We start from the raw sequence: 121896 nt of genomic DNA, 5'->3' as shown, positions 1-121896 counted from the left end.
AATGTATAATTGTGTGAAATGTATTATAAAAAAATATGTGTATTCATATTAAACCCTTTTAAACGTAAATTTAAAATATCCTGGCTGACCCCTGTGAGTTTCCATGGTGACGCGTCATTGCTTGTCACGTGACAAATCTGCTTTTATTTCATTTTTTTATTCAAAATATTCACAAATTTATAAAGTTATAAATTAATTAATTAATAAAGTTAGCTATGGCATGAAATATCTGATATTCCGATTGTCAAATATATGCAAGTGGAAGTGTTATGTTGTTTAAACACCTTTTAATGATGCCGTTGCCCATCACTGCGGATACTGGAGCTCATTAAACACACCATTATTTAAAACGATCGCGTTAGTTTGTGCCACTGTTCAGAGAATCGGATCTGTTGGATTTACAGCACGTGAATTCATCCACTTCTCCCGAAATACATGAAAGTAAGTGGCCGGTGAACTGGGAGAAGAATATAGTTAGCTTAAAGTTAAAGTTACTTACACAATGCTTACACAATCTGATGAATAAACTGAGTTTGCCGTTGCCCATCACTGCGGATACTGGAGCTCATTAAACACACCATTATTGAAAATTGGCAAGCAATTTCGACAAGCAAATACCAAGAAATAGGTTGCAGCAGTTTGTCTTTGAAAAATCCGCGATGGGACTGAGCTCGAACAGCTTCAACATCAGCGACTTTTTATTGTATGAAATCGCTGTCAATCAAAAGCAGACACAGCCTTTCGACAGACCCTCCAATCATCACGCGGAAGCCCGGAGTCCAGGCCAGCCCACTCCCCGTTCACCCCCAGAGAAGCTGAGCTTCCATGGGCGGGACATAATCGCAGCATTTATCCAATGACCGTCTAGTTTCGAAGCGCAGAAAAAAACTGTTTGAAGCAGCCCCATAGAAGTCAATGGAAGCTGGGCTTCAACAGGGAAATGCGCTGTCTGTGACGCTACGGGAATGTATGAGAAGGAAATCGAGTCAGCAGACCTGCTGTATGTAGCTGATTCTGAACGAACTCGTCTTTGAGACGAACGTTTTCTAACGCATTTTAGTCAATAAAATGTTAATACAATAGTACATATTTGACCGTTAATTTTTTTGACATTATAGGGGAAGCCGAGCATCCCTTGCAGTCTTAAACAAATCGCCACTGCTCAATAATCTGTGAATCAACATCACTACAACTGAAGCAACAAACTTTGTGAAACACAAAATTTATGTCACTGCCAATTTCACTGTGTGAAAATGATTGATCGCATATGGGCCTATTTCAGTATACAATCCAATTCAAGTATAGCCTATTTCTGTCAAATATTATAACCCACTATTTCTGTAGGTAAACATTTTTTATTTTTTTTTATTGAAAAAAAAAAAAAAACATTGAAAAGTTGAATATACAATAAAGATAATATACAATAAATGTAAATAAATGTAGGCCGATGGCTTTAAAAAAAATACACAGACCTATCATATTTGGTTATTTATTTTTGCAGGTTGGTTTTGGTTTTCTTTATGTATGTTATAATTAACACTACAATAGATTTGTTTTCATGTTTATTGTATTTCAATAACATATGTGCATTAAATATTAGAAAATAATAATGAGGTAAAACGAATGCCTATGTGATACCGGTATATTGGAAATGGATAATATAACAACAATTTTAATTTTATTTGGAAAATATAATATATACAAAGTAAAATATGTTAATTGTACCAAATGGTAGACTATTTTCCACTGAATTAAAGGTTTTTTACGATGATTCTCTGACTTCAATACAGAACAATCGTAAAGCTGTTAAGACATCTCAATTATTGAAAATGATAATTGATGTATTAGTTGTATGATTGATTTTCTGATGCAAGATGCAGAGTTGTGAATTTGTATAGACTCAAGTGTTTTGCATATCTCTGTATTCCCCTATTATTATTGCAATAAAAAAAATAAAAAAAAATAAAAAAACGAATGCCTACGTCTGTTGTTACGGTAATTTTGCGTATCTATGACAGTTATTAAGGTAAAAAATGTTGAGACATGGCTGCCTGCTTTCTGATCTTGGCAAGGGTGCAGGGATTTGTATTATTTTGAAGTACCCCCGGACGCCGCCATTGGCTAACGGAACCCCACCTGCAGTTAGCATCCCATTGACTCCCATTCATTTTGGCGTCACTTTGACAGCGAATAACTTCACATCTGAGGCGTTTAAAGACTCCATTTGTCCATTATTTAATTCTAAAGAAACACGAAAATGTATAAAAGGCTCCATTACCTTGTATCTTACGTTATGGCGCTGTAGAAGCAGTTTTTGTAAAAGTAAGCTAACGATTGCGTCACAGCCACGCGACTCTCTGTCGCACAGTAGAGAATTACCGTATGGACAGGAGGAGAAGCTCGCGGGCAATCGGGAGGACGTCGAGGCAAAATGACAAAGTAATTAATCAGAACACCTACAAAAAGTTTCTCCTGCTCCAAGATCATGGACAGCTCCTACTCACGCTCTCCGTCTCTGCGAGTTTCGGAAGGTAATGATTCAGATTGATCTTGGCACAGCTACTAGAAGACAGACGGTTTGCTCACGTCACATCTACGTCGTCGAGCTCAGTTTGAGTCTGCGCAGTACGCTGGACCCCCAGGAAGTAAGATTTTCTAATTGGCTTCACTTTGTCTCTGTTGAATCCAATGGGGTCGCTGTGTCCATTTCTTTTACTGTCTATGGATCTTGGTCACCGAGAGGATGTTGTTCACTGTAACGACAAAGAATAACTTGTTTAAACAGGAGAAATTACATCTGGAGCAGTGGTGAGAATGCTCATCATGACATCAGCCCACCATTAAAATAAAAGAAGAAGAAAGATAAAAGAAGGGGCAGTGGTGAGTAGTTCTTGCAGTGCAATTGTCAGAAGTTTATTGTCATGTTAGAGTTCCAGAAGTGAGCATTAAGTCTAAGTCATATATCAACGAACATGCAGTTAAATCAAGGCACGCATTCACGATAATTTAAGTCAAGTCATCTTTATTTAGCCCTTTATACATAGATATAGTTTCAAAGCAGCTTTACGGTAATAAACAGGAAAGCTTTTTCCTGCAAGCTCAGAGTAGAATGTGGTGGCGAATGGACATACCATTGTAGGTTACTTTACATAGTATTATTATACCTTGCAGCGCGTATTTCCAGAAAACATCCCCACTTGCGTGAAGTTGGCCCCTCACCCAACGCAAAACGTCGGCAAAAAAAGTCTCAATCGTCTGTTAGCGTCTCTTTAGCGTCAATATGAGACGCAGATAGAAATGGGCCAGAAGGCGCCTCCTAGCGGTCTAACCCTAACCCTACACTAGACATAAACCTACCCATAACCGAACAAAGCTCTGTGCGTGTCATATTGACGCTAAAGGGTGCCATGTGCGTTCGATGTCGACGAAATTTCAAAAGCGTCAGTATATGACGCCCAAGGATGAGAATGCGTTGTCTGTGCCGTAAAAAATCGTTTGTGCTGCTTCGGTTTTTTTAGATATTAAAATAATATTTATAGGTCATTCTGAGGTCACCTTTGGGTGGGAGGGGGAGCCCAGTAGCAGAGAATGTCTAATAAGGCGTAGACGGGCTCTGCCAGTAGTATGTTCCTGCACAACCGGAGGCTGCAGTTTCAGGACCCCAGTTCTAGGACCCCAGTTCCAGGACCCTAGTTTTTTGTGACAGCGCCACCTACCGAACTGGATGATATGGCGGCTGCAGTTTCAGGACCGCAGTTCTAAGACCCAGGTGGTTTAGTTACTTTGTACATACTAGTATCAAGATATTTGATCTCAGCAGTATTTTTTTTTTTTTAATAAATGTGATTTTTGATTCAAAATGCATCAGAGGTTAATGACAAAGTGTGTACACAACGTGAGACACAGTTTTAAATGTAAACAAATTAATAACAAAATATAATTGAAAAATGTATATCAATCTTTAAATAACTGAAAAAGTTGAGTAGGTCTTAGTTTCTTGAATTATACTGTATATTCATTAACCTCCTCAAGTTTAACTAATTAGCTCATTATCAGGTAAAATAAAGATGGAATCGGCATATGCAGTTGTGGCAGAGCGGGGACTATAGGGTGAGGCGGAGCACTAATTATACACGTGCTCAGCAACTCAGGTTGATTTCTCTTTCCAACTACGCCACATTGGGAATTTCACCCAAGGAATTTAAAGCGCCCTCTAAAGGCACACACAGGTTCTAATTACCAGTTGAGTCAGAGACAAACATGATTGTACAAAAATATTTTATTGACAGTTAGAGGCATTGACAGACAGCCACACTCATCTCATTTGGGAAGTTCAATTATTACTGGCAAAGGAACGGGGGCTTACCAACAGGGGCAGTCGCAGATAGAAGATCACCATTAAATAATGAAAATCACTCAAATCACAGTGCACACACATTAGCACACACACCGACTAATGTCAGTGAAGAGCACGACACACAGTGAAGGATGCCACCACCCAAAGAAGGTCACTTGTCTGCCCCCGGGTGCCCAGATCCTGCCAACAAGAGAGAAATGGACATTTAGATAAGGTAGAGATATGCAAAAGTAAAACAATAATTTGACAATACAAAAATCTAAATTAACTGTAGTTCCAGGCAGGAACCAACTACTCGGTCCCACCCGAGTCTACACAAATCAAAAATCACATTTGACAAAAAAACCAAAGCATAAACAAACTCCAATTAAAGAACCACTATAAACAAATAAATAAATTTGGCAGTATAGCTCAACCGTAATAATCGTTAGATGAAATCAATATATATCCAATAATCACAATAAATAAATAAATTGAAACAAAAATACAAATTCAGAAATACCAAACCATTTGAAACCAATTAAAGAAATAAACCAGAAAAGAAAAACAAAAGAACTTAAAGCATATTACTAAGACACACTTCCACAACAGAGCTTAGGAAGCACAGAAAGTTCACTTAAAAACAACATGAAAAGCTCATTGGAAGCATATCAGTCCCGTAGTAAACACGGACTAATCCAGTGGAAACAGAACAGCAACTTTATGAGAGGGCACAGAGCATCGGAGCGAACAGCAACTATGATGAGGCACAGAGCATAGCACTTGATCAGACTTCCGCCATTGCCCTTATCACGTGCCTAAAAACAAACAGAAAACGTTACACTGCCATTCATTCTCCCCTGACTTCAGGCTCGAGCAAGTATACTCACGATAGAACATGTTGCTCCGGGGTTAATATCCCGAAATCTAGCGATGCATGGAGCCAGATATCCCCGATAAACTTGTCGGTGGAGAGTGCGGATAGACTTTAGACTATGTAAAGCATACAAATTAGTACCTGCTCAGTTGAAGCAACCCATAGAAACCCCATTACACAAACGTCGCCGTACATACATGCTTTCCTTACCGTCTCAATGTCCACATTCATTTCTCCAACCCGCAACATGCCGGTAAACAGCACAGTCAGTGGCTCAGGAGCTTCAGCGGTCTCTATGATTGACAATACGTGTCAACACTCCGCTCCAACCCCAGCAGCAAGGCGCGTCATGACGTCACGGCCCCGGAGAATGACACATACCTGCGACTGGCAGCCCGTGCTCTTATACACCCATGGTCCTAGTCCATTGGCCAAACCTCAAATTACAAAATTAGGAGGGGTAGTACCCCATCCTGCCACACAGTCACTACATTACAGCCAGATATTTTAAAGGTTGTAGAGAGGCAAGACAAGACTCAAGAATGATTCAAGAATGTATATTTATATATATATATGTCATTTTTGGAATAACAACAGTACCAAAAAGACAGAATGGCTGTAGGCTTCAACTCTGTGTGAGAGAGAGAGAGAGAGAGAGAGAGAGAGAGAGTGAGAGAGAGAGAGAGAGAGAGAGAGAGAGAGAGAGAGAGAGAGAGAGAGAGAGAGAGAGAGAGAGAGAGAGAGAGAGAGAGAGAGAGAGAGAGAGAGAGAGAGAGAGAGAGAGAGAGAGAGAGAGAGAGAGAGAGAGAGAGAGAGAGAGAGAGAGAGAGAGAGAGAGAGAAGAAACATTTGTTTAACATGTTCAACTGAAATACATATCTCTGATTTAACACTTATGCACGGTTGGAGTTGTAGAGAGAAAGCCAAACAGAAAATTCATGTTACTGAAGCTCCAAATTTGTAAGTATATAAGAGCAATACCCACCAATTGAATGGTCTCCCTTCTTTCCTCAATTGTTTGTCAATTTTTCAGTTAAATTCTTCCACTTCTCTGAAATTATCAGAGAACAATCACTGTTGTGTTAACATAAATATCAGTAACAAAAGGGTGCACTGGGCATTGTGCAAAAATAATTCATAATTTAATCTGACCTGTAATGATAATCCGGACCAGAAAGGAAGACCTGCTCAGCCTCCTGCAAGGAGACATTCCAGAGGACAGCCAGGGCATATATGATGGCCTATGAAAAACGTTAATATAAATATACTATTATACCACTACTGAACAGCAAGCCATTATACATGGGTCCATACACGAGTAGCGCTAGCATGCAGTAAATACAGTACATTTTGTAAGTGCAGGAGCAGGACACACAAACACATTACATGGTTCGGCATACCTCTGGAAAAAGAACACCACAGATGAACTGCACTTCATACTTAAGTATACATTTTATACTTAACTAATATGGTAAAACAATGAGTATTAAGCAAGTTTCACACTAATACAGTAAGCTACAGGTAAATCTTACACACATCTACATGCTTTTGTCATCTTTTTAAGTTTAATTAATGTGCTGGCTAGATTTACTTATTGATTAGAGTCATTAAAACTCAACAAGGATTCATTAAATCATGGCCACGAATTAAGAACGTCATAGTAATTAATAAAATTAGCACACAAATTCTAAATTCGTGGTAATTAATTATTAATTCATAGTTAGCAGCTCTCACTTTGGCTATATAAACTTTGCTTCGTTTAAACGTTATAAAATAAAACTTAATTGAATATCGGTACTCACAGTCTGATTGGTGTCCATGTCGTCCATCTTAAATTAGTGTTTTTGGTGATCCAGTTCGGTAGGTGTCACAAAGTCTGATTGGTGTTCATGTCGTCCATCTTAAATTAGTGTTTTTGGTGATCCAGTTCGGTAGGTGTCACAAAGTCACAAAAAACTGGGGTCCTGAAACTGCAGCCTCCGGTTGTGCAGGAATACCCTTCTCAGGGGAGCTGCCGCTCGACCTGTCACCTAACCTGTCACCGCTAGGGCCAGCTGCCAGAGGATCCGTCACTGTTAAATGCCCCTGCCACGGGACCTGTCACGGATATGCGCCTGCCTTGTGACCTTACACAATGTGTAAGGTGTTTTTTTTTTTTTTTTTTTTTTACAAAATGCAGAGCATATCCCCTGTAGCCAGCGGGAGCCAGAAAGTTATGCAGGTCAATAGGCAATAGGTCAATATTTAAGAAAATCTAATTCAAAGAAATTTAAATGTTAATAATCATACTCGCCCCTAAGTGCATACAAAGTGCCTACATAGGTTACTCTACTAGGGGCTGTTCAAAAACCAACACCGGTACGGCAAATCCAACACAAATGTATTTATATACTGAATTTATGTGAAATTAATCGAAAATAATAAAATAAAAGAGGACACAACAATATTTTGCACTTGCCAGTTGTTATTTTGCCATTTTTTTTTCCACACAAATGTCTTATGCGACAGATGAGAGCATTACATTCATTAATTGGTTGACACAATTTAGGCCTATATCAGAATGTCAATCACACGTAGTAATTATGATTCTGTAATTATGTATTTAAGTAATTATGATAACTCGCCGTTCAATGTCATTCAGTTCAATGTATTGTCTAATATTTTAAAAACTGAAGCAGCACAAACAAAAAATTTTACAGCACAAACGAAGCACAAACGGTTGAGACTACTTTGGGTGAATTTGGATCATGTGGGGGGGCTGGTTACATCATTGCCTAAAATTCAATGTCTAATATTTAAAAAACATGGAAGCAGCACCAACAAAACGTTAACCGGCACAAACCAGCACAAACAATTGGGACTATTTTGCTGATGTTTTGCGTTGGGTGGGGGGCCAACTTCACGCTGGTTACGTCCCCTATGAAAATGAACCTTAGTTTTATTATAACCATGCTTTTTTGGCGGATTGATTACCATTTGTATAACCACAGTTTTACCACAAATACCATGGTTTTTAAATCGTGGTTAATTTGTGGTTATGCATGGTTTAACTATATTAACCATGGTATTTTGGTTGTATTTGTAGTAAAATGTTTGTTAAAACATCTTTAATTTAAAAATATTAAAACATGTTTAATTTGTACAAATTGCTATGGTGCAATTTCCATAAACATTTTTTTGCAGGATAATGCAGCTGGGTTTTCAGATGCAACATTTATGATAGAGATTAGATTTGCTGTTTAAAAAAAAACAATCATTTAGTATTTCAGCTGGAGAGTGTTCTATGCTGCTTGTAGACAGATGTAAAAGCATGTTGATTACTAAAGCAGCTTTTTATACCTCCCTTTTTGATCACAGATCGAAAATCCTTACCATCCAAGGCAGTGTACCACCTTGACAATCATCGCACATGTTGGTAAGAAGATTGCACTTTCCAAAGACTCTCTCCACCTGCTCCATTCAGGCCTCTGATATTCACACTCAACATTATGATGTCATCGTGGTGGGTGGCGGTCATGCTGGAACCGAAGCAGTGGCAGCCGCCAGCAGAGTTGGAGCAAAGACACTTCTCATCACACAGAAAATCCAAACTATCGGTGAGTTGAAAGGTTTACTATAGCACCTTATTTAGATATTATTCAGAACAACCTCTAAACACAGTTCTCCATTTGTCTTGTAGGGGCGCTCTCGTGTAACCCATCGCTGGGGGGTGTCGGGAAAGGTCATCTGGTGAAGGAGATTGATGCTCTGGATGGTGTCATGGGACGGGCTGGAGACTGGGCCGGGGTTCATTTTTCTATTCTTAACCGCAGTAAGGGGCCTGCAGTGTGGGGCCCCAGAACCCAGCTGGACCGCCAACGCTATAAAGACTTTATACAGGTTCCATTCTGTCAGCATTACTAAAGAAAATACTAATTAGTTGAGTTGAGCAGAGACTATGATTTGGACTTTTGTTTTTGACTAGTAAACAAAAGTCCAAATCATAGTCTCTGCTGCACCAATTTAACTGATATAAATAGTGTAGAACATTGCATAGAAACTGTGTCTATTCCTCGTTTAGTGAGATCAAATCATAAATCTACTGCAGGATCTAGAAAAAATCTAATTGTTATTAAACCAGAAAATGTTGCTATTGGTAATCAAAAACAATTTTTAAAGCTAGGTCTTCTAAACATTAGATCACTCACACCTAAGGCAGTTATTGTAAATGAAATAGTCACAGATAATAGCTTCGATGTACTTTGCCTTACTGAAACCTGGCTTAAACCAAATGATTATTTTGGTTTAAATGAGTCTACTCCAGCAGGATACTCCTATAAGCACGAGCCCCGTCTGAATGGTCGTGGCGGCGGTGTTGCAACAATCTATAGAGATTTTCTCAATGTTACTCAGAAAACGGGTTATAAGTTTATTTCATTTGAAGTACTTGTACTAAATGTTACGCTCTTAGATGTTCGAAAAACATCCCTATTATCTCTAGCCTTGGCTACCGTATATAGACCGCCTGGGCCTTACGCTCATTTCCTAAAAGAGTTTGCAGATTTTCTCTCAGACCTATTAGTTAACTTCGATAAAGCATTAATTGTTGGAGACTTTAATATCCATGTAGATAATCAAAATGATGCGTTAGGGGCTGCGTTTACAGATTTATTAAACTCCTTTGGGGTCAAGCAAAACATTACCGGACCGACTCATCGATTTAATCATACACTCGATTTAATTATATCACATGGAACCGATCCAACCGATATAGATATCATTCCACAAAGTGACGATGTCACTGACCATTACATGGTAACTTGCATATTACGTACTCCTGTAATATATCATGCTGCGCCGCGTTATCGAGTAGGCAGAACAATCCTTCCATCCACCATAGATAATTTTTCAAACAGCTTATCGGATCTGTCTCAGCTGCTCAGTGAACCCAAACAAACAGATGAACTTGAGGAATTAACTAGCACTATGAGCACCATTTTCTCTGGATCATTGGATATTGTTGCGCCCATTAGATTAAAAAAGGTCAGAGAGAAAAGTAAAGCACCATGGTACAACAATACTACGCGTGTTCTAAAGAGAGAAACCCGTAATTTAGAGCGTAAATGGAAACAAACCAACTTAGAGGTCTTTAGAATCGCATGGAAAGACAGTATGTCACGTTATAAAAAGGCCCTAAAAGCGGCCAGGGCTGAGCATCTACGCAAACTAATAGAAAACAACCATAACAATCCTAAGTTCTTATTTAACACCGTGGCGAGACTAACAAATAAACAGATGTCTCCTGAACAAAGTATTCCATTACAGTTTAGTAGTAATGATTTCATGAAGTTCTTCACTGAGAAAATAGAAAACATCAGAACCACAATTGTAAACGTTCAATCCTCAATCGCGCCTTATAATTCAGCCTCAATTATCACGCCGCAAGAACAATTACAGTGCTTCACAACTATAGAACAAAAAGAGTTAAATAAACTTTTTACTTCATCTAAAACAACAACATGTTTATTAGATCCCATACCAACTAAACTATTGAAAGAAGTGTTACCTGTAGTGGAAGAGCCTCTCCTCAATATTATTAACTCGTCTTTATCTTTAGGTTATGTTCCAAAAACATTTAAACTGGCAGTTATAAAACCTCTCATTAAGAAACCACAATTAGATCCGAATAATCTAGTAAATTATAGACCCATTTCAAATCTACCTTTTATGTCTAAAATACTAGAAAAAGTTGTGTCCGCTCAACTGGGCTCTTTCTTACAAGAAAATGACACCTATGAAAAGTTTCAGTCTGGATTCAGGCCGCATCATAGCACTGAAACTGCGCTCGTTAAAATCACAAATGATTTACTTTTAGCTTCTGACCAAGGCTGTATCTCAATATTAGTTTTACTTGATCTTAGTGCTGCGTTCGATACTATAGATCATACAATACTCTTAGATCGACTACAAAATTATACTGGTGTTCAAGGACAAGCATTAAGCTGGTTTAGATCGTATTTATCTGACCGCTACCATTTTGTTTATTTAAATGGAGAAAAATCTATCATAACTCCAGTAAACTATGGAGTGCCGCAGGGATCTGTGTTAGGCCCTCTATTATTCTCAATATATATGCTACCACTTGGAAATATTATAAGGAAACATGGAATTAGTTTCCATTGTTATGCTGATGACACTCAAATCTATATTTCATCACGGCCAGATGAAAACGCTAAATTATCCAAATTGACAGAGTGTGTTAAAGATATAAAAGATTGGATGACGCATAATTTTCTTTTATTAAATCCAGACAAGACAGAGGTACTACTTATCGGTTCAAAAAACCACCCACAAAACCTCTCACAATACAACTTTAACATAGTAGGATGTCCTGTTACTTCATCCTCTACAGTAAAAGACCTGGGTGTTATATTAGACTGCAACCTGTCTTTTGAAAATCATATTTCATATGTTACAAGAACAGCCTTTTTCCACCTTAGAAACATTGCTAAGCTACATAATATGCTATCAGTTTCTGACGCAGAAAAGTTAGTTCATGCATTCATGACCTCGAGACTAGATTACTGTAATGCGTTATTAGCCGGTTGTCCTGCATCCTCAATAAACAAGCTACAGTTAGTCCAAAATGCCGCCGCTAGAGTTCTAACTAGATCAAGAAAATATGATCATATAACACCGATTTTATCATCCCTACATTGGTTACCTATAAAGTCCCGTATTAATTACAAGGTATTGCTACTGACTTATAAAGCCCTAAACGGCTTAGCTCCAGTCTATTTAACGGATCTTCTATCGCCCTATAATCCATCGCGCTCTTTAAGGTCACTAAATTCAAGGCTTTTGGTCATACCTAGGATATCTAGGTCCACCAAAGGAGGGAAAGCATTTTCACATTTAGCACCAAAACTCTGGAATAGTCTTCCGGATACTGTTCGTTGCTCAGACTCGCTCTCCCAGTTTAAAACTAGATTAAAGACGCATCTCTTCAGCCAGGCATTCATATAATACTTTTAATTCTACAGTTAAATCCGACCTCTAGTTCATAAACGCCAGAGGAGAACTGGCCCCCGACTGAGCCCGGGTTCTCCCAAGGTTTTTTTTTCTCCATTAGGTCACCTGATGGAGTTTTTCGGTTCCTTGCCACTGTTGCCTTTGGCTTGCTCAGTTGGGGATATTTGGGGATATTTAATTTAATTAATCAATCAACGATACTATTGATCAGCATTACCGAACGTAGACGTTCCACTAGAAACAAACATTGATGTATTGTTCTAATTTATTACTGTGAAGCTGCTTTGATACAACCTGTGTTGTGAAAAGCGCTATATAAATAAACTTGACTTGACTTGACTTGACTTTTGTCCATCTATTGAAACTCCATGCAACCAAACTTTCAAACTTCAAAACCTTTATAAAGACATTGTAAAAGTAATCGAGCAGTTTAATCCATGTCTTCTAAAGAGAAATGATTGCTTTATATGATAAACAGATTTAATTGAAGTCTTTATTCTCATAAATAAAACTATAAATTTCATAGATGTAATATGCATGTGCATGCCGTCACCGTTTTCACAGATACACGTTTTTGAAGTTTACACGGAGATGTTAACGGTATTGATTTAAAAAACTTTCACTTTGATCCCTATTTCAAAGTTTGCGTTCTCAGGCCACCAAAACGCCATTATCGTGTAAATGAATGGCCAGAATGCATTCAAAATTTTCTGTTTTCAGTTGAAAATGGTGTTGTGTAAGCGGTTAATAACTAATGATTTCTACAACGGAAGTAAATCAATCAAAAACTTACTTAAACTGGACAATGACTTTCTTCTAGAGCTGCTGTACAGCCAAAACAATCTCTGTTCCATCCATTTCCTATTATCACTGTAAAGTTGTTTTGAAACAATCTGTATTGTAAAAAGTGATATATAAATGAAGGTGACTTGACTTGACTGAAGAAAGCAAACATCGAGTCAACTGATATTTATTTGTACACGTTTTAAGAATTATTTTCTTAGACAAGTGAATTTACTGAAGGCTACCAGGAAAGCTAGGTCACTAAGTTTATTAAATTAATTCTCAATATAGGCACATTCATTAATATTATTATGCCTAATCTGTTGAAAACCATGGAGCCCTGCACATGACATATGGGGGAAAAAAAGTACATAGTGGCCATGAATTAACAATTAGTTCCCTTGACTTACTAATACGCCAGTACGTTTTACTAAACCGTTCCCTCGTTTCAATTCAATTGTGCATGCATACAATATAATAATGAATTCCCTCGTTTCACTAACTAAAAAACAATAAAATATTAAATGTTTAGTTTTGCTACTTGCATCTTATCTCGCAATCAGCAGCCTTTGTGAACAGTAAAGCCTGCTTTCTTTGATTGGTTGCCTTAAACCTTTCGACATTGGCAAGCACTAGTAGACTGCTGAGGCAGCTCATGAGAAACTTGGTTATCTTGGTTAAAAATACTAAAGACCGGAAGACCTCAATGGTGGGTACAGCCATGATAGTGGCTTATAGGAACAGCAACCAAAGAAAATCTAGGTATAGATTTCTATGGATTTTATAGTAACACCATCTTGACCTTCTGTTTTTCAGGCAGAGCTTTTATCTACACCGAGAGTGACCATCCTAGAGGGCTCTGTGCAGGACCTTCTATTCACTACGGCTGATCCAGAGAAACCAGGAAGACATAAAGTTTACGGAATACGCTTGGGTGAGAAACATCATATACTCAATGCACTCCACTCTTCCTAATAACAGAGAAACGGATTCATGTTTTGACCAAATGTTGTCTGTGGCAGCTCATGGAGGTGGTGAAATCCATTCCCGCTCTGTGGTTCTGACCACTGGCACCTTCCTGTCTGGTGCTCTCTTCATCGGCCAAAACACTTCTCCAGGGGGGCGAATGGCTGATCCACCTTCCTGTGCAGGTCTCTCTCATACCTTGAAAGAAGTTTTGGGGTTGAAGGTTGGCCGGCTGAGGACTGGTACTCCTCCCCGTATCATCAAGGATACGATCGACTTCTCCCTCACCCTTATTCGTTTGCCTGACCCAAGTCCCACTCCATTCAGCTTCATGAATACACACACACACTGCAAGGTATGAACAGGGTCCCCGTGGATCCTTAAAAAGTCTTAAATTAGATTTTTTTTTTTTTAAGGCCATAAAAAGTCTTATTTTTACTTATGAAAGGTCTTAAATTTTAGATGACACGTTGACTTAGACTTATCTAAATGCTTTCAAAATTAAACCTATCTAATTAGCGTAGGCCTACGTATTATTTTTTTTATTCTATCTTTGTGGATTTGCTTGTTCACGTGACAATTCGCATCACTTACGGCAGCATATTAGTCTACGTCTGTCTCCTGCACGCGAGAGGAGAGAAGAAAACGAGTAAATGTCTGTTCAATTGTAAGTTCATTCTTTATGTGCTTAGGAGTGTGCAATATTGTCTATGAACTATGATGATATTGTAATCATTGTTTTAACTATGTACTACGAGGCACTGCGAGTGCGAGCTGACATCGCGTTTGTCTCTCATGCTTGCTTTCACTGGGTGATGTGTTAGTGCAGTTATAGATGTCCCCAAATAAGTTTTTGTCTTATATTTATATCTTATTATGTTGTTATATTAGAATATCACATGAGCAAGAGTGCTGTTTTCCTGTGCACAATTGCATCTGTGCTATTTATTTTATACAACTACTACTGTGAACTGACCACTGCATAGAATATAAAAAATATGAATATCTTCGTGAGTCTGCTGTCAACAACAGGCCTAAACCAGCCAGGGTTCCAGTACAAAAACACATTCAGTAAAATATCATCTAATTATTATCAACAAAACTTTGAAAATATCGAGACATATTTTTGTCAATTTTGCGCACCCCTAATGTACGGTATTAATTTTGATTTCTTCAGGTCTTAAAAAGGTCTTAAAAAGCCTTAAATTTGACTTTAAAAATTGTGCAGTTACCCTGATGAATTACCAGTCATATTCTATCCTTAAAGGAGTAGTTCACTTTAAAATGAAAATTACCCCATGATTTACTCACCCTCAAGCCATCCAAGGTGTATATGACTTTCTTCTTTCAGACGAATACATTCATAGTTGTATTAATTCTCAGTTATCTCAGTGGACCCTTCAGAAGTACGTGACCTGCCTGCTTCTGTCTGTGCTCACTTGGGTTACTTTGCTTACTCACTCAGGGCTTAAAATTAACTCACCAAGTGCCAAATGCTATAAAAAAAACGCATTGACCAGTATATTAAGTGGTGTCAATCACCATTTGGGTGGTAACATCTTTATGAACTCTAACAACGCAACGTTGTGAGAACATGAACGTAAACTGTGCTGCACTGTCGTGCCAAATTAAATATTCAAGTGCAGGAAGACACGAAAAGGAACTCAATTCGTTACTCGCACGCTGTGTGGTAAGTTTATTGTGCGCACTCATTCGAAGCGTGCACCCAGAAAGCAGAGTCTCTGACAGTGCGTAAATACTGATATTAGCTCTGTTTCAAGTCTTTTTGCACTTGGACAGACATATTCACACAAAATTATGTAAAAAATAAATAATTAAAAAATTGCCGTCTCAATTTGCTTTTTTATGTTAAGTCTGTAGTTTTTCGTCTTTGTCGCCATCTCTGTTTGAAATCTGCAATTGCAGTTATTCGCAGAATTATCAACTTTACGTGGGTTGTGCCTCAGCACGGCACAGCGCGGATGAATCCAATGCTTTGAGGAGAATGTGCGGCTGTCAGTTGCCGCGCCGGTGTGGATACTGTCATTTGGAATCACAGATTCTACTTTTTGGAAGTAGGCCTATGACCAACATAAGAATTTTCACCGGAAAATGTCATCTGAACAAGTAACATCCACTTTTGTTCTGACCAACTAGGGGGAAAAAAGCATTGCAGTAAATTGTGCTGATTAAATCTAAACGATCGCTTATCATATCACATCAAACCGTGCAAATTATACTTTGTTCTCAAATTGTTAATGTTAACAACATCAGCATTGCGTGACTACATTTAATGCCCTTCCGATATTTATCCTTGTTTTCGCATGGGCCCGGTTGCAGTCTCTTTTTTTCTGTAGCCACTCCGAAGTCCGAACGATTTCTTTTGCATTTTACAACGGGTGAATCTCCAGTTGTTACTGGTGATTGTCGTTTGAACCTTTCTGGATCCGCCATCAAATTGATTAATTTAATTATATCAAGTGCTATGAGAAAAGGCTTTAAATCTCCACCTCCAACATCCTCAAATGCAATATAGCCTACTAGCCGATACACGTTCAGATTAGACGTAATGACGCAAAGACATGCTCGAATTTCCCGCGGAAATCCACCAGTATCACTAGAATTAAAAACATTATTACAAGCTTACTGTTTTGAATCGAGCTAAGGCAAGCAGAAAGTTTTGAACACTGGCTGGTTATTTACTTGCTCAAATTTATTTTGAATAATTTCTAACCCAAAAAAGTTATGGAATGCAGATTAATCTGTTTAATTTATACAGTGTTATTTTACATTTGATTACTTTATTCAATGTCTCTACCTGAAAACTATTGTTACTTGTCTTTTTAATAATGTTTTTAATTAATATTAGTTAGGGAAGTAGTTTTAGCTGTGATATTGAAATTGGAATAGAGAATTGTGAATTTTTCACTGGTCACTAAAATGTTGGTATCATAACTGGCTGTTTTTGTAAAATATTCATGGCCGGTATATTTTGTCAAGTCACCGGCCATTGGCAGGTGTGGCAAAAAGTTAGTTTTAGGCCCTTGAGCTGCAGGGAAATTGCGTTTAGTAAACACTGATTGGCTAATGGCACCACAAGAACAAAGCTCTTCTACTTTTTGTGACCATCCTGAACTGTCAAAGGGAGACTAGAAAAACAATTAAACATTTATGTAGTTAGAAAATTTTTATTTTGTCATGGCTACTTCTGAATGCCTGGCAGTTTTCAACCTTGCAACCCCTTGGTTCCTCACACAAAGCTGTCATATGATGTGCCTTGAAAAATATGGTACTGATCTCTGTCATCATAGTTTGGATTAGTAAACCGCCATGTTGCTAATTTTCTGTGTAGCCTGAAGAGCAGCTTCCATGTTATCTGACCTACACCACTCCTGGGGTAGAAAGAGTGGTGAAAGAGAGCAGCCACCATAACTCACACATACAGCAAGACACTAAAGGACCCAGGTAATGTTTGAACACTCACACAAACACTTTCCACTGGCTTAAGGTGGGGGTTCACGTCTTTTTCTGAATTACCATAATAATGAATTTCTGACTAGTAAAGCTGTTCACGTCCTCATGAATTCAAGGAAACTTCAAATCGTATGAAAGCTTATACCTCTACCACTCTCCTATTATTGTAACATATAAAAAGCAAAATGGCAGTGGCCTCAGCATTCAAAGGTAGCTAGGTACAGTATCACACACATATTAGTTTACATTCCATTTTAGCTCAGCCAGTGTTGCCTGGTGCACTTTCTTAGCTCTGTTTAGTCATTAGAAGAGCATTTATGGTGAATTAATATACTGATTAAGTATTTGTATTACACTAATTTTAACAAGATGAGAATGGGGCATTATTAAGAGTAAATGCTTGGATCAAATGATGAATCTGACACCATTTCTCACAGGTACTGCCCCTCCATTGAGTCGAAGGTGCTTCGGTTTCCAGGGCGCCAGCACCAGGTATGGCTGGAACCGGAGGGTCTGACCTCTGACCTCATGTACCCTCAGGGTTTGTCTATGACAATGCCCCCTGAGAAGCAGCTCTGCCTCATCAGAGAGATTCCTGGGTTGCAATGTGCAAAGATTTGCACTCCAGGTACATTTATAATCAAGCCATATCAAATTTATTTGTACAATACTTTTCACAATACGTGCATTGTTTCAGAACATTTTTTTTTTTCCAGAAAATATTTTTTTGTAAAGGGGGCGTCTTCCCCACAACTCGAAAAAACGCCCATTTTACGTTGCAGTAATGAAACCCCTGTTCCAGTCCACTTTTAGACACGCACTTGCGACTTCCCTAAGCACTTCCCCTCGGGGGAATCCTTGCCGCCATTTTGAAGTGCGTTCCACTTTGTGAAGTGGACGAGGGAAGTTTATATGGACAGACCCTCGTTCCCTCGATTTGGACCAAGGGAGCGAGTCTACTTCATATTTACACTTCAGGCACCTATATGTCCCACAATGCAGTATGATTGTGACGTCCCCACAGATCTCATCTAATCACCACCACAACAAACAACTCTATTATATATTAATTCTATTTTTTTTTTTTTTTTAAACAACTCAAACACACCTATAAACATTTGGATGCTGCATTAAACAAATTCTTAAAGGGAAAAAATAAATAAATAAATAAATCAACTCCATAGCTGATTCCAAGTGATCAAGGGCTTAGGACGTTCCAATTCAGCCCATTGCAGTTCCCGCCAGTAGTGGGCACTCGTGCAACGTAAGCAATTACGTACATCCGAGTGAACGAGAAGGAGGGAAGTTAGCGAGTGGAGGGCATGACAATTTTGGACTGGAACGCAGCACTGGAATTTAGTGAATGCCCACTGAAACACTGCAGTCATTTCCTGGTTAACCTCTAACCCAAGAGTCACATGATCTATACCAACCACTAAGAAAACAGCTCGTAGTCATCTTCGTCTTTGTTGTTACACCAAACTGCCACAAGATGGTGCTAAGAAATGACAAATGAGTGCATGCCATGACAGTATATAGTTTGACATGAGTGCATTTTCTGTATGCAGATATAATATATCCAACATTATATATAGAGCTGTGCGATAATATGGTTTACATTTTGAGACGATATAAACAATCAAACAGCCAGGATTTGCTATGTAGTATATAGAGCTGGTAAGTCCCGCCCCTTCCGCTAACCCCACTGGACCTCTAGGTTGAAAAATCGTCAATGCAAGTGAATGGGAGAAAATAATCATTTTCTGGTCCCGTTTGAATTGTGCCATGAATGTGAACATATGTTGTCTGTGAATTTTTTATATAACTTTTCGTGTAAACATGGCTGGACTGGCCATTGGGCATACCGGGCATTTTCCTGGTGGGCCGACGTGCTTTTTGGGCCGATACATCTCATACTCATACATACTTTTTATTATTATTAATTATTTTTTTTTAACGGCCCATAAAATTTGTACATCGGCGGCCCATTCCTTTTGTTTTGTTTTGCTTAATTGGCGGCGCTGGGTTTGTGCCGGTGTAATGCATTGGTCAAAAAAAGTCATGTTAGTTTTTTTTTTTTCTGACAGCCCAGCCCATGAAACACGTAGATCAGCGGCCCTTTGGCCCCTTTTCTTGATTGACACAGGGCTGGCCCAATCACAACTTTAAACAAGTGTGCGAGCGTGCAGCAGTGTCAGTGTGTAACTGTCAAAATAGTCAGCGAGATGGAGAAGAAACGCAAGGAATGTGCAGAGAAATAGCGTGAAAAAATAGAACCAGGCCCTTAAAGCAGACACTGTAAACTGTGTCAAAATATATGTTTTCTGACCTTCATCAGCTCCAGCGGCAGATGAGGATAGGAGGATCAGGAGAGAGATGAGAAAGTGTAGAGTCCGCGGTAAGCAGAACTACTTTCAAAACACTTAGGCTATGTCATGAGTGTAGGAACCCATAACCCAGTTACAGATTATTTCCACATCTGCATAGTTGACGATTACCGCAATTCACTAGAAATTTAATGAGAGGCGTTTGTAAACCATGTTTTCTGCCAAAATAAAAGTTTGATGCAGTTTGCGTCAAAATAAAAGATCATGTGCTTATCTCTTTCAAGTATAGAAATTGGTACAACACTAATTATGAAAGTTTCCTTTATTTTTTAGTGCATTTGTTTTACAAAATATGGTTATTACTGTCATTGGATTAATGTTATAACTATTATTATGTAGTGTAATGTAAATAGACACTGTAACTAAAAGAGGTTTGAATTTTTCTTTGTTTAATTTGCACACTGAATATGGGTTGGAGCTTTTAATTTTGAATTCTCAAAGTGCACCAGATTGATGAATTTAACATTAAAATGCACAAAATTTTCTCACGGGGGGCATGCCCCCGAACACCCCTAGAAGGACCAAGGTCACACCACCATAGTTTTAACACAAATCCTGTAAGAAACACTTGTATTGCTATGCCAATGCAGCTTATAGCTTGCTTCAGGATTCATCACTGTGTAGTATAGTTCAACTGTAATAAATGTCAAATTTGTACTTATTTCATCTGTTAACTCTCACTCGTTCCTATACACACTCATTACATGGCATTAGTGATTTTAATGAATAGGAGTTGGTATGTATATAATTAAGGGCGTGCAAAGATGGGTGGTGTTTATGATCATATAGTGGGCCGGTCTGGGCCAAAATGCCCGGGCCGATTTTTTGTCCCAGTCCAGCCCTGCGTGTAAAGAATGCTACAATTTAGCGGGTAGAAGTTTGATACGGTTAGACTTTGTGTGAGAGCACCACAGAGTATAGAAGCCCAAGAGGCGAAACTCTGTTGTGTTATGGTTAACAGTCTGTAGATGGCGCTGCGGAGGCGCGTCCGCCATTATGGACTGAAAGCTGCTGAAATCGTTAGCGCCAGTCAATGGCAAAATCCATTTTAGTAGGTGTTTATAGTTCATGTGTGCACTTGCTAGATTGCACATCTTTTTTGTACCTTTCCGCCTGTAATAGGACATTCATAGATTGTTTTTTTTTCTTGCCATTAAAACGTTCACTGTGTGCACTTTCACTGAAGATGTTGAAAAAACAAGTTGTTAATATTTTTGTGATATTCTATGTAAAAGAAAAATCTTTAGAAATGTTCATTTATAATGTTATTTATTTATTTATTTTTCCAAATCATATATGGTGATGTTCACTAATTTCAAAATCAACATTTGAATAAATATCTTATTACTGTGTGTCTGCCTATATATTATTTCATGAATTTCTGTTATTCATATAACAAGGAAAATGCATAATAGAACATAAATATTGATAGATTAAAGGTTTGCAGTAATTTTATAATTGTATCTTTGCAAACCATAAGTGGTCGGCTAATGAAGCCGATTCGGTGAGGGACATATACTGTCAAACTCGTAACATGAAAAATTATATAAAAAATTCACAGACAACATATGTTCACATTCATGGCACAATTCAAACGGGACCAGAAAATATTTTTTTTCTCCCATTCACTTGCATTGATGATTTTTCAACCTAGAGGTCCACTTGGGGTTTTACGGATGGGCGGGACTTACCAGCTCTGTATATATATATATATATATATATATATATATATATATATATATATATATATATATATATATATATATATATATATATATATATATATATATTAGTATTGCTTTTCGTGAGCATACTGTATGTGGGTGGTTGACATGACATGGCCTTTTTTTGGTCCAATGTGTCAATGTTAAGTAAATTGTAGAAAAATATATCAAAAACTGTGGTGATATTGTTCAGAAAGTGCTGTTTTATATGGACATACAGAGCATTCATGGATTTACTCTTCCATTTTTCAAAATTTTCAGCCAAACCAGAATAAACTCATATGGCGTGACTGTCCCAAGCACATTTCACAAATTTTGATTTTGAATAAAAACAAGAAAATTAATTCATTTTCTGTTTATTAAATCATATATTGATATCCCAGATGTCTACTTGTGAGTCTGCTTGACTAAAAGTTCAGGCATAATATTTTGAATCAGCCCTTAATTAAAACGTTTTGTCCCGGAAATGGATATCATTAGGTGTGACGCCATATTCCCTTTTTTAAAAGGGCAATTGTTTGGAGATCTTTGGGGTGTGGGGGTCCTCCTTCTTTCAGGAGGAAGAACAACACCTCAGAAGGACACTGAAAGTTACAATTAGAGTTTTCTCTCTTCATGGTTTAAAAAAAATCAAGTATATCCGGCACTCCTGCTTCAGTTCCCTTTTGCGCTGTCTTTTGGCGTGACTCATTTTACACAAAAATGCCCAAATGAAATTACTTTACAGTCAAAATTACCTTCAAAACTATATTGTCATATTGTAGTTAGCATGGTTTTAGCATGTTAGCTTAAAAGCACATTGCTTAATGTCATGCTAAGTACATGAAACCTCATATGGTGTGACACAAAATCATAAGGTGTGACAGGGTTTTCTTGTCACACCACATGATTTTGTCACACTATATGATATGAATTGCATTTAAATACGTAAATAATGTTCTTAGATACATTTTTTATAACTAATAGTTAAGTTTATTGAATATTTTGACCTTTTAACACATTTTGATTCTATATTATGTACACATTTAATATCTATACACCAACTCAATTTGGTGAATCCCTACTATCCCATTTTCAAGCTGGATCCATGTTTAACTACAGCATTTTGTCACTCAAATGTTTCCCTTTATTTATTTATTTGTTTTTTCAGTTTGAGGTAGATTTCAGTGGATGGCGAGATAATGCGAATAAAGAAAGAACAACGAAATGATACATCAGCTTGCTGTTCGGTCATTGTTTTACTCATCCTCATTTTGAAATGAATTTATGCATTAAATAAAAAAAATGTTCAATGATTTACTATAAAAATTATTATAATTCATGTAGTTAATATTCAGCAGATTAAAATAAAAAGTGCAACATCAAATGAATACAGTAAGTGGATTAATGCATGTGTTATAAACATATGATTCTTTGCTACTTTGAGCAGAACTCACTGTTTTAAACAATTTTGTGATTTTTGCTGTAACTGAAACAATGATTCACTTGTCAAACTAAGTTGGGTTGTTTGTTAAATGCAGCTAATACAGATTTTTGCATACAGATTGTTGTGTGGTGTGACATCATATGGCGTGACACCATGTCATTTGGTGTGACATTCAGAATTTTGAAAGATATTAAGGCTTTTTGGTTATTAATCATAAAATCATCAATGTGACAGATGGGGAATAGTGCCAGCAAAGGTTACAAGCATTTTGGTACTTTTATAGCAAGGTATTCCCAAATTAATTTGAAGTAAATTGAAAGATTACAAGTAAACGTCTGTCTATGAGTGATGATAAAGTAAAATAATACAAAATGTAACATATTTGCACATAAGAATTGCTATACTTTTATATAGTAATGATAAAGAATCAGGATAAATTGACTTACATTATCACATTATACCCCTTTTTAATTTAATACACAATAACATTCATGTCACACCATATGACATTTTTAGTCACTAAGACAGTAAACTAGTGAATAAATGTAAATTTTAGGACAAAATCTACAAGACCACATATATATTTGGAAATATAAGAGTTGGTAGAATATAACCCAATGAGTTCCATGACTTACATTTGAGATTTTTAAAAAAAACTTTTTTTTAGCCAAATATGTCAACCACCCATGTATGCAGGCAAAGTAGTAATTACTATTTATTACATGGCTTTGTTGAATTCCAATGTAGAATGCGGTCTGTTATTTCTTGATAACAGACCGCTGCGAAGTATAACCAGAGCCCGTCAACGGAGAGCCTGCCCACTCCCTATTAAACTCTATTGTACCGAATTTTGGTTGTAGTTCCACCAGAGATCCACTGGGGGCGATCGCTCATGAGTGCAAAATGAATGGGAGTCAATGGGGCTAGACAGCTAAATGTGTCTCTTTCACCCGATTGCCGTTGATAAATCTCAAATCTGATTGTAGATTTTGCAAGTTCAACATGGGTTTTAGGTCGAAAGTTGAATTAACGAGAACTTAAGTCCTTTCGATTTCTTACAGGTTGAGTTGTTGTTGCCCATAACACGCTAGCATTCTGCTAATGAACGCTGATTGGTCAGTGAAGGACTGATTACGACCAGAGATACCGCTTGATGGCATCGTGTCATCCGCAGCCATAGACATAATATACATAATATACATAGACGCCCTATTGGCCGCTGGATCGTACGTCAACGGCGCCGCCATACTGCGGAGGGCAACTTTCCCATACCTCTCATAACGAGAATTGAGAAAAATGCCTATTTCTTGTGCTGCTTGGGGCTTTACAAATCGCCACACACTTGAAAACAGGTCTCAGGGAATTACCTTTCTCAAGCAAAACTGAAAATTTGTTTCTGGTTGCATTTCATTTAGCCTACTATTTTTATTTTCAGAGGAGAAAGGCCACGAAATTTAAAAATAGCCTACTACTGTTATTGTGTCACGAAATGTAGTTTTAAGAGTTTTTCAGTCGACAATGTAGTTGTTTAAAGCTCAAATCTGTGGTTTATTTATAAAGATAGCGCCTTTTTAAAAAAGTTATCTGACGGTTTCGGAGTTGTGAGATCCAGCGATCCCCGCGGGCGCTCAGCGCTCATGTACCCCGCCGAGAACAGCCTTGCCTCGGCTATAGTGCATGTCGTACACCGCTTCTGAGTTCTGACGTTCGTCGCTGTCAGTCTAGTGAGAATAATTCGTCTTGTGTTTATCTAACGGGCGATCTTTGGTTTCATTAATCTATAATTTGTTCCTTGGCAGATTGTTTTGGCTGAGGGCAAAGTGAAGTTTCATAACTTAATATATTTAGGCTATTATAACAGTGTAGCCTGCTGTATGTTTGACTGGATCGTTTACTTTATTTCTTGATTTGTATAGCTTCTTATACCTTTTAAAAACTGAAATTTAACAAAAAGAGACAGGGTTGCGTCATTTTATTTTATATAGCCTATGTAATAATATTTTAAAATGTATAAATTTACATTATTTATTATTGTTATTATAATAATATACCACTTACAATTATCAATCTATTATAGTTATGCTGTCAAATTATTATAAAATTATACTATTTTATTTACTGTATACTGTTTGTTTATTTTATTGACTAAACTATTTACTATTAGCCTACCTCTCACTTTATCTTATATTTACTATTTGCATTGCACTGTAGTTGTACCATATCATATTACCATAAAAGATCCATCAGTTATCTTTGTTATTGCTAAAATCGGGTCAATGACAGAATATGCTTTTCCCACAATAAGAAAACTTTATTTAATTTAATGTGAAAATTAAATTATATCTCAGTATGGGGTGTTCACAATTCTTATCCAAGAATGAAAAGCTAAATACATGACAAGCCAGAGCTTTGGCCATTCCTTATTAATATATATATATATATATATATATATATATATATATATATATATATATATATATATATATATATATATATATATATATATATATATATAAGTCTAACTATCGAGAGTTTAACTAACTACAGATGGAACTTTTTTGTACACCACATACAAACCACCGAAATCGGTTGATAAATGTAATTTTTTTTTTTTGGTTTTTACAGAAAAAACGCAGCTCAGCAGTTTACTTGCATTTGATTACAGCGCAGTCTTGCCCTCCACAAAATGGCGGACGCGTTGACGTATCGCAGCAACGTTCCAAAGCGGCCAATAGGGCGTCTATGTATATTATGTCTATGTCCGCAGCGGGACCACAAACAAACAAAACAAAAACTCTTCTAGCACGTGTATTTACCTGTGTCAGCTGTGTTGTCGATGCCTCGAGTGAAAAGAAAGTGCACAGCGCGAAAGCACCAAAGTGACTGAAGGATTGCCGTGAAGCAGTATCTCTGGTCGTACATGTCTATGATGTCATTGACACTTTAAAAGACTTTTTAAAGCAAATAAGTGACTCTAAAAAATCTAACACCCAGCAATGTGTAATTTATTTGCATCTCCTTTCGAATACAACATTCAAATTACTAGACAAAAAATTATATCCTGAGAAAAGTGGATTTTTATTAATTCGTTAATTAATTCAGGTTATTAATTTGGAACATTTTAGAGACGCAGACCTTGGATCATGTTACGTTGGACTGTCACGTTGCCAGACTTTTGAATATCTCCACTTGGCCGCTTTGCAGATTATCCTGTCAAAGAACTGCCCACTAGACAGTAAACAATGGGGCAGTTAGGGGCGGGTAAATATTAAATGGGTAATGCTCAGTGTTGATCTGCAATGGACTATACAGAAAACTCATAAGTTGTCTTAATGTTTTGCTCCAGGTTATGGAGTGCAGTATGACTTTGTCTGTCCAACACAACTCTTCCCGTGGCTGCAGGTAAAGAGCACTCAGGGTCTCTTCCTGGCTGGGCAGATAAATGGAACCACAGGCTATGAGGAGGCAGCTGCACAGGTAGGGATATTCTGATAACCGCAATATTGTAATACTGACAAGCCAGTTACTGACAAGCTAACTACAGAGGAATGCAAGCAACTGCCGCAATCGCGAATCCTCGATGTTCACATTTTTTAAAAATTCATAAGGCTATTCCCTTCATGTTTTACATTTCATGCATTCATATTTAATGTTAAATAAGTTAATGATAACAAGAGTGAAGAATGAATTTTTTTTCCTGCCAAATGGCTATTTTTTACTAAAGACTCTGTGTTCCATTGTGATTTATACAGATTTGCACTAAACAAACCAAAACAGATAGCGAGTGAGAGAGACAGAGATGAACTGAGCGCGTGCGATTACCTGCGTCTGTCCTACTCAGGGTCAAGTCTTATATCCATTTCCCATGAATGGAGTCAGGGCTGGTAAATGCATTGAATCTCGATGAAGTAAAGCATCAGCTTCAGCGTTACCCAGGCGACACATTGCTGGTCGATTGAGCCATCTAAAGTGGCGCTCAAAATGAAACCTTGTTGAATCAGTGTTTATGATCGTATTAGTTGAATGAACCATTTAATGACTCACTAAAATACAGTCCCTTGCCCCCACCTAGTGACGTAATAATGTAACCTGCATTGACTGACGGGACAGCCTGTCTAGAACGCTTAGAGACAATTACTGGTAAAATATCAGCAGTCTTAGAAAACCTCTTGTTCAGTCAGATTCGAAAATCAGAACTAACTGTTAGACATGTAACAATAGCCCAACAAGCTTATTGTCAGGTTTATGTTCTGTTATGTGAACCCTTATTTTAACATTCTATTCGGTTTCCTTTTCCCCTGCTCTGTTTAGTTTAATTTCATCGGTTACTGATTCAATCCTTGATTGTTTTTATAATTACTTATTTGTTGTTCTTTGTCAGTTCTCATTGATGAATTGTGTGATTTGCGTTATTCTCCAGTGTGTTCATTGATGACATGAATCTCTCTGTTGTACAGGTCTATGTGTAGAATCAAGTAATCCACTGATAAGTTGACTTACTGAAGAGTTTAAACACTGACATTTTCAGAACAACAGCTTTTAATGTTGAACAACTTCTAGCTCAAACAGTGGGTAGTTAAAGGCAGACAATCAGTTTGACTGATCAATGACAGGTGGGAAATGTTTTGAGAAGCCCATTTGTGTTTTTGTTGTTGTTGTTGTTGTTGTTGTTTGTTTTTGCTGTTGCTAGTTACTAAGTGACTTCACCTTTAAGTATTTCTTCTTGTGCTTCTAAACTACCACATAAAAGCTTGGAAATGCTAAGACATTTTTATGTTTTTGAAAGAAATTCAGCATTGATGGAATTGCCATTGTAATTAAATAGCATCAATGTTAACATTCTATTTCCTTTTTGACTGACAAATCAATGTTTTGATTTGACCTCTCTGACATAAGCAGCTCTTGCAGATAAATGAAACAAACTTGTAAAAAGTTAGCTGCCTTTATAAACTGCTTCGTAGAAAGATTGTAATTAAATGTATAGGATAACTTTTTTATATAATTTATGACAAAAGAACTGACAGATAAGAAAAAACAACATTATTCGTGGAGTGACTACCTCAGCTTGACACCGTCAACATTCCATGTCTCATTAGTCTTGCGTGTACCAGGCATGAGAAAAGAAAGACGCTGTCCGTTTGTTAAGTCTGATGTCACGCATTACAATTTTCAGGTCCAAACGGTCCATACACCAAATGGTGCTTACACTTACAGTGTGTTGTAATCGCCTAATCGGTGATGGGTAGATTACTTTTAAATTGTAGTCTGTTACTGATTACTTTTGTTACATGACGAAAATTGTAGTTGTGTATATGTGATTACACATTTTGTACTCTACTTTTTCTAATCTAAATGTTTGATTATTTTAAGATTGCTTCTATAAAAAACAAAGAGAAAGTATATTTCATTATTTATTAACATCATAAAATGCAATAAACATATTATGTCAGGGTTCCCCAAACTGCAGCTCGTGAAAGAACTGCTGGGGGTTAGAGCTAAGAATTAATGTCAAAAATAATGTCAAAATGTCCATCTTGGCAAGTATCCTCATAACAGTCGGTTATGTCTTAAGTGAACATAAACAGTTAGGATGTGTCTTAATATATTGGATCCGTTCATTAGGTCTTAGGCTACAGTACAACAGGTACATCAGGCTGCTGTCATTTTGTGTCTTTAATGTTAATCAAACAACAAAAGACAAAGGGAAAATCACCCACTGCTCTTGAGATGGCATTGGTGAAGGGTTTAATATAAAAATACAATATAAAGCACATAACTTTACAATAATAATGAATGTAAACAACTATTAACAACTGTAAAATGTGGCTTCTGCTTGTTTTGCCTTGTTTTGGGCACGGGAAGGGGCGTCTTTACTGCTTGATAAATATAAGCAGCACGGCATATAATGGTTTATGTGCTCGTCAGACCCGAAATAGATAAATATTAACTATGCTCTTTAAAACAAAGAATAGAGCAATATAGAAGAATGGTTAGTATGCTCAAACAGTGGGAAACTATATTCATGCAGTGTGCGTATGTCAAAAAATCTATTCTAATTTTAAGCTTGTGACAACGTGCATCCCGATCACTTTATTTAACGTTCATGTAAACACTACGTTCGGATTCATCAATCGGAATTAATTTATTCCGATTGAAACAAAAGGTGCCCATATAAACGTAGCTACTATGTGATTTCTAGGCTCCACTACAACTCAGTCTTTTTCTGAACTAATACATCTCAGATTTAGGTGGAGACATGAATTAGGTGAGAACATTGGTGGGCTTGTAGTCTGTCTAGTAAGTTGAAACATCAAGGTTGAGTTGCAGCTTAGTTCTGTTTAATCTGTTTGCACAATGATCTTCCTAGTTGTTAAAATCTATGTTGTGGTCCCAGCTGGTCCTAGCATAATGCTTTGCTGTAGCTGGCCAGTATGATCTCTAAGGCTTGTCTAGTCGTTGGGTTCTTAACTGACAGTACAGGACTGTGTTTTGGTTGTTTCTGGGTGCAATTCCCCATCTAAAGAGATGGGCCTTCAAAATAGATTTAAACTGAGAGAAAACATAAGAGTCTGTCTGCCTCTTGAACAATACTAGGTAGACTGTTCCAAAGTTTAAGATTTGCCACCCGCATTTTGTAAGTATTATCATCTGGCCAATGAGAACTGACACAATGATGTTTCTTAATAATATATCCCCCAACGGTAGCATATTTAAAGTCAAAAGCAATGGTCCTAGTGCCTTGCAGCACTCCATACTAATGCCATTCCACTAATGCCAACATCATTTTCGAGTCTATCCAAAAGAATGTGGTCAAAGTAATTTGTAACACTGATGAGTAAAGTTAATATTATGATATGGTCTGAAATATGATACCTGACTGAAATACTTCACAGATACCATTTCTCTTCAAAAGGAACATAGTGTTGTTGGGAATTTGCAACTTTTTCCAGAAATTTTGACCAGTCTATATTGTTAACTAATTCCCCAGGATCAAGTAGTGGTGTGGTTTAATAAAAGCCACCTGAATGTTTTGGAGATATGTCCTAATAATAATCACCAGGGATTGACATTAACAATTTTGATATTGATACCATAGGGGAATACTAGGCTACCATATAGTTATTTTTAATATTATCTCATAATTTTGGCAGGTATATTAGGCTGCTGTCACTTTAAGACCTGACACACAAATCCATTTTACTGTTGCACATGCATTTTCATTCTCAGTTTACATTCATTTAAAACATAACTGACTGTGTTTATGTGAATACTCGCCAATACTGGCATTACAAAACTTACATTATTTAGTGTATTTGACTGCTTAAGTGGAATAAGCGGCAAGAAAACCTAAATTTAGCAGGCTGAGAGGTGGCTTTATGTGCGCATACTTTGGGTGTGAGCACAAAATCTGTGGGAATGAGTTAAATTATGTGCAATATGTGCAATCCCACGCAGAAATTCAAGCCCTGTAACACCACCAACATTGATCCGGAGCAAATGAAATGAGTGAGTAAGGGGAGGTGGGTTTGTTTGTCAACTTGCTGTCGGAGAGATGGGAGAGCAAGAAAGTGCAGCTGGTGTTGTTTATCTATTATGTGGAAAATGAGTATTGGAAGCGTTTCAGATATTTCAGAATCAGCATGCATCGAAAAATCTATATTTTTGACAAAACTATATTGCACTTATTTCCGATGCCTTTTTAAAAGAGTACAATTTTACAAGTTTAGTCAAACTTCCTCTCCTATATCAGAGAATGAATGGAGCTGTTTCTCTGGGATTCTATAGTGTACTGTATATTGCGATACTATAGCAGATGGTTGCTAGCTTTAAATATTGAATTGATGTGGGAACAGTTTGATCACAAGGTCTGTAACAGTTGTCCTACAAACCGATAACACCTATGGGAAGAAAGCATGATGTGAAAATCAAGCTGAGTATCTTAAACAAAGAAAAAGTAACATTACAACATTACAAATGTTTTCACAAACATTTTTGATCACTTAATGCATCCTAAATTAATGCAAATTTATTAAGTATAATTTTTAAAATATCTAACATAAAATGTTTCCACACATTTGAATGGTAGTGTTATTTTCTAGTTTTTGTGTGTGTGTGGATAAGTTTAAAAAGTGTACAGCACATTGGTCAACTAACTGTTGTTTTTAATTTTGCTTTATAAATAAATTGCCTTGCCTTCTGTCTTATGTTTGCTTATTCTGTTCTCTGTTAAGGGTTTGTGGGCTGGGGTCAATGCAGGTCGGACATCTCTCTCTAAGCCCCCGGTGTCCCTCTCACGCACTCAGAGCTACATCGGAGTTCTAATTGATGATCTGATTGGTCGTGGAGTGACAGAGCCATACCGTATGTTCACAAGCAGGGCTGAGTTCAGAACCGCCCTCAGACCAGACAATGCTGACCTACGACTCACTCTCAGAGGTACCGTAAGATTTGAAAGGTACAAGGGAATATTTTTACACAAAGCTGTGACTTTACATATTTTACAGTAAAAAGCTGAACAAAAAGGAAAAAGGTATGGTTTTTTTTTTTTTTTTGGTTTAAAAAAATATTGTATTTTAGGTTACTGATGAATAGAACGTTCAAAGTAACAGCATTTATTTGAAAAACAAATCTTTTGTAACATTGACTGTCAGAGAGAGGCTATAGGGCAACATATGTCACATTGAGTGATTTATGGCCCTTAAGCCCCGCCCCCTTTTGACCGTGAGAACATTCCCACGCTTGCCCCGCCCCTTTCTACCCCCCTCCCTCCCACCTCCGGACAGGTCACGTGACCGTGAGAATTTTCCCACGCTTGCTCCTCCCTTATGGGCGTGAACAGAACCAAACACATTAGTTGGACATTAAAACGTTAAAACATTAATGAAGAAGTTTAAATGTGTTTTCTTAAAGCTATCAAAATGTATTAGTATTAAGACATTAAACAAATATGTAAACATATCAAGCACATAAACACATACGTACATTTAAAAACTGACTTACGTTTTTACAATTCAGTTTGTTGAAAGAGAACCAAAACTCTTATTATCTCCAAAGGCTTAGAGCTTTTAACTCCAAAAATGACAAAATCCGAAAAAGCGAATAGTTCTATTTTCTAACATACATTTAAAGAAAAAGCTGTACTTTCACAATTACATTGTGTTTAAAGGTGTATAAAACATTGTTTAAAGTTGAAATTATATTTTCTTAAAGATATCAAAATGTGTTAGTATTAAACATCTAAAACAACATTTTATGTTAAAACATAAATGTTAAAACATTGAAAAAGCAATATTCTACTCCGGACCGTGGGAATTTCCCATGGTCCCTTCCCTACAAACATCCCCACCCCTCCCCACTTCTGGTCAGGTCATGTGACCATGGGAAAATTCTCCCCACGATCCACATTAAAACATCTAAAACAACATGTATTAAAATTATATCAAGCAAATAGTTCTATTTTCTAATACATTTGAAGAAAAGTTGTACATTCACAATTACAAGAAAAAAGCTGTACTTTCACAATTACATTGTGTTTAAAGACATTGAAAATCAATATTCAGTCATTTACAGGAGAGTATAACAAGTTAAGAGTTTTTTTCATTACAAAAAGATACTTTTTTAAAAATGTAGATCCATAATCATTTAACTTTCACACATTATTTATAAAATGTTACATTTTACATAAAATATCTTTAAAAGTGTGTATTTTCTTAAAGATATAAAAAATGCGTTAGCATTAAAACATCTAAAACAACGTTTTATGTTAAAACATAAATGTTAAAACATTGAAAATCAATGTTCAGTCATTTACATAAGAGTATAACGAGTTAAGAGAGTTTTTCATTACAAAAAGATAATTTTTAAAAATGTTGAACCATAATCATTTAACTTTCACACATTATTTATAAAACGTTACATTTTACATAAAGTATCTTTAAAAGTGTATATTTTCTTAAAGATATAAAAAATGCGTTAGCATTAAAACATCTAAAACAACATTTTATGTTAAAACATAAATGTTCAGTCATTTACAGGTGTGTATAACAAGTTAAGAGTTTTTCATTACAAAAAGATATTTTTTTAAAAATGTAGATCCATAATCATTTAACTTTCACACATTATTTATAAAACGTTACATTTTACATAAAGTATCTTTAAAAGTGTGTATTTTCTTAAAGATATAAAAAATGCTTTAGCATTAAAACATCTAAAACAACATTTTATGTTAAAACATAAATGTTAAAACATTGAAAATCAATGTTCAGTCATTTACAGAAAAGTATAACGAGTTAAGAGAGTTTTTCATTACAAAAAGATAATTTTTTAAAAATGTTGATCCATAATCATTTAACTTTCACACATTATTTATAAAACGTTACATTTTACATAAAGTATCTTTAAAAGTGTATATTTTCTTAAAGATATAAAAAATGCGTTAGCATTAAAACATCTAAAACAACATTTTATGTTAAAACATAAATGTTCAGTCATTTACAGAAAAGTATAACGAGTTAATAGAGTTTTTCATTACAAAAAGATAATTTTTTAAAAATGTAGATCCATAATCATTTAACTTTCACACATTATTTATAAAATGTTCTTAAACAACATTTTATGTTAAAACATAAATGTTCAGTCATTTACAGAAAAGTATAACGAGTTAAGAGTTTTTCATTACAAAAAGATATTTTTTTTTAAAATGTTGATCCATAATCATTTAACTTTCACACATTATTTATAAAACGTTACATTTTACATAAAGTATCTTTAAAAGTGTATATTTTCTTAAAGATATAAAAAATGCGTTAGCATTAAAACATCTAAAACAACATTTTATGTTAAAACATAAATGTTCAGTCATTTAAAGAAAAGTATAACGAGTTAAGAGAGTTTTTCATTACAAAAAGATAATTTTTAAAAAATGTAGATCCATAATCATTTAACTTTCACAAATTATTTATAAAATGTTACATTTTACATAAAATATCTTTAAAATTGTGTATTTTCTTAAAGATATAAAAAATGCGTTAGCATTAAAACATCTAAAACAACATTTTATGTTAAAACATAAATGTTAAAACATTGAAAATCAATGTTCAGTCACCCCTCCTACATCAAGATCCCTCCCAAGCCAACTATGTATTGGTACCAGATCAGTGAGTTGTTTTTAATTAAAGAAGAGTTTTATTTTCCACAATCATTTAAAAACTTTTTTTTTAAAAAAACAATGTATGTATAAAGTTAAAATACAACGGTTTAGTATTCGTACGTTTACAACGTTATCTGAAAAAGCTAGAATTAATAACTAGATTTTAGTTAAAATTAATAGTTTAAATTATTAGTTAAGTTAGAGTTAATTCATGCTTTAGTTAAGTTATATTCACTAATTTACTGATTTATTCACTACAACCCAATGGAGAAATCTGATTATTGTTTGAGAATGTGTATTTGGAGTAAAAATAACGATTCTGTTCAAAACGATGTGCTTTTAACTTTAAAACTGTGAAACGTAAGCGCTAGACAAACATTTTCCACACACATGTAACACTTTCACATACAACTTTAATAATAAAATAACTTTAACTTTAATAAAATGATACAGACCTTTAAATACAAAGGTGTATAGGGTAGTATTTAAAACGTTAGGCCTATCAGAAAAATGTAAACAAGAATGTCTTCTTACGTATACAGATTTTAAAACCCTGTTAAAAACAAAAAAGTCAACGTTAAATCATTTAAAACAAGTTATAGAATGTCTTTCACAAACAACTTTTAAAGATACCAGAAAAATGGTAAATTATGTTTCAAACGTGAACAACATATCAGGCATATCAAACAACAACAGTTAAAAATAATACATTAAGTGAATAGTTTTTAAGCAAAACTTTTAAACATTACAATTCACTAAAAACTTTTGTTTAGTTTTTAGCTAAAATATATATCTTTCACTGTCTCGCAAAGCATCCTTGCGCTCCGAAAGCACAACACGAATGAGAAATAGACTGGTCTGTGAAGTGTGTCTCCGCCCACCTAACACTCATTCCAAAATGGAGTGTTCACAATCTACAATATACAGTTAGATATTCTCCTACCTCGTATGTGTGTAAATAGTTGCGCTTATGGACTAACTTTAAAAAATAATCTTTATACAGGAATCACGTGTGTCCAAAACATTAGTGTAAGATTCAAAAGACCAAATCACTAGAAAAGACGGGTGAAAAGCATAGTTTACGATAAATACACAAAGCATACAAATGATGACCCTGTTTCACATTTTGTATTCTGAATGTACAGAACTTAAGCAATATAATCTTGTATTGCTTAATATTAATTGTAACTGTTATATAGTTACGGTTAGGATTTGACTTATGGTTAGTTACTTGTAACATAATTTACTGTTATTACTATTAAGTAAATGTAGTAACGTATAAATATGTCACCTTAAAATAAACCGTTACCACCAATTCTTAAAAGAACCAACTTTTCTTTTTGTTATAACTGACAAAGCGGAGGATGACAAATATATTCCACCACAAAGTTTATTCACAATAATCCAACAGATGGGGTGGCAAGCGGCGGCAATTAGGAACACGTAAAACTCAACAAGCTCCTAGAAGTGAAAATAACTGAACACATGGTGACGAGCGTAAATAACATTTTAATAATACTTTTCCACTAAAAGAGTACGGTCTTTAGAATGTGTGTTTGGATTTGTTATATTTAAAATGTATGTACATCGTCACGAGTAGTCTAATATTACTAATGTTTACACACAACAAATGTAGTAGAAATACAGTTACACATACACGTAACATGTACAGAAATCATATGGAAATAACATCAATCAAATGAGTTTGTTTTAAAAATAACAACAATCAAATTAAAAAAAAAAAAACAGCAACGAAATTTACCTTCTCAAAAGGATCATGTAATTCTCTCAATATTCTCCGAACAACGTTTAGATTTTCAGAAATGAATGACAATGCAATTGTTAACATTTGTTGATCGCTTCTCACCTGTTCAACCTCCTGATGTACAGTTAATAATTCATTCCGTAATTGTCTGTTTTCGTCCAATATTTGTTCATGGCAGACCCCAAAAAATTCAACACAGCTCCTTAACTCATTCGTGTGTTGATTTTGCTGATCTAACATTCTATGAAGAATCGTTACGATGTCTCTTTGCGACTCTGATGTAATCTCCTCCATCTGCTGGTAGGTTAATGGTTGTGTTACGTTACCTAAAATACCCAAAACATTTCTATTGATACTACGTAATGTATCATAACTCAGTCTGTGAAGATCTCGTTCGCCGAATAACGGGGGGCCGTTCCGTACAGAGTTATCCTCATCGGAGTTTGACGATTCCGACACAGAGTCGTTGACTTGACATAACACTGCTGATTGGGAATCCAAGAATATTTCCAATTCTCTTTCGATGTAATTTTGTTCTAGGATCAAACATAAAAATAATTAATTATATGAAATGTTTAATAGATAAAATACAATAAAAATGTATAGTGACTTACCGCTATCTTCCGGAGAGTTTACACAAGGACTGGAACACAGGCAATGTGAATCCAGACTTGGTCTTTTGTAAGCACTTTCGATCACCCCATGGTAATCAGGCGCGGATGTACACTGTACAGGAATGTTTTGTTCTGGAAAATAACATTTATTATTTTAAAAATTCAAAGAATAAAAATATTATGATAAGACAAAAATAAATAGTCTAAATATAGCACACCATCGTCAGGATAGTGTAATTGGCTACCATTAATCGCATCATATTCTCCGTAAACATCTCGTAGTCGTTTCACACCTCTTCCAGATACACGGAAATTCAGGCGCTCGGTAGAAGTTATAGGCCCGTAGCTGCACGTTGGTTCCTGATCGGATTCGTATACGTTATCCGTGCTGCATTCAGGCGTCGGAGAATGATCTGATTGTTCGCAGACATACTGTTCGGGGGACGAGCACGGCGTGATGTCTTCGTATCCATTGCCCACTACTAACACATCGGGCCCTTCAATCGATGGCCGTGATAACTCCGTAGCACTGATAGTGCTGTGAGCCACTGTGTCCTCTGAGATATCTGTTGAATTATTGTAAAGAGTATACGTTTTTTCCTTTTTTAAAAAGTTAAGAAAAATGATATAACTAAAAAATAAACACTCACCTTGAAAAAATTCACTGGGTAAAACACCATCGGGGAATGAGCTGTCATCTGATCTCCGAACAAAGATGTATAACGTTATTAGGTATGGGTTACTGACAAATTCATTCCATAAAAATTTAATAAACCTTTTGTTGAAAATACTTACAAAGATCGTTTAAAATTTGTGATAAATCTTCATCATAGCACTGATCCGATGAAACTTCTGCTTCGCGTTGATTTCCAGACATAATGTAGGCTAACTCACGATTCGGAGATCTGTCTCGTTCGCATAGAGTTCCGTAAATGATTTAGACAACCTCATTTTAAAGACTGTACAGCCATTTTAAAAACACCTTTTTTCCCGCCACATTTTCAAAGGGAGTCTATCTCTGTAGGTGGTAGAGATTCTGAAAGCTGATTGTATGACTAGAAATACGTATGACGGATCTGATCTCATCTCGTTTAATAAGATCTGTAATAATCTAATTCACACAAATCCGTCAAAAGAGAAAAATAAGATATGTGAATGCTAACACAGTGGATAATAACACCAATGCAGACACAGTGCCGCCAAGTGTGTGTGTGTGTGTGTGTGTGTGTGTGTGTGTGTGTGTGTGCGTGTGTGTGCGTGTGTGTGCGTGTGTGTGTGTGTGTGTGTGTGTGTGTGTGTGTGTGTGTGTGTGTGTGTGCGTGGCTACTGTATAGTGATGCATGTCGTGAAAGGTTTACAACGTATTCAATTGTATACTATCATTTTGTTTTGATTATTGGATTTATTCACAAACAGGACTGTCCTAAACTGCATGAAGCTTTTGAAGTTTCCTAACTTTTGTGTCTGTCTATTTACGTGATGGTTGTGGTGAAAATAATATTATTTTGATGCAAAACGGCCCCCACATAGAGCCGGCACCCATCAGGATCAATCATTCTTTGTTAGCTTGTTTTTAATAATGACTGGAGAAAAATCCGATTTCATCTTAATGTGCAAGGTCACTCAATGTCCAAGTAAAAGTCAATGCTTTTTTCTTTGTTCAATGTGCACAGTTCATGGACTGAAGCCAGTTGAAGCTCTTAATTTGACCTCTCAAAGCGCACCAGATTGATGCATTTAACCTTAAAATGCATACAATTATGCGTTGAACACACTGTTCTATTGATGCAAGAGTTGCAACTATGGCAACTGAGAAGACCATTCTTTGTTTTCTTTATGAAGAATTTTCAGAGACTGATGAAGTCGATATAAATATACTACAAAATATCCCCAGTGTTGCTAATAAATTGGGTGGTATTTAAGTTCTGTTGCTTTTATATGAAAATAAATATAATGAACAAGACACCGAAAGTAGCCTACTTATTTAATTCCATTCCAAATACATGTTTAGCAGTCTTTTTTCTTTAATACAGACATCTGTTTTTTTTTTTGTTTTTTTTGTTTTTTAATAAAAATTACATTGCATAACCCATAGAGATCGCACTGAGATAGTTTGGGAATATTACCACATAACGTATACACATAAAACATAATATCAGAGTTTTATTAAAATCAAACCTTTTAAAAGAGAACAATACATCACGGTTGTTTAAACCAATGAACATCAAGCTGTGTCGTCAGTAAGTCGTTTCCCATCATGCTTTTGATCAGCGCAGTCGGTGGAGAGCAACTGCGCTCGACTTCAGAATCCGGCAGGTGCGCCTTGCGCTCGCGGGAGATCTTTGACATACGTCAGCATGACATCAGAGCAAGGCGGACCGCACTCGGACACATTTCTAACCAGCATGCATCTCACCCGTGATCACCTCCAGTGGAATTCTAATGGAACTGAAATCCAGAAACTGGAAGTAAGCAGAGAGTGCCAATTCTCTTCCTATTAGACATTCTCTGGTTCAACCCTGAAACCGTAGCAGTGCAGCTCTCGCGGTACTTTGTTGGCATACGTCACAGTCATGTGGCGTCGCTGTGATGCAGGCTAAAAATGGGGCTATGGTCGTTCTAGTTGTTATGGAATTCCGGCAGTTCTAATGTTAACTTATTTCATTGGTGTTTTAACATTTTACATAATGAATGAAATGCTATAAGACTAATGTATTTTAACGCAATGAAATTACAACTGTCTTCTTTAATAAATGACGATGATCACTACTCTGAATATGTTTTTATTTATTTTTTATTATTATTATTTTACATTGAACAAAACAAAATGCTCTGATTGTCCCAGATAAATGTCTTCTGTTACAATTCACATAAAAAATCACAAGTAGGCTACCCGACAAAAGTAAAATGTAAAATTCTGTTCAAAAATGTTATAGGGTTTATAGGGTGACGATTTGCTATGGTAAAATAAAACCATACAAGTGTAGTCGTTGTGCGTTCTTAAATCTGATTCACAAAATGAAAATACATTAATTATGTTTGAAAAAGATACGTGTATTGCCTACTATGTATGTGCAACACTAGGGATATATGTGTTTATTAAAAACTCTGCACCCTATCTGTTTGTAACTTTACAGGTAGGTTATATTAAAATGGTCTTAGTTACTTCAGACGTGGATTTATTTCGTAACACCTTGTCCATCCACATTTCAAGAAAATATCAATAATAGTTTGAATATATTTAATATTGACGTTCCCTTTAGAGAATACATGTATACAGACAGATCTGATAATCTTACGTCATATAATCCTGTAACACTATCTGTTTTAATCTATCTTTACCTCCACAAAACACAAGAATTCGAAGGATAGTCAAATATCTTTATTAGTTCAGACATGTCAATACAGTCAGATTTCAATCAATAAGAATTATGTTACAAAGTTGTACATTATTTTTATTTCAGAATATAAAAGTCACAAACATTTTTTATTTCACAATATTTTTTCACTACATAAAAGTTACAAAACATTTCCAAACAACAAAAATTATTTTTTTCTTTTATTAGAATGTAAGTAGAAAGTTAAAAACATGTATAATGTGAATTATATCACACAAACAAAAAAATAAATTTCACAGACATTTCAAAATTCTTCTCCATGATGTATTCACCTAAAATATAAAATAATTTTACAAACATTTTTAATCATTTTACAAAACACTCAAGGACATATTATATATTGTCCAAACAAAGGTAAATTTATAAATGCATTTTTAAAAAAAGTAGGTTACATTGACAAATTATATAGTCTTGATAATCCCTAAAATATAAAATCATTTTACAAACATTTTGAATCATTTTACAAAACACTCAAGGACATATTATATATTGTCCAAACAAAGGTAAATTTATACATGCATTTTTAAAAAAGTAGGTTACATTGACAAATTATATAGTCTTGATAATCCCTAAAATATAAAATCGTTTTTACAAACACTCAAGGACAAATTATATATTGTCCAAACAAAGGTAAATTTAAACACACATTTTTAAAAAAGTAGGTTACATTGACAAATTATATAGTCTATTATCCGTACAAAAAATTAAAAATTCCAAAATGACAGCCAAAATAGTCTTGATAATCCGATGGTCTGTGAATCCCGAGGCATCCGTCCATCTCATCGACAGTTGTGACGAGGCCTCGCTCACTGGGCCAGGTGTTGCAACTCCATAGTTTTGGGGAATGCCAAATTATGATATCCAAGTTCAGTAGCTGCAGAATTTATTTAACCATTCGATGTTTTTCCGCTGTAATCCATTTTTGTAAATTCATCAGTAGTTCCCAGGGGTTGAGATGTTGAAGAAGGAGAACCAGTATCCTGAGTCAGATAGTCCGGAGAGTAGTTTCTTAATGTTTGTAGATCGTAGGTGGCGTTATATGGGAGCCACGCCGACACGGGACCTCCCACTCGGGATGGAAGAGCTTCACTTTAATGTTGCTGTAACGCTCATACGCGCTGGTCCACTGGAAAAACTGATTGATCTTGGAAAAAATCTCAGCCATCACAGGTAGATCTTTCCATTGGAACATGAATTTCAGATCATATAATTTTAAATGATCTTTTTCAGATATCGGCCACGTGAATTCTGGGTACGTTCCAAAGTCGCTACACAGAATATAAACATAGTCGTCCGAATGTTTATTTATCTGGTCCGCCAGAATTCGGTATCTAGTACCCATTGTTAATCCTGCCCACTCACCAATAAAAAGGGGCGTGTCCTTACCTTCCTGTAAATCCGGCCATACTTTTGAATAGAATAAAATCCAATCCCTTTCAGTGAATTTTAATGCCGGATCATCCGTGGAATTTGTGCTGAATCGCTCCTCGTTATCCACGTTAAAAAACCTGACTTCTCTGTTGATTTTGTCATAATCATATGTACACGCACGTCCTTCAGACAAGTGAAAAGTATATTTCACAGAATCTGCAGGCTCGTGAAGAAATCGCGTTAAACATGGCCCATGGGTTTCCCGTTTTTTTCGTGGTGCTAAAGTCAAATCCACCATAGCATCAGTAATCCTTCTCTCAGGTGTTTTCGGTGCCGCAGTAGCCATTGCAGGTTGTCTGGTTTGCAAAATCAGAAGTATCTCTAGTAGTGTTTGAGTTCCTTTTTAAACTCTGTCACACTGAGGGAGGGAATTCCCACGTGATGTAACCATCGGTGTCATTTTTTACGCACACCTTTAAATCGCAACAGACCTCTCACCTTTGAGAGGCGTGTTAGTGGGTGGAGTCTGTGTCACATTCTGGCCCGTTAATGTATATGTCATTTAAGTTCGGACACTGTGCTGAACGGTCACTTTTCCTGTTGGGGTGTGTTTGTTGTCTCCCCTAGTGATTTGGTCTTTTGAATCTTACACAAATGTTTTGGACACACGTGATTCCTGTATAAAGATGATTTTTTTAAAGTTAGTCCATAAGCGCAACTATTTACACGCATACGAAGTTGGAGAATATCTAATATACTGTAGATTGTAGACATTCCATTATCTGTTTATTCGGGATTAATGTACATCCTTACCTCCTTAGCACATATGTTTCTTTAATTTGTGCAGGATGTTGAAGTGTTTTAGTTAAAAAAGGTATTATTTAATAACAAACAAACAAACATTAAAACATTAAAGCACCATGGAATCATACTAGTGATATATAAACATGGTATAATTACAGATTGAAAAAAGACTTCCATAATATTTTCTTTTAGTAAAGTGTATCACCAAGCACAAAGTTCTGCGTTTGTAGGTATGATCTCACAAAGATTACAACAATATTACTTATGTTTTGCTTTCCGAGTGCATGGATGCTTTGCGAGACAGTGAAAGATATATATTTTAGCTAAAAACTAAACAAAATTTTATAGTGAATTGTAATGTTAAAAAGTTTTGCTTAAAAACTATTCGTTTTACGTATTTTTTAACTGATGTTGTTCGATATGTTAAATGCTCACGTTTGAAACATAATTTACCATTTTTCTGGTATCTTTAAAAGTTGCTAGTGAAAGACATTCTATAACTTGTTTTAAATGATTTAACGGTGACTTTTTTGTTTTTAACAGGGTTTAAAATCTGTATACGTAAGAAGACATTCTTGTTTACATTTTTCTGATAGGCCTAACGTTTTAAATACTACCCTATACACCTCTGTATTTTAAAGGTCTGTGTCATTTTATTAAAGTTAAAGTTATTTTATTATTAAAGTTGTATGTGAAAGTGTTACATGTGTGTGTGTGTGTGTGTGGAAAATGTTTGCCTACCGCTTATGTTTCACGGTTTTAAAGTTAAAAGCACATAGTTTTGAACAGATTCATTATTTTTACATCAAAACGCGTTCTCAAACAATGATCGATTTCTCCATTGGGTGAGGTGGATTATCTTATCAAAGAGTGAATAAATCAGTAAGTTAGTGAATATAACTTAACTAAAGCATGAATTAAATCTAACTTAACTAATAATTTAAACTATTAATTTTAACTAAATCTAGCTATTAATTCTACCTTTTTTCAGATAACGTTGTAAACGTACGAATACTAAACCGTTGTGTTTTAACTTTATACACATTGTTTTTAAAAAGTTTTTAAATGATTGGGGGAAACAAAACTCTTCTTTAATTAAAAACAACCCACTGATCTGTTACCCGATACATAGTTGGCTTGGGAGGGATCTTGATGTAGGAGGGGTCATGGTGTGGGAGGTGTCTAGGGGTGGGAGGGGTCTAGGGTGGGAGTGGTCTACCTGTGGCTACAGGGCAGATGTCACAGAGGTCAGTCTAACTTTTGGGATGTAACCGTGTGGACGTGTTTCATTGAGCTCCTCACGAGACTTTGCAACTTTTGGAAATAAAATCTCTAAACCTATGGATCCGGATATACCCTTAATGCTGGATAAACCTTTGGTCTTGGATATACCTTTTGGATATACATTTGATGTGGAAAATACCATTGGTTATACCTTTGATGTGGAATACACCATTGGATATACCTTTTGGCTCTCTTTCAACAAACGGATTTACAAAAACGTAAGGCTATTTTTTAGATACTGTGATTTTAACATGGTGTGGTTTTAATATTATGTGTTTGAGACACTTTTTAAAGATATTTTATGTTAAATGTAACATTTTACACATAATGTGTGGGAGTTAAATGCTAACAAATCAACATTTTTAAAAAATGTGGGGAGGGGTGAGGGTGTTTGTAGGGAAGGGGATCATGGGAAAATTCCCACGGTCCGGAGCTGAAAACTGATTTTTCAATGTTTTAACATTTATGTTTTAACATAAAATGTTGTTTTAGATGTTTTAATGCTAACACATTTTTTATCTTTAAGAAAATATACACTTTTAAAGATACTTTATGTAAAATGTGTGAAAGTTAAATGATTATGGTTCAACATTTTTAAAAAATTATCTTTTTGTAATGAAAAAACTCTCTTAACTTGTTATACTCTTCTGTAAATGACTGAACATTTATGTTTTAACATAAAATGTTGTTTTAGATGTTTTAATGCTAACGCATTTTTTATATCTTTAAGAAAATATACACTTTTAAAGATACTTTATGTAAAATGTAACGTTTTATAAATAATGTGTGAAAGTTAAATGATTATGGATCAACATTTTTAAAAAATTATCTTTTTGTAATGAAAAACTCTCTTAACTCGTTATACTTTTCTGTAAATGACTGAACATTGATTTTCAATGTCTTTAAACACAATGTAATTGTGAAAGTACAGCTTTTTTCTTGTAATTGTGAATGTACAACTTTTCAAATGTATTAGAAAATAGAACTATTTGCTTTATATAGTTTTAATACATGTTGTTTTAGATGTTTTAATGTGGATCGTGGGGAGAATTTTCCCACGGTCACATGACCTGACCAGAAGTGGGGAGGGGTGGGGATGTTTGTAGGGAAGGGACCATGGGAAATTTCCACGGTCCGGAGTAGAATATTGCTTTTTCAATGTTTTAACATTTATGTTTTAACATAAAATGTTGTTTTAGATGTTTAATACTAACACATTTTGATATCTTTAAGAAAATATAATTTCAACTTTAAACAATGTTTTATACACCTTTAAACACAATGTAATTGTGAAAGTACAGCTTTTTCTTTAAATGTATGTTAGAAAATAGAACTATTCGCTTTTTCGGATTTTGTCATTTTTGGAGTTAAAAGCTCTAAGCCTTTGGAGATAATAAGAGTTTTGGTTCTCTTTCAACAAACTGAATTGTAAAAACGTAAGTCAGTTTTTAAATGTACGTATGTGTTTATGTGCTTGATATGTTTTAATATTTGTTTAATGTCTTAATACTAATACATTTTGATAGCTTTAAGAAAACACATTTAAACTTTTTCATTAATGTTTTAACGTTTTAATGTCCAACTAATGTGTTTGGTTCTGTTCACGCCCATAAGGCAGGAGCAAGCGTGGGAAAATTCTCACGGTCACGTGACCTGTCCGGAGGTGGGAGGGAGGGGGTAGAAAGGGGCGGGGCAAGCGTGGGGAAGTTCTCACGGTCAAAAGGGGGCGGGGCTTAAGGGCCATAAATCACTCAAAGTGACATATGTTGCCCTATAACCTCTCTCTACTGTCACTAAAGTGACAGTGAAGTCATAAAATAACTTCACTTTCACTTTTGATCCATTATATGACTCCTTGCTGAGTAAAAGTATTAATTTCCTTTGTTCTTTTTTTAAAACTAATTGTTACATTTTTTTATGATTCTTTGATGAATAGAAATGTCAAAAGAACAGCATTTGAAATAGAAATCTTTTGTAACATTATAAATGTCTTTACTGTAATTTTTGATAAATTTTTATGAATCCTTAGTGAATATTTAGTTCTCAGATCTTATTGAGCAGCATTCCAGGAGAGCTGACATAACAGTCCATCACCACTGGAACTTTTCACTGTTTGTATCACTCTGCTTGTCTGTGTTTGTTCCAGTCAGACTGTCTGAACATTAGTGGTGGGGGTTTTACAGTGTCTCTTCCTTCTGGTTATATCATCATAAAGATATGTTATGAGGGAATCATTTGAATCATTCACTCAACCGATTTGTTCAGGAATTAAATACCACAGTGGTTCCAGCATTGGTTCAGCTTTCTTTCAGTTCTTTGTTTGGAACTATTTTCATTGACAGAGCAAAGTAACTACTAATACTGTATATAAAATATAAGTTAACTGATGTTGATTTCTTGTTTGTTGAACTGCTGTTTAAAAGTAATCACACAATCTTGCTGACTCCTTGTCACTTCAGTAACTTTTAATAAGAAGCCCAGGCCGCTGTTGTTAGTTTGAAATTTTTTAATTAGTAGTGAGGCTAGGACACATCCTCATACATCACAATGTCATACCCTGTATCTGTGGCATATAGTTCCACACACAAGAGGGGTTAATGACTCAAAAACGTCTGCTAATAGATAGATAGCCAATAAACTGGTTTGTTACTATTGTAAGGCCAAACTCAAATATATAACCAATACACTGCTCTGTCATGATATATGGCTGGTATTTCAGTTTGTTACCATATTGTTTATATTATTTACAGGTTTTGAGGAATTGGGCTGCGTGTCTGAGCAGCGCTATAATGAAGCTCTTCGGGTTCAAGTGAGTTTGAATAATGCTTTATCTGCCCTGAAGTCCATACATCTCTCTGCCTCTCGCTTTAAGGACAAACTGGGAGATGTTAACATCAGCGAGACTAAGAGTTCCATTCTCAAGTAAGACCTAAGTCTTTTATTAACTTAGTATAATAAACTTGCGTATGTAATATTTGAAACTGTCCACATGCAAATAATTGATTGTTTGTCAGTTTAATCTCATCATTGATACCCTCAGTGTCTAATATGAGAATAAACATATTATAGAACTATAGACCTGAAAGTGCCAGCTTCTGTTTCAGTGGAGTGGAGGTGCTGCAGTACAAAGATGTTTCTTTCCAGATGTTAGCCTCTGCCTTCCCAGAACTCTCTGGCCTGTATCTAGAATTTTCAGAAAGACTGAAAGTCGAAGGTAATATAACATTCCAAAACATTATTGTTGCGTTTTGTTACCATACTCCATAGAACCAGAATTTTGTAACTAATGGCAGGTACAGTCGTGCTCAAAAGTTTACATGCCCCTTGCAGAATCTGCAAAATGTTAATTATTTTATCAAAATAAGAGGGATCATACTGTACTGTACTAATATATTTTACATAAATAAATCCTCTTGGTCCCGCAAATTCTGTGATTTTCCAGCAGCTTTTGCATATTTTAACCCTTTCAATTGAGGCACTCATACACAACTATTACAAAAGGTTCAAACATTCACAGATGCTCCAGAAGAAAACATGACACATCAAGAAAACTTTTTGTATTGAAGATCAGGGTAAGTTATACTTATTATTTTCTGCAGGAACAAAGTAAGTAAAAACTTACACATTCATCCTGTTCAAAAGTGTTCACCCCCCAGATCTTAATGCATTGTTTCCTTCTGGAGCATCAGTGAATGTTTAAACGTTTTGCAATAGTTGCGTATGGGTCCCTCAGTTGTCCTCAGTGTGAAAAGATGGATCTCAAAATCATACAGTCAAAACTGGAAAGGGTTCAAATATGCAAAAGATGCAGGAAAATCAAAGATTTGGCGGACCTGAAGGATTTTTCTGAAGAACATTGGGCAGTTTAACTGCTCAGGACAAACAAGGGACTCAAGAACAGCTATCACAAAAAAAGAAAAACAGCCGTGAATCATCCAGGTAACGACACACAGTATTAAGAATTAAGTGCATGTGAACTTTTGACCGGGGTGATTTTTATAAATTCAACTTTTATTTTGTTTTGTGGACTATGTAAACACATTTTATGTAAAATATCTTATTCAGAATAGTACTAAATGAAAAATAACATGCATTTTGAATAATCCTTCTTATTTTGTTAAAATAATTAACATTTTACAGATTCTGCAAGGTGTGTGTAAACTTTTGATCACAACTGTATGTGTGAACTGAAATGGCACCTGCAGAACTTCATTGATGTGCAACGGTTACTTCGCTCTGTTCCTGTAGCTATTTACCGTCCACATTGTGAGAAGCAGAGGAAAGAGATAGAGAGAATGCAAGCGGAGGAGAGTCTATATTTGCCAGAGGACATTGACTATCTGACTCTACCCGTGTCCCTCTCTCAGGAGGTCAGAGAGATTCTGGATAGAGTACGGCCGAGCACAGTAAGGACCCACACGATAAAGGTGAAGCTTGCAATTTCTGTGACACCAGTGGCACAAGATTTGAAAAGACCCCAAGTATTTAACGGACACGAATCGTGCTTCAAATCATGTGTTTTCATGATAATGTGTCCTGGGATCGTATGATTTTGGATCAATCCCGGGACATGTTTGCATTCACACAGAAGGCACTCAAGCAATTCTATGGCAATTTTCTGGGATCAACTCGCTGTGTGAAAGGGGCTTAAGTGATCTGACAGCCCTAGAAATGGCAGAGCAGCACACTTACTGAGATACACTCTCGGGCTGGACACTTCTGACCACCACTCCAGTACTTTGGTGGTTTAGGTTAGTTTAGTTTTACATGGGCAAGCTGCACAAAATGTAAGAATCCAGTCATTATTGTCAATTTGGTGCCACAAGAAGTGACACAGAAATGACTCGCTTCACCTTACATTCTTTGTATCTTTAATGCAAGTTATGTTGTGCTGGTTAATTCTGTATTTCACTGTATTATTACATAGTTGGAGATTATTGGGATGAATGTGGTTTGATACTGACATTTTCAGCATTTGTATTTATAAACCAACTACTGAACAAGGAAACCAGAATTCTTTGTAAAGATTCACTGGCTTCGACAGGAGTCTAAGCAGAATACTAGTGTACCGCTTATAGTGTAGTATAACCTGTTGAACCTATTATTTAAAAATATAATAATATTTGAAAGGGTATGCAACTATAAACCATTTCAAACAGAAGTATGCTACATCGTTGTCACAAGACCCTCGGGGCATTGGTTTATTCACTATTTAAAACTTTATCTAGTTTAAAGCGTTCACATTTATTCAATATTTGATTTGTTTTTGTGTAAAAAAAAATGTATTCACATTTGCAGTCCGATTACAAATCGAGCCAAAAACAGATGTTAAAAATGCTTTGCATTGTGGGATACAGCATCTGTAATGAGCTTTGTTGTATTCAGCACATTTTTAGCAGCTACAGGTTACCAAAAACTGATGTTTCCAACAAATGAATTGTCCAACTGTACAACAAACTAATTGAAATGACTTATTGTACTGTATTAAGTGTTTATGTATGTAGTCATTTTAAGAAATTACTGTGTGTGGTATTCACAGAAAGCCTTTATTTTAGGCCTGCTTCAACCTGCTCTTAAGATTTGTCTGGGTTGATCTGATCACAAGTGGGCAGGTGAGACTGAGCACCATTTCAGTAACAAATGCTTCTCAAAACTGAACTAGAAAATGTGTATTTGCTGCTTAACTGCATCACTGTGTTAGTGCATGTTGAGGCAGACACAGTTGTGCACCATTCTTTCAGATAAACGTCCAGAAATGTAATCTAAGCACAAACATGAGTGTTCAGATGTTGTAGTGGAATACCTGGGTAACTTGGGTAACAGATGTGCTTCACATGATCTGGGTCAGTGCATGGTGATTTTCAGACTGGAGAGGTTCTGTGAAGGCTTGTGCATTAATGTATGCACTTTTCGTTTAAAACCTTTGTATGTGGTTTCAGTGATCAGAATGCAAAATGTTTTGGATACCTGCATTAAGAGCTGACCGCTTGTGATCAGACTGTCCGATCTTAAAATCAGGTGTAAACAATCTCTTAAAATCAGCCATTATATCAAATAGTAACTCATTGTTTTTTGATTTTCAGTTGGGAGCTGCTGCCCGTCTGTCAGGAATCACCCCAGCAGCCTTAGTTCATCTGTTTAACTATGTGCACAGAAAAAAAACACAGGAATCATAGTAAGATTGTTGGAGTCTCATAAGAATGATCAAAATGGTGTATTATGCAAAATAATTCAACAGTGAAAGTCAATAAAAGTCAAAAGTGATAGTGTGGGAGAGAAAAAAACAACAACCTAAAAACATCTTTATTTAAAATGGGGAACTATTTACAATTGTGGTGTCTTTCAAGCTTTAAGAGTGTTATGTGATTGACACAAGCATCAAACCAAATTTAACCCCAAAGTTTGATTTACTCTTGATCAAACTCTCCAACCCCTCTGGAAAAAAAAATCAAATGGAAACTTCCATTCAGGTTGACGTTCCCCCCCCAGGGGCTTCTGGGTAAACTGTGGCATCAGAGAACATCACCTCAGTGGTCAATGGGACAGAAGACCGGAGGGGACACTAGAGGCAAGAAGAAGACCCTAATTCATATGAACTTCCCAAAGACCTCTTAACTGTGTGTGAAAAATGTCATCTTCTCAATCAAAACATGTTACATAGATATTTGTACAAATTAAATGTTTATATGCAGGAAAAACAAAGTTTTACACAAAGTAGTACTTTTGGAAAAATTACACGTATGAAAATCATGTCAGTATCTCAGGGCTCAACAGTAACATCATGCTTACCTTTAGTCTCTGACAGCCAAAGATGAATTTGGCCCCCAAGATGTGGTTCTGTGGCAGGGCCCTGAGGCCCCTCTGAGCCCAGAGCACCTGTAATGATAGAGACACGGGCAGGAGACAACCCGTCTCACATGCTTCCTGAAACATTTACAAATAAGCTTGTTAACATATTTGGGATATTCTATATTTTAGGGCTGTCAAGCGATTATTTTAATCAAATTATAACTTAATTACACAATGTGACAATTAATCAATCAATCAAATTAAATCCCACATCAAATTTGGCTGAGAAATTACCCCCAATTATTATTGTGTTAAATGTGAAAAGCATCAAATAGACATTACAGTGAGTAGCTTTAGAAAGAGTTGCAGCTTAGGCGACTGGCTTATCTGTTTGCACAATGATCTTCCTAGTTATTAAAATCTGCGTTGTGGTCCCAGCTGGTCCTAGCATAATTCTTTGCTGTAGCTGGCCACTCTGTTTAAGGCTTGTCTAGTCGTTGGGTTCTTAACTGACAGTACAGGCCTCTGTTTTGGTTGTTTCTGGGAGCAATTCCCCCATCTAAAGAGATGGGTCTTTAAAGGGGTCATATAATGGTACATGCACTTTTACAAGTTGATTGTACTGAAATGTGTGTTGGCAGTGCATGTACACAACCATCATAAAATGATAAAAATCCATCCAGTGTTTTTTTTTTAAATCTCCTTGTATGTTTGACCCTCTCTGAAATCAAGCCGTTCGATTTTGTGATGTCACAAAATCGACGCCCCTCCCACGATTGGTGATTGACAGCAGCGTTTCAACACAGACCCGCCCTCGCTCGTGAGCGAGCTGTCTGTCATCATAGTCCGCACGTCATTGTTGATACCCTCACTGGAGCGCTGTCTATGAGCAGAATGGCGTCTGCGATTGTGGTGTTCTGTTCTTCGGTGTAATAAGGAACACAGCAGTCATTTTGATGTTCCTAAATACTAACTGTTGGGCAGTGGCTGAGTTTTGTTTTTGAAGGGAATATTCCCAAATCATTGTCGTGGGGATTCCCTCACGGGGATTCCCCCATGATCAACTTCCATGCTTTCATGTTTGCGCAAATCATTTCACACCAGACAGCTTTACAAATGAGAAAAAACGGATCGGTACCAACGTGTTCCTGCTGAACCTCCAGAAGAAGTGAGTGTAATGTTTTATTAACCTTTATATTAATATATATATTAATCTTTGCAAATTTGCAAACCTTGCTGCACGCTTCACGATGAATGCATCTAAGGTTTACACTCAGGGTACATTACAGCATGTTTTCTATGTACGACGTTCTCAATATAATTCATAATCCCACGTTAATAATGAACAACGCGTTATGGTTATTGTGTTATTATTTCAAACGGTGTATGCACAGAACAGAGGGGCGGGGTGAGCAAAGCTCATTATCATTTAAAGACACATGCACTGAAACGGCGTGCTGAAAACAGCTGTTTTTGACCAGGTAAAATTTGTGTTTTCTTACAATACTAATGAGAATTTTTAATTAAAGTATATCACAAACTTTTAATTTAGACCCTAAATATTCATATTAGCTTGTACAAAAATGGCATTATATGACCCCTTTAAAATAGATTTAAACTGAGAGAAAACATAAGTGTCTGTCTGCCTCTTGAACAATGCAAGACTGCTCCAAAGTTTAAGATTTACCACCCGCATTTGATATTGATATGGTAAGTATTATCAACAGGACAATGAGAACTAACACAATGATGTTTCTTAATAATATATTCCAAGGGTAGTCAAAAGCAATGGTCAGCTTTAAAACAGTATATTTTAAATACTTGTTTACTGGCCAGTATCACTGATACTAATACAGCTACTCAATGAAAGCTAATAATTTTTTTAAATGAAGTGATACTCTAAATAAGAAACTAAAACTGTCAGTAGGTGGTGGTAAATGTTAGCCTAGAAATCTAGACGCACCCTAGCAGCAGCAAAATTAATTTTGCAGCCAGGGTAGTCTAGCAACTCTCCGTTGACTTTCGAGCTGGAAAAACCAAACTCTAGTCAGGCCAATCAAATTGTGTATAGAGTCGGTGGGCGGGCTTTACATAATGACGACAGAGTTGTGACGGTTCCGCGTGAATTCCCTGCTACTTGAAAACAAAGAAGAGCTGCTGCTGGCAAACAGTGGTCTTTCGAATCGGCTTTGTCCATGACTCTGGAGGACTTGGAGTTAAGCTTTTCTTTAAGAAAAGAACAAAGAACGGCACTTAAGTCATTCTTAAAACAGGAAGATGTGTTCGTAGTTTTGCCGACCAGATACGGCAAAAGTTTAATCTATCAACTAGCTCCGCTGTTGGGAAAACGCTCTGGTTGGTAGTAGCGCTGTCCTATTGCATACAGCCGTTTATCCCGCCCCTTGGATTGAGCCCTGACAATGGTGAGTTGCCAGACCTAACATCTTGATGTAGGTTTGGCTTGCCAGGCTAGGTAAATGTCTAATGAGCAAGTAATTGAGTCATTCATTCGATTTGTTCAAATGGCTGATTCATTCAGTAAATGGCTCTCTTTATGAATGGGCTATTGAATGATTGGTTTACCCGATTGATTCATTCAGAAATGACACACCGCTGTGTGTTGCTCGGAGACGCACAACAGTTCTGATCTGGCTTTACAGGTAATATTTTTGTTGACAAAATTTAGCAAAAAGAGACAATATTGGGCCTCAATCATGAAACTTTCGTAAATATTAATATAATATATTTGGTAATATATGTGCGCGTAAAACAGACCTTCCCGAAAACTCTCCTCCGGATTCATAAACAGTTCATAGGAATTATTAACTACTGGACAACAGTTTTATGCAATCAGATATAAAATACTTGTTTTACAAAGAACATTGTGCATTGTTGAATAATGTTTTAAAACAAGTAGGTGTGACAAAAGTGTCATCAACGAATATGCAACAGAGTATTGTAACTCACTGAAGCTGGTGTGGAGCAGTCTTGTGAAATGACTCGACTCTGGTCTGTCTGAGAGCCTGCAGTCATACTGATCATATCAGGCACTGTAACCCCTGCTAAAATACCCAAAAGCTCAGCCCGCAACATGCCACAGTCACTGGACAAAGATCTAGACAAATCAAAAAGACAGCAGGAATCAAAATAGAACCATTATTATGTTGTTGGTTTTATCAAATATGTTGACATCATGTCTTCAAGCTGGTTGTAAAAAGTTATGACGTAGTAAATTGGTGTAATACCTGAAGGTGCAGCCAGTCACAGTGTTTTGTTTGAAAAGAATAGGGGTCCGATTACCAAGATCAGCAGAACACCCTCCATCCTCAGACAACCCCAAAACTGTCAACTTCAACAAATGTCAAAGAATTTACATATTCATCACAGAGATACATTAAATCCTTCCCTAAAGCCAATAACTATGCAGGAGGTGTAAATATTTGCTCTGACAATATCTCTTAACAAAATGACATATTTAAATATCTCTTTAAAAAAAAACATGGTATTTGAAATTTGGACACAATTTGGTTTGCATTAGTAAGAATAGATTAATGGGTTAGTTAACCGTTAGATTTGACCATTTTCTGAATAAGAAAATCGTGTAGCTAGACTGTATGATGGACATTTTTTTAGCATCACTGTGGGTGCGTCTCAAGCAGCTCCCTAGCTTGTGAATCAGTATATCATGCACTGGTAAGGACAGTAAAGCACGCTGGCTCACTACACATTTGGACACTGATGACTCTATTTCTGGTGACATGACAATGTCCTCATTGTACATCATCACTACTGGTATTTATGAACAACAGCAGAGCTGATATCCTTCTGACATTACTTCTAATGTTATTTAAAGTACATTATGATAAATACTTTACTTGTTACATATACGTGCAACATTTCAGACATAAGTAGATAAAATGTGTTAGCTAGATTGTTCATTTACCTGCCTAGAGATGTATATTTATGCTGAAATATAATAAAATAATGGCTTGTATTTTTAAAAACATATCACTGTCGTTATGTGTAATGAGTTGGCTCACATGATTTAAGTTTCGCACTTTAGAACTTCCGTTAAGGGAACATAGTGAGCATTGATGCTCCCTGGTTTTCACGGTGCATTGTGGGACTTTTTAGGGAGCTGATCCTCAGTTTTTCCTTGTGTAACCATTTAACTTGCAAAGACAGCAAGTGTATGACTCCTAATGTTTTAAAATCTGTTCTGATTTTAAAAGTTGTGTAGTGTATTCTAGCTTTAAGTCACAAATGTATCTGGAGGATTACAATTTACCCCATAGTGAAATACTGACAAAAACAATACAACTAGTTTTACATACATTACAAGCATAAGTATTTTATGAATATGAATTTCATTTGCAGTTCAATCATTATAGTAATAGAGTACTAAATTGTCAAATCAATGTCACAGATAGGTCTGCAAAATGAGCAAAAAAACGATGCACCAGCATCTAATGGTGGAGAGCATCCAGGTGGACACCGTAAAGTTAGTTATGCCTTCTGCTGACTAGCTTACTAATGCAGAAACATGATGCATGATGAGTTGGATACCTTATATCAGCAGATGGTCTGACATAATTTCTCTTTCATTCATTCTCCAACAAACTCTAGGCACACCATCCCAATGAATGTGTGCTATACAAAAATAATCACACTCAGTCTATTTGATTTAACCTCAGATGAATTAGTAGTGTACTCTGATACAATAACAATTTCACAGTAAAGTGGAAAGGATACAGGTTGTGATTTTTCACCAAACCACCCAACTAGTAGTGATTCAGGTTTCAGCCCCTCTGGAGGTGATGGAGGAATGGGTGTGGCCATGGGGTGAGTGAGTGTGGCCAACTGGTATTCAAACAACAGGTGTTAAAAATGTTGCTGATTATTAAAGGACTTTTTTTTTTTTTTACCTCATAATTTATCAAAATGTCATCTCTATCTTCTGGGTGAAACGACAGACTTCTCTCTGGTGACATATGCCGAACTTCTCCAGGAAACACATTTTTACAATCAACTAGAAGCTTGCATTCTGACCTTCCTCCCACAATCCAATCAACAGCTAATGGACAGAACCAAGTACCCATACAAATGTTTGTTTGTTTTTTGTTTTAGTTTTTTTGATAATTGGTTTTCTTTCCATTTAGTAACCCTTCAGAATCTAAAGAATATATTTATGTTTCCCTGAAGACAAGATAATACACATTTAGAAAGATCATTCTGTTCAAAAACTCTTAATGTTTGTTTCCTTCTTGAGCATCAGTGTTTTCACCTTTTGTAATAGTTGTTGTATGAGTCTCTCAATTGCCCTTACAGTGAAAAGATGGACCTCAAAATCATACGGTCCTTGTTGGAAATGATTCGAATATGCAGAATATGCTGCAAAAAAAAAAAGAATGTCTAGGACCTGGATGATTTTTCTGAAGAACAGTTTAACTGCTCAGGACAAACAAAAGGGACTCATGAACAACTATTATAAAACATAAAAACAGTCATGGATCATCTAGAAAATTACACAATGTATTAAGAATCAAGCATTTGTACATTTTTGAAGGGTAATTTTACAAAATAAAAACAACATGCAATTTTTATGAGCCCTATTATTATTTTAATTATTAACATTTTCAGATTCTTCAAGATGTATGTAAACTTCTTACCACAAGTGTATATAGAGATAAAGTTACCTGGAATATAATCACATGCTTTTGCTGTAGTTGTGTATCTATAGTTGTGTTCAGCAGTTCTATGTTCAGTGTAGCTTTTGCAATCTCTCCTTTGCTTGTGTACTCTATCACATACTCCACCTATGAGAACAACAAAAGACTTCACTCATGTACATTCAGACAAAAATATGTGCATCCCCACAAACTTCTGTCTGCACTGACCTTTGATACCACATTCAGACATGAGCTGTTTTGCTCAAGTGGTTCAGGCCAGTCACTCACAGTAGAAATTGGGATCTAAGACAATGCAAACAAAATGTCTGGAAACATTCTGGGGTCAAAAATTGTAAGTATATCACTACATATAGTTAAAATAATTTGATGCAACTTACAACAAACTCTGGACTGTTCTCTATCTGGGCACTGGGAACCTAAAAGACAAAATCTAAATAATTAATATGCATACAATAGGCATCCAGGGATGTCTATTTTTAAGGAATATTCATAATCAACCATTAAAACTATATTACTAAAAGGAATCAATTAATTGTTATTTAATACTGCAAAACGCATGTAGAGAAGACCAAATATCATGTAAATGTAGTCTACTTTAAACTATATTTAAAATAAATACAGTCAAGAAATGCAAATATTGGTATATTTCCAGTCCACTGTATTTTAATACATTTCAGCTGTTTACATGAATTATATTTACAATTAATTTATTATTAACGCAAAAATTGTAAGCATGACAATGCATCGCAAATATAAATATTGGGTAAATAGTCCATTCTTAATTATACATTAGTTTTCAGTACTAAATGGAATAGCAATTTCTCAACTTGTCTACTGAGTTGCATTATGGGATTGCCCTTATCTGCAAAAGATACATCTGGTACTGCCATGATGAGGTATTTTAGAAGGCAGCATAATTGAAGGTACACTGTGTAACTTTTTTTACTTCAAAATTTACAAAATGTATATAATGTGCAAGTACACCATGAATCTATCTTCCAATCCGTGTTTTTGTCTTATCCTGAATCACTACGGTATGCCTATGTGTTTATATTCTGACCATTTTAGACAGAGCGGGACACCAGCGGCTGCGGAGTAGCCCAGTACCTGCGTGACTCGTCATATACATTATTGAGAGAAGTAGCTCTGGCTACAATGTTCTTCCGCAAGATGCATGTAATTTTGTTTATTTACCGCTAGAGTGCCAAAAGTTACATAGTGTACCTGTTTGGAACAGCCTTTCCATTGGGATGCTGACCTAAACAACTATCTAGGTTTTAGAAGAGAGCTTTAGTCTCACCCTCAGTAGTCCGAAGCCAGTGTAGTAAGTGAGAGCATTTAAACTCCTGTCTTCTGCACAAGATTGTGCTGTCACAGCACGAGAGCAAGATAGAGAACTTGAACGCAAGAACCCTGGAAAAGAAACCATAAATCAGTATACAACTATTCATATTATTTAGAGCAAAAACCAGGTCAAATGTTTACACATTTTTGCCCATACTTGCAGGATTGTGGTTGATGCAGGCAGATGACGCCGGCCCTGGTGATGGCTGTCCAAGTGTGCTCACTATGGATGTACGGTCATAATAGGTCAGAATGATGTCATCAGCCTGTGACAAAGTCCAGCAGTGCCACTGTTAAATACTTTTCATATTCATTGCCTATGTAACGTAACAGTAGTGCAATACATGTATGTATTATTTATTACTATTATTATATCCTACTATATTACTTTATATTAATATTATATTTAAATTAAAAATAGCTTTTTTATATATATATATATTTTCAGATTTTTTTTATGTTTTATACTTTTTTGACATTTTGTTGTGCTTTTGCCATTTTATTAGGTGTTATATATATATATATATATATATATATATATATATAATTACTATTTAGGTTTATAAGGAGGATTCTGTAAAGGGATGATAGGGATAAATCTGTAAAGTTTTGTACAATTTAATACAATTCAGTGTAGTGACAAGCCTAATTACTCTTTGGTGATGTGCCAGGGAGGGCTCCAGACTAACATTTAGAAACAGTGGCTGCGATTGTCGCCAAACTCTACAGATGGTAGCACTGGGGTGACGGGTATAAATAATATTACACATTTTATCTCTTGGGAATTTAATAGTAACTTGAGTTGACATTAGCACTTGCTTGAGCTGGGAATCTGGATGCAGATATAAATGTATTTTAAATAAAAAAACATTAACAGTTGTAAAAATTGTAACAACCTCGTTTTATAGGGTAAAATTTTAATATTCTGAATGAGTAAGAACTCTACTCTTGTTAAAATTGGTCTTCTATAGTATCATACACTTGTAGATCCATCAAAGTTATGAAAAAAAAAAAAAAAAAAAAAAAGAAGTTCTTCCAGTAACATTAAATAAATGTTTGTTCAAAGTTATCTGGTCTTTGATAATGTTCTCAAAACATTAGCACAAAAAAGAAGCTACTTTTAGTGTTAAAATACTTTGTGAATTACTCTTGGGTGAAAAATAGGAGAGACACCCCTAATTTTTAAGAGTTGCTTCTAAATTTCTGCATTAGGAGCAACTTTTAGTCTAAGATTTTTTTGTGAATACAGCCCCTGATTATGACAGGGTGTTTAACTACAAGCTACACAATGCTAATTAAAAGCTATATGCAACATGTGATCACAGTTTACCTTGTAAAACTTTTTTTTTTGACTGTTGAAGGCCGTAAGCTCTCTCAGTAAGAATGGATTGATGGACTTGGGCTGAAAACGAGCAGAGGAGGTCTGAGCAGTAGACTGTTTTTCTAAGCACAGAGAGAAGAAAATAAAGAATAAGCAAAGCTTTTTGAAACAACATGCTTGTGTGAAAAAGTCATGCAGTCGTTTTATTATTAATCAATATTGTGTAAAAGAGTTTGCTGTATGCAACGATTAACATTTCAAACATTTCAATGTGATTGTTTTTCCAAATAAATCAATGCGGAAAACAATCAATGAGGAAAAAATGCTCTGTATGCACTGTGGTATACTGCATATTTTGGTAAATGTAGTAAAAAAAAAAAAATTCACAGATTTTGCACAGCATACATCCTTAAGACCCCGATATACTCAAAGTTTTGGTTCCTTACTTGGGGGTACGGAAGGTTTCAAAATACCTGAGCAGGGATATAAAATCGTGCTCAAAAGTTTACACACCCCTTGCAGAATCTGCAAAATGTTAATTATTTTAACAAAATAAGAGGGATCATAAAAATTCAATTTATTTTTTATTTAGTACTGTCCTGATCAGATATTTTACATAAAAGATGTTCACATATAGTCCACAAGACAAAATAAAAAAGACAGATAAAACACAAGACAAAATAATCACAAGACAGATAAAAAAAAGCTACACTGCTTTTTTTATGAAAAATTACCCCCTTCAAAAAGTTTACATACCCTTGATTTTTAATACTGTGTGTCGTTACCTGGATGATCCACCGCTGTTTTTTTTTTTGTTTTTTTTGTGATTGCTGTTCTTGAGTCCCTTGTTTGTCCTGAGCAGTTAAACTGCCCAATGTTCTTCAGAAAAATCCTTCAGGTCCTGCACATTCTTTAGTTTTCCAGCAGTGACTATGATATTGAGATCCATCTTTTCACACTGAGGACAATTGAGGGACTCAAACACAACTATTAAAAAGGTTCAAACATTCACTGATGCTCCAGAAGGAAACACAATGCATTAACAGCCGGGGGCTGAAAACTTTTTGAATTTGAAGGTAAATTGTACTTAATTTCTCTTCTGGGAAATATGCAAGTATTTTCTGTTGCTTCCGAAGAACAGTACCAAATTTTTATTTTATTTTTTACATTTAAAGAAAAATTTGGACATCCTCATCCTGTTCAAAAGTTTTATATTGAACTTGATCTTTTCACTGTCTTAGTACATTAGGGCAAACCAAGCTTTTTTCACATGAAACGTTTTAGAATGTCCCACTGTTTCAAATACTGCTGCAGGTGCTGGATCACAAGTGGCCAAATCTTGTAGTTTGTTCACATATATTTTTCTTCTTTTGAGAGGTGATCTAAGTATTTGTCTCTTGAAACAGATGAAAAATTTACAGGCCAGTGCTGCAGTTTTGCCTTTCAGGTCTCCGCTCCAGTCATGCGAGTGAAAAATGATGTGGACATGTTAGTATTCATTTCGGCACTCCAGTAAAATCATGTCAGGTTTATTTATATAGCACTTTATATAATTGATTGCTGTAAAGCAAACAACTTTACCATTTGAAAAATTAAAATAGTGTGTAAGTGTCGCTTTCAATTAGAATTACAACTCTATGTAACCAATGGTAGTTTGAATATGTTTACCAGTGTTTTCTGGAAAGTTTGCTTTGGCAAGCTGTTTCAACCTCTCGAAGCGAACTTCTCTTTGGCCTGATTTTGTTTGAAATTACGTTACACCAGTTCATTCTTCAAATTTGCTTTAAGTATATCAGGACCTTACCAGAATTTTACAAGAGTAAATCTTGTAAGAGTAAATCAGTAAAACTGGAGTTCATTGAGGTGAAAATACAGTAATGCATGGTAATTTACCCTCTTCTCTCTGAACACAAAGGAGGTTTCCATTCAGAGTAACCAGTGCTGGATCAATTTGTGTTCTCAACATCAGCCAGCTCTCAAGGCAGACGCCAGACCTTTATGTGACAAAGACATCTGCGATTTAAAGCACATTCAAAGGTTAGTGGACACATTTAATGACAGACAGTAGCTGTTACCCCGCATCCTGGCCACAGTTGTTAAACACAGAGCTGAGGTTCAGGAGACCACAGTCCATGACATCACAGCAGCATCCAATGTTACAGAAGTCAGGTGTGACATCACACAGGCAGCCTGCAAGAGCGAGACAAGACACATTGAACTTACCAGTGTGATGAGGGTGGAATAGCTCAATAGTTAAACATGTATATCTATCTATAAATTACAGGAATGTCTGTCTGTCTGTGAGTCTGTCTGTGTGTCATATATCGAACCGTTAGTTCGATGGATTTCAAACTTGACAGGTGTCTTGCAACAGGCACGAGTAAGTGCAGTGCCAGGTTTGACGTTGTTTGGATCAGAAATGCAAAAGATATCGTTAAATATATCAGTAAAAGAAGCACACATTCGCTTTTGCCGCTCTAGGCGCTGGCCACTCCCCCTCTCACACTGACACTGAGTGAGCACAGCTGGTCACTCCCCCTCTCACACTGCACACTGAAGGTGTGTTCCACATCGGCTGCGGCTGGATGTAACCGATCGGCGAGAGTAGCCGCGTGCAGGCGGGGAGGAGCTGCAAGTGAAGTCAGACACTTTCTGGTTCCCGTAGTGACCGCTCATGTGGTGTTTGCATACTTTACCACAGCTGAAGTGAAATAAATACAATATTTGCCAAATAATACACAGATGTTTCAGAGACATTTTCAATCAATACTTTATGTACTGCTTCATACAGCGTCTGTTTGAACAAGAATAAAGTTCAACATAAGCTACTATCAATGAAGTGAAGTCTACATTTTTTTATCAGTTTCAATTTGATAAACATTAACATGACACAATATAACATCGCAAATACATGAAAAGAGTGTTTACTGTTATAAAAAAACTGATTTGTGAGTTTTAGAGGAACTAAAGGTGTTCGAATAAACATGAAACACACGTGATCGTTGTCATGCGGTGAATCCGGCCAATCGTAGAACAGCTGTGTCGTCATCAGAGCTTGTGCAGCCGCTCTTGAGAAGCTCCGGCTACTCTCGAATCGCTCTTGTGGTACTTTGATGGCATACATCACAGTCACGTGGCGTCGGCGCTGTATCAAGTCGGACAAAATTTCTAACCGGCATGCACTGCTTCAAGTCAACCGCCGATCGGTCAGCGCAGAGCTGCATGAAGTCGAACAAGCCTTGAGTGAGCACTGCTGGCCACTCCCCCTCTCACACTGCACACTGAGTGAGCACAACGCAGGACCAGAGGCCACTCCCCTCCTCACACTGCACACTGAGTGAACACAACACAGGACCAGAGACAGAGAGGGTCGAAGAAAGCAGCGGAGCTTAAGTAGAGTTTTCTCTGAGTTCACTGTGTAGCCTGCTCCCTGAATCGTCACGCTTATTCATTTGTGGATGTTAACTGAATCTGTAAGTCAGCTACACTGTTTATTTCTGAATATTATATTTTATTCTGGTGCGCTTAACGTTATCGCTACTGTGTAATAGTTCACAGTCTCTTTCACGGCCATCATTTGTAGTAGCCTATTCACAAACTGTTTGCTCAAGCGTAGCGTTTTCTCTGAGTTCACCGTGTAGCCTGCTCCCTCAATCGTGTAGTTCAATTTTCCATATTTATGTCATTATGTCAGTTTGCTTTCTACCATGCACAAATAAAAATGTCACTGAACTTTTGCGGTGTAATTGTAACAATGAGCACTCAAACACACCGAACCAACAATTACTAAAAACTCACACAAAAACTGATTTTGCACGGGCACTTTGCACTAGTACATCATTTTAAAGATATGCACTTTTAAACTTATATATAAACATATTATTATAAACTCACACACACACATATATATACATATACACTGTAAGAACTATATATATATATATATATATATATATATATTATCTCACAAAAGTGAGTACACCCCTCACATTTCAGCAAACATTATTGTCAAAATAGCTGGCAACAAAAGTGAGTACACCCTAAGTCAGGGGTGGGCAACTTCGGTCCTGGAGGGCCACTGTCCTACAGAGTTTAGCTTCAACCCTAATCAAACACACCTGAACAAGCTAATCAAGGTCCTCAGGATTACTAGAAAATTACAGGCAGGTGATTTTTTCAGGGTTGGAGCTAAACTCTGTAGGACAGTGGCCCTCCAGGACCGAAGTTGCCCACCCCTGCCCTAAGTGAACATGTCAAAACTGTGTCCAAAGTGTCAATATTTTGTGTGAGCACCATTGTTATCTAGCACTGCCTTAATCCTCCTGGGCATGGAATTCACCAGAGCTGCACAGGATCCTCTTCCACTCCTTTATAATGACATCACAGAGCTGCTGGCTGTTAGACACATGGCACTTCTCCACCTTCCGCTTGAGGACGCCCCACAGGTACTCAATGGGGATCAGGTCTGGAGACATACTTGGCCACTCCATCACCTTCACCTTCAGCTTCCTCAGCAAGGCAGTTGTCATCTTGGCTGTGTGTTTGGTGTCGTTATCATGCCGTTTGGCACAGTTTCTAAAGGCAGGGCATCATGTTCTGCTTCAGAATGTCGCAGTACATGTTGGAATCCATGTTTCCCTCAATGAAGCGCAGCTCCCCAGTACCAGTAGCACTCATGCAGCCCCAGACCATGATGCTACCACCATCATGCTTGACTGTAGGCAAGACACAATTTTCTTGGTACTCCTCACCAGGACATCGCCACACATGCTGGACACCATCTGAGCTAAACAAGTTTATCTTAGGCTACGTTCACACTGCAGGCTGAAACGACCCAATTCCGATTTTTTTGCCCCTATGCGACCTGTATCTGATCTTTTCATGACAGTCTGAACGACAAAGATCCGATCTTTTCAAATGCGACCCAGGCCACTTGGGTATGTGGTCCAAATCCGATACATATCCGATCTTTTGAAATGCGACTTCAGTCTGAACGGCCAGGTTGCATGTATCTGACCCGCACGTCATTGATACGCGAAAAACGTCATAATTCTGCGTTGAAGTAGTCGTCGGTTTGAAAACGGACTGCATATTCGTCGAGCTGAGGTAAATCTGCCAAACGGGTCGACCTCGACGAGCCCGTTAATTAAAAAAATAAATAAAAGCCCACGGCCACCATCATTATATATCCAATGTGAATAAGAGTAGACTAACGTTATGATAACTTATTTGTGCTGATATTAGATAGGTCAGCGGCTGCTGTCTGGCTCTTGTGTAACGGTCGCTGCGCGCGCTCGTGTGTGTGAGCGTGTGTGTGTGTGTGAGAATCACAGTTAGTTGAAGATTTTTTTTTTTTTTTTTACAGTTAGTTGAAGTTTAGCTACTTCCGCAAACAACAAGTGACGTCGTTGACCGTTGAGTACTCTTCTGCGCATGCGGGTCACTTCTGGGTCATTTCACGTTCACACAGGAGATCACAAAAGGTCGCATTTAATTGGAAATGTGAACGGCCTTGCAAAAAAATCGAATTTTTTCAAAAAATCGGAATTGAGCATTAAGCCCTGCAGTGTGAACGCAGCCTTAGTCTCATCAGACCACAGGACATGGTTCCAGTAATTCATGCTCTTGGACAGGTTGCTTTGAGCAAGCTGTTTGCGGGCTTTCTTGTGAGCCAGCTTCAGAAGAGGCTTCCTTCTGGGACGACGGCCATGCAAACCAACTTGTTGCAGTGTGCGGTGTATGGTCTGAGCACTGACAAGCGGACCTTCTGCTTCTGCAACATCTAAAGCAATGCTGGTAGCACTCATGCGTCTGTTTTCTGAAGCCAGCTTCTGCACCTGACGCACAGCACAAGGACTCAACTTCTTTGACTGACTCACAAATTGTAACTGCTATAATACAAGATACACAAATTTGTATGGTCCTGTCAAGCAGACAAAAACATGAACATGATGAATAGGACATGTGGCTTTGCATGGTTAAACGACGTACAGCTATTATCACTTAGGGTGTACTCACTTTTGTTGCCAGATATTTTGACAATAATGGCTGTATGTTGAGTTATTTTCAGAGGACAGTATGCTATACAAGCAGCACATTGACTACTCTAAAATATATATATCCAAGTTTCATTTCTATAGTATTGTCCCTTGAGAAGATATACTAAAATGTTTGCTGAAAGGTGAGGGGTGTACCCACTTTCGTGAGATACTGTATATACATATATATATATATATAATTGGTCAAAATGTCATAAATGTTTGACCGCAAGTTTTGTGAAGAGCACCCTTCGAGCCAAACACATCTATAGACCCCTTTTGCGCCGACGTCACAGTTACGTCACGGCGCTAGCTGGAGGCAAAACAAACGGAAAACTGGAGGCGGCCAATACAAACCAGCACAGATTCGGCTACATAATAAGGAGCTTAAATTATTATTTTTATTATTAAAAGTCATCTTGTTGTGTTCTTGGGTGCAAGAATCAATGAAAAATGAGTATGCTGTATCTGGAATTTTTATTTCTAGAAAATATTCATATCATTAAAATTGCACCGTAGTGTCACTCTTTACATTGTCGTCTTGGCGCTGGCTGACGCCCGTTTCACACATACTCCGTGTGCAGTGCGTGTGCGGTCCGTGTTGCAGTGCGTATGCGGTGCAGGAGCAGCACGCGCAATAGTGCTTTCACATATGCTGCGTTTGCAGTGCGGAACTGATCCGCGGCTGTAGCCACAAACACATAGACCTACTCATTATTTTTATTTCAAATCCAGAAGTTATCAGCAACTTTTATTTAAAAAAGTTTTAGGATTCTCTTTGTACACATCCTCCCTTGTCTGTCTTGGCGTCGCTCTATCTTTTTGAGCTGACTAATATAAACGCCAACGAGGAGGAGAAAGAAGCGTCGACAGATCAAAGAATTGTCTTTAGAATTGTATTTTTGTTTTCTTTGTTAGGCTAGTTGATGTCCGTGCTGTTATATTTCGTTCACTGGATGGAATGTTCGTTATTTTTGTGAGTCTTTGTGACGTCTGTTGTGAGTGAGTAAATAAATAATTGCACTGATTCCGCCGTTTACTTGTTCTTGTTTAGGATCTCTTCTCTCAGAGTTGATATTTTTATGAGAGGTCGTAACACAACGTATTATTCAATACATTACTTCTAGATTATATATTAAAGGGGTGGTTCAGGATTTTCAACATCGGACCTCATTTTCAAGTGAGCCTGTTTGTCATTCATCAGTAGAGACAGTTTTCAAAAAAATTCATCCAGTCCTTACTTTTGGATAGTTCGCTGGTGCTAGGCTAGCGCGAGTCAACGGTAGATGCGTTAGCCTGCCATTAAAAACAGTTTTACCCACTCTACAGTACACCAAAAGCAAATCAATTATATAACGCCAGACTATCGATGTAAATGTCTGTTGAGAGAATAATGTTAGAATTCAAACTACACTTGCATCTCAATGATCGCATTACATTTACAGGAACTAGTTTCTCAGCAGTGGCGGAATTTTACTATGCTCCGGTTAGTACTGCGCCGAAAAGTAAACACAGAAAAGAAGCGCACTACAGTCGGGACGTCTAGCTAGCTAGTAGTAGTCTCGGTTGCCTAGGTAACTTAATATCACTCCGCCGCTGCTGTAGATTGTGCTAATAAACACAGGGAACAAAGTATAACTATTGCAATGCGATGAAAGGGTAGTTTGATTTCTAACATTATTCTCTCAACAGACATTTATATCGGTAGTCTGGCGTTATAATTGATTTGCTTTTGGTGTACTGTGGAGTGGGTAAAACAGTTATTAATGGCAGGCTAACGCATCTACCGTTGACTCGCGCTAGCCTAGCACCAGCGAACTATCCAAAAGTAAGGACTGGATGAATTTTTTTGAAAACGGTCTCCACTGATGAATGACAAACAGGCTCACTTGAAAATGAGGTCCGATGTTGAAAATCCTGAACCACCCCTTTAAGTTGCTCAAGCAGTGGTAAAATATTGAACCATGTAGCTACTTATATTAAAATTGCATACATTTTAAATTAAAACTTAATTTACAAAAACAGCAGATATACCTTTTCTATTTAAATCGTTATACAAAGTCTTGCATGTCACAACTAACTTGTTTTTCCACCTCCACGAATGAGACGAGTGTCGTTATGTTGCCTTGTTGAAGTAAATTGTAGTTTTCCTTGCTTTACCTCGTCTTAAAATAAAAAGATGACTGTGAAAAATTGTACTATTTAATTAAATGCATTCATGGTAAGATTACTAGCCTACATTGTATTTAATTAAATGCATTTATGGTGAAATTATTACATTTTCATGTCAATCTGTGTGCATTTTAAACACGAACCATGCGTTGTCACTTTAATTCAGCGTTTGCAGCACAGCAAAAAATAGACTCGGTACGGAAACGATCGCTGCACTGCTGTATACGCACCGCAACTGGAACGGATCGACGGACTGCATCCGTGTGCAGTGTGAAAGCTCTAACCTGTTAACATGGGTGCAGAAAAAAATACGCACCGCACACGCACCGCAAACGGAGTATGTGTGAAACGGGCGTGACTGTTACGCCCGTTTCACACATACTCCGTGTGCAGTGCATATGCGGTGCGTGTTGCAGTGCGTATGCAGTGCAGGAGCAGCACACGCAATAGTGCTTTCACATATGCTGCGTTTGCAGTGCGTAACTGATTCGCTGCTGTTATACCACAAATACATACTCACTATTTGTATTTCAAATCCAGAAGTTATCAGCAACTTTTATTTTAAAAAAAGTTTTTTTTGTCAGCATTGCGATTCTCTTTGTACACATATACACTGTTTAATAGACGTATTCACGTTTAAACACAATTTAAACAACATATTATTAAATGCATTACTTCTATATAATTATATATTAAGTTGCTCAAGCAATAAGTGGTAAAAATATTTTACCATGTAGGCTATACTATTAAAATCGCATAGCCTACATTTTAAATTAAAACTTAAAATTGACAAAAACAGCAGACTCATACCCTTGCCTTTTTTTGCATAATTTAAATCTTTATACAATAAATCTTGCATGTGACTAATAACTTGTTTTTCCACCTCCACGAATGAGACGAGTGTTGTTCATTATGTTGTCTTATTGAAGTCTCAGCACCTCTCAGCATTCCGATTGTCTCTGTACGCATATACACTCTTTAACAGACGCACGTTTAAACACAATTTAAACAACGTCAGCCTATTATTCAATGGATTACTTTTACTTATATTAAGTTGCTCAAGCAAGTGGGCAAATATTTAACCATGTACTTTATATTAAATCGCAAACATTTTAAATTAAAACTTAAAATTGACAAAAACAGCTGACTCTCATGCCTTTTCTTTTTCATTTAAATTTGAATACAATATCAATCTTGCATATCACAAAGAACTTGTTTTTCCACCTCCACGAATGAGACAAGTGTTGTTCATTATGTCACCTTGTTGAGGTAAATTGTAGCTTTCCTTGCTTTACCCCGGTCTTAAAGTGAAAAAAAAAAAAGTATTTAAATACATTTATGTTGAGATTACTACATTTTATTTAATTAATCGCATTTATGGTGAAATTGCTACATTTTTAGGTCAATCTGTTCATTTTGACATTTTGACGTAACGCCCGTTTCACACATACTCCGTTTGCAGTGCGTATGCGGTGCGTATTTTTTTCCGTACCCATGTTAACAGGTTAGAGCTTTCACACTGCTCACGGATGCAGTCCGGCGATCCGTTCCAGTTGCGGTGCGTATACAGCAGTGCAGCGATCGTTTCCGCACCGAGTCTATTTTTGCTGTGCTGCACGCGCTGAATTAAAGTGACAGTGCATGTTTCGTGGTCAAAATGAACGCAGATTGACCTAAAAATGTAGCAATTTCACCATAAATGCGATTAATTAAATAAAATTTAGTAATCTCAACATAAATGTATTTAAATACTTTTTTTTTTTCACTTTAAGACCGGGGTAAAGCAAGGAAAGCTACAATTTACCTCAACAAGGTGACATAATGAACAACACTTGTCTCATTCGTGGAGGTGGAAAAACAAGTTCTTAGTGATATGCAAGATTTATTGTATTCAAATTTAAATGAAAAAGAAAAGGCATGAGAGTCGGCTGTTTTTGTCAATTTTAAGTTTTAATTTAAAATGTTTGCGATTTAATATAAAGTACATGGTTAAATATTTGCCCACTTGCTTGAGCAACTTAATATAAGTAAAAGTAATCCATTGAATAATAGGCTGACGTTGTTTAAATTGTGTATAAACGTGCGTCTGTTAAAGAGTGTATATGCGTACAAAGACAATCGGAATGCTGAGACGTTAAGACCGGGGTAAATCAAGGGAAAATACCATTTACTTCAATAAGACAACATAATGAACAACACTCGTCTCATTCGTGGAGGTGGAAAAACAAGTTATTAGTGACATGCAAGATTTATTGTATAAAGATTTAAATTATGCAAAAGAAAGGCAAGGGTATGAGTCTGCTGTTTTTGTCAATTTTAAGTTTTAATTTAAAATGTAGGCTATGCGATTTTAATAGTATAGCCTACATGGTAAAACATTTTTACCACTTGCTTGAGCAACTTATTATATAATTATATAGAAGTAATGCTTTTAATAATATGTTGTTTAAATTGTGTTTAAACGTGAATACGTCTATTAAACAGTGTATATGTGTACAAAGAGAATCGCAATGCTGACAAAAAAAACTTTTTTTAAATAAAAGTTGCTGATAACTTCTGGATTTGAAATAGGCTACAAATAGTGAGTATGTATTCGTGGTATAACAGCAGCGAATCAGTTACGCACTGCAAACGCAGCATATGTGAAAGCACTATTGCGCCTGCTGCTCCTGCACTGCATACGCACTGCAACACGCACCGCAAATGCACTGCACACGGAGTATGTGTGAAACGGGCGTCAGGCAGAACTGCGGATCGCACCACACAAGTCTTTACATGACCATTCAGCACATAGTTATATTATAGGCATCTAAATATATTTATATGTCCTCAGTTTCTCTTTACCCTCAGTTTCTCTATCGGGTAGGTGTAGAAGTCAGGCCACTCAACCGGGGGTAGCGTTAACGTTTTGCAAATAACAATCGGCGTCCTGGACAGTGAGTGACCTTGCACATTAAGACAAAATCGGATTTTCTCCAGTCATTGTTAAAAAACAAGCTAACAAAACTTGCAAACTAACATTAGTGAAGCAGCCAGAGAGATCTTTCTGCCTCCAGCTAAGCTCCGCCCACACAAATACGTCACCGTGTTTACCAACTGTAAAAGGGTCTATAGGAAATGCTGCCAAAGCACTGAATGAAAATCTACCTATAAACTGACTGCTAGAATGAATGTCTGTACTGCAATGTAATCTTTAATTGATTTAATTTTTTTCACAAATACACAAATTTCATAGTTATTCCAATGCTTAACTTTGATGAGAATAATGTTACATTGCAAAAATGGTTCTAAATAGGGTTAATTTATGCACAATAGCTTTATGAGATTCAGCTTCTTTCGACTCACCCAACGGGCTAGAGATGGGCTCTATGGTGGCATCAGTAGGCAGAACTGCACGATCATCTGTGAATGTACCCTTCGGTGTAGCAGTTGCAGATGAGTCGGTTGAGTTTGTTGGATACGAAGAGTTAATTTCTGCCCTCAAATCATTACTCGATGCTGTTGTTGATCGTGACTGGTTAGTAAGTATAGGTGCGTTATCAGTAAAAGTGAAGGGGTATGGGCTCAGATCGGTGCTCAATGTCTGATCAGTGATGCTCTCAGTCACTGTAGGAAAAGAAAAAGCAAAGAGAATTAGAACGCGACATGAATGTCTGTCTGATCATGGCATGTTAATGGTCCTTTAAGGCTAAAACTTTTCTTTATGCAGAAACGGCCGAATTTATTTTGATTTGGGGGGTGAAATATGATGTAACGTTAGGCATGTTATTTATATAATTCATCCTCTTACCCGATGGACTTATGATGGGCTCTGTGGTGGCATCAGTGGGGAAAACAGCACTTCCATCTGTGAATGTGGCAGTCAGTGCTGCGGCTGTAACGTTAGATGAAACCGAAGAGTTTGTTGAATCGGTTGAGTGGTGTTGTGCAGTGTTCTGAAAAGTCGCTTGAGGAAAAACAATCGCAATCAAAACTAATAGGAAACCACAAAAGGAAACCTTCGACATCTGTTAATTTGGGATGACTTTAGACAGTAATCCACTTAGTATCAAAAAGATGTCTTAAAAGAAGTTTGCACTCTGTCATTTGAATAATGTATTAATGAACAATCTAACGTTACTTTACTCCAATCACTAGCTAGACACATTACGTTAGCGTCCTTCCGACCGTCGTTGTTAAGGAAGTGTAAATTCTGTGCATATCCGGTTCTTCTTCTTCTTTAATGACTATTCACTCTCTATGAACATGTCGCCACCTGCTGCATTAGTCAAAGCAAAGTCCCTTTCTATAGGGGGGTGGTTCTTCAACTACGGGCACTTTTGGCCTTGTGAACTTGATGTAAAAAAAATTGTTCAAATCAAAATGGTCACAGTCTAACAGTTAAATATAACTAGTCTAGTTTAATGATCCATAAGAGAACGCACTTACATTATAAGACAAATTGGTGTTTTTTGACATATTTTCCGATCCGCACTGAACAAATGTCATTTCCATCACATGCAAATATTTGATTATTATTTAAAATTCTTATGATATCCATAATTTCTTAACAGTGTAAAACCACTTCCACACATAGTTTTACCAATTTATACCTATATTGCAATTACCATAGATTTGTGGATTAAGTAAATTAATTGTCATGAGGCCCAAACACAAAGCTTACATCCACCACAACCTGAAATATAATATTGCATTGGTTAGATACATTTCAGAAAAATAACTACTTGTGTTATTACATTAAGTGGAACATTATCCCATAAAATATGCAGAATTTTTTAATGAGTGATTAGAATTTTGTACATATTTTTAAAAAAGTTATGAGGTGGTGGAAATGACTGGGTGTTGTGGAAATGACAATGAATGGACGTCCATGTAGAAAAACAGAAAACATTTAGTTGAAACCCATTTAACAAATCATTAGTCATTAGTCTGTTTGGTTCCATAACCAGATGAACAGTTACAGTCTTACTGTAAACAACTTTAAGCACAAATAGTGAGACCTTTATCCAGATGACCTCCGCAGCATCTTAAAAATAGATGAAAAGGCATTTAAACAAATATATATTTGAATAAATACATTAGTGTTGTACATTTCAATAAATAAAATATTCATATGTAGCCACTCAATCTAAGAATTCCACCTTGTAAGCATAAATGTCATTTCCACCACACCTTTGTCATTTCCACCCAAGAAGGTAATGTGGTGGAAATGTGGTGGAAATGACTGTGGTGGAAATGATAATCCTACAGTATTTTGTAAAAAAATCCAAGCTAGTATTACATATTAGCTATGAATTGGTAGTTAGCATTGCATGCATGCAAAATACATCTATTTGTGTTAAAAAATCTATTTATTTACAAACTCATTTATTGTTACGCCATGTTTGGAAATGACATACAATAAAAATATTTTCATTTTAAGCAACATTTACCTTGAGTTTTCTTATCCAAGTTGCTGAAGAAATTTAAAATCTCCTCCATGTCAGACATGTGCTGTGATGTCATTGTTCATCTCCATAGAAACTACCCAAACAATCTTTCAAAAAAACTTTTTAAAGGGACATTACAGCGTTGTGGTGGAAATGACGGCAATACTGTGGGACAACTACATTTTGTATATAAAATCACATTAATAGTTGTCTGACCTTAAATACCTCAATTATGTTTTGATTCTTTTACTGAAACTTTATTCAGTCATAATTAAAAAAAAAAGATAAATAATTTTTTTACACTTCTTTCTCATTATTGAAGATCAAAAGTCTGGGTGTGGGACAAGCACAAAACAGCAATATTTGCATGTATAATGATGTTTAAAAAGGTGAAAAAATCATCGTAGACTACCGGTAAAAAGTTCCTAAAGTACTTTCATTGTAAATTTAACTATGACAGTGTTAATTTTTCAAAATTAAATGTTTTTTATAAAATATGATCAAAGGACATGAAAGTGCCCGTAGTCTAAGAATTGCCCAGGGACTTTGCGTCTTACAGTTTTTCTCAGTTTGGTGCATTTCTCAATGGATTATCTGCAAAAGCACCCAACATGCTTAAAATCCTTATTTTATCTCACAAAAGTATTCATGTCAATTTAACGTATCAGTGCCATCAGAGCGCTCGTCCTTGTATCATCGTTCATAAACAAGATAATCAAAATGCTAATTATCCATGCTGTCAATAAAACTGCTCTGACCATTCTTCCTGATATGAACTATGGCGACGGTTTTGATGATAGTGATTGAAAATACACAAGACTTCACTTTTTTCTGTATGTCTGGACCACAAAACCAGTCACATGTGTAAATTTTTTTATATTGAGATAATATCAATTAATTAATAATATCAAATAATATTAAATTAATATTAATTTCAGATTTCACCTGAAAGCTGAATACATAGGCTAAGCCATTGATGTATGGTTTGTTTGGATAGGACAATATTTGAGGGAATAAATTTCTTATATATTTATGGTAGGAAATTTACAAAATATCTTAATGGAACATGAACTTTACTTAATATCCTACTGATTTTTGGCATAAAAGAAAACTCGCTAATTTTGACCCAAACAATGTATTGTATGTGGTTTAATCTATCTGGTCTCCCCGATAGTGAAAAGTGGCGCATCGCTGGAGCGCCAGTTGAGCCCGGCCAGACTTTATTTGGTCCTGCCGTCGCTTTAATGCAACAGCGCTGCAGTGTCAAAAATAAGGAGGACGGGTCTATTAAACGTTGCCTTCTTAGAATGCCATTTCCATAAAGCAGGTAGTGCTATTAAATCCTGCGGCAAGCCACCGGCTTAGCTTCATATTCCATTGTTCAAAAGATTGAGGCTATCGGTCGGCGAGGTCAGCAGCCCCTCGCCAGTGGGTGCCCATCTCAAGTGCGCACTGGCTTCACTGTTCCCTGTGTTGCCCGGTGTGTGTTTCCCAGTATCAAAGGGGAAGTTAGTCAGATAAAGTGCACAAGTAGTCACCACACAGCTCTCTACACACAGCTCTCACTAATTTAATAAAGGTTTTTACCTCACTGGAAGAGTGCAGACTTCTACACTGGTGCTTAGTGCACTTTCCGAGCCACCTTTTTAACTGATGCATACGGGACAGTTAAAAGTGCTCTCTCGCAAGATGACGCTTTTACTCGCTTTGACGTGTGGTAAAAGAGTAGGTGACCTGCATGCACTTTCTACGAAGACTGCTTGTTTGGAGTTTGATAGGAATGACTGTATGGTCAGGCTGACACCCAGAAGCTGTTACAGTATGTGCCCAAAGTGCTGTCAATGTCATTCAGGGTGCAAGTTATAACACTGCAGGCATTATCCCCTGTTCACGCTTTGTGAGTTTATGTGGACAGTTTGAGTCAATTCAGGCTGTCAGAACAGTTGTTTGTCTGTTTCAGAGGTCACCATAAACAGCTGCAGGTCTCGAATCAGCATTTGTTTCATTGGATTGTAGAAACTATAGATTTAGCATACAGTATGCTTTTAAGAATGAAATTTGTCCTTTGGAGTCTGCGCTAATTCTACTAATATGGCTTCTTCGTGGGCTTGGGCAAAAGGAATGTCTTCTCAGAGCACCTTTTGCTAGATTTTAATTTGTGTGTGCAAAGATGCCAGCTGACTTTCTATTGGTTGTTTGTGCACCTGACCACACCCTTCACTCTGAACTGTGTGGTTTCAGCTGAGCTCTGCACTGACTCGGTCGCTCCGATTGGAGCGTTTATTCATTGCCTTAGATAAGCGTTCAAGTTGCAGGTATTATTATCTTATCAGCGATACTTACACGCATTAATGCTTGTTTATTTGTTTATTTTAGTACCAGCGTTGCTGCTACTGGATTTTCTATGATTCTGTTGTCTGTCATGGTTTCTCCTAGGTCCGCTAGTTGGTATGTAAGCAGTCAACGGGCTCAAGCTTGCTCATTAATTGTGATTCTGTTCGCTATGCTTGAGTTCTTTCCACAGCAGGGTGGGGTTTAATGCTGTCCCCATAGCATAGCTCGCAGTGTCAAGAGACCGACTCGAAAGGTCTCTGATTACTTTAGTTAGACATTGCACACGCTGTTGTGTCCAAACCTATCTTATAAATATTGCTTTTCAGTCAAAAGATTAAGAGGCAATGGCTAGTTTCAGTCGAAAGATTCAGAGGCAATGGCTATGAGTGCCAAGCTATATAGCAGATGGCTCCACCCCAGCTTGTGCGCTCAAATGTCATTGGCCAGTAAAATTTACTGGCGTGGTGCAATTTGGCTTAGGTATTAAGGGAAGGAGGGGATAGGCTACACCCCATAGCATAGCTCACAATGTCTCTTTCCCTCTTCTCAGGGAACTGAGGTTACGAAAGTAACTGGAGACGTTCTGTGTCTTGTGTTGTTTATGCGACCAGGTGTTATTCCCTGTGATCTTCTTTGTTGTCGATTATCATCTTTGTTTTAGTTTAAAAATAAAGATACTGCAATTGGATCCCATTCTCGATTTTACCTGACCTGCTGTGACAGCTGTAATCTAAAGTGTTAACAGTTATAATTATCTTTTTTTTTTTTTTTAAGCAATAATTCATCCATTCTCCAAATCATTTGACCTCGGTAAGATCACAGGAATTGTGGAGCTTATCCCTGCTTCTAAGGTGGCAGTTTGGGGAAACACAATTATTATTATTATTATTATTATTATTATTATTATGCACATTAAAATTGTAAAAGGAGTCCACTGAAGGCAAGTTGTAGAACCCAAGTGCAGTTTATTCAAGTGATCCAAAGCATGATCAAAACATAAAACAAACATAGACTTGGCAAATCATAAACATGAACAGAAAGCTTACCAAACAGTGGTTACACAAACAATACTTGACAAAGTAATAAGGCAAACAGGAGGGCTTAAATATACAAGGACTAATGACTAAACATGGACACTTGTGCACATGATTAGACAATAAACCAATGACAACATGGCATATGACTATAACAGGGAATCACATGACAACAGGAAACATGACTGAACATGAACATGAAACAAAACGAAAACAAGACATGACAACTATATTGAATTTGATTGGGTTCCTAAAACACCAGTGTGGCCATGAACTTACAAGAATGTTGTTAAATCATTGAAATGGTAATTTAAAATTACAGAGGATTCTTGAAGTAAATATTTCACATTTAAGAAGCTTGGCTGACAAAAAAGTTTTGGAACCACTGCCCTATATTTAGCTCAGGGGAGTGGGAGTGAAGAGAGTGTGTGCTTATAAAGCAGGGGACATCAGCCATGAGTGAAAGTGTGTGTGTGTGTGTGTGTGTGGGGGGGGGGGGGTTCTCCTGGTAAACCACACATTGTGGGGACAAAATGGGGACTGCATATAAATCACATTAAATGTTTTATCGAAAATTTTAAATTGCATAACGTTGTCTGTAAGGGTTGTGTTTAGGGGTAGGGATAGAGTTATACAGGGATAGAATAGAGGGATAGAATATACATTTTTAAAATATTCATGTTTATGGAAAGTCTCCAACTCCATACATTAGTTCTGAAAAGTGTGTGTGAAAACCGGGGGATGGCGAGCTAATTCTGTCTGCAGCTGTCACTTTTTCCACTACACTTTTTCTTGTAGTGGCACTTAAACTCTGTCTGAATTGTTGAATTATTTTAAATGACTATTTATACCACTTCCACTTATAATATTACTACTGTGCAGTCAGTGCCAAGGCAATATTTTTACTTGCTCTTCCCATATGGCAAAATCTTCAAATTGTAAAATACATTACAAAAAAATTACTCCAAGAGAATTACAGACACCAAGAATATGAGTTTGATCCACAGGAAATTCACTTTCAAATTAAATGTATAGCTTTAATGCACTGTAAAGTGCAGTGGACAGACATCCAGTTAAATGGATGTTTAAAAATACACTATATTGCCACAAGTTTTGGGACGCCTGCCTTTACATGCACATGAACTTTAATGACATCCCATTCTTAATCTGTGGGGTTTAATATGGAGTTGGCCCACCCTTTGCAGTTATAACAGCTTCAACTCTTCTGGGAAGGCTTTCATCCCAAAGGTGTTCAGGACTCTGTGAAGGCTAATCAAGTTCCTCCACACCAAACTCGCTCATCCATGTCTTTATGGACCTTGCTTTTTTGCACTGGTGCGCAGTCATGTTGGAACAGGAAGGGGCCATCCCCAAACTGTTCCCACAAAGTTGGGAGCATGAAATTGTCCAAAATGTATTGGTATGCTGAAGCATTAAGAGTTCCTTTCACTGGAACTAAGGGGCCAAGCCCAACCCCTGAAAAACAACCCCACACCATAATACCCAAACTCCACCAAACTTTACACTTGGCACAATGCAGTCAGCCAATTACCGTTCTCCTGGCAACCGCCAAAGCCAGACTCATCCAACAGATTGCCAGACAGAGAAGCGTGATTCGTCATTACAGAGATCACGTCTCCACTGCTCTTTCCAGTGGCGGCGTGCTTTACACCACTTCATCCGATGCTTTGCATTGCACTTGGTGATGTAAGGCTTGGATGCAGCTGCTCGACCATGGAAACCCATTCCATGAAGCTCTCTATGCACTGTTCTTGAGCTAATTGTAGCGAGGAAATTTCACGAATGGACTTATTGCACAGGTGGCAACCTATCACGGTACCACACTTGAATTCACTGAGCTCTTGAGAGCGACCTATTCTTTCACAAATGTTTGTAGAAGCAATCTGAATGCTCAGGTGCTTGATTTTATACAACTGTGGCCATGGAAGGGATTGGAACACCTGAATTCAATGATTTGGAGTCCCAATACTTTTGGCAATATAGTGTATATTTTGGACAATATTGTGTTGTAATCTCAAAATACTGAATAATGTTAGAATAAAGAAAAAAATACATTCATTACTATAACTTAAATATAATCTCTCATGCTCACCAAGGCTGCATTTATTTGATGAACGGATTTTGATACAAATGACAGAGGAACAGTAATTTCTTAATTTGCAACAAGAATATAAGTCATAAGGCGTGTTCAGACCTTTATTTTGAAATACTGATGTACATGAAAAATCATGAAAGATTGGTAGAAACCTCAGTTTCATAGAAAGAGTTCAAAAGATAACAATTCTATTTTTGAGAAGAAAAAAAATTTAATATAAAGAAAAAATTAATTATAACGCTCATGCTTGTTCTTTCTGCATGTCTTTTATGTGTTTGTAAAAGGTTGAATTCAAATCAAATACTGCCATATTGCATGTACCACTTCTGAATAGCATCTACTTCATAAATTGTACAAAAAATATGGAAATATATGGTTCAGATCACTAAACCATATATAGAAATGGGTACGTCCTTATATGGTCACCAATGGAGCCTGTATGTCATCTAGTGGAAAAGATTCATACTACGCCCAGAGCCGGACAGTAACGGAGTACATTTACTTGAGTACAGTACTTAAGTACAATTTTGAGGGATCTGTACTTTACTCGAGTATCATTTTTGGGGAGTACTCATGACTTTACTCAAGTACATTTGAGAGGCAAATATTGTACTCTTTACTCCACTACATTTCTATCCATAACCGTGAGTACCCGTTACTTCTTTTTTTTTTTTTTAAAAAGGAAAAAAGAAAAATCTCGGAAACCCCCTATTTGTTGTTTCCCTCTCAAACGTGATTGGATTGTGCAGGCGCCACTGATTGGGACAGCCTATCAGCAATCACCTTCAGCTTTCCGCCAAAGTCAACTCCATGGTCAGATTTAGATAAGAGACGAAACCACGGACGAAACAATGGATGAAGACCATGATGAAGACGCAGGGCCATCCTGGGAATGTGCCAACACGTGGCCCCACCTAGCCAGACTACTTCAATTTTCTGAACAAGTTAATGATAGTTTTCACTTCAAGTGTTTGCTGTGTTTACCAATGTAAGCACTGTGGCAGTAGTAATGCAATATTTAGAAAATGTACTCTTGTACTCTTGATACTCAAGTACTTTTAAAAACAAGAACTTCAGTACTTTTACTTAAGTAGACATCTGACTGTAGTACTTTTACTTGTACTTGAGTAAAATTTAGCAAGGGGTATCTGTACTTTTACTCAAGTAATGAAGCTGTGTACTCTGTCTGCCTCTGACTACGCCCAAACAAAAATCTTACTGAAAGCAAATTTTTTGAGATATCAACCTAAAATTTGGAACACAACTTGATTTTCTTGAAGTTTTATAGTCGATCATGTTTTATAAAATATACATTTTATATATTTTTTATTTATTTATATTGTTACATTTTCATAAACTTCAAATTTTATATAAAAAATCAACAACAAAAAATCACTTTCATACATTTTTACAATAATCTGCCAATTGTCTAATTTAAAAGAGAACAAACTTAAGTCTGTGCTCCAAAGTATTCAAGATTTATGTTAGAAATGTTATTTTCAGCTCTATGTTCAAAAAGTGGGACTGACAGTTAACAGAGGAGCCACAGAAAAGACCAAGTTCCCTGCAGAGACAGAGTATCAGTTTCCACAACCCTGTATTTCAATACATGCATTCAGTGTTGGGCCCATGATAAATGTCTGCTATGGATTGCATATATGGTGTGAAGAGGGAGGGCTGCAGAATGCTGTTTTGGACTATCCTGGAGGTCTATAAGCTCCTCGATATAGAGTGCCAGAGCTTGAAAATTATGTTTAGTCATCAAACTCCCCTTCTATTCAGACATTTATTCATAAAATACACACCACACATCCAATGTACATATATGGTACAGGACCTTTATCATTTTCCAGAATCAATATGTTGTTAGTTAGCTACTGTAAGAAGTAAATCTTTAGATCATTTACTGTTTTATAATCTTAAAATCATATTTACATTATTTACATTTAGTGACTTACAAACGAATAGAAGATTGAAAAAACATATAAACGTTAAACTATCATAATTTGCTAATGTGTTTACTTTAAAGTATGAATCAGTTCAGAAGAATATAAACAGTTATGTCATTATTTTTATATGGTAAGAATGATGCCTTCTTACTGGACACAAGAAAGTGAACATAATGCATAAGTGGATATTAGTTCATTGGAGAATATTGTTAAATACTAAAGTTATACATGAACATGCAACCAAATAAGGTCTTACAAATATTCAAATATTTTTCAGTTGATGATAAGTGGTCTAATTTACAGCCATAATTGATTCATAAAACTAATATTGACCATTCTTATTGTGAAAAAAAAAGAAAAGAAAAAAAGAAAGAATTTGACCATTGACTGGCAATGGTATGTCATATAAGAAAATGATACCATGGGTTGTTTTAAAATTCTTACTTCCAGAAAAGATATACCAAGGCTTACATTAACCTACAAATTAATTCTCAACAGAGACAGATGAGAAGAAACTGAGCCCTTCAGTCAAGGCAGCAACAATCTCATTGCCCTTGCCATATTTGCCCACAAGGTAAACCAAACTATAGCCAGAATTACTGGACTGAATTCACCTCATTCCAAGACGTGCAAATCCTATTTTGGATCAGGAATGAAAAGTGACACCAAAGCACTTCATACACCTCCTGTCTTGTACTTTCACCAGCACTCACTTTCCTAAACCTGATGTTCAGGCTAAAGTTAGCACACCCAGGCCAGTATATAAGACCCCAAGAGGAACTACGAATGTGTCAGTCACATCAGTGTGGTGTATACTTCTCCTCTTTTGACCAACGGCAAAAAAATTGAGAGATGGTGAGTGTTTTTAGAAGACATTAGACTATATATATATCTGCACTTAACAACTTTACAAAACATCCTACCTTGACACCTTCTAAAATATAGAGCCCTATTATCACTGGAAATATAAATCTGAATTTGCAACATGAAAAATAATTATTTTCATTGGGTGATTAGCAGAATATGTATATGATGACAGAAATCGTAACTGTGGAAATGGAGCAGCAAAACATTCATGTGTGTTTCACTCCATACATATGTGTTTCTCTTTAGGCACCCAAGAAGGCCAAGAGGAGGCAGCAGGCAGAGGGCGGCAGCTCTAATGTATTCTCCATGTTTGAGCAGAGCCAGATCCAGGAATACAAGGAGGTACAGTGCTCATTCTTCAGTAATTTGACTTATTTTTCTTAAATCTCTGCTAAACCTGAAATTAGTTCAATACATAAATTCCTTTATCATAAACGGTTTCCCTAAAATATTGTACATTCAAAGTTATACATTTGTCAGCACAACACAGAAAAAAGTAGTTTTAACATCAATCAAATTAAACAATAAGATCATGTCAGTGATTAAGGTTGAGGGCATGTTAGACATTCACCCATGCTCATGTGTTTGAAAATCTTAAATTGCAGATTTCTATGTTAACTAGTAACTCAGCAAGAAGTAGATTTTGAAAACATTAGAAAAAAGAAGTCACCAACTGTAGCATTAGTTTTATGTTCAATAACCAATTAGCAAAAAAAAAACAATACCTGTTGTAAGTAGTAAGGAGAGGTGGTAGGGAGATTAGTTGGGGCTGGCAAGCGTAACCAATACCCCCTCCTTAAATATCCCCAAAGTCTTGTTGTACATTCTGTGACCTTTTAACAACTTAGACAAGTGGGCAGCAGCTGCCAAGATACTTCTTGATCTCAGATGTCATCTCCAGTTTCAACTATGTTCAGTAGAATGACATCAAGACCTGATGCCAGAAAGGGAAATGTATTTCACAACTACAAAATCAATCCTTTCTTCTGTGAAAACATCTTGTGTATCTTTGGGGACATATGATGCAATTAGTAGTAACTTCAATTAAAATTCATACCCTTTGCAAAGTGTAATTTAAAGCCTAGTAACACTTTGAAGATTGTTGTTTGTAGATACCAATAATCCTCAGTGGTATGTTACATAGACCCAGTCCCCACCCTATAAACATGACTGATGTTTTCTGCTTGGATAAAATGTGACCCTGGACCACAAAACCAGTCTTATGTGTATTTTTTTTGAAATTGAGATATATACATCATTTGAAAGCTGAATAAATAAGCTTTCCATTGATGTATGGTTTGTTAGGATAGGACAATAATTGGCCGAGATACAACTATTGAAAATCTGGAATCTGAGGGTGCAGAAAAATCGAAATATTGAGAAAATCGCCTTTAAAGTTGTCCATTTCTATTGGCGATAGTGCTGCATCCATTCACAAAAATAAATGTTTTATATATTTAAGGTGGGAAATTTACAAAATATCTTCATGGAACATGATCTTTACTTAATATCCTAATGATTTTTGGCATAAAAGAAAAATGTATCATTTTGACCCATACAATGTTTTGTTGGCTATTGCCACAAATATACCCGTGCAACATAAGACTGGTTTTGTGATCCAGGGTCACAAATGCAAAATGAACTGGCATAAACTGTCTTACCCTCTGTAAAACAAACAGGCCTTCACAATCATCGACCAGAACAGGGATGGTATTATCAGCAAGGACGATCTGAGAGATGTGTTGGCCTCCATGGGTCAGCTAAATGTGAAAAATGAGGAGCTGGAAGCCATGGTCAAAGAAGCCAGCGGCCCCATCAACTTCACTGTCTTCCTCACCATGTTTGGTGAGAAGCTAAAGGGTGAGTTGTTTAAATCTTCTCTCTGACTTAGTTTATTCTTGTAATCACAAATCATTTTTATTGTTCATACTTTTGGTTAGGGATTAAGTATTACTATTTGTAACTTTCACTTCAGTACATAACTTTTACCTGCCAGATACATTTACATGCATTTGGCAGACACTTTAATTCAAAGTGACTTACAGTGCTTTAAAGGTAAACATATTATCAGTACATGTATTTCCAAGTAATCAAACCCATGACCTTGCCGTTGCTAGCACCATGCTCTACTGACTTACAATTAATGGTTATGAAAATGTACAAAATATAGTTTTGTATTTATAGAATGCATAGAATTGACATCTCAACAAGTATTCACATCAAGTATTCACAACATTTATTCAACTCTTCATTAAGGTGCTGACCCTGAGGATGTTATCGTGAGTGCTTTCAAAGTTCTGGACCCTGAGGCTACAGGCGCCATCAAGAAGGAATTGTAAGTGTCCTGACTCATTGTTGTTCACACAAGAGAATGCTGAACTTTCATGAAGCCCTTACAACTATGGTGAAGATTTATTTTCAAGAATATAACATTTTGTTTTGTTCTATAGCCTTGAGGAACTCCTGACCACCCAGTGCGACAGATTTACCGCCGAGGAGGTTAGTTGTAGTTGGATTTTAATTAATGGTGTTTGCTAAAGCAAGAACCATAATTACTGCTTGTGCTATGGCAGGAATTCAAACTGTATGGCTTGTTGAGGAGAAATGTGGGATTAAACAAGTAAAAAAATATCCCTTAGCCATACATTTATACTATCTCCAGGTCTTATTTGCTAAATGTGAAACATTGAAACAATGTGTTTTGTGAAAAGCACTATACATTGAAGGTAGAACCCGAGCCATATTTAGAGACATAGAGGTTTGCTTTTTCAGTTGGGCCAGTAAGAAAGCACCCAAAACAACGTAGTCATTGCCTAGCAATGCATTATAACATTTTTTAAAATGTTAACATGTTGCCTTTGTTTTACTTGACAAATTATTTAAGATCTTTTGGTTGTTATCTTCCTCTAGATGACAAACCTTTGGGCTGCCTTCCCTCCAGATGTGGCTGGAAACGTAGACTACAAGAACATCTGCTATGTCATAACACACGGAGAGGAGAAAGAGGAAGAATAACTCAATCCATCAAGCATCTCTCTACCTCCTCATTACCACACCATCTTGTTACATATTCAGTCTCCCCATGCATCTGTCCTCTCACAGAAACACTTGTCTAAACTGGAGGTTTTTTGGCATTTGGGCTCTCTGAATGTGTTACATGTAGCTAATGTGATTATTTTCAATAAAATAATCTAAAATCATGAAATCACAATCTCTCTGTTCTGTCTGCCATGTAGTGTTTCCCTTCATAAATGTATAGGAAGAGGAGATATTTAAAGAGATGGTGCATCTCTGCAATAGAGCACCATAATCTCTCTCAATGTTTCCTGTTTGTTTTCTTGGAGAGACAGAAAAAGTAGGGAGGAAAGACATTGAACACTAATAGAAAACAGAGGAAGACTGAGTGAGGACGAGGAAAAGAAACAAAAGAAAACATCTTTATTTTTACTTTTCTCCCTTGGTCACTTCTCCATTCCAAAGTCTTCTTTTTTGCATTTTTCTTTATTTTCTCGAAATGAGATTTATGCTGTACTTGGCCTTAAAAGTAACATAGTTCTACCAAAAAGACTCGGGAGGAATCTCGTATGAATGGATTTTATTTTGTAAAATGATTTTACAGACAAAATAAATAAGTAAACCCTCGACAAGCTCCGTCTCAAAGTTCTTTGACGTAGGCCCCGTCCTTCGTCCATGTCTTGAAGTTAACTGGTAGGTCCTGCATGATGATAGAGGCAGGGGCGGAGCCTACCTCCGGACGAGTGGACGGGTGGACACCTACAGGCAGCAAAATAGGAGGGAGATCAGTCTTTTTATATTTTATGTTGTGATATAAATATTTTATGTAATGGGTATTTCAACATTAAATGTACAGACTAAAGATGCTCAGGTCAAAGGCCATACCCAGCAAACACAGAACGTTGGCACAACGTATCCAACCTTCTAACAACGTTTTATCAACATGGCCAAAAGGTTGCTATAAAAACGTTGTGTGGTGAAGGTTGTTACAGCATTGTCACAATGTTGACATTAAACCACCGTTCAGGGCCATTGCTTAAGGTTGTGCCTAGGGTGTCTGGACAACCACTGGACTACATAATGTAGCCTACTCGTCACTGCCCTGAAGCGCGGAAATCAGACTTTTAAATTTCAACCGCCCGTTGGGCTGATTGTGTTGTCTCGTTCTTCATCGAGCAAGGATACGTGAGTATTGCGTTTTATTTATCTCAGCTAAATAAGATACGTAATTATTCAAACACAACCTACAACTTCATTTCACCTACAACTCCTTGCTTGCACCGTTTAGTGTTTCATTTAATTTGTCTGCTATTTAGTCTTATTCGTTTCTTTGCTCCTCTGGATTTGTGGATGTTTCCTGGACTGATTCCGTTTACCGAACTTTATCATCCGGCTTTCGACTACTGACTGCCATGTACAGAACCGGTTATTGTTCATTAAATGTTCTGATCTTTGCTTTTTATGTTTTATTTATTATACTTAAAAGAAATTTGTATATTAATTTTTTTATTTTTTTTATTTTTTCACAAATATATGACTTTTGGAAGTGCAATTTGATTACCATATATGCAGTTAGTTTTAACGTAACCTTATGTAATTTTTACTCTTCAAAGTGTGCACTTGCAGGTGTTGATTATAATTAGGCTAATTTACTGCTAGCCCCATTAAATAATAATAAGGATAAACAATATTTAATAAGACTATTATCTAACATCTGACTAATTAAAAATTAACCTCAAAACATAAAATGCTAAATGGGGGATATCTATAGGCTTATCTAGCATAAAAACAAAAAATTGTCAGAACGTTGTCTCACAGTTGCTGAATGTCGCGCAACAACGTTGCTACAGCCCTGTCACTTACAATTCTACATTGTTACTTTTATTTATTTATTTATTTTTTTATTTTTTTATTATAACAACAACATTTCAGTCTTTCCAGTTCACATTCGTTATAATAGTAACAATACAATACGTTAAAGGTTGAAAAAAACAACAACAATCAAGTTACCAATAAAGAAAAATTTATTTGTGACAGATTTGTATCCCATGACAAAAATAGTTCTAGTGACATATTATCCATTAAACATTTCTGAATGAATGTTCATTACTGATATGTTGTTTGTAATTAATTTAAGAGACTTAAAATAAAAATCCACCTCTATCAAAAACAACTTAAATGATGGTGAAGAATTCTGGAATTTACATTTATGGATATGAAACTTGCCTAACAAAATGTAAAGGTTTATTATAGTACATAGTTTCTTTTCTTTGTATTCAAAATAAGTGATAATGTTCTTCCCCTCAATGTTGATTTTGTGTTTTGTTTTACATAATGTATAATTCTCAAGTTCTTTCCAAAATGCATTACTGTATGAACAACCATAAAACAAATGGGTTACATTTTCAAGTTCATTTTTACGAAAAGTACATTTGTTATCAATATCAAGAAATCTTGAAATGTACTTCTTAGATGGGTATATGTTATGTAGTATTTTTAGATGTAATTCTCTAATTTTATTTGTGACACAAAATTTAAAAGGAACAAGCCATGCCTTCTGCGAATTAATATTCATAAAAATAGCATTCCAAAAAAATTTCCCTCTAGGTATTATTTTTTTGGCATTGTAGAAACATTCTCTGATATGTTTATTAGTACATTTTTTGCTTAGAATGTCAATACCGTTTATGTAAAGAATGTTAGGAGTAGTGCGTTGTACATTTTGCTCTACATAGCTTTTCATTAATTCTAATATTCCACTGGGAATAGAGTTAATTACTGAGCTAAATTCTTTAAATTTTACAGGGAAAGTTTTCTGTGTAAGAAAGTCTTCATAGCTAAGAAGTTGACCATTAGGGCCAAATAAGTCTTTTAAATAAATGATATTTTTATCTATCCAGTTTTGTAAATACAATGATTTGTTCCTTTTAATAATACACTCATTGTTCCAAATGATAGATTTATGTTGTGAAAAGTTGTGTGAATAACATAGCTTCCAGGCTAACAGAGCTTGTTGATGAAACTCCGACATCTTAACTGGTAATTTAGAAATACTGTAATTACAAGACAGTAAGAACTTGAGACCTCCAACCTTCTTGAATATATTATGAGGAATAAAATTCCATAATGAATCTGGGGCTTTTAAGCATTCCTTTAACCATTTAACTTTAAAAGTATAATTTAAATCCACAAAATCTAATAGATCAAAACCCCCTTTAGCTTTAGGACCAGAAAGCAAAGCTTTTTTCAAATGATGGTGCTTATTCTTCCATACAAATTTTACAAACATATCATTGATTTCTTTACATGTAGAATCACAGACATTAAGGGAGAGTGCTGGATACACAAATCTAGAAACTCCTTCAGCCTTAGTCAAAAGGACCCTACCTAAGATTGATAAGTCTCTTTGAAGCCATAAGTTCAATATAGTTTTATTTTTTTATTTTGGGGGAGAAGTTAAGTCGTTGGCGCTCTATAACATTCTTACAAACAAAAACACCGAGATATCTAATACAATTTTTAACAGGCATATTATATGGTTTTAACATTTGTTTCAAACAGACATAAAATTTCGCATTTAGATTTATTCAATTTTAGTCCAGAAGCAGCTGAGAATTCGTCTATTAATGCTACAGCTTTTTCAATCTGATGTTTGTCCTTTAAGAATAATGCTGTATCATCAGCTAGTTGGGTCAGTTTAATTTCCTTTCCAAAAATAGACAAACCTTCAATTATTGGGTTATTTAAAATATGTAATGAGAGCAATTCGACAACAATCAAAAATAAAAAGGGAGAAATCGGACAGCCTTGACGGACGGATCTCAGCACTGGAAATCTTTTGGTAGTGTTTGGATATAGTATGACACAACTGTCAATATTTTTATAAAACATTTCGATTGTTGAAATAAAATTTTGACCAAAACCAAAGGTTTGAAGTGCTTTAAATAAAAAATGATATTCCACCGTATCAAAAGCCTTGTAAAAATCAAGAAAAACTATAAGGGAGTCATTATCAGTGTTTTCAGAGTAGTCTAATAAGTCAAGAACAAGCCTTATGTTGGAACTAATATGACGGTTGGACATAAATCCAGTTTGAGTTTCGGCGATAATTTCTCCAAGATCTTTTTTTAACCTTTTAGTGTCAGGGATCACAGAGGATGCAGACAAGATGGTAAGGTTAACGCTTTTATTGCAGATAGTGCGGAGATGCAGATAGAAGGTGAGTAACAGCAACACAGAACAACAGTGAATGCTTAGCTGGTTGGTAATGTCTTTCCTTCTCTTTCTCTCTCTCTCTCTCATAGATGATTGCGGGTCGATGGCTGAAGAGGAAGGCAGGCAGGATGGAACGGAGAGGAACCGAAGAAGGTAAGTATCCAGGTAAGTATGAGGGAGTCTGTGGGTCATGTAATGACGAGACCAGACAATGACTGAGGGGTGACTGTGGATTATATGGGGAGTGCTGGTGATGGGACACAGGTGACAGTGATCAGTAATCAGGGGATAGTGAACGGGTGACTGGATGAGAGGGCGGAGAGAGAGAATGAGTGGGCGGAGGTGAAGATGAACGTGGTGGTGGAGATGGAATCCTGACAGTACCCCCCCCTCCCGAGGCAGCTCCTGACGCCTGAGAAGGGCGCTGCCGGTGGAGAGGTCGACCCCGACCTCTGGGTGCTGGACGGTCTGGATGGTCTTCATGGAACTGGGATAACAGGGCTGGATCCAGGATGTCATCACGTAGAACCCAAGAACGTTCCTCTGGCCCGTAGTCCTCCCAATCCACCAGGTATTCCAGACGGGGACCTCACCGCCGGGAGTCCAGGATGGTGTGGACGCGGTAGACTCGTTCCTCTTCTATAGGAACGGGAGGAGGAGGTACGTCCGAGGAAGTGCCATCTGTGGGAACAGGAATGACTGGGTCAGTGAAAGGCTTGAGTAGGGAAACATGAAATGAAGGGGAAATCCTGTACTGAGGAGGAAGGTTGAGCCTGTAAGTAACTTCGTTCAACTGCCTCTGGATGGTGAATGGTCCAATGAATCGAGGACTCAGCTTACGGCAAGGCAGTCGGAGGCGGATGTCTCGAGTTGATAGCCATACCTTCTGTCCTGGCCGATACTGAGGTGCATCAAGACGACGACGGTCCGCATGTTCCTTGTGCCTCCGAACAGCCTGTTGGAGGTGCACGTGAGCTGAGTCCCATACCCTCTCGCTCTGATGGAACCAGAAGTCGACAGCTGGAACCTCCGAGGGCTCACCCGACCAGGGAAAGAGTGGAGGTTGATAACCGAGAATACATTGGAAGGGGGTGAGCCCGGAGGTGTTCTGCCGAAGGGAGTTCTGAGCGTACTCCGCCCAGGGGAGGTACTGGCTCCAGCTGTCCTGGCACTGATGGCAGTATGTACGCAGGTAACGTCCTATCTCCTGTATCTTCCGCTCAGTCTGACCGTTCGTCTGAGGGTGGTAACCAGAAGAGAGGCTGACAGTGACCCCGAGGAGCTTAAAGAAGGCGTGCCATACCCGAAGATGAACTGGGGTCCCCTGTCCGAGACGATGTCCTCAGGGATGCCGAAATTCCTGAAGACATTATTGAAGAGAGCTTCTGCGGCTTCAAAAGCTGCGGGAAGACCAGGTAGAGAAATTAGTTTACAGCCCTTGGAGAACCGGTCCACAATGACGAATACGCAGGTGAAGCCTTCCGAATTGGGAAGATCAGTCATGAAATCTATGCAGATATGGGACCAAGGTCGCCGAGGAAGAGGTAGTGGCACTAGCTTGCCTTCTGGGAGCCTCCTCGGGGTGTTGGTTATGGCACAGACTGAGCATCGGCAGACGAATCTGGATACATCCTGGGAGATGGACGGCCACCAGTACCATTGACTGAGGAGCGAGAGGGTACGCTTGCTACCCGGATGTCCAGAGCCCGGAACGGTGTGAGCTGAGTCCAGAAGGGGTGTCCGAAGATGTGGGGGTACGTAGATGCGCCCTTCTGGACCTCCCGGCGGAGCGGGTTGGCGTGCTACTTCCTGGTTGATTTGTTGGTCGATATCCCAGAGGATGGGACTGAGGATCATGGCTGGAGGGAGGATAGGCTCAGGGTGAGGGTCGGCTAGAGAGGCGTGATGAAGCCGGGAGAGTGCGTCTGCCTTACAGTTCTTACTCCCTGGTCGATATGATACTACAAAATCGAACCGGGTAAAGAAGAGAGCCCAGCGGGCCTGACGAGGGTTCAGTCTCTTGGCCTTTCTGAGGTACTCGAGGTTGCGATGGTCTGTAATTACCTCAAACTGATGGTTAGCTCCCTCCAGCCAGTGTCTCCACTCTTCTAGGGCCAGTTTGATGGCCAGCAGCTCCCGGTTGCCGATGTCATAGTTCCGCTCCGCCGGGGACAGCTTTTTGGAGAAGAAGGCACATGGAAGGAGTTTATGTGACTCACCCTGCCGCTGAGAAAGAACAGCTCCTACTCCTGTGGAAGAGGCGTCCACCTCCACCACAAATGGAAGATCCGGATCAGGATGGACGAGGATAGGAGCTGTGGTGAAGGTTTCTTTCAGGTGCTGGAATGCTTGAATGGCGCTGGGGGATAAGGACAGAGACTTGGGCCGGCCTTTGAGAGCAGATGTGAGAGGAGCACTGATCTGACTGTAATTTTGGATGAATCGTCTATAGAAGTTCGCGAAGCCCAGGAATCTTTGAAGATCTTTTACTGAAGAGGGTTGTGGCCAGTTCTGAATGGTTTCCACCTTCCTCTGGTCCATTTGAATGCCGTGTTGATTGATGATGTAACCCAGGAATTGTACAGTGGAGACATGGAATTCACACTTCTCCAACTTCAAGTATAATCGGTGCTCTCTCAGTTTCTCAAGTACTTGGATGACATGTTGACGGTGCTCTGACATGGAAGAAGAGTAGATGAGTATGTCGTCTATGTAGACCACTACGAATCGGTTGAGGAACTCACGAAGGACTTCATTCATATAACCCTGGAATACTGCAGGAGCGTTGGACAATCCGAAGGGCATAACCCGGTATTCGTAGTGGCCTGAGGGGGTCACGAAGGCGGTCTTCCATTCGTCCCCTTGTCGAATTCGAATCAAGTTGTATGCACTTCGGAGATCCAGTTTTGAGAAGATGCGAGCACCTCGAAGCTGTTCCAGGGCGGCTGGGACCAGAGGAAGGGGATAACGGAACTTTACAGTCTGAGAGTTCAGTTGACGATAGTCGATGCACGGCCGCAAGCCTCCGTCCTTCTTGGCCACGAAGAAGAAACTCGAAGCGGCAGGGGAGGTAGATGGTCGAATGAACTGCTGTTCCATGGCTTCCTTAACGTACTCCTCCATGGCCTTCTGTTCCGGGATGGACAGAGGATAAATGCGGCCCTTGGGAAGGATGGCTCCGGGTATCAAGTCGATTGCGCAGTCCCATGGCCGGTGAGGTGGTAACTTCGTTGCCAGGACCTTACTGAATACATCCTGGAACGCCCCGGTACTCCACTGGGATCTCGACTTGGACCTGAGTCTCTGGGCTTTCCACCGAGGTTGAACAGACAGGAAAACTGAACTCACCCATAGATGACTTGGAACGAACTGAAGGTCGAGTTTTCTTGATAGAACTAAGACAGGATATGTGACAATCCTCACCCCAACGAAGAATCTCTCCGGATTCCCAGTGGAGTGTTGGCTGATGTTGCACTAACCATGGGCGTCCCAGGATGATATCCGCGGTGGACTCCTCCAGCACCATAAAAGAGATCTCCTCAGAATGCAAACAGCCGATACGAAGAATTAAAGTGGGAGTGAAGTGACGAACACGACCTCATCCCAGTGGCTTGCCTTGTATGGTCTGTATGGGAAGATCTTGGGCAAAGCGTCGACAACGAACATTCAGCTTCTCGAGACACTGGGTGGATATAAAGTTCCCCGCTGACCCGGAGTCGATGAGAGCTTGCGCTGGGAGACACACAGAAGACGTCAGGATATGTACTCTGGTACGGTTTAACGACTTAACTTTAGGGGTTAGCTGGATTGAACTTACCGCCGGATGCGGTGGGCGAACTGGACAGGTGCTGAGGAAATGCTTATCCGATCCACAGTAAAGGCAGAGATGGAGCTGAATTCTGCGCTGGCGTTCAGAGGGTGATAGATGGGTGGAGTCGACTTCCATAGGAATAGGTGCTGGAGGAGTGATGGAAATGGCCGTGGGCGGAGAACTTACAGTGGGTGCAAACTGATCACAACTGAGAGATGCTGGGAGATGCGGATGGACTTCTGAATCAGACTTTCTAGCCCCATGCTGTCCTCGTACACGACCAACAGGTGGCGGATGTTGGGATTAAGACCATGTCGAAAGGTGGTGATCAGAGCTGTTTCATTCCAGCTGCTGGATGCGGCTAGAGTTCTGAACTGCAAGGCAAATGAACTCACCGATGAACTTCCCTGACGAAGATTATACAGTTGATCGTGAACAGACAGATCAGAAACAGTTTGCCCAAAAACCTCTTTGAAAAGACTACTTTGGACTTCACCCAAAACAGGAAGAAAATACAGGTATTTGCGCTGGCTTAAATAACATCATTTTTATACATTTCTTTCACATCTACTGCAGTCAGATTCACTCGTGTTCACTCTGAAGGAATCACTCACATTTTCTGTGCACTTGTAATGACACATCAAGGATGTTAAGAGGCTAAAAGCAGGTTTAGTACTTGCCCCATTGAAGTCAACAGGGTGCAAATTTTAAAAATAGAATAACTCGGTGTAGGCAACACCGATTTTTGTCGTTGTTCTCTGTATTGACAGCACTCCAAATGTACAAAAAAATGAGCTCAATGTTAAAATTGACCGGAGTTCTCCTTTAAGAGCTTCAAGATTCTTACACAATTGCATACACATTGTTTTGGCTAGAGCTGTGTTGTTATGATTATATAAGTTACAAACTATAAAAATGGTGTTATCCAGTTTGAAAACTAAAATAATCCATCTACCCTCATCTGAAAATAATGATTCAATAATAATACCTTTAAATTTGTTGAGGAGAATTGCTACACCAGCAGATTGTTGAGAGGCATGACAAAAATAACACTGATCACCCCATTGTGCTTTCCAAAATTTCACGTCATTTTCACTTGAGTGAGTCTCTTGTAAAAGGATTAAATCTGCATTTTTTCGTCTGCAAAAAATAAAAATAGATTTTCTTTTAGTGCTGTCACGGATACCTCTAACATTAAGGGATATTATTTTTAAGGAACTGAAATGGAAGTCTGTCATAGAAAAATTAAGTAAAGTGAACTAGAAGTCTGTAAAATAAACAGGAACTTGTAAAGTGTTGAGATATAGACACACAAGTAGGTACTCTCAAACGAGAACTCTAAATATTGAGTACCTTATGAAATTGAAGACTCATTTCTTTCTCTTTTTTAATATAAAGAAGTGAACAAATTGCTTAATTAAGCAAGTAACTGTGCCACTGTAGAAGTAGGTTATTTAACTACTAGTACTCATAGTGCAGTATGCTAATTTCGAACATAGGTAACCATCACATCAATGTGATTGTGCTATACAGTAGACAATAAGTGCCTTAGTAGGAGAATTTAACTTAAGGTATGAACATTTTTCTGGTAAATCAATACATCTAATCAAACATGTAAACTTAAATTAACCATTGATCCTTGTGAACAATAACCTGAGTTAGCTTGAGGTAGTTAAGGGATCTTATTAATATTACTTAGCATTCAACTTAACTTAAAGTGTAAGTTGCAGGTTAAATTTTTCACGAAGATAATGCAATGTGTTTATTAAACATAAAGATAAGAACCACCCACCATTGTTTTTTATACCAAAATGCTGATATAATATGAAAAGTTGGCACTTTTAACAGTGGTTTTAACCGCTCCCGCTCCCTTCCACTAGATGGGGCGTGACGTCATAAGAGGAACTCACTAGTAGAGTTACCGGCATAGTCATAGCTATAGATACCTTACATAACTACAGAAAAGTTGGTTGTATGTTTTATTTGCTAAAAAAATTATGGATAAAATAACTCAATTGTAAACATACTCGTGTGTGCTGACTTCAAGGGGACCGTGATCCTGCCTGAAATGAAAATAAGCATTCGCAAAACAATCGGGTTCAGGCACGTCAGATCAGCCGGTCGCAGGTCGAGCTGTTCCACTAAACAAAACGCATTCACCTCACGGCAGCACATACTCTCCACTGCTGATAGCCCACACAAACACAGTGATGGGGACATCGATCTCTCTTTTTCTTTTCTGACAATAAACATCGCTAATTAAATTGTGAGAAATTGCTAAAGCGTGGATTGAGGAAGGGTATTACATGACGTTTGAGGCGTCGATGAGACTAGCGATTGATGCCTGTGCAGTGTGTGCATCTCTAACGTTACAGCTCTGATTTGGACTGACTTACTGTAAGTAAATAATGTCTTCAGTCGTTGTCCCTCCTTGCCATTCTACATGACGGCAATATTTTGAAAAGACTTGCTTGTTCCGTTATATTATCCGGGTTAAGTTTGCACCAGGCTAGACTTGCTCTAACATAGCTAACGTTACTCACCGGGACACCTGGCTAACCCTCCACTCATTCTCCTCACACCAAGCCCTCTCTCACGCCTGACCAGTTAAAAATTGTAGGGCTGTGGTCCATAAAGAATTTGATGGTTTCCCACATCCTCAGTCGTTCTCCAAATAGCCATAATACAGTAGGAATCTAGCAGAGTATGGGTTGCGAGTTCCTCTTGTGACGTCATAACCCAGTAACTGAAAAAACACGCTACCTTTGAAGAAACCCCAATAAATGTTATTTTAACGCATTTTAAGACAGAAATAATTAAATATATACATATAGAGCACTTTAATTTACACATTAATTGGCTGTGGTGGTTAACCTGCAACTTACACTTTAAGATCACCTTATTATTCAACTAATTGACTCTTAAACTGTATGTCTTACACCATCAATGATGGCCACCGGGCCGATCCATTTGGTCTTCTTCCCTTCGTCTCGGGCTTGTTTAACCATTGGCCAGAGTTTGTCTCTCCATGTAAGTGAGGTCTTCTGCCATCCGTAGATTTTTTCCTTTCAACACATCGGAGTTGAGGGAGGCTCTCCATACTTTGTGTCGGAAAGTGCGCATGGTGAATTGCATGATAATGGGACGTGGTTTGTTGTCATCTTTATTTCTCCCCACTCTGTGTACAGTGTCTACCAGGAACCCAAGTCTGGACTTTTCTTCTGGAATGATCTGGGCGATTATTCCCAGCACCTCCTTTCTCACATCTTCGTTGCTGTATTCCGGGAGATTAAGCAGACGGAGATTCCATCGTCGGCTATATTTCTCAGCCTCCTCCTGCCGCTCCTGAATTGCAGTCGCTCGCTCGTTCAGCTTCTTCACGATGTCATCTGTCGCCTTACAATGCATCCCAAAATCTTTCATATGCTCCTGCATGACAACAATCTCCGCCGTGTTCTTGTTCACCATTTCTTCAAACTTGGAGAATCAGTCATTCAGTCCGTGAATAGCTTTCAGGATATCAGCATTGGAAACATTTTCCGCTCCTTTCTTCGAAATTTCAGTGCGGACCTTCTTTGGACTGGGGCTTTTCAGAGGGGTTTCAGGAAGAGGTGAACATAAGCTTGGGAAAGCATCAAAACTGGAGACTCATAATGGACTCCAGGTCCATTATCAGTCCTCCCTTGCGTCTTGCTTCTTTTTTAGCCATATTTTCAGTGCTAATCTGTCACGTTGCTTTTCTTTTATAAGCTAGCCGGGTCACTGTTTCATAACGTGACGACGGAAGAACTTCACTTTTTTCTCTTTTTTTTTAGGTTAAATAGTCCTACTGTCCGTGCATAAAATACAGAGGCAACAAGTCACTTCTCAGAAAACAATCTTTGAGTCCATTAGGATCATTCTAAAAGTTTGGTACTTTGAAAAATTCACGAGCTCACAGGAAAGCGTCTACCCAGGTCGCCATCTTGGCTCTCCCCCCAATTCTACGTTGTTACAATGTTGCGAGCACGTAGACAGTGACGTTGCCATAAAAGAAATACAACGTGCCACAGACGTTGCCACAACGCAAATGTGTTTGCTGGGTATATACTTAACCAAAAAGTGCTTAACACAGTAGAACTAACAGTCATATGATTAGCTTAGATCATTACAAACCAATCACCAGAACAAATCACAGTGAAGAAGACTTGAGTGACATTGATTTTTCCTCAACTGTATGATTTAAATGTACATGTATCTTTCGATTCAGGAGACTCACTTGGTTGTTGTGGCCAGTGATCTCCCGGCCGTGAATAAAACTTAATTTCTACAAGAGCAACTTGGGAGTCGTGTCAGGTATATGCTGCACAGCTGAGAAATAGATTCTACGCTCAAAAGACAACAGCAGAACATATGTGTGTGATTGAGGTAGTAATAGAAGTAGGGGAGAGCCGGGACGATTGAAACGCGGAACGGATGAAATACTGAGATTTCCTTGAAAACCACTCATGTCATGTACGTCAAATTTCATTAGCACATACAGCACGCAATGCCTACCATACCCGCGAAAACATTTCTTCTTTACGTCGTGCCGTTTTGGAGTTAAAGCCGCAAAACTGTTTTTGAGTGTGGTAAGTGAATTCTTTCGTGCGGTACTTTTTTTTGACTGACAAGTTGTATTTATTGTTTCATGTGCTATTGCAATGATAATACGGCAGGTGTATTAGTACTGCAACACACCCTTAAATGTACATTATCAGAGTTTTTTAGTTTAAGGGCAAAAGAGGTTTAAATGACAGGAAACAAGTGTTTCAACCGTCCCGACTGCGCCTCCTGCCAGTTAAACCTGGTCATAGCCTATTCTGTTTATAGATTTATATACTGTTCCTAGACTTGTGTTTCTTTTAATGCAAATTCATTTTCAATTACGCAAAACATGTTATCTCTTTAATAATCATCAATTGTCCAATCTTCAATTGTAAATAAATGTCATTTATCGTCTTCTGGTTGACCTCGTTTTTTTCATAATAACAGGCTTCAACTAGCAAACACTCAATATGACTCAAGGAAGAAATGTAAGAAAATTAATTGTAAACGGATTTGTCTGTCTTTGTCAAAATAGCCTATTAGAAAGATTACAAAATGCGCATATCGCATATAGCATATATAAACATCGCCTATTGTTTATTGGGCGACAGAACAAAAATGGTTAATATGAACCTTTAAAGGAGAACTCCGGTCAATTTTAACATTGAGCTCATTTTTTTGTACATTTGGAGTGCTGTCAATACAGAGAACAACGACAAAAATCGGTGTTGCCTACACCGAGTTATTCTATTTTTAAAATTTGCACCCTGTTGACTTCAATGGGGCAAGTACTAAACCTGCTTTTAGCCTCTTAACATCCTTGATGTGTCATTACAAGTGCACAGAAAATGTGAGTTACAAAATTACAAAATATGTTTGTTACAATTAGGGGTGTGACAGTTAGTATATAACCGTGAGACCGACGGTTATAGTTGAACACCGTCATTACAACTCTATAACCGCCAAAACCGTGTTATTAAAATATTTTTTACAAACATTTTTTATCATAGAGAATGTTTAAATACTAATTAAAAACAATTGTTAACAGTCTGTTATTAATGGTCTACGTTGTTTCCAACTGTATTTGATTCTTTGCCAAGTACCCCCTGACCGACCGCCAATCATTTGAGATAGAAATAAAAGCTATGATATAGTGATGTGCCATCATTATGAGATTTATCAAACAAATGAAAAACATTTGCAATAATAAACATTAGAAATGAACATTTGCAATCGGGAGACATGGTTTTTACCACTTAATGAAGTTTTGTTTTGTAAATCGTCAGACATGATTTTTACCACTTTATTAAGTTTTGCTTTGTAGAAAGCCTTTCTTTAAAGTGAATTTCGTTTTGTACAAATTGTATCTTAATTTTAATAAATGTTTCATCAACCAATTGCATGTATTTAATAAATAAAAAGCAAATATAGGAGACAATATAATAACCGTGACATGGAGGCTCTGATGCGCCGCGTTCACTTGCATTGCATTGTGAAGTTGAACTAGAGCGCATCTCATCGTAAATGAATGAAACTCAGCGTAGGCCTATGCCTCATACATCAGCATTAAATATCTTTGCTGCATCCTTTCTAGAACAGACAAGGGCTTTCTTGCGGCTCGCATCAGCAGAGCATTGCTTCGTCCATAGACCGCAAAACAATCAGCGGATGGCGGGCGGGTGCGGCTTTGAAATCTGGTCAAAAAACGTTGGTGCGGATGATGAGTTTTGTGATGCGGTTGCGGATGACCTAATACCCCATCCGCGTATCTCTATTGATAACAACATTGAACACTACACAAATATTAATTTTATTCAAAATAAGTTGTCATATAACAGACGAACGCACCCCCCCCCCGACGACGGTTATGTTACGAACCATCACATTTGACTCACGTCATAATCATAATGTCATGATATATTACGCAGAAGCAATGATGCAAGTAACTCTTTATTGAGGGGTCAAAAGACACAAAAATATACAGGAACTCGGGTGGGCTGGTGGCGCAGGGACTAGATGGTCAGCGTGCTGGTGAAGACAGGTGACGGTGAATCCAGTGACAGTGAACATCCAGACGAGATGAGACGAACACCACGAAGACACCGAACAGGAAACTTGAATCAGGAACAGGACTGGAGACGGCACACGATGACACACACTGAGGACACCAAACAACAATCTGACAAAGAGAGGAGAGTGTGATGAGTCTTTAAAGGTGAGTGAATTGGCAGCAGCTGGTGCGGGGAATGAGATCAGCTGGCGCGCTGATCAGCAGGAACGAGCAGTCACGCCCACTCACACACACCCACACAAACACAACAACAAATACACGAGACACGAAGAAAACAGTGAATTCATGAACCGTGACAGAACCCCCTCTCCTAGGAACGCCTCCTGGCGTCCCCAGACTCCTTTACCTGTCGATTGTAATCATCAATAAGGGAGTGATCCAGGATGTCTCTAGCAGGAACCCAACTTCTCTCCTCCGGACCGTAACCCTCCCAGTCCACCAAGTACTGGAATCCGCGTCCCCTCAGCCTTGAGTCCAGAATACGATTAACCGAATATGTAGGTTCCCCTTCTACGAGTCGCGGCAGGGGGGGGGGAACCGGGACAGGCGGATTAATACGAGAATGAAACACAGGTTTTATTTTGGAAACATGGAAGGCGGACTGAATCCTCCTGTACACTGGAGGGAATTTGAGGCGGTTTGCCACCGGGCTAATGATCTTGGTGACAGTGAACGGGCCGATAAATTTGAGAGCAAGTTTATTAGAGACGGAATGGAGAGGAATGTTCTTGGTAGAAAGCCACACTCTTTGACCAACGACGTATACGGGAGGCCTAGACCGGTGGCGATCGGCTTTGGCCTTGGTGCGCGCTCCCGCTTGGAGTAGAGTCTCGTGGGCTCTAGTCCAAGTGCGATGACACCTCTGGACGAAGGCGTGAGCGGAGGGGACCGCGACTTCAGATTCCAGACTAGGAAAAATTGGTGGCTGGTAACCTAGACTACACTCAAACGGAGATAGGCCCGTAGATGATACTGGTAACGAATTGTGGGCGTACTCCACCATTGACAATTGTTGGCTCCATGAGGAAGGATTCTTGGAGACCAGACATCGCAATGTTCTCTCTAAATCCTGGTTGGCTCTCTCAGTTTGGCCATTGCTCTGGGGATGAAACCCTGAGGACAGACTAACAGTTGCACCCAGTAATCTACAAAACTCTTGCCAAAATTTGGACACAAATTGGGGTCCTCTGTCGGAAACTACGTCCGTCGGGAGGCCATGTAACCGAAAGACGTGGTTAACGACTGTTAACGCTGTCTCCTTGGCTGAGGGTAATTTGGGCAAGGGAATGAAATGGACCGCCTTCGAGAACTGGTCCACCACGGTCAAAACTACCGTGTTACCCTGAGAGGGTGGGAGGGCGGTGACAAAATCTAGTGCGATATGGGACCAGGGTCTCGAAGGGATCGGCAGCGGTTGAAGGAGCCCATCTGGTGGTCGATTGGAAGTCTTACCAGTGGCACAAACTGAGCAAGCCAAAACAAAACTGTGAACATCACGAGCCATACGTGGCCACCAAAATCGTTGCTAGACTAAAGATGTGGTGCGACTGACTCCTGGATGGCAAGCCACATTGGAACAATGTCCCCACTGAATCACGTTGGACCGTAATCCCTCTGGCACAAATAAACGGTTCGGTGGACAGCCGACCGGAGGCGTTACCCTTTGTAAGGCCGTCTTGACCTTCGATTCGACCTCCAATGAGAGTGTGGAGATAATTAGGGTCTCCGGAAAAATGCACTCGGGAGTAGATGGGCGATCGGAACGGTCAAAAATGTGTGACAAAGAAACAGGCTTGATGTTTTTAGAGCCCGGCGGTACGAGAGAGTAAAGTCAAAACGTCCGAAAAAAATTGCCCACCGAGCCTGCCTGGAGTTCAATCTTTTAGCGGTTCTAATGTATTCCAGATTCTTATGATCGGTCCAAACGATAAAAGGTACCCCCGACCCTTCTAACCAGTGACGCCATTCTTCCAATGCTAACTTGACTGTCAACAACTCTCTGTTACCAATATCATAATTACGTTCGGCAGGGGACAAACGGTGAGATAAAAACGCGCATGGATGCATTCTGTCGTCAGCAGAAGAACGTTGGGATAGCACTGCACCTACCCCCACCTCTGACGCATCGACCTCCACCACGAACTGACGTGATGGATCAGGGGTAACTAAGATGGGGGCTGAAACAAAGCGGCCTTTCAGTTTGGCAAACGCAGCCTCAGCTGCGTCTGACCACCTGAACGTAGTTCTGGGGGAGGTCAAGGCGGTCAGAGGTGAGGCTAGTTGGCTGAAATTGCGAATGAACCGCCGGTAGAAATTGGCGAACCCCAGAAACCTCTGTAGGGCCTTACGGGAATCTGGACTTGGCCAATCCACCACAGCCTTAACCTTCTCAGGATCCATACGCATTCCCTCAGACGACACAATGTACCCTATGAAAGGAACAGACTGTGCATGAAAAGCGCATTTCTCCGCCTTGACAAAAAGCCCATTCTCTAGCAACCTCTGAAGCACTCGTCTGACGTGCTGACTGTGTTCCTGGAGAGACGAAGAAAAAATCAATATGTCATCCAGGTAGACATAAATGAACTGATCGACCATGTCTCTCAGCACATCATTGACGAGTGCCTGGAAGACCGCTGGGCTATTGGAAAGCCCGAAAGGCATAACCAAATATTCAAAGTGCCCCCTGGGGGTGTTAAAAGCGGTCTTCCATTCATCCCCCTTCCTGATGCGGACCAAATGATAAGCATTACGTAAGTCCAGTTTTGTGAAGACCGACGCTCCCTGCAACCTCTCGAAGGCTGAAGACATCAACGGCAAAGGATAAGTATTCTTTACCGTGATGTTATTCAACCCTCGGTAATCAATGCAAGGTCGCAGAGAACCGTCCTTCTTCCCCACAAAAAAGAACCCCGCCCCCGCTGGAGAAGAGGAAGGTCGGATGAATTTGGATGCCAGAGAATCAGAAATATATTTCTCCATGGCCTCCCTCTCGGGAACAGACAGAGAGTAAAGCTTGCCCTTAGGCGGAGAGGTACCTGGCAGTAGATCTATAGCACAGTCATAGGGACGATGCGGAGGAAGAGAAGCAGCCCGAGACTTACTGAACACTTCCTTCAGGTCCTGATACTCCGTGGGCACGTTAGACAAATCCACTGCTTCCTCCTGAAACGCAGAAACAGAAACAGAAACAGACGAACAAGCAGACACAAGACAGGACTCATGACATTTACTGCTCCACTCCAACACTGATTTCTGCTGTCAGTCTATCTTGGGGTTGTGTCTGATGAGCCAGGGGTGTCCGAGAACAATGGGTGCGAGGGGGGAGTCCAGAATGTAAAATGAAGTAGTTTCTGTGTGGTTGCCGGATACTGTGAGAGTAATGGGTCCAGTGGTGAATGAAATGGTAGGAAGAGCTTGACAGTTAAGGGCGTGAACTGCAATGGTGCGGGTGAGAGGTAACAGGGGAATCTGAATCTTGTGTGCAAATGTGCAGTCCATGAAGTTACCTTCTGCCCCGGAGTCCAAAAGTGCTCGACAGTCGTGAGTGTTGGCTGACCATCTTAGTCTTACCGGGAGGAGCGTAGATGTTGATGAGGTCTTCTCAGCGGAGATCCCACCCGACAGTAGCCTCAGATTTACTGCCGGCTTGCCCTTTTACCGGGCAGTTGTAAGCAAAGTGTCCTGCAGTCCCACAGTAAAGGCAAAGGCCCTGGGATCTCCGCCTTTCCTTCTCCTCCCGGGAAAGCCGAGCTCGCCCGACCTGCATGGGCTCGTGATCGTAGACGGGGCTGACCGCGTCCCCACCGCTGGCTCGCACCGTCTCAGCCGCTCCAGAGACCCGAGCGGGTAATCTCAGCCGTTCGACTCGGGAGAGTCGGGAATCTACACGAAGCGCCAGTTCGATCAACCCATGAAGTGAAGTGGGTAAGTCCAGGGCATAAATCTCTCTCTGGACGCGGTCAGCCAGCCCATGCAGGAACATATCCCACTGCGCCTCCTCGTTCCACTGACACTCTGCCGCCAAAGTCCGGAACTTGATAGAGTAATCAGATACAGATCTTTCGCCTTGCTTGAGGTCCGCAAGAATCCGTGCCGCTTCTCTTCCCGCTACCGCGCGGTCGAAGACTTTCTTCATTTCGGCGGCGAGTGTCTGGAACGAGGCACAGCATGGATCTTGGTTCTCCCACACCGCCGTCCCCCATAGAGCTGCCCTCCCAGTCAGTAGTGTGAGCACAAACGCCACCTTGCTCTGTTCAGTAGAGAAGGTCCTGGGCTGCAGAGAAAAGTGCATTGAACAGCGTGTTAGGAATGCTCTGCAAAAGTTTGGCTCATCGCTGTATGGCTCGGGAACAGGTAGACGGGGCTCTGACTGGGAGACGCTCTCTGGTGGTACAGGGGGAGCGGCCGGTGTGGGTGGCGCAGTGGGAACTCGTAGATGTTGTAATTGCTGGGTGAGCTCGGACACCTGCGCCACAAGAGCTTGAATAGCCCGACCCGACTCGTTCATGTTCCTCTCCTGGGTATCCATCCGTGAAATGCTGGACTTGATGAATTCCTCCAGAGGAGAAGAGGATCCGCTTGCTGCTTCCATCGCTTGGTCAGATCGTTCTGTCATGATATATTACGCGGAAGCAATGATGCAAGTAACTCTTTATTGAGCGGTCAAAAGACACAAAAATATACAGGAACTCGGGTGGGCTGGTGGCGCAGGGACTAGATGGTCAGCGTGCTGGTGAAGACAGGTGACGGTGAATCCAGTGACAGTGAACATCCAGACGAGATGAGACGAACACCACGAAGACACCGAACAGGAAACTTGAATCAGGAACAGGACTGGAGACGGCACACGATGACACACACTGAGGACACCAAACAACGATCTGACAAAGAGAGGAGAGTGTGATGAGTCTTTAAAGGTGAGTGAATTGGCAGCAGCTGGTGCGGGGAATGAGATCAGCTGGCGCGCTGATCAGCAGGAACGAGCAGTCACGCCCACTCACACACACCCACACACACATAACAACAAATACACAAGACACGAAGAAAACAGTGAATTCATGAACCGTGACACATAACCGTCATCACCAATTCTGAAACCGGCACACCCCTAGTAACAATATGTACGTAAGTTACTTGTCAGGTATTGTTCACAAAAACAAGCATTAGATGAATAGTTGCCGTTTAAACTTTATGTTTCATCCGTCCCACCCCAGTGTTGCAATCGTCCCGCTCAGGCGCCTGAACGGATCGAGTCCATCCTGGCCACGGTGACCCGTATAGAGCTAGGCCAGTCCAACACTGTAAAACATTTTCAGAGAGTGTTATGGCTCATGGCACCATGCAGTGGTGGTTGAAACCTGTTCCGCATGATCAGGGTTACGCGCATGCCGGCTCTCTCAGTGCCTAATTAAGCGACCCGATACAGCTAGACGAAGGGTGCATGTCCGATCTCAGATTTTGGACATTTGGAACAGCAAAGGTCAGACAAATTACCAAGCCTGCTCAGGCTTCGTCATCCGCGCTTCACGAAAATTACCCTATAGCAGTCGCTACCGTCCTTTTGGGTTCAAAGTGGTGGAAAAACGATATATTGTATGTGCTAACGAAGCCCGGTTGCATCACTAAGGCAGATCTTCTTGTCAGACGATCATGCTATTCCTGAGACCTTTATCTGGCAATCAGTAGTCTTTAATTTCATGATTAAGGTCACGCTCATTCCTGGCCTTTGCAATGCCATAGCTACGTGCTTTTGCTGCTTTAGTCTTCAGGCTTCAGACGGCTTTGCCTTCAGCCAACCCGGATCCATCACCCTGCTAAATTAGATGATTTGCTTAATTCAGCTAGATTATACTTCACTAATGTTCCCATTCTGATTATGGAATTATCTATTATTCAAACATAAAATAACAGCCATTATACCATTAAAATTATAAGTTTACAAAAAAAAAGGGATTCGTAAAAACGTGAAATTATACATGTAAACATATGACCATATCTTAAAAGGAAGAAGCTGAGCTTAAAGAGAGCAAGTTGGTCATTGGACGTTATGCATATGCCGTTGTAGATATGGTTATGAAGGGTATATATGTAGGGCTTATATGGGTATATATGTAGCAGGAGTATATAATACAAAGGAAGTAAATGATACATTTACAAGTGCTGAAAATGATCTAAACTGTTCTACACTATATATATTATTATCATATCATTAATACTTAAAATCGAAGTTCTTCAGTAACAGAAATATGGTACAATCGTTTAACACACAACTTTCCTGGCGACTACATTAATCCACCGATATGTGTGATACAAATATTTATGTAATAGGTATTTGAATATTATGTACAGAGGGCAGACTAAGGGATGCTCAGGTCAAGGTCACATACTTGGCCAAAAAGTGCATATACAGTAGAACTAACAGTCATATGTTAGATTATATCATTCAAATCAATCACCAGAACAAATCACTGTCAAGAAGACTCGAGTGACATTAATTACTTAACTGTATGATTTAAATGTTAATGCATCTTTCTGTTCAAGGGACTCACTTGGTTGTTGTGGCTAGCAATCTCCCGGCCCTGAATAAAACTTTGTTCCTACAAAGAGCAACTTGAGAGTAAAGTCAGGTATATGCTGCGCAGCTGAGAAATAGTTCTACGCTCAAAAGTCAACTACAGAACATCAAAGTGTGATTGAGGTAGTATCTTGTCCGGATGGCGTCACCTTACTTCATGTAAGTATTGTACAAAGAATTAATAAGATTAAGATAAAAAAAATAATAATAATAATTGTATATAAGCGGCATAAGTGACTCTGCTCGGTCACCTTTATTTCACTGAGAATTTTTCTTCAAGACTGGGCATTTATCTCTCGTCTGTTAATGCCGGCTCACTCAATGCCTAATTAAGTGACCCGATACAGCTAGACGAAGGGTACATGTCCGATCTCAGATTTTGGACATTTGGAACAGCAAAAGCCAAGTCAAGTCAAGTCATCTTCATTTACATAATGCTTTTAACAATGTATATTGTTTCAAAGCAGCTTTACAGAGATAAACTTATAATTTAAGGTAACAGAGATTGTTTTGGCTTTATAGCGGTTCTTTAATAAAGTTATTTTCCAGCTAAAGTTAGTTTTGATTGATTCGCTTCCGTCGCAACGATCATTTGTTATTAAATTAAGGGGCGCTAGGACGACACCATTCTCTCTACACAGACTTTAAACGCGAACCTGTGATAAACGCTAATGGCGTTCACATGCGCATTAAGAATTGGTTCTATAGTTATGTGCGTTTGAATATATGTGCGCAGGTTTGGAAATCCCTACAGACCAAGCCTAAACAAAGTACTGGTCTTTCTTTATAAATTTTGATACAGAATTTTATTTTATTTTATCACTTCTGGTTAGGTACGCGAAACGAAATTCCCGAAAATGCTTTATCTGGAGTGGTAAAGGGATCCTCCATAGGGAGAGACTAGTTGGCACTTCAGCACTGCGTTGTCATCGGGTCCAGGCGAAGGTCCTTCGTCAGATCTGTATACGGCCTGGATCCGGCAGGTTGCGGGAAAACCTCGGGATAAACAAAGACACTAAAATTAGCGTAGATGCCATTCTTCTTATGATGTAACGAGTACATCAGGATTTATGGGAAGTGTTCCCGGTTCCGGCTGACCTAATCTATGCAGCCTAACATTGAATTATAGAAGTCTATAATGTGTTATGTGAATGCTGGGTTAAAGAGATGTCTTTAATCTTGCTTTGAACTGACACTCTGATCACTCTGTGTCTGCTTCCCGGACAATGGTAGGAAGACTGTTCCAAAGTTTTGGTGCTAAATAGGAAAAGGATCTACCGCCAGTAGTTGATTTTGATATTCTAGGTATTATTAACTGGCCGGAATTTTGAGATCGCAATAGACGTGAAGGACTATAATGCGTTAAGAGCTCGCTCAAGTACTGCGGAGCTAAACCATTTAGTGCTTTGTAAGTAATCAGCAATATTTTAAAATTTATACGATGTTTAATAGGGAGCCAATGCAGTGTTGACAGAACCGGGCTAATATGGTCATACTTCCTGGTTCTGGTAAGAACTCGAGCTGCTGCGTTTTGGACTAGCTGTAGTTTGTTTATTAAGCGTGCAGGGCAACCACCCAGTAGAGCATTACAATAATCTAGCCTTGATGTCATGAACGCATGAACTAATTGTTCCGCATTTGTCAATGAGAGCATATGGTGTAATTTAGATATATTTTTAAGATGGAAAAATGCGGTTTTACAGATACTAGACACGTGACTTTCAAATGAAAGATTGGTATCAAAGAGAACACCCAGGTTCCTAACCGACGACGAAGACTTAACAGAGCAGCCATCAAGTATTAGACCGTATTCTAGGTTATTACGTGAGGAAGTTTTTTGTCCAATAATTAGAATCTCTGTTTTTTCAGAGAAGAGTAGTAGGAAATTACTAGTCATCCAGTTTTTTATATCAGCTATGCATTCCGTTAATTTTGTAAATTGGTAAGTTTCATTAGGTTTTGAAGAAATATAGAGCTGAGTATCGTCGGCATAACAGTGAAAGCTAATTCCATGTTTCCTAATGATATCTCCTAATGGTAGCATGTACAGAGTGAACAGCAGCGGTCCTAGTACTGAGCCTTGTGGTACGACATACTGAACTTGTGATCGATGAGACATCTCTTCATTTACTGCTACAAACTGATAACGGTCAGATAAGTATGATTTAAACCATGCTAGTGCAATTCCACTAATGCCAACATAGTTTTCTAGTCTATTTAAAAGAATGTTGTGGTCAATGGTGTCAAATGCAGCACTAAGATCAAGTAACACTAATAGAGAGACACAACCACGATTGGATGATAAGAGCAAATCATTTGTGACTCTAACGAGAGCAGTCTCAGTACTATGGGACTGTAAAATCCTCACAGATATCATTTCTTTCAAGAAAGGAACACAGTTGTGAGGATACTGCTTTTTCTAATATCTTTGACAGAAAAGGTAGATTCGAGATCGGCCTGTAATTGACTAATTCTGTAGGATCAAGTTGCGTTTTTTTAACAAGCGGTTTAAAATCATAGCCAGCTTAACCCCCTGGGGTCGGCTATCGCGCCGGCGCGATAGGCTCGTTTTTTTCTGTATGAGTGCAAAAAAATAATAAAAAAAATATATAAATTTTTATCTTATATGCTTGTGTTATACATCAATTGATCCTGTTTAGTGTGTATTTTTTTTGTGTGTGCTCATAATAAAAACAAAGTGTTGTGCTTTTCGCTAAATAAAGAAAAATAAACATGATGCGAGTTCTGCCTACTCTCCGTCAGTGAAGTCAATTCTGAAACGCGTCCGAAAATGAACTGTAACTCAGCGAATACTCAGTCAAACAGGCATACAAACACACAGGCATGAAGCTTGAATTCTCTTCTTTTAAATGAAGTCATTTTTACAAAAAACAAATATTCACAGTTTATATAATATGTATGTAAAGAGAGAGATGTCAGTCGTTCTCATCTCAGCTAATTAAGTTTTAATGTGACTCCGCCTACGGAGACCGCGCTATTCAAACGCAAATGTGAGGCGATCCATACAAACCTGTGAAACGCCCACATCCGCTGGATAAGGCCGGTGAAACACTGGATGCGTGGCGTAAGCGTCTCAGCTGCGTGGCGTGTCCGTTTTTATTTCGGCTCCCATGTTAACGGTTTAGAGTTTGCACACTGCCTGTGTGAGACGCGCGTCTCAGGCGCGGCACGAGCCGCGTGGAAAACGCGTGCATTCTAGAAATAGAACCAACGCCTATTTTTCACGCGACACGCAAGCGTCTTGGAAGCGTTTCCATGCAAAATTGAATAGGAAAATCTGTTTATTTGTCATTTTGACACGAATACATATTAATAAATGTCCTTTTGATGTTTAAAAGTGTCTAGGTTTTGACATAAATGCAAATATGAATGTAATTTTACAAAATATGATCAATTTTCAAATACTGCTGTATTGAATGAACAGCTTTTAGCAAACTCTATTGCTATACTGAGATGAGGAATATATACTGTATGTGTTTTGTCAAAAATAAAGTCATCAACTAACTAATGAATCCTTTACTTTGAAATACGTATGATAAAATGTATACTTTAGTTCTGAAAGACGTTAGAGAGAGTATAGAGGGATACAAACTGTCACTTTGAGTGATTTATGACCCTCTAAGCCATGCCCCCTTTTTGACCGTGGGAATTTCCCACGCTAGCTCCTCCCACTTATGGGCTGTACGTACACCGTGGGAAAATTGGACTTGTGGCACGCCTCCTTATGGGTTGAACATCTGAAGCGTGGGAAAATTTCCCATGCTCAGTAGTTCTAAACAGGTGTATATTAAAACTTTTTAAGAAATGTACAATAAAGACATAGTCAGAGATGAGATCAGTGTTTTTTATTTATTAAAGAAGACATATGTACATTCATCACTTTTAAAACATCAATGAAATAAGTTTAAATTGCATTTTTTCTCTAAAAAGAGTTATTAAAAAATGAGTTAGTGTTATTTCAAGGTGTTAAAACATTAAAACAACTTATTAATCTACAAAAAGATCATTTTTCTCTAAAAAGAGTTATTAAGCAAGGCAAGGCAAGGCAAGGCAAGTTTATTTATATAGCACATTTCATACACAATGGCAATTCAAAGTGCTTTACATAGAAGAAATTAAAATAATAACAAGAAATAAGAATAATTAAAACAGTTAAGAAGAATAAAAAATAAAATACAGTACAGTACAAACAGTCGGACGAACATTGGCACAGTGCTCATTCATTAAATGCATAGCTAAACAGATGTGTTTTGAGTCTGGATTTGAAAGTGACTATTGTAGGAGCACGTCTGATCTCCTCTGGAAGCTGGTTCCAGCTGCGGCTGGCATAATAGCTAAAAGCGGACTCACCATGCTTTGAGTGAACCCTTGGTATTTCTAGCTGATATGATCCTAGTGATCTGAGTGATCTGCTGGGTTTATATTCAGTGAGCATATCTGCAATGTATTTAGGTCCTAGGCCATTGAATGATTTATATACCAGTAATAATACTTTAAAATCAATCCTAAATTTAACTGGGAGCCAGTGTAAAGACCTGAGGACTGGTGTGATATGTTCATATTTTCTGGTTCTGCTCAGAATCCTGGCGGCAGCGTTCTGTATGAGCTGCAACTGTCTTATGGTCTTTTTGGGAAGGCCAGTGAGGAGTCCATTACAATAATCCACCCTGCTGGTGATGAAAGCATGAACAAGTTTCTCTAAGTCTTGTCTGGAAACAAAGCATCTAATTCTTGCAATATTTTTCAGATGATAGTATGCTGATTTAGTTATTGCTTTGACATGACTACTGAAACTAAGGTCTGACTCTAGTGTCACACCAAGATTCCTGACTTGATTTTTAGTTGTTTGACCCCTAGAGTGAAGGTATGCGTTCACTTTGAGAACTTCATCTTTGTTTCCAAACGCAATGACTTCAGTTTTGTCTTTGTTTAACTGAAGAAAGTTTTGACACATACAACTGTTGACTTCATCGATGCATTGGCACAGGGAGTCAATGGGGCTGTAATCGTTAGGCGATAGGGCTAAGTAAATCTGTGTGTCGTCTGCATAGCTGTGGTAAGCAATTTGGTTCTTTCTCATTATTTGGCTCATTGGGAGCATATACAGGTTGAACAGGAGTGGCGGCGCAAGAATTGAGCCTTGAGGGACTCCGCATGTCATGGATGTCCACTCAGTCTTATGATCTCCTATACTCACATAATAACCTCTCCCATCTAAGTATGACCTGAACCATTGTAGGACTATCCCAGAAAGCCCCACCCAGTTTTCCAGCCTGTCCAGAAGTATGTTATGATCGACAGTGTCAAATGCAGCACTGAGGTCGAGTAGTACCAGCACTGATAATTTGCCTGAATCAGTATTTAAGCGAATATCGTTTATTATCTTTATGAGCGCTGTCTCTGTGTTGTGGTGCTGTCGGAAACCAGATAGAAAATTGTCAAAGTATCCATTTGAGCATAAGAATTAGTTCAGCTGATTGAAGACAACTTTTTCAATGATCTTGCCTATGAAAGGAAGATTTGAGATTGGCCTATAGTTGCTTAATATGGTCTTATCCAGATTGTTCTTTTTCAGGAGGGGTTTGACAACTGCAGTTTTCAGGGAGTTTGGAAAACTCCCAGAGAGAAGTGAGGCATTTACCACTTCTAGAAGATCTGCTTCTAAACTGTTTAACACACTTTTGAAAAATGCTGTGGGAAGTGTGTCAAGAGCGCAGGTTGATGTTTCAAGGTGCTGTACAGTTTCTTCCAAAATTTTGCCATCAATTTCTTTGAAATCAGACATAGTAACTACTTTCTCAGGTGGTCTGATCTGACTGACCCCAGAGCAACTCAAGGATGTGCTGATCACCTTTCTGATATTATTGATTTTCTCAGAGAAGAAAGAAGCAAACTCACTGCACTTGTTGTCTGAAAGCATTTCACTGGGAATCTGGCTTGGGGGGTTTGTCAGTCTCTCTACAGTAGCAAAAAGAGTGCGCGTGTTGTTTAAATTACTGTTTATAATATTTGAGAAGAAAGTCTGTCTAGCTTTGCCTGGTTCCATATTAAAAGCATGGATGCTGTCTTTGTAGATGTTATAATGGACTACAAGTTTTGTCTTCCGCCACATGCGCTCTGCTTTTCTGCATTGTCTTTTCATATTTTGCACTGCTGTTGAGTTTCTCCAAGGTGCTTTTAGTCTGCCACTCTTCTTCCTGACTTTCACAGGAGCAATATCATCAATTACACTTTTAACTTTTGAGTTAAAAGAATCAAGGAGAAAATCAACAGAGTCAGCAGATATACTTGGTGTTAAGGATATAGCCTTCATAAATAGTACACTAGTGTTTTCATTTAAGCATCTCTTCTTGACAGACACAGATCTAGCTTCAGTGGCAGGAGAGATCAATATATCAAAGAAAATACAGAAATGATCAGACAGTGCTACATCCTTAATAACAATCGATGAAATGTTTAGACCCTTACTGATAAGTAAATCTAGAGTGTGTCCACGATTGTGTGTGGGTCCATGTATATGTTGAGTCAGATCAAAAGTTTTTAAAACACTTTTGATTTCTTTCGCCATATTATTCTCTGCACTATCTATGTGGATGTTACAATCTCCAGCAATGGCAAAACAGTCAAACTCTGATGTAATTGTTGATAACAGTTCTGTAAAGTCCTCAGCAAAGGCTGGAGAGTATTTTGGAGGCCTGTAAATAATGATAAGTAAAATGCGTGGAGCACCTTTTAACACAATACCCAGATATTCGAAAGAAAGGTAATTCCCAAATGATATTTGCTTACATTGATAGATATCTTTAAAAAGAGCAGCAAGACCCCCACCTCTCTTAACAGCTCTGCAGACACTCATAAAAGTAAAGTTAAGAGGGGCTGCTTCATTGAGGATTGTTGCACTGCAGCTGTCTTCTAGCCAGGTTTCATTCAGAAGCATAAAATCCAGATTGTTTGTGGTTATTAAGTCATTGACAAGAAGTGATTTATTTTTAAGTGAGCGGATGTTAAAGAGTGCTAACTTAACAGTCTTACTTTTCCCCACAGCAATATTAGTTTGACGTGTAATAGGCTCCAGATTAGTTAGGTTTGCTGTACGGCTATTGAAGGCCTTAGACTTTCTATCTTGTAATAGAACAGCAATAGAGAAAGATACAGGCACACTGGGTTCCCGTTTGTTCTGTAAACATTTTAGAAAGTTACTGTTATCAAAACGGGGACCCGACACATATCACTGAGAGCTGGTATCAGTTGTTTTCGGTTCACCTCGAGCAGATGGAGGAGGGTGTGGGCCCTGGCGTTGTGGCAGAGGCCGAAGAGCTCTCACAGGAGGAGGGGGAGGGTGAGCTGGGCCCGCAGGCTTTGGTGCAGGCTTTGGTGCGGGTGGTTGAGGTGCCTGTCGTTTTTTGGTTGGTATCTGGGGGCTTGCAGCAAAAGAGTGGGATAGTCTGGTTCCAGCATACACCAGTTCTTCCATTTTCTGTGAGAAGCACAGGAGTGGAGTTGCTGGAGAGAGGGATAACATGTCTGGTGAAAGGGGCTGTTGCTCTGGTGTTATCGGAGGCTGTAATATGATGTCCTGGCTTCCCTGGCTGTTTTCCAGGAAGTCGTCCTTGGGTGCTGAATCTTCGAGCAGTTCTGATATGTCTGTCTGTGGTGAGCTCTGTGGGCAGGGCTCAGCTGAGATTGTGTCCGTGAGCACAGGTTGTTGTGGCGGAGTGGTGTTATCATGTCCATTTTGCTGTAGTGAAGTCCCGTGGTCATTCATACTGTGTCCAGGTGTGTGTGTGCCGTTCAGATTGAGTTGACTGGCACACACTGCAGAAGGATGATTGAGGGAGAAGTAGATATTGTCCTTTAACACTCTTGAACCAAGTTTGTTTGGGTGATGGCCATCCTGATGAAAAAGTTGTCTCTGACTCCAGAAAAGATTGAAATTGTCAATGAAGTTCACTCCTTTTAAATTGCAGGTTTTTTGCAGCCATGTATTAAGCCCAAGTAACCATGAGAACCTGTTTGTTCCTCTTGCTGGGAGAGGTCCACTGATGAATGTTTCAACTGTCAGTCTTTTAAGTGTTTCAAAAAGTTCATGGAAATCCTTCTTAAGGAGTTCTGACTGCTCTTTATGAATATCATTCTTCCCCACATGAATGATGAGTCGATTTGCAGTCATATGTTTCATTAGAATGTTCTGAAGTTCCCTGTTTACATCAGAAGTTGTTGCTTGTGGAAGGCAGCACGTAGTTATATCCCTGCTGCGAATGTTTCTGATTATGGAGTCCCCCACTATCAGAGTCCTGGGCTCGGCAGCACTCTGAGCTGAGTGCCGCTGTCTGCTCGACCTTGAGCGCCAGTTAGCATCAGTGTTAGCTACTGGCCCATTCAGTCTGTGTTCGATCACATTCATCACATTTGGGGATTCCTCATTTACATTCATTAGCACTTCAAATCTGTTCTCAAGATGTATAGGCGGTGGTTGGAGACCAGTGTTTGCAATCCTTGTCAGAGCTGTATCTGGGGTAGAGGATGCTACTGCGGCAATATGTGATGCTCGTGACAATCTGATGTCTCGAGTGCCTTTGGGTCTCGCTCCCTGTGTGTGCCATCGATTAGTTAGTCGATCGGCTTGTTTCTCTATCTGTCGAGGAGCACTAGTTTCATGGGACTCACCGGTATGCTGAGGGTGTCCATGAAGAAGCTCTGTTGTGTGCTTCGTCTGGTTTGGTGGTCCCGTAAGTAACTTTGTTTCAAGAACTGCAATCCTTTGTAAAAGTCTGTGGCAGTTAGTGCAGCAAGAAGATTCCAGAAGAGGCATTTTCTCTTATCCTTGTAGGCAGTTGTGTTTTCCTTTCCCGGAATGTAAGCTGGTCGGGTAAAAGAATTCTCAGTTTTTGTAGTAATCCAAACTTTGTCGTATGAGCACTGTGCTGATTTTCTGAAGTTAAAATTAGGTGATAAAAGGAAATAAAATAAAGGAAATAAAATATAAAAAAATAGGAGATAAAATGTAAAAGCGATAGAGCAAAGCGCGGAGCAGTAAGCAAGAGCGTCCGAACAGTAGCTGAGCAGGAAGTTATTAAAAAATGAGTTAGTGTTATTTCAAGATGTTAAAACATTAAAACAACTTTTTTCATTTACAAAAAGATCATTTTTAAAATGTTGACTTATAAGCATTTAACTTTCACACAGTATTTTGTAAAACTTTTACATAAAACACAAACTAGTTTAAAAAGTCTTACGTTTCTACATACCGAATTTTTAAAAACTCAGAGTTTAAAGACAAAAGTGTTTTCTTTGTGTAATTTTTCTGGAGCAAAGTGAAAAAATGTCCACACAGGCTGGAGGTCTGAGAGGAGTGACATATCCTGAAGGTTGAAGAGAGACACACGCAAACCCCGCCCCCTATTCCACCCCAACAGGTGTTCCGTGGGAAATCCCCACAGTCCCTTCAAGCTCCCAAACAGAAAAACACGACCGGTCAGTTCATTGTCCGAACCCAAATGACAGTGAAACAAGTGTGTAAGGGGTCAAAGAGACCACACCTACTAACACACCCCTCTCAAAGCTAAGAGGTCAATTTCGATTTAAGGGTGTGTGTAAAAAATGACATCACTCACGGGAATCCCCCCTCCCACAGCGTCACAGTTAGAGTTTAAAAAGGAGCGCAAACTTACAGTGAAATGCTATTTGTTTTCGTACATCTTTTTGTAAATCACTTTGAACATCCATATGAAATGTCTAATTGGCACAAAGTTATCCTATGTTTTAAAGTTTAGGCCATAGAGTTTTTAAGGTTATACAGCACAAAAAAAAAACACACACACACAAACGGTTGGATCCATCAGGTCTGCAGTTGCGCTGATATCAAGCTGTTTTATGTTATGTCATGCGAGAATTAGTTTTTATTACAGGCTGTATCCGACAAAGATTATCCGGACATGTAAACAAAACGACCATATGTTGTTCTAGTTGTAGAAATCACGACGCTGAATTCACACTTGTGAAAAAGGGGATGTTTTCTTTGAAAAAAATAAGCGGGAGAAATGTGTTTTTCAAATCTCTCGTACAATCTTTAAAAGGAAGCAAACTAATTCATTCATTCACGCACCAAACCATTGAAGGAGACTGACTGTCGAATCGCGAATCCTAGCTTCATTATGTCTGCAGATTATCAGGGAACAGAAGAAGCAGCTATACCTGACCAATATTTTGATGCTGAATTAGCTGGGATTTTAAACGAAATATGTGAGTTTTTTCATCATAAATTATACATTATATCCCACAATATTGAAAAGATATTTCAATAAATGCTTTTATTCGCAGATGATGCATCATTTCCAGAAGGAGTATCGCCAGATGACTTTTTACAAGGTATGGTATTTTGTTATGTCTTTTTAATATTTTCTAATTACTATATATCTTAAAGAAAAAACAACTCATTATTTCAACAGAATTCACAGGGGACGTTCCGACTCATAACACCACCCATCCGGCGGAGCCATCAACACGCCCAATGGTTGTTGTTTCAAGCCCGTCCAATCAGATTTACGAAGACGTTACGCCAAACTCGACACCACGACCTCAAGCCTTCAGAGAGGCAGAGAGCATTGAACGCCAAGTTTCACCAGCAGCCGAAGAGAAATCTCCTACCCGTTTGATAAACAGAGGAGCTGCTAACATCTTTGATGGGTCAAGAGGAAACGTCTGCGGGAAATTTATGGAGAAGAATTCATCTATCCGGACAACGGTAAGAGGAAAAACTATTTTTTGTCTAATCATAATATTTTATTCGTTGATTATTATTATTTTTTTAATAATATAATGTTGTTGTTTTTAGAAGAAAACACTGAATCTGTTTCATCAACAACTGGAAGCAAAAAACGATTTGAAAAATATTCTCACGAGAGTCCGATTTATTCGGAAGATGGTAAGATTTCTCGGGTCATTATATTTTATCTATATTAAATAAGCCGTATAATACATGTTTGATTGTTTTTTGTTTTTTTCTCTAGAAGAAATCTCAGACTAAAGAGAGGCGCAGGTGTTTTTAGATTCTCAGAACGTTGTTCTGAACGCCATCAATTCTGAAAGGGAATCTTCAGATAGCAGTGATGATGAAGGAGACGATGAACGGGGCTTCACACCAGTATTCAACGCTAGAGAACTTCAAGGACTGAGTTATGCCACTTTAAGCTTAGCCAACAGAAACTTTCAACGTGTCTTGGAAATAGCTTCATCGCCACTATCATATCATCAAACGGAGAAGATCGTTTCCGAGTCACAAAGAGAAGTTATAGCGCTACTCCACAGAATCTCAGATCAGCAAACTCACCATACGAATGAATTAAGAAACGCTGTGGAGTTTTTTGGGAGATGTCACGATCAAACATCGGACGAAATCAGACAATTAAGCAATGAAGTGTTTTCACTCCAACAAGAGCTGGCAGAGGTGAGGAATGATGATTCATTACGTACAACTGTTTTATCTCTGATTTCTGAAAGATTGAACATTATTCAACGGAATTGGACCAATTCACAAAATCCAAGAAGATAGTTTTTTTTTTTTTACAAATATTACCATGTGTGAGATTTTATATTTCATTATATACATCTGTGTTTAGTTTTAAATGATTTTCTCTGTCGTTTTTTATTATTTTTATTCATTTGGGACTGTTATTGTTATTGTTTTTTTATTCATTTATTCATTTAATTCATTTGAGTGATACTTTTACGTGCGTGTGATTTTGTTTTACTGATAGCCTACTTTTATAATGTATACATAGGCTATTAACAACATTGTGATCTATATTTGATGTTACGCCTCTGTTTCACACAATTTTAAAATAAAAAAAAAAACACCAAAATGCTTTCAAAAAGAGCACATCCCGAATCTGAAAATGAAAATGTAACTCGCACAAGAGTAAGACGTACAACTATTGAAAATAACGACAGACTCAACTCTTTAATACGGGACCAACTACAAGCGCTAAATACTACAGACCTCTCCGATAGAGAGAGATTAAATAATATCTTAGTTGAACAACGATCCTGGTTAGATCCGTTCGTGGATGATGTAGATGAGACCATACAGACAGGTGGTGATGGATCAGCTCAAACGAATATGGGGCGTACGGAACTAAGTCAGGAGAAAATAGACAGATTAATGACCGAAGGGGGGCGCGTGGCTGATTTTACAATAACACCAAGACCGCGTTTCAATGGTGTGGAGTTACACAGACCGCTAGATCTCCGTGGAATAGAGGCTTGTGATTTTGCAGAGTACAATTTGCATTTGCAAAATATCTTGAATGAGGTTGTGGATTTCTCTCAACAGTTTGCAGGGCGAACAGGGTATATGAACGTATCATTAGCTGGAGATTCGCTTGCAACTTCTGTAAATGCTGTTTTAACACCTGAGAGCAACCACGACGCATCAGTTTTCATAAGCCAGATAGAACAAGCTGCTCAAAGCAACCGTGACGTATCGACAGATTCGACCTTGACATTACAAATCTCAATTGTGAGAGATAAATCTGCAGGTGGTCGTAGGAAAATCACAGACCTTGCAATAAGTGAGAGTATTAGTCGGAATAAAATGCACTTATTTAGTCCTGTAAACATCGGCAATGAAATGTGTTTGAGCTACTGCCTGGCATATTTTTTTAACCCAACATTCACAGATCAAGAGTTGCAAACACCAGTGACTCAAATCCACACACAATGCGGCTTTACAACGTATGATAAAATAGGATTTCATGATCTAAACATTTTCGAAAGAGAATTAGGAGTAAAAATTGTAGTTTTTCACAGAGACTGTTCAGGAAAGATTCCGGTTTACTAAAACACAGACGAAATTCACCCAAAGACCGTACATCTATTTAATCACGAAGGACATTTCCATCTAATAAAAAATTTGAAGGGTTTTCTTGGATCTCCATACGTCTGTGTATACTGTTTTAAAGGATACAGAGATAGGAGAACACACAATTGCAAGTTTGTTTGTAAAATATGCATGACAAACGAGTGTCGAACACATCCAACCAAAAGTAGACAGTGTCCAGACTGTCTCAGATTCTGTAAAAACATCTTCTGCTACAAAACACATAAACAAGAGGGCACATCTAATGAAAAATCTCAATGTGACACGATCAAATTCTGCTCAAAATGTCACACCATTTATAGATCGTCAGGTGGAAAACCCCACAAGTGTAAATCTGACAGGTGCGTGCACTGTGACGAGGTTTTGGTAAGTGAAGGTGTTCATGAGTGCTACATACAGCCTCTAAAACCTGAACTATGTGTCGAGAAATACATATATTATGACTTTGAGACTAGGTATCAGAATGATAAACATGTGGCTAACTATGTTTGCGCCATGACACAGGGAGGAGAGACGTTTGAAGCCGGTGGAACAGATTGTGTGCCACGTCTAATTAAGCATTTTAGACGTCCAAAATATGCAGAACACACTTTCATAGGACATAACTCTTCAGGTTTTGATAATTACCTGATTCTTGAACACCTCACCGACGAAGGTTTAACTCCTAAAGTTATTCTGCAGGGGTGTCGAATTCTATATATGTACGATAGGGTGTTTAAACAGCGTTTTATAGACTCATGGCAATTCATCCCGTTTAAACCCGCAAAGATACCCGCAGCCTTAAATCTGAGTGTCAGTGAAAAGGGTTTCTATCCACATCGCTTCAATAAGCCAGAAAATGAGGAATACATCGGTCCATATCCTGCAAAAGAGTTTTACGGATATGATTCGATGCATACAGAGGAGCGTGCACAGTTTGATGAGTGGTATGCAGGTGTAGCGGGTGACGTATTTGACTTCAAAAAAGAACTCGCTTTCTACTGTCGGAACGATGTTGTTATTCTACGAGAAGCGTGCAAACGTTACAGAACCGAATTCCTCGCCATCACAAACATTGATCCTTTTAAATCAATAACGCTGGCAGGAACATGCATGAAAACGTTCAAAACCAATTTTCTTCCTCGCGACACGCTGGCTCTAACACACAGCCACGCATACATAAATCAGTATAAAACGTTCTCAAACGTATCCATACAGTGGTTAGAGTATATCAAAACTAGTCAAAGCATTAATATAGAACATGCCTTAAATCACGGAGAACGTGCGGGTTAAATCTAATCTGATTGCGGGTTAAAAACTGCATATGAGTACTTAGGATGCCTTTTCCACGGTCACGACTGTCGTTTTAAATCAGATGAAATTAACCCTTTATCAAAAGTGTCTTTCGGTACTCTTAGGAGACAAACTGATGCAAAACTAGAATCACTACATAAAGTGTATGGCTTGCGTGTCATTTCTATTTGGGATTGTGAGTGGGAGGGGTTAAAACAGACAGATCCTGACGTCATCCGGTTTATGGAGTCTTATGATGCACCTGAGAGACTATCAGCTCGTGACGCTATTTACGGAGGGAGAACAAATGCGTACAAATTGTATCACAAAACAGCTGAAGATGAGAGAATCGACTATTATGATTTCACATCGTTATACCCTTTTGTTCAGGCCACTAAAATGTATCCTATCGGTCACCCTAAAATTATCTTCAAGGACTTTGAAGAGATAGAGAATTATTTTGGGCTCATAAAGGCGGAAGTTCTACCACCTCGTGGATTGTATCATCCCGTGTTGCCTTACAGATGTGGGGGCAAATTAATGTTTCCTCTCTGTCGAACGTGTGCCGAAAATCAGATTCAGGATACACAATGCTGCCACACAGAGGCTGATAGATGTATTACAGGTACTTGGGTAAGCGCGGAACTCCAGAAGGCTGTTCAACACGGCTATCGCATAATAAAAATACAAGAGGTCTGGCATTTTCCACACACATCTGACAGCTTATTCACCGGTTATGCCAAAACATTCCTAAAATTCAAACAGGAAGCCTCAGGATTTCCTTCTCATGTTGTGACAGAGACAGACAAACAATCTTACGTGGATGAATATCTCGAGAAAGAGGGTGTTCAGCTAGAAGTCTCTAAAATAATAAAAAATCCGGCAAAAAGATCCATTGCTAAGCTTGTCTTGAACACACTTTGGGGGCGTTTCTCTCTGCGCACGCATCTGCCAACCACAGAGCTCCTAACAGACCCAGAAGACACTCAGCGTCTCTTTAGCCACGCCCACGTAATACGTCATTTCTCTTTCGTATCTGACACGGTGGCAATGATTCAATGCTCTAGCTCAACGCAAGACCCTGCTCCCACGCACGACGTGAATGTGTTCGTGGGCGCTTTCACGACTTGTTGGGCTCGACTCAAATTATATAACCTTTTGGAGAAGTTAGACAGACGTGCGATTTATTCAGATACAGATTCAGTGGTTTTTGTATCAAAAAAAGATGATTGGATGCCAGAAACAGGATCTTATCTCGGTCAGCTCACAAATGAGCTAGATCCTGATGACAGCATTTTGCAGTTCGTCTCATCAGGACCAAAGTCATATGCATTTAAAACAGCCAATGGCCGTTCGTGTCTCAAAGCGAAGGGTATTACACTCAATGCAAAGAATGCAGAAATAGTTACACTACAGAGTCTGACCGATCTTGTGCGAGACTATGTCGAAACAGGTGTCAAATTACACCTGTTAGCAAAAACAGACACCATCACAAGAAACAAGAGGAGATTCACACTGCACAATAGATCAGATGTGAAAAGATTTTCCGTGGTGTACGATAAGAGAGTTCTTCAGCAGGACTACACAACATTACCTTAAGGATTCTAGTAATATATTTAAAAATGTGTGAAACAGATGTGTTTGACTGCAGAATGCAGCATCCATTCTCCGCAATCGTAGCAGGCCAAAGTGGTTCTGGGAAAACTTTTCTTGTGAAAAATCTAATGTATAATTCAGAGAAAATGTGCTCTGTCAAGTTTGACAATTTTGTGTATGTGTATACGTCCTGGCAATCGATGTATGATGAAATGTTACATGCTTTTGATATTAAATTCATTGAAGGCATACCAAAGAAATTGGATGACAAATCTTTATCCCCCCCTGGCAAACTATCCCTTCTTATCATGGATGATGTGATGCTACAAGCCACGTTCAGCTCTGGGGTCGAAAACGTTTTACACGACTAGTGCATCATATGAAGATTAGCTGTTTGATATTAATACAGAATCTGTTTTTCCAGGGTAAATCTAGCAGAACAATCGGTCTAAATACTAATTATTTAATAATATTTAAAAATCCTCGTGATAAGCAGCAGATTGGTATTTTGGGTCGGCAAATGTTTCCGGGTAATGCAAGGTTTTTTATCGAAGCATATAACGATGCAACTGAACGTCCTCACAGTTATTTGTTAATCGATTATAAACCACACACACCTGAAAAATTCCGGCTCAGAGCGGATTTACTGTCAGACTATCCGGTGGTCTACCTCCAAAAGTGAAGATGAGCACACGGCTTTCCAGAAATCTCTACCTCTTAAAGTTATTATACAAGAGTTCGCCCAAGCAGCGACGTGTTATTCTCCAATCGTCACCCGACGAGTTAATATTAGCTCTATGTGAAGTGGCTCTAAATATTATTCATGGCAAGATCCCTCTAACTGCGAAACAACACGGGACTTTAAAAAGAAGAAAAAAAGAATTAAAATACGTTGCAAATAAAAAGATTAATATCAGCAGGAAGAGACGTATGATTAATCAAAAAGGGGGTTTTCTGCTCCCTCTACTCAGTGTAGCACTTCCTTTCATAACTAGTCTAACTAGATGTACCGCAGGGCGGTACAAAATATGACCGCCGCTCAGGCCTGCACTGGCTTTCCACAAAAATAAATGACGTGGAGCAATTTAGCTGTATTGCGTGTTTATGTATATACCTAAAAAAAGTAGTAGTATGTGCATGTCTGTGTGTATGTGTGTATGTTTGTGTATGTGTGTGTCTGTGCGTGTATGTGTGCCTGCGTACATGTGTGTGCGCGTGTGTGTTTGTGTGTGTGTGTCTGTGCATGTGGATTTGTATGTGTGTGTATGGGTGTGTGTCTGTGCGTGTGGATGTCAGTGTGTGTGCATGCTTGCGTTTGTTTGTATTCCTGCATGTGTGTGTGTGTGACAGTATCATCCTAAACCAGCAACCCTTCGCTCAACACCACCATCTACAGGCCGATGAGTGTACAGTCACTAAATGT

General features: G+C 38.1%; 3 protein-coding genes and 1 long non-coding RNA gene across 7 annotated transcripts; 2 read left to right on the top strand and 2 right to left on the bottom strand.

The window, feature by feature from the left end:
• Positions 1-2618: 2618 nt before the first annotated feature.
• mto1 (mitochondrial tRNA translation optimization 1) lies at positions 2619-50835 on the top strand. Of its 3 annotated transcripts, none has more exons than XM_081393480.1 (14): positions 2619-2880; positions 8571-8809; positions 8893-9092; positions 13824-13941; positions 14030-14328; positions 17326-17438; positions 17885-18075; positions 26331-26461; positions 31216-31420; positions 46120-46291; positions 46474-46583; positions 47618-47775; positions 48925-48981; positions 49453-49669. In XM_081393480.1, the coding sequence occupies exons 2-14, from the start codon at positions 8623-8625 to the stop codon at positions 49543-49545; spliced, it is 2034 nt and encodes a 677-aa protein (XP_081249606.1). In that variant the 5' UTR covers positions 2619-2880; positions 8571-8622; the 3' UTR covers positions 49546-49669. The 3 variants fall into 3 exon arrangements, with proteins under 3 accessions (XP_081249606.1, XP_081249607.1, XP_081249608.1); XM_081393482.1 differs by lacking the exon at positions 48925-48981 and having other exon boundaries at positions 2715-2880; positions 8571-8628; positions 8744-8809; positions 49453-50835; XM_081393481.1 differs by lacking the exon at positions 48925-48981 and having other exon boundaries at positions 49453-50835.
• LOC308707221 lies at positions 4262-5592 on the bottom strand. 2 transcript variants are annotated; one of them, XR_014032143.1, is made up of 3 exons: positions 5424-5592; positions 5227-5329; positions 4262-5154 (listed from the first exon to the last, which is right to left on the bottom strand). It is a non-coding gene; the product is annotated as an uncharacterized lncRNA (long non-coding RNA). The 2 variants fall into 2 exon arrangements; XR_014032144.1 differs by having other exon boundaries at positions 4402-4537; positions 5424-5564.
• Positions 49777-70951, bottom strand: LOC308707219 (tectonic-3-like; the record flags this gene model as incomplete). Its single annotated transcript, XM_081393483.1, is given in 17 exon segments — positions 49777-49815; positions 49817-49855; positions 49857-49931; positions 50159-50293; positions 53126-53273; positions 53404-53507; positions 54911-55018; positions 55855-55974; positions 56056-56130; positions 56226-56264; positions 57149-57261; positions 57350-57458; positions 58523-58635; positions 60407-60507; positions 60589-60703; positions 70069-70329; positions 70514-70951. Coding segments are annotated over 17 exon segments (1911 nt in total). The 5' UTR covers positions 70731-70951.
• Positions 70952-80349: 9398 nt separating this feature from the next.
• On the top strand, positions 80350-83634 carry mylpfb (myosin light chain, phosphorylatable, fast skeletal muscle b). The gene is made up of 6 exons (XM_081392356.1): positions 80350-80440; positions 80699-80794; positions 82132-82312; positions 82709-82787; positions 82903-82951; positions 83363-83634. The coding sequence occupies exons 1-6, from the start codon at positions 80438-80440 to the stop codon at positions 83465-83467; spliced, it is 513 nt and encodes a 170-aa protein (XP_081248482.1). The 5' UTR covers positions 80350-80437; the 3' UTR covers positions 83468-83634.
• The last annotated feature ends 38262 nt before the right edge of the window (positions 83635-121896 follow it).

The sequence above is a fragment of the Scardinius erythrophthalmus genome, assembly GCF_964197995.2.
Source record: "Scardinius erythrophthalmus genome assembly, chromosome: 18".
Lineage (NCBI taxonomy): Eukaryota > Metazoa > Chordata > Actinopteri > Cypriniformes > Leuciscidae > Scardinius > Scardinius erythrophthalmus.
The sequence above is the reverse complement of the archived record's forward strand: the minus strand, read 5'-3'. Positions and strand labels throughout refer to the sequence as shown.

Coding starts and splice junctions, on each gene's coding strand:
- mto1 (XM_081393480.1), top strand. CDS start 8,623: ATGTTGGTAAGAAGATTGCACTTTCCAAAGACTCTCTCCACCTGCTCC. Junction 46,584..47,617: donor AGAAAGACTGAAAGTCGAAG/GTAATATAACAT, acceptor CTGTTCCTGTAG/CTATTTACCGTCCACATTGT. Junction 47,776..48,924: donor ATAGAGTACGGCCGAGCACA/GTAAGGACCCAC, acceptor CCTTTATTTTAG/GCCTGCTTCAACCTGCTCTT.
- mylpfb (XM_081392356.1), top strand. Junction 82,313..82,708: donor GTTTGGTGAGAAGCTAAAGG/GTGAGTTGTTTA, acceptor CTCTTCATTAAG/GTGCTGACCCTGAGGATGTT. Junction 82,788..82,902: donor GGCGCCATCAAGAAGGAATT/GTAAGTGTCCTG, acceptor TTTGTTCTATAG/CCTTGAGGAACTCCTGACCA.